This window comes from Ceratotherium simum, chromosome 35 (genome assembly GCF_057802395.1).
Source record: "Ceratotherium simum simum isolate JZ-2026a chromosome 35, ASM5780239v1, whole genome shotgun sequence".
Taxonomy (NCBI): Eukaryota; Metazoa; Chordata; class Mammalia; order Perissodactyla; family Rhinocerotidae; genus Ceratotherium; species Ceratotherium simum.
The window spans coordinates 592,062-700,756 of record NC_141934.1 but is presented as its reverse complement, the minus strand read 5'-3'; the positions used below and the strand labels follow the sequence as shown (position 1 = coordinate 700,756).

The window sequence follows — 108,695 nt, the reverse complement described above, 5'->3', positions numbered from 1 at the left end:
AGCCATCCACAGTCCCCTCGTCGAGACAGCTGCTCAGGGCTTCAACCTCTTGCCAGTCCCCTGCTGTCTGCAGGCAACCCCCTACCGCCCCCGCCAGGCTGGGGGCCAGGCAACTGTGCCCACGGGGGGCTGAAGCCTGTACAGCAGCCCCTCCCAGGAAGCCAGGCTACCCAGAAGCCACGGCCTCCCCAGGGGTCAGGGCCAGCACCCACCCACCACTGCCATCATGGCCCCGTTAGAGCTCAGACCACGCCCCCCACCATGGCTTCATCCCAGCACTTCCTTCCACTCCTTGGGCCTCGGTTCCCCAGGTATAGCTGGGAGAAGGGCAGAATTTGATTGGAGGAGAGGGGAGGGCATCGCAGGCATTTGGGGCAGCTGGGGTTAGAGGGCAGGTGGGGCTCGGGGGCCAGGAGGAAGGAGGAAGGCGTGGCGAGGCACAGGGCCCCGCAGGAGGAAGCAGAGCCCAGATTTAAGCCAGGGGCAGGACCGATGCCTGGTGGGTGGGAGGCACGTCTCCTGAGAGCTCCACACGTCTGGGGCCTCGAGCCACTGCCTGCTGCCCACTGTCCCCACCGTCCTCACACCCAGACCCTGTTACCCCGGCGTCTCCGAGGAAGGCCAAGGGGAACAAGAGTCAGAGCCGCCTACTTTCGGGGACCTGCTCCCACCCCTGATCCTCTGACCACAGAAGCCCTGTTTAAGCTGCACCCTGGGTCCCTTCCTCGGCCTGCCACCGGGCCAGAGGATTGAGGCAGGGGGCTCAGGACCAGGCCTCCTCCTTGAAGCCCATGCTGGTTACCTGGGCGGCTCAGGGCGGAGCTCACCCACCTGTCAGCAGGTAGGGCAGGCACAGACAGGAAGGTGGCAGCCAGGTAGGGGCCAGGGATGGCCTCGCACCCAGGCTCAATCCCTTTCCTCAACCACATCCCTGCCGGGCCCCCTTCCCCTCCACCCCCACCCCTGCCCACTCCCAGGCCCCCAGCCCTGCTTGGGCACCCAGGGCCCAAACCAGAAAAACGAGACGAAGAACAAACAAGCCCATGCCGCAGGATCCACCACGTCCAGCGTCCAGCGTGTCCAGCGAGGGCAGGGCCATGGAGCTGGGCCCTGCCCCTGCTGGGGTCCTGAGGGTCAGGGCCGAAGGGGCAGTGGGAGTGCAGAAGGTAGTCCACACTCTCCAGCCGGCACTCAGTCCCCCCGGTTGGCCTCTCCAGCCCAGCTCCTGCCGCACCAGGCACCCCCTGCACCCTCGCCGCCCGTACTAGCCCTGCTCATCGCTCTCTGGGATGGGCCTTCTACCCACCAGCCTGCAAAGCAAGGACTGCACAGCCCACTGTCCTGGATGCCTGGGGCTGTTCTGGGGAGTGAGCCTCTCGTCACTAGCGGTATGCTAGTAGGGCTGTAAGACCACAGCTAGGGGGCTGCAGAGGGAAAGCACAGGCTGGCGGGCACAGCCGATATCCCCGAGGTCTCAGAAGCACAAGAGTGTCCCCAGACCCAAGACTCCTTCCTAGAGCCTGAGGTTCCAGGATTCTGACCTCTGGGACAGCAACATGTCTCATATGGTGAGCACAGTGCTGGGCACGTCGTAGGGGCTGGATAAACCTTCACTTATTCAATCAACAAACACCCCAGTGGGGTTCAGGGGCAGCTGGGTGTCTCAGACTCCTCAGCCTCCACTCTCTCCTCAGCCTGCCCCCACACCCTCCATGCCCCCTCCGAGGGTCAGGCCAGACCACCCCCTGCAGTACCTTGGACAGGCCTCCCCTCTCTGATGCCTGCCACTCCTGCCCCAAGGTCCGTGCACGTGACTCTAATCAAGTGAGGGAGAAACTGCTGGTTTGGATTCAAGAAACCAGGACGATCCCAGCGGAGAACTGGAAGGACCCATTTCTTCCAGGCTGCATGGCGGTTTTCAGTATATTTGCAGATTCTCTGCTTGAAGGCCTCCTTTCTATAGAAAGGCGTGGCAGAGAAGGGTGGTGCTTCAGGGGCCCAGGGGGACAGGCTGGCTGGGGAGAGCCACGGCCAAGGGCGGGCCAGCAGGTGTCAGGACATGCCCAGCACTGGGGGGGGGGGCAGCACTGGGCTCAGGGACCTGGGGCCCAGGATGCTGCGTGGGGGGCGGGGAGGGGCAGCTGAGGGGCGGGGGTGGCAGGGACTGCGCCGGAGCCCTGACCTCAGGGATGTGGGGCTCTAGGGGACCTGACCTGACTATTGGGCTGGGAGAGCTTGAGCCTAGGACAGGAGGTGAGGTGAGCTGCAGAGGGGGCTCCAGAGGACACGGGTGTCAGCTCGGGACAGCCTGGAGTAGACAGGTCTTAGGGGGATGGCACAAGCATGGGCACACATGGCAGGGTGGGGCCTGAGGGTGGAGGGGACGGAAGAACCCTGCAGGGGCGAGGGGTAGAGGGACGCTGGACAGGACCAGACAGCGTTCTGAGTATCTGCTCAGTATCCCCACGTGGCCAGATGGATGGTCCGTTATGACATGGGGCCGCAGGCCTGGGGCTGAGCCTGTGGAGGCCAGAGGGTGCCCGGCCCAGAGTGGCAGGGCAGGCCTGTGCTGAGGGCTTGGCCACACAGCCAGTGCTGGGCAGGCCCGCCCTTCCTGGGGGCCTGGCAGCAGCCTCAGACATGGGCCTGCCCCGAACAGGGCGGGATGGGTACCGAGCTGTCCTGCAAGGACACGCTGCCCCACCCTTGGGCCTCACCATCGGACTTTCACATGACCCATGTCTGGCTGCCTGCCCGGCCGACACCTCTGCCAATCATGCTGACCTTCCTCCCGCCAGCACCTGCTGGGGACTGACAGAGGTCTCTATTCCCGGCCAGGCGCCTGCTCAGGTTATATTTAGGCTATCGGGGGTGCACTGGGCTGCTGACCCCCTCCCGGGGACTGGAGCAGGGGCAGCTGGGGCTGGGCCATCTGCCCAGGCCTGGCATGAAGGCTCGGGTTGAGCTCTGAGGTGCCTGTTGTCCATGGGGCCTCTCCCTGGACTCCATGCCCTCTGTCCGTCAGCTGCAGGCAGGCTAGGAGGCGTGGGCTCTGGCCATGGTTCATATGGGAAACTGAGGCTGGACTGGGGTCTGAGCTCCTGGCCACAGGAGGATAAGGCTGATAGTGCTGGAGACTCCAGGACCCCAGCCCAAGGAGGGTGCCGGGAGCTCCAAGTCGGGGTGGGGGAGGCCCTGCTGGCCTTTGAGCTCCAGAGGCTCAGACGTCCGTGGAGTTATTCCCTCCTGGGACTCCCTAGGGCCCTGCCCACGGTGACGCTGAGCCCCAGGCCCTTCCTGCCAGCCAGGACTCTTCTCTCCTGCTACCCAGGCAGGATGTTCCCAGGGAGGAAACGGCCCCTTGCAGGCCACCCCATCCACGCTGGAGTCCAAGGCCACTTCCTGCCCCACGTGGGCCTTGGTCCTGCCCCCGATTCTGCCAGCCCAGGCCAGACCCCAGACTTCCTGCCCACAGCAGCGTGGAGGGGCAGGGACGTCTCGGCCTCACCGGGCTTGGCAAGCATAGTCCAAACTCACCAGACCTGAGGGCCTGAGAGCCTCCAGCTGGGACCCCAGGTCCCTGCCCACAGACACCGCCTTCAGACACTGCTGCTCTGAGATTGCCTGCTGCCCCCAGAGCCCGCCTCAATAGGGGACCTCAGGCATGCTGGTCTGGTTCCAGAAGCTGCTGGCTGCGTCACAGCATCACCTGGCTCTGGCAGAGGTGGGCCTGTCTCACACCCACGGGGCTTTCCTTGAACCAGGGGGCTAGCCGGGATCCAAAGGATCCTATGGCAGAGGTCATGACCCTGCTCTGTGGGCAGCCTCGTCTCCAGGAGAGGGCCCTCCTCGGCCCAGGCCCCTCACCTCCCAGCTCCTCACACCCCATTCGATGGGCTTTCCTGCCCTGCTGACCCCATTTCAGGGCACGTCGCCTGGCTGCCCTCTCCACCCTTGGCCCCAGGAAACACGTAGCTGGGGGTTGTGGGGCTTTGGGACTGGGTTGGAGAAGTCGAGGGCAGGGCTGGGGACTCTGGAGGGAAGTGGGCGGGCCCCAGCCCAGCCTGCTCTGAGGTTCAGGAAGTGGGGGTCTCAGAAGCTTCCTCTTGGCCAGACATGCTCCCAGTGGGGCTGGGTGGCTGGGAGGTCAGAGGCCTGGCCACAGCTGCCCCTTCCTCTCCAGTCAGTCACCAGCTGGGTGGCCTGTACTGCCGCCAGCCTCAGCCTGGGTAGCTGGGTGTCCCTTGGGCCCTGCAGGTGGTGGCAGTCAGGGCCGGAAGGTCTCTGAGCCGGCTCAGGATGGAAGCATGTCAGCCGCGGCCTCTGTGGGGCCATCAGCACCATCAGCACGCCCAGCCCCAACGGGTGGGATTCACCAGCAGAAGGGTATGGCAGGGCTCAGGAGTGCCAGGTGGGGCCCACCCCACTCTAGGGCCCGTGGTCCCCCCAGCTGGAACTCCCCCAAGTCATGGTTTGCCCATCTGTACAACGAGGTGACAATCTTGCGCTGGCAGGCAGGCAGACAGAGGGGCTGCCAGTGAAGGCTGGAGCTAGGATGACTGGGGCAGAGGGGCCTTCTGGGGCCGTGCAGTGGATCCAGACCCTGTCAAAACCCCGAGACCCAGGCCTTTGTTCACGCCTCAGCCCCTCCTGGTGTGGCCACCTGACCCCGCCCTGAGCTCAAGGACCTCCAGGGCCTTTTCTCCGTGACCAGCAGCGGGCTCTGCTGCCTGCTCAGACTCTGCTGGGGGTCCGCTACATGCACACGCAGGTGGTGGTAAAGGCTACAGAGGACACCAGCTCCGCTAGGCCCAGAGTGCAGAGGGCCGAGGAGGGGCTCTTGCCCTCTGGGTGACAGGTGGGAGCCTCGGAGGCGCCATGGAGGATGCCCCCCTCAGGTGGGCTCACCCCCACCCATACTGGGGGCCTGGACTAGGATCCTCACTGCATTGACGGGGAGTCCGAGACTGGGGCCACTGCCTTGCCTGGGTCTCGGCTCACCCGGGTCTCTGGCCCAGGAAGGTCTGAGAGTGGGGTGCGGCCAGTGCCACAGCTCTCGAGTGTGTGTCTGAGCCTGTGTCCTGCCTCACCAGGCCCCCGCCCCCTGCCCGCACATGATGGGCGGTCGTCCGTCAGCGAGGCCAGCCCCTCTGGCCATCCATCACCGGCCAGCGGCCACAGGAGGAATGGCCTGTTTGTTTTGCCAGCTCCATGTTGCTCCCTGGGGCGGGGGCCAGAGGAAATGGCCATTTTCTGCCTGGGCGGGTGGGTGGACAACAGAGGTGTGCAGGGCACCAGGAGCAGGGCCAGGCTGGGATGTGTTGGCGCTCTGGCTGGATAAGGCCCCTCATAGATGCCCGAGGCCTCACCCTGCTCTGCCTTAGGCCCCCGCTGGCACCAGGGCAAGTGACATTAGGATTTTCTGACTGTTCCCAGAGAGCTGTCTCCAGCCAGGTCACTCACCCCTGCCCCTTGCCACTAGGTGGGGTGGGCTCAGGTGTCAGCTGCCCCCAGATGGGGGGTCCCTTTGTCAGAAATCTAAGATGCCTGATGCTGGCTGTACACACCAGCTTCAGGGAGCTGCTCTGGGGCTGAGGCCAGTCTGCAGACCAACTGGTGGGGTGGGGGTGGGGCAACGAGGAGGTCTGGAAGGGCCTGGGCACCTATTTGGAGACCACCAGCCTCAAGATCAGAGCTAGGGACATTTGGGGCCACATTAAGAGAGACAGCACATATAGAATGGAGGAGGTGACACGCCATACCAAGAGGGTGGTATCCCTGGGGCAGTGTCCTCAGCACCTACACAATGACCACTGCTGTTTTGTGACCTGTACACATAACAGCACAATTTACCGACACGGTGCTGGGCGCCCAACAACCACTGACCACTTCTCACAACACCCCCAAGGCTCCTGTGGGCCAAGCTTGAACATGTCTTTCACCGCTGCAGCCCCAGACTTCTGCCCTTATCCCCTGACCCACAACACGGTCACTCCTCACTGCCCCAGTGCTGGGCTCCCACTGGGCCCATGGACGAGGAAAGCAAGCTCCCAAGTCCACAGTATCCAGGCCATGGTCGTCGGGCCCCTGCTCCCAGGGTAGATGCCTCACAGAGAACAGACTGGCGCTGAGTGTCCAAGGGGCTCATCCCCAGGAAGCACAGCAAAAAAACCTAAAGGTGGGGTCAGGAAAATGCCCTTCAGTGTCAGCACCTGCGGCTCGGTGTCCCCCCACGGCTCTCCTCCCTTCCCCAGTGGCCACCTTGTTTGCCTACCTCCCAGGCAGCCCTGACAATTGCATAGCTCTTCTTCATCTGGGAGCAACAATCTCCTTCCAGAACTTTCTTCTCTTAGACCTGGGCTGCTTCCTCTGCAGACGTCTGCAGGGTATTGCCACTCTATCTTCCCAGACTGAAAGTTGCTCTCCCCTGAAGTAAGACTCTTGCTGGTTTTAGCGGATGTTAGGAAAGGATCTGCAAAAATTCCCTTGAAGGCGAGAGGGATGAATTGGCATCCTGTCTTGAATGTGCAGAGGTGGGAGGGAGGCACTCAGGCGGAGTGGCATCGAGGCCACCTGAGGGAACTCTCTGGGTGCCAAGTTGAAGGTGCTCTGGGGAGAGCAAGGCTCAGGAACCAGGCCCACCTTCCCTGGCCAGTGCGGACGGACTCCCAGGGCCCAGCCCGAGTCCAGCTGACCAGGGCTGGCTCAGCCCACTCATGTGCCACCTCCTTGTGGACATTCGAGGCCACTCACCAAGACAGCGTGGTCCCACCTTGCTGCTCACTACTGCTCACTGCTCACTCCCAGCCCCTGACACCCAGCCTGGAAGGGAGCAGCTGCAGGACAGGCAAATGCCCTGGGGCAAGCGCCCCCCAGGCTCCAGGAACAGGCGGCAGCAGCGCGCAGGGCCCAGCAGGGGCTGAGGGGTGCAGTCCTGAGATGGCTTTAGTTTTTGGTGGGGCAGACTCATGGCACAGAGCCAGGAAGGAGGGGACACATGGACCGGAGCCAGGACCCAGGCAGGCAGGCAATTTGGAGTGGGGCCTGCCATGGAGTGGGAAGGAGAGCCAGGCCAGCCCGGCTGACCCGGGGACACCCCGGGTGCTCCCGCTCCACGTTGGCTTTGTCCGGGTTGGGGGGGATGCAGGCTGCCTCGGTTTCTCCAATGGGCACCTCAGACACTCAGATCGGTCCCAGGGCCTAGCTGTTCCCAGCAAGGCCTGAGACAGCCCAGCACCCGCCCACAACCCGCCCAGCATGGGGCGGCCTGGGGACTTTCAGTCCCGGCAAACACCCTGGAAGGAGGGGCTGGGTTGGCTTTGGGGCACCAATGAAAGCTCGCATCCGTCTGTCTGTCCACCCAGCACAGCTGGTGCCAAGCACCCACTTAGCAGGATGGGGCAGTCAGTGTCTCCACACAGCCCACACCCCACTCCTGTCCCTGCTGCCTAGCGGCCAAGGCCAGCCTCACCCACACTTTAGTTTCACCATCTCTGGGAGGTCCCTTGGTGGGTAGAGGTGAAGACCAAGGCCTGAGTGTGAGGGGGGGATTCAGCCAGACCCTCCCCTCTGTCCTTCTGGTCCCGGTGCCCGCCTGGCCGGGGGAAGCTGAGGGCCCAGGCCCGGCCAGGGGCCCCTCCCTCGTCCTCCTTGCCCCCCATTGGCATTACCTCAGAGCCATGGACAGCTTAGCGGGTTAGTGGGGACGCAAGTGGGGGACTTCAGTAGAGGTGAAATTGACCCAGCTCCTGCTTGGCCCTGTCACCAACGGCTGCTTAGACAGCAGGAAGGGCCAGGCCCCTACACTCACAGACTCAGGCCAGACCCTCTGGGCCATGAAGGCAGAAGAGGCCAAGGGGGAGGGGTGGGTAGAAGAACCAGCTCCAAGTCTCGGCCCAGGAACCCATCTCCAAGTGACCGTGGGGAGTGGGCATGCGGGCAGGGGCTCCCGGGGCCTCAGGGCTGCCAGGCCCGTCCCCTCCCAGCAGCTGTCTCAAGCTCCCACCTCCCCCGCCTGCCCCCACCTCCAGGACTCCTATTTCACTGAGGAGATTAAGACCACCTGGCGAGAGCCCCCTCTGGCCCCTCCTCTTGCCCCAGCCCTCCCTCCTCGCGCCTGGGCCCCTGGATGTGCCCTCCCGCCCTGGGCCCGCCTCTCACCCCCACATTCCCACGCGGCCCCCACAGCCCTGCCTCTGCCCCCTGACAACATCACCACCAGCTCGCTCTGCAGCCGCCTGGGGTCACCCCCCAGCACATCGATCCTCTGAGGCACCGACCCCTCCAGTCCTCACCAGCCTGCTCCACCAGGCCTGCCTGCCGCACCTCACAGGGCACCGTCACCAGCCACTGTCCCCCCAGTGGATCCCTGTTCACGTCCCACCCTGCCCCACCAGGCCAGGTCCTTTCTGCTCAGCGCAGGCTGCAGCCTCCTGCCATCCTTGTGGGGTCTCTGGAGGGAACTGGGGTAGCCCCGTGCTGTCAGGGATGGCAGGCTCTGAGCCTGGGCGCCCCCACCCTGCTCAGGTCCAGCAGCCAGCAGCCCAGGGGGCTCCATCATGGCCCCCATTCAGCCTGCCGTGGACGGCAGCCTAGGCCTGACACTGGCTCAGACAGACGAGAGGAATCTGAGCTCTGAAAACCGCAGCTCTGAGCTCGCCTGTTTGTTTGCTTTTGAGAAATTCCAACCTGGTTCTGCAGAGCCTTGGAGGAGGGAAGGGATTTGGCTGGCTGGGGTGGGGCGTGGCTCTGCTTGTGGACGTGGAGAAACTGAGGCTGAGTCTGCGCCATGGCGGGAAGCCCGGCAGAGCCTACATAACTGGGTTTCCCAGGGGTATAGCCAGGACCCTCCCCTCGCAACCCAGGCCAGGCTTGGAGGCCCCACAGGAGCACAGAGGCAACAGCTGCCCTACCCACAGTCCTGGGGGACCAGCTGGACGGGGGGTGGCCCAAGGACGCCTGGGCAGCAGCAATGGTGACATCAGCTGAGGAGCTATGTTCGAGAGGCGCACAAGCTCTCCTGATCCACACTGTGGGGCCTGGAGCATTCTCCCCAATTCTCAGACGAAAACACTGAGGCTTGCAGAGGCCAAGATGTGTCCCGGACACAGAGCACTGCAGGGTGAGGCTCACGCCTGGCCCAGCTAGTGATGACTGGGTTGCCCCACTACCCCTGGCTCTTCCCTGCTCCGAACGGCCAAGGGACAGAGCCTTGCCTGCAGTCTTTCTCCTCTGAAATGTAATCCCCGCCTCCTTCCCAGCAGCTCCCCGAGAAGGCAGGAGATCAGGCAGGGCTGGAAGCCCCACTGGGGAGGGGCGTCCACCAGGAAGGTCTGGCTGCCTCCCTCTGTCTCCCCAGGAGTTGGTCTCCCATCTGCCTGGCATGGGGGTGCCGGAGGGACCCCCATGCTGGAGCCTTGCTTATCAGGCACTCTGCCTTCACACTGACTCTGCTGTGCGTGTGACGCTGCAGCAGCAGCCCGCCACTTGCCCTAGGCGGAGAGTCCACCTGCCTCCCGCCTTCAGCCCTAGGTCCACGGCAGAGGGGGAGAGCCAGGGGGCCTGCGAGGGCCGTGGGTGCAGAGGCCCGGGAGGCCAGGCCACGGCCCCGGGGGTAGTCCCGGGCTAGCGTGGACAGTCTGGCAGCCCTGGGGCTCTGCCAGGGAGCAGAGTGGACGGAGAGGGGCAGCGGCTCGAAGTCAATCCTCCATGGCACCTGGGCCTGATCTCCACCCAGAGTTTCTGCAGAGAGTCACACTGGGCTGTCACGGGGACAACTTGAATTTAGTCGCTAACTTCAGCATTTAATGAAAATTCCAAGTCTGATAGATTTGATTATCTTTAATGCTCTAAGCATCTTTAAGGGCAGACACAATATATCCAACAGTTATAAGAGCTGTTACCAGAGGTGCTGATGTCACTGGCCACTCTTCACCACTTCTGCCCTGGCCCATTTCTTACTTCTCAGAGCTTCCTGGGGCCCGTCTGACCAGCGTGCCCAAGTCAGGGCTGGGGCCTGATACGGACAGTGAGCCCTGGTGACTCCAGCCGGAGGGCCCCCGTTGGGGAACCCCGTTATGAGACTCCTCTTGCACCCAGTGTCTGGGGGCTCGTCCCAGCCACCGGACCTTCCCCCCGGGACATCATCTGAGCACGTCACCTTCAGGAATGACCCGCCACGAGTGAACTGAAACGTGTCATTCCTCCTTCATCACGTGGCACCTCAGGCTCCACATGGACCTCGTCCAAGTCAGTAAATCTAAGGTCCACTTGAGTCGCTGAAACGAGTGTCGACCACGTGGATGATCTGCCACCATAGCCACTGTGAGGGACACACCTGCACACGCAGGCACGTCTGTGCGTGTGCTCTGCACGTGCCGGCATCTGTGTATGTGAACAGTGTGTGCATGTGTGTGCCCCTGCTCATGTGCGTGTGTGTACGGTGTGTGCATGTCTGTGTCCAGTGTGTGCACATGTAGATGTGTACCCACGCTCACGGATGCATGATGTGCCCACATGCGTGTGTGCGTGCACTCTTATCTGTGGGTGTGTTCATGTATGTGTGGGGTGTGTGGTGGTGTGGGTGCCATGTGGGTGCATGGCAGGTGGGTACTGGGACCCGGTCGGGCTCTCCTGCTGGCCAGAGGAACCTGAGAAGAGTGTCTGCAGGCATCCATCTTCTAGCCACTCACCCTCAGCCAACACAGCCCAGGGGCTTTGGGATAGGCCCTAAAAGTGTGGCTTCCCCTGCCCGAGCCACAGAGCAGCCCGAGCAGCTTTCCTCAGCCCCTCCGTGCAGGGATCAGCCACCCCACCAGGCCTACATCTAGGTCACCTGGGTCTCTGAGTCCCACCTCTGCCTGACAGCACCCAGGAGGAGGGGCTAGTGCGGCCGGGAGATGGACAGACAGATGGACAGCAGGCTCCCCATGTGGCTGGGTCCTCCCGCCAAGTGGGCAGCTAAATCAACAGGCCCAGAAATCGGAGAGGGGCCCAGGGCCTGGCTGTCCATCGGGTCTGTCTGTTTGTTTGTTTGTTCTGGAATTGTGGAAACTTCCAGCCTGCAGGGGGCCCTGGTCCCCAGCGGGGGGCAGAGGTGCTATGACCCAGCCCTAGCTGACAGCCCTAACCGGCCTGGCCATCCCTCTCACCCTCTCCCCCGATCTGTCCTGGGGGGCACTGGGCCCGGAAGACAGCACCCACAGTGAGGGGTGCAGCTAGGCCCCCGGGACAGACGGGAGGCTGGGACTCAGCTGTGGACAGCTGTGTAGACCCTAGCCCATCCCCTCCCAGCTCTGAGGGTGCTGGTGTCCCCAGGGTGTGTGCCCCACTGTCCTGCCTCCTCTTCTCCCAGTCCTGTCACCCCTTCCAGTGTCTGCCCTCTCAGTGTCTCAGTTTCCCTCTTTGTTCATCCTGCAGCCATCTGTCTCTCAGGGTTCAGGCACCAGCTGTGAGACACATCAGGCCCTGCCCTGGGACTGGGAGGCAGGTGGCGCTGGGGTCCAGGTGATGCCAGGGCGGGGTGAGGGGCCAGCCCCCTCCCAGGCCATGCCTTGGCTCACCCCACCCGGCGCCCTCTCCAAGCCACCAGAGTGCACACCCCAGGCTGTCTGAAACTCTGGGCCTTGGCCAAGAACTCCATCAGGTCTGCCTGGCCGGGCTCACGGGCTTCTCCTCAGAGCCCTCGGGCCCCTTCATGTGAACCCCACTGTGGGCCTGGGGTTCCAGGCGGGGCTCCTGCCTGCTGCCTGCCACATCCCCAGGGCTCGGGGCTGGGCATAGAGCCTCCACCAGACCTTTGGGTGAGGGCTCAACACCGAGGGGAGGGCTGGGGTCGGCTCACAGGGACTTCTGCTTCAGTAGGGGGCACCCGAAGCGAAGGGCCAGGGAACAGTCAGGGCCAGCGGAGCCACTGCTTTTCCAGGTGCATCGAGCCACCAAGCTGGGGAGAGGGGGTCGCCTCCTCCCACCCCACAGGACAGTGTCACAAGAGACCATGACCAGTGGACGTGTGCACCGTGGGGCAGGGAAACTGCTCCTGTCCCCGTTCCAGCCTCAGCCCCCCGGCCACAAGCTACCTCAAGCCCCCAGTCCGGGCCCAGCACCCGCCCAAGTGTCTGCAAACCCGCCAAGTATGCGCAGACGGTGCTGCAGCCAGCAGCCAGCAGCGGTGCTGCGTGCTGGGCACGGGCGGAATGTGGGGCCCTGGCTTTGATGCAGACCCCTCACAGATAGAGCCTGCTCCTCCTCCGCATCTCGGAGCCCGTGGTTCTTCTCCCCACTCCGAGGCTCAGCTGGGGACCAAAGGGAGGGAGGCCTCACCCCAGTGGCCCCACAGAGCCAGATCTCGCAAGCATGACGGCCACTCCCCACCCTCCCCCACCTGCCTCCACCCGTCCATGCCCACGAGGGCCACCCAGAAAGCCATGTTCATCAGTGTGGGGGGCCAAGCACGTTCGTTGGACGGGGAAACGATGGGACGCGGCTGCGGGGCCAGGGTCCTGCAGGAGGTGCCTGGGTGGGCCAGGAGCGGAGAGGTGCGGGCAGAGCCAGGAGGGGAGGACAGAACAGCCTGCTCGCCCGCCTCTCCCGGCTCCAGCGATGGTCGCCCCCGTCGCTGCCCCGCTGAGACTCAGCCCCAGAAGTCCCAGTCTCCCAGGTTGTGGGGCCCGGTGGAGCCACTGACAGCAGCAAAAAGGCAGGGCTCAGGCTACTCCTGGAGCAGGGCCTCCCAGAGACCGCTGAGGCCAAGTCCAGGCAGGGGCGCTGGAGGTGGTTCCCTGGCCAATCAACTGAAATGAATTAACGGGGTCAAGTAAAGCTGGGCCCCTCTCTGCCTGAGCCCTGGGGAATGCAGCCCAGTTCTGCCCCACTCCAGGCTCTGATTCCTGGGGGACAGGTCTCCAGAGCCCCCTGCACTCATATCCCCATGGGCCACCTGCACGGGGTCACCTGTGTGCACGTTTGCCCCAGAGGGCCAGAGAGCACGCTGGGGGCACAGTGGTGTGCACCTCGACTCGAGGGGCACTTGAGCACGACGATCGCTGGGCACTGCATCCGCCAGAGATGCTCGAGGGTGCGCAGGTCCTTCCAGGGCTGGGAACCGAGAGGGCAGAATGAATTCCGAGCTGGGGGGGGGGGGGTGCGGTGCCTTTACGATGGATGGAGAACAAGGGGTGGGGTCCGCCAAAAGTATCAGTCTTGACGGCTCCTCTCAGGAAGCCACCGTGCTCTGTGCAGGTGGATCTGGGCAGACAGCGGGCAGCCAAGACTCTGCGGGGGCTGCCTTCTGTGCCCTGGGGAGAAATCCAAATTTTGGCTTGCTTAAGCTGAAACGCCAAAGATGCTGGGGCGGGGGGCGCAGTGTAGCAGGCAAGGCTCCCTGGGCAGTGCTGGGGCGCAGCTGTGCCCCCACGTGGGACTCTGCGCAGGACCCAGAGGGAGAAGCAAAGGCTGCGGCTGTGCCTGGGCAGAAGACGGGGCGCAAGCTCAGCTCCATCCCACCCCTGTCTCCGGCCCTCAGCCAGACTTCTGGTCCCCACCCAGTACCTACCCACAGCCTCCGTTTTAGGGCCTGTAAAATGGTCTCATCAAAGTCCCCACTCGCAGCCAGCCGACGCGGCGAAATGCGCGTCCCATCTTCACTGTGCGTCCCAGGCAGGCGGGCGCACCGCACCCTGAGGGAGCACACTCTGCGCGGCTCACGACCCGCGGCGGGCCCAGCCCTCCTAGCCCGCAGGCCGGCGCCCAGCCGGGCCTCCTACCTGCGGTGGTGGAGGCGCGGCCGGCAGGGGGAGCGAGGCGGAAGGGAGCCGCGGCCGGTCCAGGTGAGGCAGGAAGACTTCCCGCAGGCGGCGGCGCGGGTGCGCTGGGGGCCGGGGGTGTGCGGGGCGCAGGGCGACCGGGCGGGCGCGCTCCCTGGGGGCTGCGGGCCGACACGGGGGTGGGGCGACGGCGGCGGCGGGCGGCGAGGAACGCGGGCGGGTTGCGGGGCGGCGGAGCGCGGCGCAGTGACGAGCGAGGGCGGCGCGGCGCCCCAGGAGGGACGGGGGAGGGTCCGAGGATCCCAGCCCCGGTGGGCGGTGGAGGCGCCGGCAGGGCTTTGCCGAGGTTCGGGTGGCCTCGCGCTTCCAGCGCTTGGGTCCCCTTTGGGCCCCTCCAGTCAAAGCTCCAGGAGGGCGGGGGGCGTTGAGCAGGGCGTCCGGGGTTCTGCAGTCGCGCGGGTGAGTATGGGCAAGGATCGAGCCGACTGGGTGGGGCCGCTCACCTCTTCCCAGAGACCCTCTCCTGGACCAGGTTTTGCTCACCCAACAGAATTCTCTGCTCCGGCGCTTTTGCCGACGCAGCCAGGTCCCGCAGGTCCCAGCTCGGGCACCATGGGGTTAATGAGGTGCTGGGAGGACCGGGCCCTCCCCTCCACGACTTCAGACGTGGAGGGTCTCAGGAGGGTGCCCCTGAGGCTGATCTGGTGTCTTCAGGGAGCCCCGGGGTTTTTCACTTTCACTTCTGCCTTCTCAATACTGGCATCACCAGGGACCTAATGTCTGGCCACTGTCTTCAGGGGTTCACCCAGGTAATGAGGAAGGCTCCCCCAGGTGCATGGGTGCAGGTGTATGGGACACGACCACTGGCACCCCCACAGGCTGGGGCAGCGTGCATGCCAGATAACACACAACCACATGCAGGAGCCCCACACCCCCGAACCCCCTCACAGGGACCCACACATAGCTGGCAGGGTGGGTGCAGACCACCTGCAATAGATACCCCTAGCGATACGGCCCTGCACTGCACGCCTCTCTGCATGTGGACTGCCAGCCCTGGGCTCGCCTCCTGCAGTGTTACCACGACCTGCCCCCACCCATGCCCCTCCCAGCTGGGCTCCCCCCTTCATCAGGAGCAGCTCTTCCTCGGGTCCCAGAGGCGGTGGGCTGGCCCTGCTCAGGGAGGAGGGACAGGGACCTCAAGCCTACTGGTCTTCTACACTCCTCCCTGGACCCACCCCTAGGCCCCACAAGTCTCTGTCACTGTCACAGCTCCGAGCAGCCACTTAGGGCCAGGGTGGGGGCCACGCCCTGGGCACAGCTTCCCTTTCCCTACACAGTCCACAAAGCCACAGCCACAGCCTGGGGTTCAGGGGAGGACACCCTGTCTATGGTCACACCACCACACCCCAGTCACACAGCACTACCCATATGCTCACGCCGCACTCCCTGCCTCGTGCTCTGTCCTGGATTGCAAGCCCAGAGCCAGTCACTTCCCACTGGAGTCTCCTCCCTGGTCCCCAGTTCCTGGACCTTCCTGCCTCCCAGCCAGCACCCCTCCACCCTGGGGTCTGAGGTCTGGGATTGTCAAAACCCCAGAGAGGCTGCCTGCCTCCCACCCCCATCCAGGCAGGCAGAAGCGACGGCCTACAACATGGTTGCACACGGAGAGGCCTTGGAAATGAAAGCCCTGCCTGCCAGAGCCTTAGTGCAGGGCCAGAGAGACTCCTGGGAGGCAAGGATGCTGGACGCCCTGCTGGAGAGACTCTGCACGGGAAGGCCAAGGATGCCCCAAACTGGTCAGAGGAGGCCCCAGAGGCAGTAGGTGGGGGACGCCGCAGGCCAAGTCAGGCCTTAGTGTCCAGAATGCCTGGGCCTAGAGGCCTTGAATCCTTGCGGCGAGCCTTGCCTCTCTCTGCCGGGCCTAGCTGGGCACCGTGGCAGCAGGGCCTTCCCAGGCGGGCAGGCTGGCTGCCGGGTGGGTGGCAAGTGAGGGGCAGCACACTACCCGACCTGGTGGCCTGAACTCCTCCGATGTGTCCTCGGCTCTCTCGGCCAGTCCAGGCCCCGCCCCCGGCCCTCCCTGCGCCTGGCCGGGTGCGCGGGGAGGTCGGAGGAGCGGGCACTGCCCACCCTCCGGATGTATAAGCGTCCTGGCCAGAGGCGGGCGGTGCTCGAGGGTGCGCGTGACGCTCGGGCTCCCGAGCTGTGCGGCCTGGGCGGCGGCCCTCTGCTTGGGGTCCCCAGCCACGACAGTGAGCCAACCAAAGGGGTCTGAGGGGGGTGTTTGCTGGGCTGGGTCCTGTCTCGCTGCGCCGAGGAAAGGACGACGCCACGGCCCTGGGGTTGTCCGCCTGTGGCCAGTGCCGGAGCCCGAACTGCCCTCTTCTCACCCAGGTGCAGGGGCAGCCAGGGAGGAGGCAGCGGGAGGGGCCGAGGGCAGGGACAGGGCAGGGCCCAGGCGGCCTGGTGGTGCTTCATCGGTGCCCCACTGCTATGGGCTGGGGCTGGGCGCTCCCAGTGTTGTATCCGCCTCTCCTCCGGGGCTTTAGAAGCTGACGGTGGCTTCATCGTACAGAGGGAACCCTGGTCTCCTCTGGAGCGGCGGGATGTTGGAGGGGCGCTGGTCACAGAGGTCCCTGGAAGCAGAGGGAGCTTTGAAAATCAAGAGGGCCTGTACTCGCAGGGTGCTCCACCCGTCTGGGCCCCTCGGCTGCCACTGGCCCGGAGTGGGGGGCTGTGACGCCATAATCCCCTGGGCCTGGGGCCGATGGCTGTGAGTGGCACCACAGGCCCCCGCCCCCGGGTCCCGTGGGTTGGGCCGGCTTCAGTGCGGCTGGGTGCACTCAGTCGGAGGCGGTGTCGGCCAGGCCGCCGGGCGCCTATGGACGCGCAGAGCCCGCTGTCTCCCCGGGCCAGCGCGTTCAGCATCACCTCTCTGGTTGCAGCGGAGACCTCGGTGTGCACCGCTCGCCTGGGCCCCGGGTCCTCCAAGCGGGTGAAGCTCCGCCGGCTGCTGGGATCCCCGGCCGGGATGCACTTCAGCACCGTCACCAGGGACATGGAAGGTGAGCCACCCTGCTCCTTCTACACCGACCCGCCCGGCAGACCCCCTGCCGCGGCCGCCGTGGGGCCCAAGCAAAGAGGGTAGGCAGGGCCCAGATGCAGAGTGGGTGGAGGGAGCTCTGGCAGGCAGGCTCCAGGCTTCCAGCATTGACTGGGGGCAAAGAAGAAGGGAGGGCATCCTGCCCAAAGCCTGTGCACCCCCCAGCCTGGGGACCCAGCTGTAGACACCCGCACTCAGCTAGACACAGGCCAGAGAGGTCTGTGGAGCTGGGACGGAGAGGAGGGAAGGACCAGAGAGAGGCGGCAGAGGTGGCTGAGAGCTCGCCCGAGAGGGGACGTCGAGTCAGGGAACACGGGAAAAGGAGAGAGCAAGCGGTGAGGGCAGCGGGGAGGAAAAGGAGTGGGAAACGCAGAGCACCGGAAGGGAAAACAGGAAAGAGGAAAACAGGAAAGAGGAGAAAGATAGAAAAGAAAGAAAGAGATCGAGAACGAAAGAGGAGAGCGAGCGAACAAGGAGAGAGCAAAGGAAAATTTAAGACAGAAAGTAAAGTCATTAAAGAAAGAAAAACTTAGAGAAAGGCTTCAGTTTTTATTTTTATTTTTAAATAAGAAAAAACCATGAATGAGAGAGAAGGGCACACAGAAATCAAAGGGAAAAAGCAGACGAAAAAGAAAGACAAGAGAGTGATGAAAAATAAAGTGGAAAGGAAGGAGGGGGACAGGAAAAGAGGAAGAGACGGAAAATACAACAGAAATAAGGGAAACGAAGGAGGTAGTAGAAGGAGGAAACGTGATTGGGAGGGAAAGTTTAAACGAGGAAGACAAAGGTAAAGAAATGACTCGAAGAAAGAGCCGGGGAGAGAGAGGAGCAGTGCAACGCGGGAGGGCGGCAGAGTGAGGGGCGCGGGCGGCCGGGCGCTCCGGGGAGCCGGTCCGGGCAGTCGGGGGGCCCGGGCCCAGCGCGCCGCGGCGGGCGGGCGGGCAGGGGGCCTCGAGGGGGAGGGTAGGGGCGAGGACGGGGGAGGGGAGGCAAGCCATTGTCTAGGCGGCGGGGGCGCGGGGGGGGGCGGGGCGGGGCGCCTCCGCGGGGCCGCCCGCGGTGTGGGGCGGCGCGGCCCGGGGCGCAGCGCGGCGCAGCGCCCGCCACTCGGCCCGGGGCGCGGGGCAGCGCTCACCTCGGCGGCGGGGCGGCGCGGCGCCCGCGGGTCATGATCTCCGCCGTGTCCAGCCCGTGGCTCACGCAGCTCTCGCACTTCTGCGACGTTGCAGCCTTCACGGCCAGCAGCCTGAGCAGCCTGGGGGCCGCGGGGGCCTTCCCGGGCGCCGCGTCGCCGGGCGCCGACCCGTACGGCCCGCGCGAGCCCCCGCCGCCGCCGCCGCCGCCGCCGCGCTACGACCCGGGCGCCGCCGCCGCCCCGGGCGCCCCGGGCCCGCCGCCGCCGCACGCCTACCCGTTCGCGCGGGCCGCCGGGGCCGCCACCAGCGCCGCCGCCGAGCCCGAGGGCCCCGGGGCCAGCTGCGCGGCCGCCGCCAAGGCGCCGGTGAAGAAGAACGCGAAGGTGGCCAGCGTGAGCGTGCAGCTGGAGATGAAGGCGCTGTGGGACGAGTTCAATCAGCTGGGCACCGAGATGATCGTCACCAAGGCTGGCAGGTCAGGGCGCCCCCCTCCCCCCCCCCCGCGACCCTCCCCACGTGTCGCCGGTCTCGGGCAGCGCGCCTCGGTCCGATCCCAGAGAGTGGGGCGGAGAAGCGGGGTGGGGGGCGCGGCCCGGCCACCTGCGGGCCCCTCTCGGCGCGGCCAGCTCTTTCACTCCGCGGTCCCGGCTCCAGCGACAGCCGACAGGCGCGCCAGGCGGGAGGGGACGGCGGGGCGGCCCAGGAAGGCCGGCGGAGAGAAGCCGAGCGGGACCGGCCCGCCTGACCCGTGGCCCAGGACGCCGTGGCGCGGGGAAGCAGATCTGACTCTGGCTCACCCGGCGGGGGGGAAGGCAGCCGTCTCCGAGGGGCCTCCCAACCAGCAGGCTCCTGCCGGATCCCACCTCCAAGGAAGCACTCCTCTTCGGTTCCCTAGTTCAGTCCATCCGGGCTGGATAAAGAGGAGCATCCCAGCAATTGTCTGCAAGTTTTAGGAAAGAATTAAGACCCTTAAAAACACTGTGGTCTGTTCGGTGGAAGCTGCTATTCAGTTTTCTGAGGCCTAAATTTCAGGCGATTGTGGGGCCTGGCTCTGCCGCTGGGACCCACCGCCTTCCGATTGGCCTGTATTTGTTTTAAGGGCGCAGAGAGAAGGTGAACAAGTTTTTCGATGCAACCAATTTGACCAGGAGACAAAGGCGGGTGCTGGGCTGTGTCTAATGTACACACGGAGACACCAGCTCCGTGTCTGCACAACCAAGGGGGGCTCAGGGCCTGTTTGCAGAGCCTGTGTGAGGTTTCTGCTTCCCTGCCTTGGCTGTCCTCCCTGGGGACTCTGGGGCCTGTGCTCGGCTCCAGCTCGTTGGTCTTCTCCAGGCCCTCCTTGCTGTCCATGGGCACACGGCCCCCCCGAGGACTGCACCCCAGCCTCCAGCCCAGGCCAGCCCAGCAAGGGCCTTGGCAGTGGCCACGCTTCACCCCAGGAGCCAGCATACTGCAGCACCCTCCAGCCTTCAGAGGTGGGGAGGGGGTGGCAGGCCTGTCCAGGAGGGCCGGCACCGTGGCATCTGTTCTGCCCAGTATCCACAGGGAGTTGTAGGAAGCAGTGGGTAGGGCAGGTGGGGGCCAAGCCTCCTGCTGTCCTCCAGGACCCTCTGCTGTGCCGTCAGGACAGTCAGGACAGGGCCGGCTCCCGCCAGCGGCCCACCGGAGCCGCAGAATGTCCTTTCAGGAGCCTAGATCAGTTACTGAGTCAGAGTCCAGGGAAGCGGAGAGTGAGGGGACCACGCGGGCACAAGCCAAGTCTGCCCTGAGCAGCTGCGTCTTGGGGTTATGGTGGGGAGTGTGGGAACTCGCCTGTGTCCCCAAGGAAGGTGGGGAGACTCAGCATTGGTCAGGAGGCAGGCAGAGAGCCCTGGCAGAGTCAGGGCGGGGGGTCAAAGGCCTCGGCCTCCCTGGAGGGATTGGGGAGCAGCTGCGGACCCCACTGGGCCACTGGGACTCCTCGGAAGCACACAGACTGCCCCGGTTTCACTTTGCTCGCCGAGCAGGAGCTTAGGTCGATCGTTTAGACGGAGCTGGGGGAGGCCCTGCCGAGCGAGGGCTGAGCGTCTCTGGGCCCGGGAGTCCTGCTGCTCTGGTGTTGCCGGCCAGGACTAGCTCCGGACGGGACAGCCAGGAATCGGAATCGGCAGTTGCTAGGCCGGGTCTGCGCAGGCAAAAGTGGCGGAAGAATCTCCAGGCCAAGGTTGGGGCATGGAGGCGCGGCTGTAGCGCTGTGTTAGCCATTTTTGTGTTTCAGGAAAGCGGGCAGGGGGCTGCCCTGGCGCTCCACTTGCCTGTGGCCGGGTAGGGGCCCAGTTGGGTTAGAGCAGCTGAGTGAGGAGAGATGCGCTGGAGGGGCCAGGCCACCGAATGGAGCAGCTGGCAGGGAGGCCGCCGTCCTGGCTGGTCAAGGTGGGGTGGCCCTGCCTTCCCCCGCCTGAGGTGACCCAAGGCCCACCGCCCACAGGCGCATGTTCCCCACGTTCCAAGTGAAGCTCTTCGGCATGGACCCCATGGCCGACTACATGCTTCTCATGGACTTCGTGCCGGTGGACGACAAGCGCTACCGGTGAGTGCCCAGCAGGACCTGGGGGTCCCTGCCTGGTGATGCCTCCCAGGGTGGCTCACAACAGCAGTGACCGGGTGGTCCCAGGCACCCTCGCCAGCAAGACCTGCTCCCTCCCCACCCCCGTTGGACCCCATTCCTACACACCCCACTGGCTGCGGTTCTCCGGAACTCTCCTCAGGAGGCTGGGATCCCCCCGCCCCAGGTGTAGGCCTGAGACAGCTCCCATTCCCGCTGGGCCGACTTGGCCTGAGGTGGGCAGGCCCCTCGCACACAGCCCCTGCCTTTCTTCGTGTCTCCCTCTCCCACGAGGTGAGCGTGGGCACCTTGTCCCCTTCCCCCATCCCCCAGGCGCGCTGGGCCCCGGCCGGGCAGGAAAGGTGGGGTGGCCGGGAGAGATTGTGCAGGGCGGGCCTCAGCCGCGGGGACAATTAACAGCAATTAATAAAGAAAACGTGGACCGCCCTGCGCCTGAGGCCGCCGGCGGCCAAACTCGGGCTCCCGCCGCGCAGGCAACACAGGAGGCCAGCGGGGAAGCCCAGAGTGGGTGGACCCGCATGCAGCGAAATGTGGCGCCAGAAGCCCAGTCTCCTCCCTCGGTGCAGGCTTCCTGCTTCTTGTATTTGGGACTGGAGAGAGTTTTCTGTTTTCTCCACGATCCCCTCTGAAAAGCTGCGAGCTCCCAGCCCATGTGACACCGATAGCGAAAAGCCGTCAGAGGCACTTGCGGGGTTTACTCGTTCACCCCAACGTGGCAGGACCCCTGCTCTGTGCCGCCCCAGGTACGCCTTCCACAGCTCCTCCTGGCTGGTGGCCGGGAAGGCGGACCCCGCCACGCCAGGCCGCGTACACTACCACCCTGACTCGCCCGCCAAGGGTGCACAGTGGATGAAGCAAATTGTGTCCTTCGACAAGCTCAAGCTGACCAACAACCTGCTGGACGACAATGGCCACGTGAGCGACACCCCCTCCCCAGGCTGCAGCACTGTCGCAGTCCAGGCCCTCTGCGTCCTTGCTGGCCAGAGCCAGAGGCAGGGCTGGGGCGGCTCGGGGTGTGGATGAGGGACAGGCTGCCCCTCGGTCAGGGGCTCACAGGGACTGGTGGGCCTCGGGCCTGGGAGAGGGGGTCAGCCTGCTCCCCTCACCCCACTCCTGGCCTTTTAGCTGGAAAGGATGGGGCCGTGTGTGGGGGTAGGGCAGGAGGCTTTGCGGAATCCGGCTTGGTGATGCTGCTTTCCTGCCGGCCTGAACTCTGCCTGCAGCCGCCTGCCCACTGCAGGCCCACAGGAGTTCTCCAGGAGCTAAGGAAAGAGTCTAAGCCCAGACCCTTTGCTCTTCAGAGCATCTTTCCCAGAGGTCCCCAGTTGGTCGCAGCCTCCGCTGGGCCCCATAGCTGGGCTTCATTTCGGGAGTTAAGGGTTTTGACGAGTTCTCTGGGAAGTTCACTGCCTGTGGCCACTACCTTGGCCCATTTCCCAGCTGCAACCTTGCCCCCTTGTCTTCCAGATTATTCTCAACTCCATGCACAGATACCAGCCCCGCTTCCACATTGTCTATGTGGACCCCCGAAAAGATAGCGAGAAATACGCTGAGGAGAACTTCAAAACCTTTGTGTTTGAGGAGACGCGCTTCACCGCCGTCACTGCCTACCAGAACCACCGGGTGAGGCCCTGGGGACGGGCAAATGCAACACTTCTGGGAAGGGGTGCAATTTTCCGTCGCAGCCTGGGGGACAGGAGGTTTGGACCCGCAAGCTGTGGATCTGGGTGGAACACAACCTGGAGACAGCACCCCCCCCCCCCAGGCCTCCAGCAGTCGGCTCCCCTCTGCTGCAGGCCGGCCCAGCCTCCTATGAGATTGACCTCTCAAGCAGCAACTGTCACTTTGGCCTGAAAGTTTGTTTTCCAAACCATTCCGGAAACTCCCCATCAGGGGCCTGATCCGCGGTTTACCCAGATTCCTAGGGCGCCCCTCCGCTCCCGGCCACTGCGGGTGGGGGTGGAGGTGACCACATTCCCGTCCCAGCCAGGCGCGGGGTCTCCATCCCAATCTCTTGGGGCCACCAAGAGAGTTCCTTAGCGAGAAAGAAGGCTCCCCAGACCCCTGGCGGCAGGAGAGAGGTCCCACCTCCGTGGGGAAGGGAGTAGTGGGGCTGGTTCTTGTCCACGGAGAGGAGAGGAGCCCTTCCTGGGAGAGTCCTCCGACGCCCCCCTCCCCTCCCCGATGCCCGGTAGCCCCCAGCGCAGGGCTCGGGTGCGCGCGGCCTGCTCAATGCCCGCTTCTCCGCAGATCACGCAGCTCAAGATCGCCAGCAACCCCTTCGCCAAAGGCTTCCGAGACTGCGATCCTGAGGACTGGTGAGTGTCTTCCGAGGAGACCTCGAGCGCCCGGGCCCTGGCCGCGCGCCCCTTGACCCGCCGCCCGCTTCCCTCCCGCAGGCCCCGGAACCACCGGCCCGGCGCGCTGCCGCTTATGAGCGCCTTCGCGCGCTCGCGGAACCCCGTGGCCTCCCCCACGCCGCCCAACGGTGCGGAGAAAGGTAGGGCTGGAGTCGTGGGATCCGGGCCGCGGCACTGCGCGCGCTCCGCCCCAGGCAGGCGGCCGCGCCCGGCCTCGCCTCGCCTCCGGAGCGCTCGCGGCCTTCGCGCCGGTTGCACAACGGCCGTGGCGGCGGGCAAGCGCGCACTCGCCCGCCCGGCCGACGGCTGCGCCCCGCCCGCCGCTGCCGCCCGCTGAGGGGCGCGGGCCTCTGGGGAGGGCCCGGGTCTCGGGCAGGTTCCGAGAGAAGGGGCGGGAGCGCCCGAGCGCGGCCTGGCGCCTCCTCCCCTCCAGGGTTGGCGGGCCCTAGCGGGTCCCCTCTGCGGTCCCGGCGGGCCGCGCTCACCCCTCGGCCCTCCCTGCAGACGCGGCCGAGGCTCGCCGAGAATTCGAGCGCGACGCGGGCGGGCCAGCCTCGCTCGGGGACCCGGCGCACCCGCCGCAGCTGCTGGCGCGGGTGCTGAGCCCCGCGCTGCCCGGGGCCGGGGGCGCCGGCGGCCTCGTCCCGCTGCCCGGAGCGCCCGCAGGCCGGCCCAGCCCTCCACACCCGGAGCTGCGCCTGGAGGCGCCCGGCGCGTCGGAGCCGCTGCACCACCACCCCTACAAGTACCCGGCCGCTGCCTACGACCACTACCTCGGGGCCAAGAGCCGGCCGGCGCCCTACCCGCTGCCCGGCCTGCGGGGCCACAGCTACCACCCGCACGCGCACCCGCACCATCACCACCACCCCCACCCCCACCACCACCCCGCCGTGAGCCCCGCCGCCGCCGCCGCCGCCGCCGCCGCCGCCGCGGCTGCGGCCGCCAACATGTACTCGTCGGCCGGGGCCGCGCCGCCCGGCTCCTACGACTACTGCCCCAGATAACCGGGCCCCCGCCGCCCGGGGGCCGTCAGAGAACATGCTCCCCAGCCCTGGGGCCACCGCGGGCTCCCCTTCCCCTGCCTCAAAGCTGTCGGGGTCTTGCGCCCTCCAGCCCCGAGAGCCATCGAAGTGTCCGGCTCCCCAGTCCGCGAGCCACCGCGGGTCCCTCCCCGGGGCCCGGGGTTCCCCCGCCAGTGCCAAAGCGCCGGTCAGCGGCGGAAGGAAGTGTATTTATTGTTCTCCGAGAAACTGCGTCGCCCTGGCCCGCCGGCAGCTGCAGTGTAGACGACCCGAGAGCCCCGTCTGCAGGAGCCCCGTCTGCAGGCAGTGTAGATACGTGTAGATATTTGTAGATACTGGAGATACCAAGCCGGTGCCGACTTGATAAACGGTTTCGCCTCTTTTGGAAGCTGCCTGCGTGTCCATTTATTTGCGTCCAGTTAGGTCGGTGGGGGTCTCGGGGAGAGCGCGTCCAGTTGGCTTGGCAACCCCAGCCCCAGTCCCCGAGGGCCGCAGGTCGGGTCCCTGCAGAGCAGGAGCACTGCAGGGATTTCGGAGCGCCTCCTCCCGGGCCCCTCCTCGCTGCCCAGAGCAGGTTCCCACCAGGCCTCTCTCAGTTGCTCCCCGCCCCTGCAGCGCTCCGCACCCGGGTTCGCTCCCACTGCCCCCTCCAGCCCCTCCAAGCCCTGTCCCCCTGCCCGCCTTCCTAACTCCACCTTGCCGCTTCATCCCAGGGCGCCCCCCCCCCCCCCCCCCCCCGCCGCGGTGGGGCCCTGGCTCTGCCCCAGCCCCAGGTGTGCATCTGGCCGTTTTGCAGCAGTTGTCCCTCATCTCTGACGCGGCCCTGCGCCCCTGCCTGTTTTCAGGACTGACGCCTGTCCTGCGTGCTCTTCCGCAGAAACTGGGAATGACAGTCACGCGGGCACTGTCAGGTGGGGGCCGGGTCGGGGAGAAGCCTGACTGATCGGAAAGACAGAAACAGGCAGTTCTGCCCTTCCAGCATTTCCCCTGGCTGGCCCTCGCCCAGGCCTGCGCTTTCCCCTGTTTGTTGACTTTACCGCTATGAGTGTCCCCACAGAGTGACCCGCACAGGGGCACAATGACAGTGTCACGAGTCATCTGGAAACCTGTCTGGGAAGCACTTTCCCAGGCCAGGTGCTGAGGGACCTCTCCCCACCAGCTCAACACCAGGGTGGGGCCAGAGGAGACCTCTGATCCCGCCCTTCCTGAGTCCAGGCGGGAAAAGCGGACAGCAGGTCAACATCAAGGCTGCGAACTTGGACGTGAGATGAACAGGAAATACAAGTGGCTGAGGTTCTGTCCCCCTTCCGTGCCTGTCCTTGTGGGTTAGTGGCAATCGCTGCCACGCGGAGGCGGCAGCCTGGTGCCACCTCTCTGAGGGCACGTTTCCATATGTCCACCCTGGACTGGACACTTTCTTCCCAGATATGTTCGTCCTGGTGGCGTGAAGTGACCGAGGGCTTAGCAGTTGGACGGCAGGAACCATTCCCATGAGGCAGGTCTCGGAAGGGAGCAGGTGACCAAGGCTGCTGAAGGATGAGCTCTGGAGCCAGGGCCCCCTGAAAGCCTCAAACAGCACCTAGTGCCAGGGCATGAAGACTCTTGCAGCGTCTGCCTGAGCGGCCAGCAGGCCCCGTGGACACAGCTTCAGGCACACTCTTCTAAGGGCCGCTCTGGCCACCCCATCCCAGACGGACACCATCCACCCCCCACTGTAGCTCTCCTTCTGGGTGCGCCACATGCGCCAGTGGGCTCCCTGCTTGGGGCAGCCTGTTTCTCATTTGCACCACAAATGCACCCGCAGCCCCCCTGTCCTGGGAGCTTGCAGCAGTGATGGCTCCCCTGCGGGCACTGGGCACCCCTCCAGGGCCCACTGTGACTCTCAGGCCTCCCTCTCCCTCTGCACACGTTCACCACCCAGGCCGTGGGGGCGGGGCACAGGGTGATAAGTGACCGCCGTGGGAGAGAGTTCTGTTTTGGTTTTGTTCAAAGCTAAGGTGAGGAGAAGCTCTCCTCTGAGCTAATGGTGGTGCAGATGCGAGGATGCAGCTGTGTGCACGGGCCTCTTATGCCCGTGTGCCCTCCCGCAGTCTTCTCCGCGCGGGACGGGGGCCACGCTGCTGTCCCACATGGCGGCCACTAGCCATAGAGGGCCACTTATGTGCTAATGCATGAAAATAGAATAAAATTGAACATTCATTTGCTCACTGGCTGCATCCCCAAGGCAGACGGTGCATGTGCTGCGGTCAGCCTGCTGGACGCTGCGGCTGAGGGCTCGCCCTGCGCTGGGCAACAGCCCCCCAAAACACGGTTTTCTCCCTTCCGCCCCCACAGATGAGTTTGTCGAGCTAACGACTCCTCGCACGCTGGGTCGTGTGGCGGGGCACATGGGCCAGCTGTTTCTGCTCCACGGTGTTCTGAGGCTGGCCTCTGCTGCTGCTCGCTGGTCAGTTCTCCTTAGTGCTGACCAGCGTCCAGTTCCCTGCGAGAGCCCGTGGTTGTTTAGGGTGGATGCTGCGATGCTCTGCTCCTCTGGGCAGCCTGCTGTGTGCGGGCCCTGCGTCTCCTCACTAGGCTGCTGTCACCCTGCCTTTCATCCTGGGGGGAGGCGAGGGAAGGGCTGTCTCAGGTCACCCAGCTTCTGCTGGGAGCTCCGCATTCAGAAAGGCACTGGGCCTTGTCATGGTCACTCGTTCCTGAAACAAGGGCTTGGCGAGCACCCCCAGCTGCAGGCGCTGTGTGGCCACTGCCCCTGGATAGTCCCTCCTTCCCTGTGAGGCGGCTGTCCCGCCTTGCTGTGACCATCCTCTCCCTCCCGCTCCCAGTTCCCTCACTTTGGGCTCCTCTTGGAACACGCCTGGCCTGCCCCTTCTGTGAGCCGCGGAGCGGTGCGGGGCTCAGTCCCGTCCGACCTTCCTCATCACGGGCTCACCCCTCTGCTGCTCGCCTCCCCCAGCGCCTTCCTCAGGTTCCCCAGTTGGCCCAGAGGCCCTGTTCTGCTCCCCTCGCCTGTCTCTGGGTGTCCAGCTGCCAGGACCTGGGAGGACATGAGCTTGGACTAGAAGGGACTCAAAGATCTGGTCTAGGGGCCCAGATTCTTCAATCCTCGCTCTTCAAAAGACAATGGAGGGCCGGCCCCCTGGCTTAGCGGTTAAGTACGCGCGCTCCACTGCTGGCGGCCCGGGGTTCGGATCCCGGGGGAGCACCGACGCACCGCATCTCCGGCCATGCTGAGGCTGCGTCCCACATACAGCAACTAGAAGGATGTGCAGCTATGACATACAACTATCTACTGGGGCTTTGGGGGGAAAAATAAATAAATAAAATCCTTAAAAAAAAAAATAATAATCTTTAAAAAAAAAAAAAGACAATGGACACCCAACGTATGACTCAGTGGAGGAGGGGTGGGGCCTGTCCACTGCCTTCTTCATCCCTTTGGGTCCCACATCAGGGGTCTGGGAGCCCAAGGATGCGGTTCGACGATCCCCCGGCAGCCTGGCTCCCTGAGCCTGCCACACCCCTTCCTTAGCTCTGGACGTGAAGGTCCAGTCCCAGGGATGCTGGGAACTTGGCACGGCCCTTTAAGTGTCTCCCAACACAAACGACCCGCGTTTTTGGAGGACTTGCCAAGTGCTGCCTCCTCTTATCTGAGTGTCCCCAAAAGCCGAGACGTAGGAACTCTTAACTTCCCCACTGAACACAGGGTCTTTCTCAGTCTCATGGCTGGTGCTCTGGAATGGATCCTGCCCCTGCACTGCTGCTGCAGTGGAGCTGGTGACACCGCATGCCTTTACGGGGACAAACAAGTACGCCTGCTGGGCTGTAGGGCTCAGGCAGACGTGGGCATGGCCTCTGGCGGCAGACACTTTTGAGAGGCTGGTTATACAGCCTCCCAGGGAAGCGCTGGGGTGCAGAGGCCACGCACTGAGACCCGGCTGCGGGATGGATGAGAGCAGTCTATTTGGTGGTGCCTCAAGCCTGGAGTTGCAGAGGGAGGGGGGCCCTGCTGGTGGTGGGCTCCAGCCCCGCTTCCCTCCTGCTGGGGAAGTCCACGGAGTGTGTGGGACCCGTCCGTCGGAGGGCGGGTGGGCGAGCGTGAGGTGCTGCTCTCCAGGTGTGCTGCAGATCCAAGTGCCCACACACCGGAGGATCCCATGGGCACAGATGCCGTGGGCAGAGCCAGTGGAGCCGCCTGCGGGTGGAGGCAGGGAGGGTGGGGCCGAGGAGCTTCTTCTAGGACGAGAGGGGTGATTCCAGTGTTGGCAGGAGTGCGATCCAACTTGGAACTGGGCATGAGGGAAAGTACGCGCCCTGGGTTTCACAGGCCCCATGCCTCAGTTTCCCATTAACACTGTGATTCAGACCCCTGTGGGCATCTGCATTTGGGCACATTTGATGCATGGGCACCATCCTGATGCCACATACCTCCCTCCTGACCTCCCTCAGTCCTCAGAGCCGCCTCTGCGTCCTGCCAAGGGCAGCCAAGGCACAGAGGCCTGGGAGGGAGCAGGGTGTCTCCTGCCCTACCTCGCACACTTTCTGTATTTAAAAAAACACAAATTGGGCCTTTGATTTGATTCCCTTTCCTGCTTGTTGTACTCCTTCAAACCAGATGGCTTCACAAGATGAGACTTTGGAGTCCCGGAGTCTCCATTTAACTGCTGCCAGGTCTGCATGTGGGAAACACCAGAACCAAAGGTATTTTGTTAAAAGCAGCTCACGAGGGGGAGAAGCTTAGGTTTAAATAGCAGTAATTAAATTATCTTCTTAATTATAAGGAGGAATGGCACCGTCGACATCCTTTACCTATCAGCTTTCGATTGTGCATAAAGTGCATTAAGTAGGCACTTAATCCTCTTCTTCCAGTGGCCGCCACCACATCTCCCCTCGGCTCCTGCAGCTGCCTGGCCGGTCCTGCCACACAGACCTCCGTCAGGGACGCGGGAGGGGTGTCACCCGGTCAGCGATTCTGAGATGCCCGGGTTTTCCTCACATTTCAGCATCTCTGAAGTGGGGACACGTCTCAGTGGAAGGCCTCTGCCTGGGAGGCACGAGCAGGAGCTTGCACCTGCCATTAGATGGGGCCGGGCGTGAGGACACATCATTTTCTTTTTTTTTTTTAAAGATTTTATTTATTCAGTTCTTCCCCCCAAAGCCCCAGTAGATAGTTGTACGTCATAGGTTCACATCCTTCTAGTTGCTGTACGTGGGACTCGGCCTCGCGTTGGACGGAGAAGTGGTGCCTCGGGGCGCTCCCGGGATCCGAACCCGGGCCGCCAGCATCAGAGCGCGCGCACTTAACCGCTAAGCCACGGGGCCGGCCCCAGGACACATCATTTTCTCAGCCACATGTCTATGTGTGCTTGCTGGGGCCCGGAGCCGCTCTGGGTGCTGGCGTCTTGCTGTGAAGACAGCCAAGCCCCCACCTGCCCTAGGAGTCCTTGCATATCAGGACCAGCTCCTCAGTCTCCAGTCCCCAAGCCCCTCCCCACAGCGGCCCTCCCCTTCCAGGATGGGTACCCCTCCCTTCTCTTTGCCACCTTCTCTTTGTAACCCTAGCCAAAATTCCTCTCTCCATTTTTTTTTCCCATTTCTGAACCCACCCTTTATGCCAGAACGTGTTTTCTAGATTCTTCCCCAGGACAGCTTCTTTTGTGACATCCTCACACAGTGAAAGTGGTGCTGGAGAGCAGGGCCGTTGAAGGCTTTGCTGGGAGGAGGCCGTCCCTCTCAGGCTTCCCCAGGCTGCCCGCTGCACCAGGCAGTACATGCCCTGGAGGGCACAGCAGGCTCTTTGTTGCAGGGTCAACCCCCCTTGGCCCTCCCTCTGTGGTAAGGGACAGCCTGGTGGACTCAGGTCACTGGCTGGGACACAGGTCCCTTCCCTGTCGGCCTTAGTGTGCTGGGACTCCTGTGTCCCTGCACCGTGGGCCACGGGTGGTGTCCGTGTTCCTCTGAAAGGCCGCCCACCTCCTCCCTGGTCAGGTGGAGGTGGGAATTCGGAGCCCTGCGAGCGTGGCTGTTGGGCTGCAGCAAATATAGAGGCAGCCACTTCCGTGCAAATAATCACTCTTCTGATAACAGCAAGTAAAGTCTTACAGGGACTAAGAAGAACAAGCAGCTTCCTCAAGGTGCAGCTGCCATTCTGAAAGCTCTCCCCTTCGGCCCTTCTCCTGGGAAAGCCTGCAGGGTGCAGAGCTGCAGAGGCAGGAGGGCATCTCAGCTGAGGTGGGAGTGGGCCACTGGAGTGCCGAGTGTGTCCACCTCCTTTGCTCTGACGCCCCAGCCCTCCCTGCCTGTTCGTGGCCACAGCGGGCACCTAGACCACAGCGGGCACCTGGTCAGGAGAGCTGGACGGCCAGTCACTGTGCATGAAGCTATTGCAGGGCTGTCCCCAGAGCTGCTGCAGACGCCTCTGGTCTCGTCACTTGCCACTGTCATTTCCCTGCCACCACCTGCTCTCCTGACTCCTGCCCCTCTAGCAGGGGGGCTGTAGGCAGGAGCATCTGGGAACCCTCCTACGGCCGCCGCTAAGAAGGGGACTGGTCTCAGGTGGTCAGGACGGGTCTTCCTCGTGCTGGTGAGGCCACTTTGCTCCTCAGAGCCTGCCCCTCGCTGCGTGGGGCACCCCTCCAGTTTCAGCCACTTCCCATGGGTGTGTCTCATCCCAGGGAGAAATCGAGTTTCTGGAAGACAGAGATCCTATCACACAGACACCCAGAAAATACTTTATGATGAGGCCGGCCCCGTGGCTTGGTGGTTAAGTGAGCGCGCTCCACTGCTGGCGACCCGGGTTCGGATCCCGGGCTCGGAGACCGACGCGCTGCTTCTCTGGCCATGCTGAGGCCGCGTCCCACATACAGCAACTATGACACACAACTATCTACTGGGGCTTTGGGGGGAAAAATAAATAAATAAAATCTTTAAAAAAAAAAAAAAAAATACTTTATGATGAATAAAAACTCTGGATGAAACCACAATGAGAGACCACTTCACACCCATTAGGATGGCTATTATTGGGAAAAAAAAAACCAAAACAGAAAATAACAAGTGTTGGCAAGGATGTAGGGAAATTGGAACCCGGTGCACTGTTGGTGGGGATGTAAAATTGTGCAGCTGCTGTGGAAAACAGTGTGTGGTTCCTCAAAAATTAAACATAGGATTACCATACGATCCAGCAATCCCACTTCTGGGTATTTGCCCAAAAGAATTGAAAGCAGGAATTAAACAGACACGTGTACACACCCACACTCATAGCAGCATTAGTCACAATCGCCAAAAGGTGGAAGCAGCCCAGTGTCATCAACTGATAAATGGATTAAAAAAATTGGTACCTCCATACAATAGAATATTATTGGGTCATAAAAAGGAAGGACATTCTGCCACATGCTACAACATGGGTGAACCTTGAGGACACTACGCTAAGTGAAATAAACCAGTCATAAAAAGACAAATACTCTACAATTCTACTTATACGAGCTCCCTAGAGTCGTCACGTTCATAGAGACAGGAAGTAGAGTGGAGGTTGCCAGGAGCTGGGGGAGGGTGAATGGGGAGTTAGTGTTTAACGGGTGTGGAGTTTCAGTTTGGGAAGATGAAGAAGTTCTGGAGATGCACAGTGGTGATGGTTGCACCACAATACGAACGTACTTAATGTCACTGAACTGTGCACTTAAAACGGCAAAGTTACATTTTTTATGTGTATTTAACAATTAAAAAATCCTGGATTACCCATAGTCTGCAAAAGCCACTCTGTTTATCTTGCATTGACCGAGTCCTTATCTCTCTAAACCAGTGGTTTTTCACATGGCAGTTTGTCCTCCAGGGGACTGGGCCATGTCTGGAGATAGGGATGCTACTTAGCCAGTGCACAGGATGGCTCCCGACACGGAGTCATCAGGCCCAGATGTCACAGGGTTTGGATCAGCTAACGGCCGAAGCCACAAGTACTTGGAGCCCCATGTCCGGCCTGGCACGTCGCTGGGTGGCAGCTGGATGAGCGAGCACCCCTCCCGGTGAGACCTGCTCTCCTGGCTCTACTGCAACCAGGCCGAGTCCACCTCAGGCCCTCTCCACACACATCCTTGGTGCCCAGGGCCCCAGACTGGCCAGTGAGGCAGGCCGTCCAGCCTCCAGCCTGAGCGGTGGGTCCTGCGCCCTGGGCATGGGGGTCAGAACCCCCAGGAGATGGCGCCTCCAGGCGCCAGTGCCCTGGCTAGTCCAGCTGGCTCCCGAGCAGAAGGTGCATGTGAGACAGGCGTGGATGGGCGTGAGTTTCCACTGCGGCTGTTGGCACCCTTGAAACCACCTGGGAAGTCCCTGTGGCTTTCACAGTGAAAGGCAGCCCTTGGGCCTGTGCTGACCCCCTGACCCCAATCCCTGAACCTGGGGAGCCAGGGCTCTTGCTGGTCCTTCCTTCTCACCACTCCTGGCCTGCCTGTGCATTTCCCTCACAGAGACTCTCTCTGTCCTCTGTGGGGCTCTCTAGCGTTAGTTAGGGACCCCGACTCTTCAGGAGGAGAGTGGGAGAAGTCACTTGGCTCTAGGAGGGCCCAGCCCTGTTGGTGCTCGCTCACGCTCTCTCTCTCTGAGGCAAAGGTGTGGTGTGAGCAGGCGCTGAGGAGTGAGCGGGGGGTGTGGAGTAACTCTCAGGGGCATTTCACACAACAAAGTGCCTGCCACACTGTATTTATTGAACAAGTGAAAGTGACAGTTTCTGCTCTAAAGGATCGCCCATTCCCATAGGGAGGGACAGACGACACCCACCAAGGTGGGGTGAGGTGGCTGTGGCGTGCCCTGGGGAGTGGCTGAGGGGTTCGGGACAGGCCCTGCAGAGGCAAGACCACCGAAGGGGGTCCACCTGCCTGCCCTGCTCAGGAACCAGGTCTCCCAAGCCTGAGGGTCACTCTGGGAGACAGAAGCCGTTTCTCGGGGGCAGCCTCTTGGTCCAAAATGCAGACTTGTGTGTGGTCAGTTTGGTTGGGCCAGGCTGCAAGGGAGCCCGTCTACCCACAAGGAACAGAAGCACAGGGACTCACGCCCCAACGTCCACAGTGGCAGTGTCGCCAAAACCAGGATGCAGCCCAGATGTGCCCTGGCAGGTGGGCGGTGAACACTGTGGTCCCTCCACCCTGAGCAGGACCAGCAGTGGAGAGGAAGGAACACCCTGGGTGGATGGCGGGTGCGTCACATGAGCGAAAGAGCTGGGCTCGGGAGGCACCACACTGGAAGATCACTGGGTGATCCGTGGGCGCGCATTCTGGAAGAGGCAGAGCTGCAGAGACAGGACAGACCACGGGGCCAGGCTTCAGGGGACGGGGGCGGGGGGCGACTGCAAAGGGGCAGAAGGGTGTTATTGGGCGGTGGGACTTTGTCCCCATTCACACAGCCATCTCCTATGGAGGGCAAAGGTCACGGAACGAAAGTCCTGCTCTCACATATAAGGACCCCACTCTGTTCTGACCCATCCTGGAGTGTCTCTTCTCTGCCCTCTAACAGCTGGACACTATGCTGGGAATAGCTTTCAGATTCTTAATTCACAAAACAGCATATTCTTTCTCTTGACTTCTCCAAGTAGGCAAGAGGGACGTCGCATTCCGGGGTTATGGAGGGGAACGGTGGGGGTGCTTCGCCCCGCGTGCCTGCAGCCTCGGCCCAATCCCATGCTCCCGCGGTCTGTGGTCAGACACTCGACATGGGTCTCGTCCATGAGGAAAGAGACTTGTTTCAGAAGGTACTTGGTCCACTCTCATCTGACAGGGTTGTCCCATGTTCTGGGAGAGCAGTTGCAAGCTCGGATGCCCAGGAGCATCCCTCAGACGCCTGGAGCCTCCCGCCTGGGACAAAGGCAAGCAGCAACGACCTCCACCGCCGCGGGCCTGGGGCCACCAGCGAGGCCTCTGTTTAGCGTTGAAGCCGGGGGCTGGTTACATGGGGGTGGTTGTTTTTCCCTTCATTTTGGTCTATGTTTTAAATTTCCAAAAAAAAAAAAGCCAAGTGTTTAATAAATTCTCAAGGTTAATAAATTACATGTTGTGTAATAAATAATTATATAGTAACATTCTAACTAGTTGATAAGTCAAAATGTATGGATATAACAAAGTAAAATTTCCCCAACATTTAAACATCGGTTGCAAACTCATTAAGAACACTTCTAAATATTGAACGAAAAATACAAGCCTAACGTTATCAGATCTAAAAATGTCTTAACATCTTAGGAAAGACACACACGACGTGAGACTCACTAACACTGGTTCTAAAAGCACTGAACTTTTTTAGGTTCTCTCTTGTTTGTTTCTTCTTCTTTCTTAGGTGTGTTCTCAGCACCCCCAGTGCTCAGCCACCGACAACCTGGCTCCCCGCCCCCGGCCCTGGCCCCCAGTTCTGGGGTCTTAGTGTCTGTGCTCACTTTTTCTTGCTACACAGAGAGAAACAAGGATGAGCCTTATTTTGTAAAGGCTGCAAACACTTTGATCCTCCTTCATCACCAGGTGGGGTCTGTGTCCCCTCCCTGATACCTGGGCTGACAAAGGCTCTGGGCTCCCGCCTGGCTCGCTGGACGGGCTCTTGTAGCCCCCACCTAAGAAGCCCAACTCCCCTGAGACCGCCCGGCTGAGAGGCCACGAGAAGTCGCTCACTGACCGTGCCCCTGGTGCCCAGTCCTCCCGGGCCCCGCTGGGTGGAGCAGAGACAAAGCGCCCCTCCGTGCCCCTCTGACCTCTTACCCACAGACGCCACATGCACAGAGCGCAGTTTGGGCTGGTTTATTAACGCAGCAATAGAGAACAGCAGCAGGATGAAACCAAACAACTGAATTTCTTAACATTCCACGTCTTAAAAAAGCAATGCAAATGGAAGCATCTTGTCTCAGTATGTTCGGGCTGCTATAACAAAACACCACAGACTGGGTGGCTTAGAAACAGAGATGCGTCTCTCCTGGTTCTGGAGGCTGGGAGTCCAAGATCAAGGCAGATTCAGGGTTGGGAGGGGCCCGCTGCCTGGTTCCCGTGTCCTCACCTGGTGGAAGGGGTGAGGGCTGTCTCTGGGGCCTCTTTCATAAGGCGCTCATCCCACCGATGACCTGATCAGCTGACACCATCCCCTCGGGTTAGGTTTCCACATATGAGTTTGGGGACACAGACACTCTCCAGGCACTGGGCCTATTTGAGCACTAGAATACCTTCCTGGTAGACTCCCTGCTAACTGCTCTTGTCTGAGTGTCAGGGAGATCTCTTGGCCTTATCAGAGTCTTGCCTGTTTGAACAGACGACGGTGACTATCATCTTGATGCCAGACGCCTCCCCCGCCTGTGTGGGAGGCCCCTTGACCTCAGCGCTGTTCCTGGCACCTGTGAAGGTATCCTGGCTTTGTGGCAGCTGCAAGACTCCCCCATGTGCCCTGTGCCATAGAAGCAGCGATCCTTTAGGGCAGGGGCCAGCAGACCTTCCCGGGAAGGGCTGGGCAGTGAACCCTCTTGGTGCGTGGGCCCGCGGTCCCGGACGCTGCAGCACGAGGTGGGTACTGAGACTCTTGGGGCGTACTTTCCCAACCCTGCTTGAAGGGTGTGAGAGCAGGTTGGTGCTGGGTGTGCTCCCCACTACCTTGTGCGGTTTAGCGCACCACGTGTCTACGCCCTTCTTCCCCTGGTCCCCCCTGGCATCTTGCACTCAGACGCTGTTCCGAGCGGATTCCCCGAGCAGGGTTCTGGAACTTCTTCTGTAGAACTGGTGACTGTCTACCTGGTGGGCGTCTGTCTGCCGGGTCAGTGTGTCTGCCCCGCTCAGCAGCAGGCGCCTGGCCCTCCGCATCTTGCTCAGCTCCGTCTGGCCCAGGTGGTTCCTTCCTGCCCGGCTCCTTCAGGGCCTCCCAGACGAGCCAGTGTGAGGGCAGCGCTGCTGCCCACTGGCCGAGGCAGCTGAGTCCAGCGTGGCTGAGCTGCCCCCACACACGTGGCAACCAGGGTGAGGGTGGGGCTGCCACAGGAGCCGTGGGGTGGGGGAGGCTCCGATGCGCTGGAGCACAGGTGCGTGGCAAGCTCAGCTTCAAGGCTCTCGTCCGAGCCAGCTCGTCTCTAACACCAGGCTTTCCCGTGAAGTTACAGCTAGTTGAGTATCAAGCGTTTCTAAAGAACCCCCTGAAGGAATGTTTTTCCTTTGTGCAAACACTCCTTTTGTGCAGAGGGTGTTGTGGCTTCTTGGCAGAGACACAGGTGGGAAACACCTGACTGAACATCACTCACTTGGGAGCGTAAAGACACGCACTGCACGTCAGCACAGAGCCGGTCTGCGGAGCGGGAGCTGCGAGGTCTCCCCAGACGCTGCACCCACCAGCCCTTCCTCGGGTGACCCTCAGCGCCCGAGGGCCGTGTCCAGCTCCCCGGGCTTCACACACCACCAGACACTGGTCTGCACATTTCCAGAGCACACGACGGACATTATCCCATCTGTAAAACTCGCAGAGCACAGGAAAAGGTGGTAAATTCTCAACCACCACGGGCTGCGTCCCTGGTCACCTGCCTGGTCTGCCGCAGGCCTCCCGCTCATCCGAGTGGGAGCCGACCAGCCATGAGAAGCAAGATAAGCGCTGTCCACCTGCCTGGTGGGAATGACCGTGGGACCTGCCCTGCAGGGCAGCCATGGTGCTGGAAGAGGGTCAGCAGCAGGTTCCTCTGAGGCAAGCTCTCTCCAGGTGCACACTGGGCCACTCACCCATCTGTGCCGGCTGGCCAGGACTTGTCTGTCCCTGCACAGCTCTGTCCTTGCCTTCCAGAGGAGGCGCCTGGAGGTGGGACCTGCTGCAGCCCTGGCTGTCCCATTGATCAGAGGTGCCCGTCACCCTGCACTGGAGGAGGTGGCGGACAATGCTCTGACTCCATGGCAGAAGGTCTGGATCCCACGCTGAGCCATGGAAGTCACCTCATGGAACACCCATGGCCACTCCTGCTGGCTGTGACGAGGCGGGTGCCTCTGGGAGCCGAGAGCCTCAGTCCTACAGGGCAAAGCTCTGGAGTCGGTCAACAACCACTAGGGCTGGGAGAGGTGCCCGCTGCTGACACTTGACTGCAGCCGTGAGGCCCTGAGCAGAGGCCCGGCCACACTGTGCCCAATGCCTGACCCACGGAGGCTCTTCCAGTAAGGACAAGACAGCAGAACACACTGACCAGAGCTGGAACCACACACAAGAAATGTCTGTCGTGTCCCCACACACAAGTCTTCTCAGGCTAGGGGCAGCCCCCGTCTGAACGGTGACTGAAGAGCACATTCAGAGCCTGGTGAGCAGACTCTGCATCTCTCAGGTGATGGTAGGGCTGGAAAACGTCTTGCTGAGGGCGCGAGACTGCCCGAGGACACGTGACATGTGATGTTTGTCCAATGCGTCCCCAGGCCGTTGTCCTGGGGACCTCGGGCTCTGCCCCAGCGGCGCTTCCTCTTCCCTTGGCACCCGCACGCAGCTGCATCAGCTCCTGCCAGCTCCGAGGATGCGGCTGACTGCTAGGAAGATGACGGCGATTTCCGGGGCATGGAATCGCTGCGGGGTAGCCCTTGAGGACTGCGCAAAATCAGGATGCCTCCTGAATGAAACAGCGCTCGAGTCCTAAAGAAGGTGCTCGGTTAGTGGCAGGAGGGCCAGAACAGGCCCCTTGGAACCAGGGAGGAAATCACTGGGCTGATTCGCAACGGCACCCAGGTCCACGGACACACGTGGCCAGGGGTTCGAGGAGCTGCTGGGCCCGGGGAGGGTCTTGCTGAAAGCGCCTGACACGAAGGCACATGGGTGTGCAGGCCCGAGGTAGCTAGACGCGGCCTCCCTGCCCTCAGCCAGCCCCTGAGCTCCCCATGGGGACAGGCGACACCACCTGTCAGCACGTGCACGGTCACACAGCCTCCAGGGTGTGCCCAGGAGGAGCAGAAGTCCCGTGGCCTGAGGCCATGGCCGGGAGGCTGGCGTGAGCCCTGCTCTCACTCGTTTGTCTGTCTACCACGTTGAGGAATACTACCGGCAACTGGACTTCCAAGGACAGGCTTTATGGACTGACATGGGGCGTGTGGAAGCATCTTTAAGGAAAAGCAGGCCTTCTGTACTGTGGTGGAACGGAGACGGGAGAAAGCCTGCGCGGCCCTGTGAGGCCTCCGCTCGTCCTCTGGCCGCCGTCTCAGAGCATCGAGACACCCTCCCAGAGCAGCCTCTGCGAGGGCATCGCCCTGGGCTGCCTTGGGCAGCCCCACCCGCAGACACCCTGCGCCGCCTGGGGATCTGGGGCTGCGCTGGACTCTGCCTGCGAGGGCCTTAGCGGATGCTACCCCGCGCCTTCCACCCCAAGTGTCACGGCGCCCATCTAGGCTCGTCTTCACGGATTGAGGACTCCAGCTCATGGATGGACCGCAGTGTGCTTCCCCGTTCATTTGTCAAGAGACATTCGGATTGTTCCTAGTTTGGGGCTATTACGAATAAAGCCGTTATAAGCATCCATGTAAAGGAAAAAAGTCCCCCCAGAACATAAAGGGTCTAAGTTAATGTCAAAGGGACTGACGGGGAGGGCACACGCGGCCTTCTGGTGAGGAGCAACCTAAGAGCGTGGAGCAGACGTCCTCCCTGTGGAGCACTGGCCTGTCCTGTGAGCTGCAGGGACACGCTGTGCCCTCTCTGCAGCCCACTCTGGGACAGCCAGGGAGGCTGGCTTGAGCCCTCCCAGCAAGGGGGTCGCATGGCTGCTGGGGGTCGGCAAGCACCCTCCACCCCTGGGTCCTGGAGCGTGGTCCCCCACCAGGTCAGGTCCGGGGAAAGAGCCCTGGGGACGTGACAAAGACGGTCTGAGGCTCTACGAACATGGAGCATCTTCCCTGGGCCTGGTGTCCAGAGCAAGGCCCCTGTTCTTATCATGCCGTGGGGGGTTTGAGACAGGTCAGGTTTGTGGTGATTGGCTAACGCCCCAGGTCCTGTGGACACAGAGGCAGTGCTGTGCAAAGCCGTGGGCCCTCATGGGTGCAGAGCGGGGACCCGGGGAATGGCCTGGAGAGCCCCACTGGTTGGGACATCAGTGATCCAGTACAAGTGGTGCCACTGCTGATCCAGGTGGCTCAGCTCAGAGAACAGAAGTCTTGGCCACCAGTCTTTCCACGTGACAGCCATAAGGCCTCGGAGGCTGAGGAAGCCGTCCGCCTTGTCCGCCAGACCCAGGCACACAGCCCCGGCGTGCACAAGGGAGTGAGGGCCGCGTCAGGCAGGCAGGGCTCACAGGGGCTGTCACGGCCCCACGCGGCCCCTGCACATCGAGATTCAGCCACAAGACGTCCCGGGACACTGCTCACCGACGCGACCTCAGCAGGGCAGCCCAGGGCCCAGCTCGAGGGCAGCTGCCCGTGACCCTCTGCGCACTGCCACTTGTGCCTTCCACGTGGAGGCGAGGGCCCGCACGGACACTGGGTCTGCGTCTGCCAACACCTCCTCTTTACTATCACTAGGGGTAAGATGCTGGCAGCCAACATGCCCAGCTCTCCTCAGACATTCTGGAAGCATCTCCGGGCTTAGGGAACCTCACGCTGACTTGCAGCGCCTCGTCCCTTTGTCTAGAACACACTCTTCCGTGGCTGTGTCAACACAGCGATGCTGCCAGAGGGCAGTCATGGGAATTGCGATGAGCTGAGGACACGGACGTGATCGGGCAGGGGGCACCCTCTCCTCAGCCGCAGCCCGCAGAGCCTCTCGAGACTGCTCTGACCCCGTGCCGGCACCCCCGGGTGGGAGGAGAGGCGGGTGGATGCACCGCCACCGGGGGTTCCGCGGGGCTGCCTGAGGGCATGCAGGGTGAATGCTGGGCGCCTCTCTCCTCCTGCCGAGGCGTGCCCCTTCCTCACTGCGGGCACCTGCACAGTGCAGCCCCCTCTCCTGAGGGCATCCCCGAGGGGAGTCGGCACCCCACACCATGCGTGTGTTTACCGCTTTGCTTCCGCGGGGGGCCCAGCAGGTTTTGAGATTTGTCTGACAGAATTCTTTGCTGTTTGGCATCAGCCTGTGGCCACCATCACCTCTGGTTCAGTCTCCAGGACAGGCTCCCCCAGGAGGGAACACTGGCAGTGGGAGCTTCGCTGGAGGTCGGGGAGGTGTGTGCACGACACAAGAGCCTGGCCACGGGCAGGACCAGCAGAGGTTCACCTTCTGAGAGGACCACTCACAACCCAGTGCCCTGCCACCTTCGGCCATGTCAGCAAACGGCATGCTTTCTGAGAAGGTGGCAAGGAGCAGGCCACAGCCGCTGCCCTAGGAGGACCCCCTCGGCACATGGCCTCTTGTGGGAGCTGTGGCCAGGCTGCTGCTCGGCGAGGCCACCCTCTGTCATCTCTGACCCAACAACCTCCCTGTGAGGCGCATCCAGAGCGTGGTCACGTGGTAGCTCCCTTCACGTCTGATGAGGTTCAAGTCGCTGCAGCCTAAACAGAGCTGATCCTCACTCTTTGTGACATGGAATCCCTCTGGATGCGCCCCCCAACATCCCAGTGACCCGGCTACAGGACACTCGGGGGCTGACACGGTCCCTCCCAAAGGTGCTGGAGGACACCCGGCAGCACCCTGTCCAACGGGGCCAACGGGGCAGGCTAGTCCCCGCGCTGGGAGGTCTGTGATCTCGGACTCAGGGCTGCCGCAGGTCCTGGGGGAGGCTGGGTGGAGACCAGCAATACACACTGTTGGCAGTGTAGTGGGGTCTTTCCTCAAGGGGCCTGGTCTGAGGCTGAGGGGACGTGCCTGTTTTGGTGGCCCAAGTCAGACGTCTCTTCGCTAGATTCAGAACACTTCTGCTCTTGTGGACCGAGTCAGACCTCAGCAGGCTGCCCGGTGGCTCCACTTCCAGGGAACTACGATCACTAGCCCGCACCTGCGTCTCTGCTGGTCAGACTGCTGACTGCCGCTGTGACCTCACTGTCCCCCATGGCAACCACGCCGACCCTATCTTTGGCAATTAAGTGCCACCACTAGGCCCTGCTACCCCAGATCCCATGGTCCCACTGCATTTAAGGATCCTTGTTCTGTGGCAGCAGACCCCCCTGCAGCTTCTGACCTGCAGAGAAGAGCGATGGAGAGCTCTTCAGGATGCGGGGCTCCTCTCCTAGTCGTGGGGAAGGTGCATCCTCTGGACCCTCCTGCGCTGCTGAGCAGGTCTCATGGGTGAGTCCCCGAACACCCCAATCTCCCCAAGCCCTCGGGTGCCTCTCTCTGTGGTGCGCCCAGGCGTTTCTGCCATCTCAACTCCACGCAGTGTACCCGCCTTGTGGTCCACGTTTCAACCAACCAACCAAACCCTGGAGACCCTTCTAACCCTCGAGCTGCAGCAGCGAGTCCAGACCCTCTGTCAGTGGGCCTGTTTCAAGGGATTGGCCTCATGCCTCTCACATTCCTGCCACCTGGATCCCACACGTGTTCTCCAGATTTCTGTCTACATGCAGCTCTTCTGGAGTGTGGCCACCTCATCACGGGGCACACTTTGTACCTCTTCCTTTGAGGCCCTCTGGCCCCTGAGGATGGTTATGAGCAAAGCAGGGTGGGAGTTGGGGCCTGAGTGTCCCGCAAGGCCCATGCCTCAGGGGGGCCATTCCAGGTCCTTCAGGTAAAGGAGGGCTGACCTCCTCAGGCAGGGACCGAAGGGGGCTCTTCTGGCAACGAGGCTGGTGGAACAAAGGGGTTTGAGGCCCCCAGCTTCGTCAGGGCCTGCCCACAGCCCCCTCCCAGTTTTCATGGTCCCATTCCTTCCCAGTCAAATGCCCCGACAGCTGGGCTTGGTCACGCGAGGGAGGGACCGGGTGTACCACCGGCTTCGCTGTGAGTCCCCAGTGGCCCTGTGTGCGTACTGCCAGCTGTGGACTGTGCCCTGGGTCTCTGAGAGCGCCAGGCCTGTCTCACTTCATACTGCTGTGCTTTACACCCAGAAGCTGCCCTGGAGGTGGCCCCTCGCCCCTCTCGTCTCACTCTCTCTGGGGCAGCACTTCCTCCCACTGACCCTGCGCTCGGCCGGGCCCTGCACATGAGCTCTCTCTGCCTGGAGTTGCCTTGGCCGCCCCTCATTGGCACCTTCTTCCTCCCTTGCTCACTTTGGGAGTCCAGTCACCTCCTTCTGGTCCTGCCCTCAGCCCTGCGTGTCAGGGGCTCCTGGCCGTCCTGGGGTGAGGAACCATGTGGAATTGGCAGGACCTGGGGCAGGCCAACCACCCTGCCCAGTGGAGGGTCTGGGGACGGCTCTCAGCTCTGACCCTAAGTGGGAACCAGGGGAGTCGCCTGGAGAATGTGTACCTCGAGCCTGCAGGTTTGCAACTGGAAGTTTATTGGAAAGCACCCCTGGGTTGGCCTCTCCTGGGCTGCAGATGCCCAGGTCTCTGGCCCAGTTACTCCTTTCAACGCAGAGCCAGTCATACAGATGCTATATTTCACGAAAGGAAACACAAGCCTCGTGCAGAAAGCAAGGACTCCACAAACTGGGCTCCTCTCTTAACTGGAAGAGAAGAACCCACGACTTGCCACCCTCAGGGTCCCCGCACACAGTTTCCACACACCGGGTCTGGCTGAAGCGCGGGCGCCCACCTCCCTGCCCTCCACATGTCCCAACAAAGGAGCGGGCAACTCATGCGCGTGGGTAGAGGGACCAGATACTGATGCGCTGATCCCTGGACCCTGCAGCCAGCAAGCCGTCGTCGGCAAAGGCCACACAGTGGACAGTAGCGCTGTGGAAGGCCAGCAGGGCCAGTGGCTTCATCGTCCGCCAGTGAAACACACGGACGCGATGGTCCCAGCCTGCGGTGGCCAAGATCTTGCGGTCTGGCCGGATCTTGACATCGGCGATGCCAGGATTGGTGAGTTCATGAGTTCCGCATACCTGCAGGACCGAGAGCAGCAGGGAGAACCATTAAGTGGCTTCTTAGACCTATCACAGAAGCTCCCACCCATGGACGACCCTGGTCTGGCAGCTGGAACAAGGAGGGAAATGCAGGCCGCTGTGATAGCCCCATGCTCCTGCAAACTTACCCCCTATTCCCAGGAGCCGGCGCAGACCTGCCAAGGGGAGTGGCCTGACCTCTGCCCTTGGCCAAACCCTCCGGTTACGACAGAGGACTTCAGGCCATTCCATCAGAGAGCCCCTGATTCTCTCCTCGTCAGACCCTCAGGGAAGACTTCAGTGGGCTGGGTCCTGGAGCCCCTCATCACAGAAATATACTGCACCCTAGAATCCAGGCAAGAGGCAACATTGCCAGCGTGATGGCAGCATGAAGTCAGCATTTCTCCCTTCTGGAGAAAACTCACATCCACCCCAAAGCATGAGGAGTATAAGAAATGCAAACTCCATCTCCAGCAACACTGAGAGATAAGTGAAACCTCGAAATGCAGGGGGGTGGAAGGGCCACCAAGAGTGGGAACCAGCAGGGTGTCAGCATGATGAGTGGGGTGACACTAAAGGTGCAGGCTGCAGGAGCGGCTCAGGGCACGCTGCCCCAGCTACGGGCACCTCAGTACCCGGCCTGGCTCTGAGAAGCGGGCAGGCAACACAAAAGCAGGAGTTGCATGTGCAGAGCCACCGGGACCTGGCCCCTCTCTGGGGCCTGAGCACCCTCGCACTCAGTGCTGGGTGAGGATCCCTCCCCGACACGTGCGCCCTGCAGCGAGCAGGGCACCAGCGCTGCCTTTGTGGTTGCAGCCGTTCTCGGTTACACAGGACTGTTGCATGCCTTGCAGGGCAATCTGGCATCTCTGTCCCCACACACCAAATGACAGAGGCACTTTGCCATCACTGTGAGAACCCAAAATGGCCATTTCCTTCCACTGACCCTGTGTTTGGCCTAGCCCTGAGCACCACAGCCCTTGCTGCCCAGAAGTTGCCCTTGCCAGCCCTTACCTGCACCCTTTTCTCCTAATCAGCTCCTGTTGGGGCCATGGCGGCCTCAGTTGAGAATCACTCATTTCTACCAAGATACAAGGAAAAAGGAGGAAAGCAATGTGCAAAAACAGATGGCGACATTCCTCAGAAGCAAAGAGAAATTGTCACCATTTTTACCACAAATTAATAAACTAAGACTTCATGAAGCAATTACCTCTGTAAAACCAGAACCCAAAGCAGGAAACCTGAACTGGCAGAGCGCAGGGCAGAAGTGGAAGGAAAAACTCCGAGAAATGAAGGGGAACTGAGACAGCCGGAGGAGGCCTGTGACAGGATGGCAGGAGGAGGAACGATCCCACGTGAGCAAGACGGAAGGGACACACAGAGTCATGACAGCCTGCAGAGAAAGCAGATATGGAAGGCGGGCGGGGGTGCTCTACATTCACTGACTTAGAAAACCAACTTTAATTTGTAGAAGTTGAAGTCTTACGATCCAAGTCCAAAGAAAGGCTATAGAATGGTCAATGTTAAGAGACGCCTTAGGGGCCAGCCTGGTGGCACAGTGGCTAAGTGTGCGCACTCCGCTTCAGCAGCCCCAGGTTCGCCGGTTCGGATCCCAGGCGTGCACCAACGCACCGCTTGTCAAGCCATGCTGTGGTGGCGTCCCATATAAAGCAGAGGAAGATGGGCACAGATGTTAGCTCAGGGCCAATTTCCCTCAGCAACAAAAAGAGCATCGGATGTTAGCTCAGGGTTGATCTTCCTCACAAAAAAAAAAGAGGCGCCTTAGTAAAATCACTGGACTTAATAGCTAAAAAAGTCTTTTCAAAGTCCTAAAAAAGTCAGGCAAAAAGATCAAGTGGATTATGAGGGTAAGGTTCAGGCTGTCCTCAGAATGTTCCACGGCCACATCTATGCCAGCAGACGGCAGAGTGATGCCTGCAAAAGCTGTGAAGGGAGGCATGGTCCAAGAATTTTATATCCAGCCAAACTGTGGCTCAAGTATAAAGACAACGGACAAACATTTTTGAACATGTAAGAACTCAAAGAATATGCTTCCATAAGCTCTTCTTGAAGGACTAGAAGATTAACTCCAGTCTTGTAAGAGATAACTGGAGAACTATGGCAAATGGTCTGGCAGAGAGCACTGAATCTACTTACCTGTGGGATTAGGTCTAGAACAATATGGGGATTACGGACATAGAACTGGTTATGTAACTAACAGGAATATGGGAGGACAGCGAGAGAGACGGGCTGCTTGTTAAGTTCACTGGATTTGTTCAACTTTTGTCATTTGAGGCCAAAGACACAATAGTCAACCTCCTACTCGAGAGATTATCCGACACCCCAGTGTAAGTAATGACAAAACATGACTTCCTCCCCTGCCTGACAGCAGGCACGATGGTGGCCTAGTATTTGCCTTTGTATTTCTCCATGAAGGAATAAAAATATACTCAGTAGATTTATGATTAGATTCCAAAGTTAAATCCAAATCTGTACTATATATAAGAGATGCCAAAAGAATAACTGGCAAAGATATACCAGGAGTCTGCAGACAAGAGAAACAGGGGTCTAATCTTGGTAATAGGAAAGACTGACCTCAGAGCAGAAGCACTGAGACAGACTATACAGCATACTTGATGACAGAGGGTACAACACAATGCAGGATGCGAATATCTGCTCAACAAATCAACAGGCTTATCATTCATGAAGCAAGAACCATAGGAATGTGGCTATGACAGAGTAACTGGTAGCAGACATGTCCTCACGCTGTAAACAACCATCATACTGGACAAAATACACTAAGCAACTGAATGCAGGCACTGAACAGCAGGCAGGGAGGGGCGTGGACAAGGTGAGCCTCCCAAACGGCCCAGCAGCTCTCTGCCTGGGGAACTGCCCCACCACAAGGTCCAGGCAGAGCCCAGCGGCCATGTGAAGCTGAGGAGGAAGGAATGGGAGGGCAGGGCAGCTGGAACAGCTGGACTCTGTGGGGCAATCAGCATGCAGGGAGCGGGGGGAGGGACTAAAGACCGTGTGTGGGTTCCCCATGAGTCCTCGTGTGAGGGCTGTGCATGCTCAGGGCCCCACAAAGAGTGCACCAGACGGTGGCTGCTGCAGGGTTAAACGGAATAGATACAAGAGATCAACAGTAATCTCGGGTCCAGCAGCCCAAGTGCAAAGACTGCGCGACAACCCAAGACCAGCTGAGATGCCACAATGGCCTCGCTTCAGAACAAGGATCACACCTTCGGGCAGGGCCTATTCCAGACCCACTGAAACAGCTGGAAACCACGCCCAACCTGAAGTCTGAAGGGGAGGCAGAGTTTGGAAGCTGGGTCCCACCCACCACACTAGCGGAGCTGGGAAGGACCTGGGCTTTCCACAAACCTGCCCTGACAGAGCATGGAGCCAAGCCCACACAAGCTCAAGGTAACAGCCAGTAGCTGAACTCCTGTGAGAACAAAAAAAGTAAGCACTCTTCAGAGCAAAATACTAGAATTCAGGGTCTCCATCACACATCATTTATAATGTCCAGCACATAAACCATTATCAGACACGTAAAGAAGCAGGAATATATGACCCAGAGTTAAGGGAAAAAGCAGTTAATAGAAACTGGCCCAGAATGGCACAGATGTTGGACATATCAGACAAAGACTTTAAAGCACTTCTTTAAATATGTTCAAAAAAATGAAAGGAAATGCATTCAAATAATTACCAAAAAAAATTGTCTTGATGAATGAACAGATAGGAAGCATTAGCAGAGAAATGGAAATTATAAAAAAGAACCAACCCAGAAGAGTTAATATGATATTAAAGGTGAAGAACAAAGTTGGAAGACTGACACTACCCGACTCCAAGACCTTCTATAAAGACAAGATGGTGTGGTACTGGCAAGAGAAGAGACAAACAGATCAATGGAACAGAATAGAGAGCCCAGAAGTAGACCCATATGAATAGAGTCAACTGAGCTTTGACAAAGGAACAGAGGCAGCACAACGGAGCAAAGACAGGCTTTCCAACACACAGTGCAAGAACAACTGACGTCCACAGGCAGAAATACGAATCCAGACACAGACCTTACACCCTTCATAAAAATTAACTCAAAATGAATCACAGACCTAAACATAAAACACAAAACTATAAAACTCCTAGAAGATAATATAGGAGAAAATCTAGATCACCTTGGAATTGGCAATGACATTTTAGATACAACATCAAAGCATAATCCATGAAAGAAAGAATTGATGAGCTAGACTTCATTAAAACTAAAATGTTCTGCTCTGCGGAAGACAGTGTCAAGAGAATGAGAAGACAAGCCAGATGGGGATAAAATATTTGCAAAAGACATATTTGATAAAGGACTATTATCCAAAATATACAAAGAACTATTAAAACTCAACAATAAGAAAACAAACAACCCAATTAAAAAATGGGCCAAAGACCTTAATAGACACTTCACCAAAGAAGATATACAGCTGGCAAATAAGCATATGAAAAGATGCTCCACATCATATGTCATCAGGGAATTGCAAACTAAAACAACGAGACACCACTACACACTTGTCAGAAAGGCAAAAACCCAATTCGCTGACAGCACCAAATGTTGCTGAGGATGGGGAGGAACAGGAACACTCACTCATTGCTAGTGGGAATGCAACATGGCACAGCCATTTTGGGAGACAGTTCGGTGGTTCTTACAAAACTAAACATCTCTTACCATATGATCTAGCAATTGTAGTCTTTGCTATTTACCTAAAGGAGCTGAAAATTTATATCCACACAGAAAACTGCACCCGGGTGTTTATAGCACCTTTATTTTATTTTATTTTTTGTGAGGAAGATGAGCCCTGAGCTAACACCCATGCTAATCCTCCTCTTTTTGCTGAGGAAGACCGCCTCTGAGCTAACATCTATTGCCAATCCTCCTCCTTTTTTCCCCAAAGCCCCAGTAGACAGTTGTATGTCATAGTTGCACATCCTTCTAGTTGCTGTATGTGAGATGCGGCCTCCGCATGGCTGGACGAGCGGTGCGTCAGTGCGTGCCCAGATCCAAACCCGGGCCGCCAGTAGCGGAGCGTGCGCACTTAACCGCTAAGCCATGGGGCCGGCCCTATAGCACCTTTATTCACAATTGCCAAAACTTGGAAGCAACCAAGATGCCCTTTAGGAGGCGAATGGATAAACTGTGGTCCATCCAGATAATGGAATATTATTCAGTGCTAAAAAGAGATGAGCTATCAAGCCATGAAAAGACATAGAGGAGCCATAAATGCATATGACTAAGTGAAAGAAGCCAATCTGAAAAGGCTACATACTGTATGATTCCAACTATATGACATTCTGGAAAAGGCAAAACTATGGAGACAGTAAAAAGATCAGTGGTTGTCAGGGGTTGTGGGGAAAGAGGAAAGATTAGGCGGAGCACAGAGGATTTTAGGGCAGTGAAAATACTCCGTATGATACTATAGTGGTGGATACATGTCATTAGATGTTTGTCCAAACCCACGTAACATACAATACCAAGAGCTAACCCAATGTAAACTCTGGACTCTGGGTGATGACATGTCACTGTAGGTCCATCAGTGTAACAAATGTCCCACTCTGGTGGGGATGTTGATACCGGGGGAGGCTGTGCATGCATAGGGGCAGGGGTATATGGGATATATCTGTACCTTCCTCTCAATTTTGCTGTAAACCTAAAACTGCTCTAAAAAAATAAAGTCTTACATAAAAAAAGTTTTTAAGAAGAACCATAATAGAAAATGTAGAACTGAAAAAGCCCAATAACTGAAGTGAAAAATTCGTAGGATGGATTAACAGCAGATTGGAAATTATTTAAAAAAAAAAAAAAGGTCAGTAAACTAGAGGACATATCAATTGGCATTATCCAACCTGAAGAAGAGAGAGAAAAGACTAAAGAAAACTGTGCAGCGCCTCAGGCACCAGAGGGCTAACGTCAAACCGTCTGCCTGAGAGAAGCTCCAGACAGTCAAACTGCTGAGTCCAGAGATGAAAAGGAGGTCCTGAGAGTGGCCACGGGGTGAGACGCGACAGGTGTGGGCACGACAGTAAGATGTGATGCGTTCTCAACAAAAACAGTGGAGCCCAGAAGACAAGGGAAGAGTGTCTTTAAAGTGCAGGAAGAAAAACAAAACTAACATCCCTGAATTCTATAAGCACAATTCTTGAAAAAGGAGCGTGAAATAAAGACATTTTTCAGATAAACAAAAGCGAGAGAATTTTTTGCCAGTAGAACTATACCATGAGAAATGTTAAAGGATCTTCTTCCAGCTGAAGGGGAAATAAAACCAGACAGAAACTCAGATCTACACAAAGAGTGCCAGAAATGCTAACAGGTGGGTAAATAAAAAATATTACATTTTTTATCTCCTGTAAGTTTTAAGAAATAACAACTGATGATTTAATGCAAAACCAAAGGCATTATAAGGTGGAGTTTATAAGGTGTGTAGAAATAAAACACATAACAGTGGTAGCAGAAAGGGTGGGAGTGTGGGTGAGTGGGATCATACTGCTGTGGGGTTGTGGCGTGGGTGGGGAGTGTGACAACACTGAGTTAAGGACACGCATGCACTGTCAGCCCGCGAACAACCACTTGGCAAAAATGACAAGAGCTATACAGTAAAGAAGCCAAGAGAGAAAATTAAATGGAATACTAAAAACAATTTCTGATTCACACACAAGAAGGCAGAAAAGGAGTAAGAGAGGGTCAAAAACATAAGTGACAAGTGAAAACAAGCATCAAGATGGTGGACTTCACGCCAGACACATCAATAATTCTATTAAGTGCAAACAGACTAAGTGCTCCAATTAAAAGGCAGAGATTGTCAGACAGGATCATAAAGCAAGACTACAAAAGATGCTTTTTAAGTATAAAGAAATCGAGATAGGTTGAAAGTAAGAGAAATGCACCACGGAAAGCGGCGCTGTTCAGAAAGCTCGTGCCGCGGTGTTGGTGTCAGACAAGGCCAGCTTCAGGACAAAGGACATCACGAGAGATACAGAGGACGCTTTACAGTGACCATTCAGCAGCATGTGGTAACCATCTCAAATGCTTCTACTACTAATGACAGAGCTTCAAAATTCATGAAGCAAAACCAACAGAACTAAAGGAGAAACAGAGACGTTCACACCAACACTCAGAGACTGTCCGACCTTGCTCAGTAACTGCAAGAAAACTAGACAAAAAGATGGGTAAGGATATTGAGGACCTGAACCACACTGCCAACCACCTCGACCTGAGTCTCACTGACAGAACTCTCCACCCAGCAACTGCAGACCACACGAGCCAGGCCACACACAAGCATCAAGAAATATCTGAATACTCACATTGCACAGGGCACCTTCCCTGACAGCAGAATTAAGCTAGGCTAAAGACATCTACAAAATCAACAAGCGTTTCAAAATTACATACTGTACTTCTAAGGAACCACCGGCTCAAAGAAGAAATCACAAAGGAAAATAGACAGTATTCTGAACTGAATAAAAACGAAGACAGAGAAATCAAAATCTGTGGGACAGACTCACAAAGGCTGGTGACTAGGCTGGGAGCGGAATCCTCCACAGCCCAGCAGAGGGGTGGTATGAACTCAGAGAAGCACTAGAACTGTGGGCTCCATGAGCACATGACTCACACTCAGAGGCCCCACCAACGGCTTCCTAAAGGATGGCATTCTCGGCTTCTGGAAGGAGGGCCTGAGATGGAAGAACGCCCGGGTAACACCCACAGTACAGAAAAGTAAGAAGGAGATGAAATCTGTGTGCGAGTCGGCTCCTTGACAGACATACCTACGCCTGAAGGAAGGCTGAAGGCGAAAGGGAAGTAGTAACCAGAAGACACCTGGCCTGAGTTGGCAAAACAGGCTTTTAGGCAAAAATCCTTTCTAGAGATAATGAGGGTGACTGAAGCACAGGTCCAATCCTCCAGGAAGATTACTGTTCTAAACTTGCATGTTCCTCAGCTAGCTTCAAAATGCAGAAAGCAAAAACGCACAGGACACAGGAATAGATACCAAGATGCACGGCAGCAAGAAGTTCCACCTGCCCCTTCCAGAGGCCTCCAGGGCCCACGCTCAGTATTGGACCACACGGCCGACACGCCTGGCCCAGGGTGTCAGGTACAGCCGTGCATCTAGCAACGAGAAACGCTTCCTTTTCAAGCACATGTGGAATACCTATGATAACTGGACTGGCCTCCACATTTCAAAGAGCTGATATCATTCAGACCTTATTCTCTGACCACAATGGAATTAAATTAGAAATTGAAAAATAAAAAATAACTGAGGAAAAAAAAGTCAAACATTTGGAAACATAAAAACACTCTAATCAGCTCAGCAGTCAGAGAACAAATAAAAATTGGGTCTGCGCAGAGTGAGCGCTGATGAAGACGGTGACAGCTCACAACGCGGGACGCAGCTGGCAGATCAGCCGAGCTGCTGTGGAGAAAGGAAGGCCGAGAACGAATGGGTCACGCACCCAACTCAAAGTCAGCAACAGATCGAGCCCAGAGAACATGGGAGGATGGGAGGGAAAGATCAGAGCAGAAATGGTTAAACAGATTTTAAAGATCAACCAAAGAAAAAGTGATCAGGAATAAAAAATAGAGCGTCCTGCAAATTTGGCAGAAATTTAAACAATTATTACAAACAATTAAAAAAAGGGCAGTATGAAAACCTCTTGAAGATTTTTATGCCTACAGACAAATTCCTAGAAAAATGCAAGTTACAAAAAAAGCAAGAAACCTAAATTAGTCCAAGTAGAAAATCAGACCTTCCCTACAGAGAAAACGCCTGCCCCAGTGGTACAGGCAAAGACTGACCCTCGGCCACTCTGTAACAGACACCTGCCCACTTGTCAGAGATCAGGAGAGAGGGGCATGCTGCCTCTGGGTTCTGGGGCTCCTGAGGCGACAGGAGAGGGGGTGCAGCTCAGGCTACTGAGAGACAGACAGACAGACGGCCCTGAACAACTCTGACCAAGCTGCACAGAGTGTAGAAGAGGACATGCTATGTAGAGGGTTATTTTAGGACTATATGATTGTTTTAATGTTACAAAAATCGAACAAAGCAATTCACTAAATTAACAGATTTGAGAAGAAAAGCCATGAGTCTGATGGCCCAACACTCATTCATGATCCAGATTCTTTGCCCACTAGGTGTAGAAGAGAACCTAACCTGATAACAAGACTCTGCCAAAACCCCACAGCAAATGCAGCTCTCAGTCTATCCTCCAGCACGTAAGGATGCTCACTGCAGCCCTGCTCCCACCAGGGCATGTCCTGGTTCCCAGCCAGTGCAATCAGCACTTGGGCAGCGTCCCAGGCAGCGACCTGTCCAGCCACCTCCACACCCACCCCGTTTCTCACCGTCAAGGACCCCCTCCCTGCCCAACCTCCTGCCCTTCCAGCAGCTTCTGTCCAGTGCCTGACTCCACCAATTCACGGACTTATGATGCCCCAGGCACCAGCCCCGATCACTTCTCACGGCCCCTCCTTCTCCACCATCCACTGCGACCAGCATCGTCTTCGCGTGTCCTGTACTCTCTGCCCTGCTTCAACTGCTCTCACTTGGCAGAATCCCGGCTCAGGGGCTTCCGTGTGCTTCCCACCATGTGCTTCCTACCTGTGCTTACACACAGCTTGTGTGCAGCACAAGCTCGTGGTTGGAGAACAGCACACAGCCATTGACTCGCATCAATAACCTAGGTGGGTTCTTGGTGTGTGGCCCCTCACCTCCACACTGCCTCCCCATTTGGCTGTAGATTCCTGGGCTCCATGCATAGGCCACCGAGACGGGAACGTGCTGGAGCAGGGCCTCGGGGCGGACGCCACTGTGCACGCGTGAGAAGGCAAATCCCACTTGTGCCTGTGCGTGCGGATGCGCGTGTGCCTGAGCCCTCCCGACTCACACGCACCAGAGCAGGGCGGCTGGGAACGGGCACGAGAAGCTGACCATCACCGCCCCTCATCCTTTTCTCTCCTGTGAACTTTGCCCCCATGCCAGTGGTAGGGAGGGGACCCCAGGCTTGGAGCAATGGACTCGCTGGAATCCACTCAGGGCCCTGCTTCAGGGTCACCTCCTTGGGATTCCATCTTTATGTGAATTTGTTAGCAGTGGGGATGTTTCCCAGGGAGAAAAGGGCTGCTTCAAATCTGCTCTCTGCTGATGAACACCGAGAGCCCAAGCAAGCGGAAAAGGAATTTCAGTCAAGAGCTCTAAACTGTGGTCCCCACACAGCTGGAAGTCAGGAGCAGCGCGGAGAACGCCCTCCACGCCAGCGTCGCCACCTGGGAGGGGCCAAGATGCCCAGTACTGCCCATGGGGACAGGAGTGCCTGGCCTCACCTGCCACCCTCACAGGCCCTCCCAGAGACTCGGCGGCACGGAGGCAAAAGCACATGGCCCGGCTCCCCCCGGCAGGAAATGAGAAGTGGCAACAGAAGCTTCAGTCATATGGCGGGTTGTGTGTGCCCACAATTCACTGGCCTCAGGGCCCTGTGGTCTCCCTCCTACCTGCCCCAGGCATCCTGCACCTGACACTTGAGAGGGAAGCCCCTGGCAGGGCCAGGGAGAGGGAAGGCAGCGGTCAGGCAGTGGGGACGGGGGACGCCTGGCCGACCAGCTGTGGGTACAGTGTGGGGAGAGTGTGGTTGGTCTGATCCCCAGCCCAGGCTGGCTGGGGCAGGGGGGCCTCGTTATTACTTAAAGGCCTAAAAATACTGCTGGCCGTAAATCAGCCCCTGCTTCAAGGCCACGGGCCCTGCCCAAAGCGTGGGAGGAAGAAGAAGGTCTGCACACCACCTGTGTCTGATGACAGCCAAGGCCCAGACCCCCAGTGGCTGGAGGGAAAGCGGAAGGTGGGGAGTGGCCTGGCGCCACCATGTGCCCCTGAGGCTGCAGCTTCCTGATGAAGGCAGCTGAAGGCTCCCGGTCACTGCTGTGGCCCTTGGCTGAGCCCATCCTAGCCCAGGAGCCTCCTGGAAGGATCTTGGCCACCAGGAGCTCCTAGCGCATGACCTCAGGTGCTAGGAATGTGCAGTCAGTGCTGCTGCCATCTGGCTCCCATTACCCATGCTCTGCTGCGGGAAACCTCATCTGCGTCTCGGCTCCCAGCGCCCGTCTGGGAGATGTTGATTTGGGCTCATTAGAGACTTCAGCAGCCGGCAGCAAGGTGAGGCACATCTGCACCCACGCGGCTCGAGGGCAGGGCAGGCAACCGCACGGCAGGGCCCGGCATGTGCACCGAGGGCCTCCGAGGAGGACGCCTGTGGAGGCCTGGGGATGCTGAGGGCCTCAAGGCCCCCGACACTTCCTCCTTGGAGGCCTGCACTTCACAGCTTGAACGTCCAGGGCCTCTGGGGCCAACTTTGAACGTGAAGTCCAGTTGTCTCAGGGCAAGGGAGGTGGCTGTGCCCTGCGGGAGGAGCACTCTCCCCCTGCTTTGATGTGCATGGCTGAGCGGGGCCCCTGGCCCAGGTACCATCATCACACCAACTACGCCCATTCTGCAATGCCTGGCTCCCCTCTGCTTTAATTCTCCAATTCATTAATAATACTCTCTTCTCTAACTTTCCAATTCATCAGGACAGTAAAAGTTCATCTGTGGACTGAAACATGCCCATAAATCTAAGTCTTAAGTTCCAACAGCTGTTTCCCAAACAAGCCAGGAGAGATCAAGCAAATCTAGGCCAGGACGGCAGGAGGGGCCCCCTCCCGGACTCCTGGGTGCAGGGGGCCAGGGGGAGCTGCAGTCTGCAGTGGGGGTGGGGGGTCTTAGGGAAGCAGCCTGGGTCTTCAGCCCTTTGCAAAGCCAGGCTGAAGTTCAAGCCACAGTGGGATGGAGCACAGGACCCCACGGTGCTGCCTGGTCCCCACCAGGAGTGGGGTGAGTGTGAGGGAAAACTCTGATGCCCGCCTGGCTGGCACCCAGTGAGGCGGCCTCGCCTGCTGAGGACAGGAAGACCCAGCACCAGAGTGGCTCCACCTGTTTCTCAAAATGACCACCATCATCATGAATTTCAATCCCCCCCTACCCACATCCACGATTCCCAGGCCTTGGAGACCTTCCTTCGGGATGGAGGCACAAGAAGCTCCACTCCCCGCAGCCAGGCCTGGCCACGTTGGGAGGCCTGTCTGACTCCCTTCCCGTGGAGTCTCCGTGGATTCCCTAGGACAACAGAAGGACAGAAGATGGACAGGCAGTTGGCTGTACTGCAAGTCAGCCATATGCTGGCACACGCTGGTCTGCTGGGGAAGGGCAATGCCAAGGAAGCGTGCATGTGTACCCTAACCCCAGACGTGACACGTGACCCACTCTCTCACTGGGCTCTGGCCGAGCTGCCCCCCAGGGCCCCAGAGGGCTTGCTCTCTACCCTCAGGTCCCTGTTCAGATCCCACCCACAGCAGCACAGGGCAGCCTCACCCCACGGCAGTTGGCATGGCCACTTGCCTTGGTTCTAACCTCGGTTCTCGACAGGACTGTTCTTTTTAGGATACCATGGCCCCTCCAGCTGCAACGTGACAGGTCTCACTCTGCCCGACCTCAGTGTCTGTCCGCGGGCCTCTACGTCAATGCTCTCTGGGGTGCACCCTCCTGCCCCACTCCTTCTCGGCCGCCCTCTTGCCCAGGATTCCTTGCCCACCCCATGACACCCCTGCTCCCAGCTGTCCTCGCTCCGTCCCTCTCTTGGCATACCTGGTGACGATGCCCCACCCTCAGGCTGCACCTAGGGCGTGATGATGCCTGCTGGGCACCACAGCATGTCCTGGTTTTCAGCTGGGACCACCCCCTCAACCCATATGCCTCAGGAGCTTGGTGGTGCCCGCCTGGAGCCTCTCTCCTTGGTTGTGGGGGCCTGTGCTGGGCAAGTGCGAGGCAAGGCAGGCTGGCTAGGCTGCTGGGGAAGGCCTCCTCATCTGGAGAGGTGCCTTGAGAGATGCCCTCTTCCTCGGCCTCCTGTCTGTGGTGGGAAGCCCGGACCACCACAGTCCTTGCAGAGGTGGGCAGCCCCCAGGCGCTGTCCTCCAGTGCCCACTGATGAGAGCCCAGGTGAGGCCGGAGCCAGGCCTGCTGCTGCTTCTGCTGGCAGTCACCCTGAGGGCCACACAGCTCCCACCTGGGCCCTGTTCTCCCCCGGACGTGGGTTCACAGAACTGCCTTTCCAAGGAGCTTCCACTCACTGGCTACGGTCAAGCCTCAGCCTTCCAAGGCTTCCGGGCTAACGGGAGCTCCTCACCCTCCCTGCCCCCAGAAGCCAGTGTGCACCCAGGCCACCCTCTGGGGGCTGACAGGACAGGGTGCACCCAGCACCTCACCCATGGCCTGCAACACCCAGGACCTGCGCCAGAGAGAGGCATGGACAGGACGCTCCCTGCCCCCAACTCCATCACCTCCATCCCAAACAGGGCTGAGTGTGCAGGCTGGGCCCCTCCACGCTAAGCACTGGGCACAAGCCCAGATGTGGCCGTCAGGAGCTCCGCGAGCCACACGGGATGGGCAAGTCCACCGAGACGTCATGGGAAGGTTCGCAGCAACAGCCCGCTCTGCCCCGAGGCCTCACCCCCCCCTGCTGCCCGTGAGGAATGGCCTCCCTGGGGCCAGCTTGCAGACCGCTGCAGGGGCGTGACTCCGTGGATGTTTCCACACTGGGTTTTTCTTTTTTTCTGATTAATCAGTTCCTTACTGACCAAATTCCTCTGAGTTTTTGCAAATGGGCTTTGCATACTCCTGGACTCTGCATGCCTTTTCTCTAGATGGACAGGACGTGACTGCCGCTAACCCAAGGTCTGAGAGAAAGCCAACCACGTGAGCAGCTCCCACACGCCCACGCCCCCTTCTTCCTGCGCCGGCACCCGCCTCAGAGTGATGAATTAGCCAGGGATCCGCTACAACTCCTCTTCATGCCTAAATATTGTTTCAGCCTATCAGACTGTTAGTGCAAAGCAGGATAAATGACACTTTGGGTCTGGCACACTGACCTGCAGGGCCTGCTGCTCATCCAGGCTCCAGACAGCCAGCGCCTTCTCCGCGGAGCCTGAGATGCCCCTGGCCTTCTGGGAGTCAAAGTCAAGGCCCGTGATAGGCTCTGTGTGGCACGCGACACGGCTGCACACCTTCCGCTCAGAGACGTCCCACAGGGCCACTGACCCGTCCTCGTAGCCAGCCAGGAGGAGCGGGCGGGGGCTGCAGTCGGCCTGCAGGGGACAGCACAGCAGTCAGCTCCTGAAAGGCCCTGGCACATTTTGGGGGAGAAGGGGCTGGAGAGCTGGGCGGCCCCGTCGGGGCCCCGTTTCCCATGTTCTCCACAGGGCAGTAACAGTTCACAGGCTCTGCACACCCCCTTGACCGCTGACATCATCAGCACAGGGCCAGCACGGGTGGTACCGGGGCCCCCCCAAGGACGGGGACTGGAGGGCACAGAGGCTGGGGGAGCCGGGTGCAGCCCTGCCTCAGACTGCCGGGCCACTGCTCCTAGCGGGCACTCACTGCGGCCGCCACATGGTGCTGCGTCCTCCCCCCTCCTTTCTGTAGGCCTGAGACTTGCGGCCATCCCTTGGTGGGGCTGGTCACCTGTCTAGAACCGCCAACCAAAGAAAATCAAGAGCTCCATCTCAATGAAAAATGAACTTTCTGTGCTTTGTCAACGTCACTGCGGGAGCCTCCCACCCCCAAGCCTGGTGAGTGGCCGCAGCGATGACTGGTGAAAGACGCCCTCTCGCTGGCCTGCTCTATTGTGATGGATGAGGGAGCGGGTCAGAGGGCTCTGCACCCCAGGCAGGCGCCTCGTTTATCTGGGCTCTGCAACAACTCCCGAAGAAGAGCGCTGCAGGATTCCGTGTCACTCTGGCACCGAGAGTGGCGGCCCCAGGCACTGCCAACAGGAAACGCCTCCACGACAGGTGCCAGGTTGCTCCCGGGACAGAGCATGCGCCGCGGCCACCTGCTGCCCTTCACTCGTCTCTGTGTTCTCCACTGAGCTGCCTAGGGTGGGCGTCACTCCAATGTCAGGAATAACTGAGCAAGTCACCTCCTTGGTGAATTTTCAACTGAGTCTTGGGGAGCTCCAGCTGGGCCTGGCCCTCAGCCTCTGGATGGTCAACGATGGGAACTGGAGCCCGGGGGGCTGGTCAGCGAGGCTGTGTCCTTAGCCACCTGCAACCCCAAGGATGTCCCCTGCTGGCAGGCAAGGCTGGAGCTGAGCAGATCGCCTGGGCCTCACTGGACACAGGCCGACAGTGCCGCAGAGGCCTTCCCCGCCCCACCCACCTGCGGGAGCTCCTAGTATCATGTTGTGTGGGCGCTTCTGCCAGCGAGGGCTCCAGGCCAGCACCACAGCACACACTGCAGAGTGCCTCTCCACAGCCTTCTCAAGCACCCAGAAAGGACCCTCGCTCGGCTAAGTAAGGTGACCTGCTTTAAGCAGAAGGCCTAACACGAGTGGACCCCACATCCTCAAACAACCCAAGGAAGAAGGGCTTTCTCTGTGCATCAGAAGGGGAAACTGAGGCTGTGTGGTGCGGTGTATGTCACAGGGCCCCCAGCAGTGATGGGAGCCAGGGGGAGCCTGATGCCGACCAGCTCTTTGATCTGGAGGAGGTGGCTGTACCAGGGGAGGGGGAGGACACAACCACCGAGACCTGCACACAGCTACAGTGAATTCTCCCAGGCCAGAGCTGGTCTGGAGGACGCCTCCTGCACGTCCCCGGAAATGGCTCATACGATCTTTTTTTTTTTTTTTTGTAAGGAAGATCAGCCCTGAGCTAACATCTATTGCCAATCCTCCTCCTTTTTTTCCTTTTTTCTCCCCAAAGCCCCAGTAGATAGTTGTATGTCATAGTTGCACATCGTTCTAGTTGCATGTGGGATGCCACCTCAGCATGGCCGGACAAGCAGTGCGTCGGTGTGCGCCCGGGATCCAAACCCAGGCCGCCAGTAGTACAGCGCACGCACTCAACCGCTAAGCCACGGGGCCGGCCCCCAATCATTTTTTCTGCTGATAATACACGTTCACACAAACAAAAACGGAAAGGAGGAGTCTAAGGAAGGGAGTGAGGCTCCTAGGAGGAGGCCTGTGGCAGTCTGAGTGCCTTCCTGGGGCCTCCTGCACGCTGATTGCCCAGCGGGCCGACTGGATGAGCAGTCAGCAGAGCAGTCCAGTGGCTGGGAACCCTGAGGGGTAGTGCAGTGCCCCCCACCCTGCCCATCCACAGCAGCTGGTGAGGCCCACCCCAGAGGGTCTGAGTGCACCAGTCCCTGCCTCCAGCAGGCCTCATGCAGAAGCCCCTCGTGCAGAGCACCAGTTGGTGCGCTCTCCCTGTAGTTTTGTAACAGGGAAGAGCTCCACTTGGGCATCTTTCAGATCATCTGATCAGGAATTATTTGCGCAGGGTAAAATTATTTACAACTGTTTTCTCCAAAGACACACAGAGTACTCTAAAAAGTGGTCATGCCCTCTGCTCAGGCAGCTCCTTGTGGGCAGCCGTGCCTCCCCAGACAGGGCCTTCCTCCAGGACCGTACCTGCACACCGGGCAGTGTGAGGGCCAGGTGAGAACGGCCCAGACGCTGTCTGCTCCCCAGCCAGGAACTCAAGCCGGCCCTGAGACCTGCCCTGCCAGGCCCACCCCACAGGCCGGCTGTGAGGAACTCTCCAGGGGCCCACTTGGGTCCATTTCCACCAGAGCAGTGCTCTGCCGTGTCACCTGCTTCCCCTCCATGCTGCGCAGGCCCAGCCTGTCCCCGGCCCCATGGCACATCCCTCCTGTGTCCAGGGCTCCTCTCGTTGCTGACACTTTGGTTCTGGTCAGTCTCTGTAGCCCCAGCCCGTGTGATGCCTGTGGTCCTGGGCTCTGAGCGCCTCGGCTAGTTCAGGGGCTGCACACTACTGACCCACCTGTTGAGGTGCCATGGGCAGCCAGAGCAGGAGCCAGGCTGGCCTACAGGCGCTCCCTCTGTGGCTGCCAAGGAGACACAAATGCTGAGCTCCGGCCCGGGCTGCCCACTGCTCCCCACCTGCACTGTGGGTGCCTCCAGCTTCTCTCCTGGCATGTAGGGTCCCTGGGGCTCCCCAGTGACAGACAATTGCAGGCAGAACAGTGCTCCTGTGGCCTCGAGCCTTCGGTGGCCATGCCCTTGGTGCCAGGCTGACCTCCACAAGGCGAGGACCTGAAGTTGTCACAAGGACTCACTCTGCATCCCCTCCCATCTCTGGGCATGCTGGCCGGAGGGACCTCCAGCAGGCAGTCCCCGACCACAGCATCTCGAGTCCTCAGCTTGGGTGGGGCCCATTAGAGGGGCCCCGAGGCCCAGGGGCTGGGAGCCTGCTCCAAGGGCTGGTGCAAATGATCTTCCTGACCTTTTATGTGATCATCACAACAATGCAGGTCAGCCACTTTGAGGAGCAAAACAAGAATACATCTGGGGCCGGCCTGGTGGCTTAGCGGTTAAGTGGGCGCGCTCTGCTACTGGCGGCCCGGGTTCGGATCCCGGGCGCGCACCGACGCACCGCTTGTCTGGCCATGCTGAGGCCGCGTCCCACATACAGCAACTAGAAGGATGTGCAGCTATGACATACAACTATCTACTGGGGCTTTGGGGAAAAAAAGGAGGAGGATTGGCAATAGATGTTAGCTCAGAGCCAGTCTTCCTCAGCAAAAAGAGGAGGATTGGCGTGGATGTTAGCTCAGGGCTGATCTTCCTCACACACACAAAAAAAGAATACATCTGAACGTTTCAGAAAAAAATACCATGTCAGGCCATTCTGCCACACTCAGATTATGAAGTTATAACCTACATCTTCAGGTTTGGAGAGAAAAAAAGGGACATTTGAAATTAACATAGACTTTTCTCAACAGGATGCTTTGCGCTGGATCTGTATCAACTAACAAAAACACGATTTGCCCTTCTGTCAACCATATTAATTACCTTAACAAGTTTGTACATCCCGGTTCCACACATTTTTCTGCTGGAATTTTTATGTGATTACACAACGACAGTGTTACCAGGGAACAGAGAACGAGCAGACGCAGCCGCCACCGCCGTCCTGCCCCGGGCCTATGACCCCCACACCATTGCCTACGACATCACGACCTTGGGGGTGTGCCCCATGAAGCGCCCGCCACAAACCTGATGGTGCCAGGAGCTTTGTCACTCAGGTGAGTTCTCGGAGCCCCCCTCCTCAACAACTCTCCCAGGCTTCTCTCTGAGAGGCTGTGGGACACCACAGGATCAGCTGATCAGAGGTTCCAAATTCCAGCTGGAATGTTCTTGGCTAAGAAACTGCAGGGGGAACCAACTGCAAGACAGGGCCAGTCCCTGGAGGGACAAAAGCTTGGGGCAGGGTCTCTGGGGGCGCCTGTCCCGTGGAGCCTGTCGCCCACACCTACATCTCCATGCACTTGAGCCTGGCTGGTCTAACTCTTAGGAAGGGCTCCCACAGGCAGCGAGGCACCCGGGCGCACAGGGTGGCTCTTGGAAAGCACTGGTGATCCGAACAGAGCTGGGTAGACAGCCTGTAAGCAGCGGTCCAAGGCCAGCACTGATTGGTAACCTGCTTGCCATGGTTTCTGCCACGGCAAAGACGCTGCCAGGGTCCTTCCAAGTGAAGACACCAGACCATCTGCTCTGCTGCCCCAAATACGAGCGCCCCAACAAGCGGAAACTGCACACTCTGAGCCAGTGCTGACCTCTGGGGGTGCGGGCCAGCCTCGAGGAGGGCCCGGCCTCTGGTGGAGGCTGGCAGCCCAAGAGGAACCCTCCCAGGCCTGGGGCCAAAACCCATCCTACCGGGACCCAGGCCTGTGACCCCCTCCCTGGCCCGCTGACTTCTGCTGCCAGCCCAGGAGATGCCTCTGTAATGAGATTAGACCCTCTCTAATCAGAAAGAACAGTTGAGAAAGAAGGAAATGGCTGTACTCAGAAATTCTGAGTACCGCCTCAGGGAAAGCCACATGTTGAGCCCACTTCTCCTCTACGAGGCAAAGAAGCAACAAAAATTAATCCCAGGCACAGCAGGGGCTGTGCAGGCCTGGAGAGTTAGTCAGCACTCCCCTCCCAGCCCCACACAGGGCCCCGGACTGGCGTGCGGAGAGGAGGGGTGCACGCGCCCTCCCCAGGACCCTGCCGTCCCTCCTCACCGCCCAGGCAGGGGTGCCGCTCAGAGCCGGTGGGGGATAGCACAAGCCAGGCCTGCCCTGTGCAGTTTGCAGCAGAGCCCTCACAGCCGCGGTGGGTGGCAGGGACTGGCTGGGGACATCGAGGCTGCAGAAGGCAGAATGCACATGTTCTCCCAAGGGGCTGATTGCCCCTTTGGTTTGAGATAAACCAAATCCTGAATGGGGCATGATTCAGGGCCCAGTGGGTGTGGCTGGCAGGGCATGGCTGGTACGCGCTGGGCCTTACCTGCCACAGCTCCAGGCACATGGGCATGCCCGGCTTGGCATCTGCCTCCGGCTTCAGGGTGCACACTGACGTCTTGGATGGCATCTCCAGAATCTGAACCTGACAGTAAGAAAACAAGTTGATCTGGGCCGGTGCCAAGGCGAGTCTGTGCTACACAAACAAGGGACTTTTAAGGCGGTGAGCCAAGGCTGCTGCGAGTTTCTGTCTGCTCCCGCAGGAACCGGGGGCCGAGACCCCTAATTAGGCCGCACAGGCTCATGGGCTTGGGCGCTTCTGGGCCTTGCGAAACGCACGCATCATTCCTGAGTGACTGGCACGTCCCTCTAACCAGCGTTACTGCCCGGCAGCCGCCTCCGGCCTCTCCAGATTTTACCTCTTTGCCGAGCAGGAGGCCTGACTCAGCTCGCTGATCCTCCCAACCTCAGCCTGCTTCTCCTTCCTGGTGTGGGTTGTACATGTGAACGACTCTGAACTGTCTCAGGCATATCAAATGGTATAAAGAGTTGCACAGGGATGCCTGGGACCCAGCACCGTGCCTTGGAGAGGAACATGACAGGCACCAAAGGAGCTCTGTTTGGAACCACGTGTCCCTGCACCTTTATACCGCATCTCACAGCTATATTTCGTGGCAACTGAACACAGGTGCAGGGCCCCCCTGTGCCTAGGCTGGGAGACGTGCCTGGCGGCTCACACTCAGCCTGTCCCCCCAAGCTGGTCCAAGCTCTGCCCTGCACGGTCCACAGGGCACGGCAGAGGCCACAAGAAGCAGGCTCGGGCATGGAGACCCGCAGACTGGAATTGGGTCCCCAGCCACCTGCACCCCTATCATCTCAGCCCCGTCATCTGCCGAGCGGGGACAAGGGTGACCCTCCTGCAGGGCTTGGAAAAGGAGAAGGGATCCCGTGCGAAGTAGGTCCACCACCCGGTGGTGGGAGGCTCGGCTGGTCCTTAGCTCCCCGAGGTACCGGTGAGAGCTGCTCTACCAATAATGTGACGACAACAACGTGCAGCCACCACGCAGCCGCACCTCACACCCACCGACATGGGGGCATCCTCCGGTTTGCAGACAAGGAGTCTGAGGTCCAGAGGGGTCATGGGTGTCAAGGGGACAGCAAGCCGGCCGTCTGACACCCAGAACACAGAAACCCCAGCAAGGAGAACCTCAGGGGAACTCGAGGCGTGAGGGTCTGAGCCACACTGCTCTCACTGACCCCCACAGGAGAACCCGCCCGGGGCCCTGAGTGGAGTCCCGGCTCTGATTTCAGATCTGCCACATGCATGCTGGGTGGCCGTGTCCAAGGGCGGCAGCAGGCAGGGCAGAAAGCCGCAGCACGGCCTGGTCCTCCCAGCTACGGGTCCTGTGACAGCCTGCCTCTGCGCCGGGCGTCACCTCCACGGTTGGGGTTGGGGGTACGCTCTGGGTGGGGCTCTTGCCAGAAGCCCCAAAGCATCCCAGTACCAGGGGAGGGCTCACTGCCGAGGAACAGCAAGTCCTGGGACCCTGCCGAGTGTGCACACGCGCACATGTACACACACGTGCAAACGCCTAGGGGGGTGTGCAAGGTCACTCTGACACCCATGCCAGCCGCCTTGGCCCTCACTACCCACAAAGGAGACAGAAAAGAACCTAAGTGATGTGAGCAGGTGTTACTGTCACGAAATAAGAGGCTGCTAGAAGGAGCCCCAGAACAGCAAAACACTGAAGGAGGAGCGCCAACGAAACGATAAGAAATATAAGAGAGAGGGTGTGACAACCAAGAAGTGGCCAGGGAGCACGGCCCAGAAGTAACAAGAAAACCGAAGGCAGGGAGAGGGCCTCTCGGAGCCCTTCTGCTCGCTCTCTGCAGTGAGTAACATTGGTGTGTAACATTGGTGTGGCACAGGCTCATCACTGGAGAACCACGGCAGAGCTGGGGGGAGTGGGCGAGTGGGAGGGCGGCGGGCAGAGCACCCACGGGGCACGCTCACCCCGGGGCCACCACCCCCACAGAACAGAGAAAGATGTGCTCTTCTTGGTTCAGCGCCTCGGGGACCCAAGCCTGTTCAAGGGCAAAGCAGCAGGCGTGGGCCGCATGCATGCTGGCCTGCCCCTTTGCCGCTTCAGAGGCTGCAGGAGCCAGCCCATGTCTGTGCTGCTGAGGGGGACAGTGGTTTCCCACCTTCTAACTGCTCTAGTGCCAGATTTCCTAAAATGAGATCTGTTCCTTTTGTCACCACATCAGGAGGATGGGCTGGTTTCAAGATGTTGACTGGGTGGCAGGAGGAGAAGCCACAGGGAGAGGGATGCCGGAGGACGCAGCAGTCACCAGACACATAGTCCGCACAGGCCTGCACCCTGGACAGCATGGCATGTAGGTCCATGGGTCAGCGAGGGACAGGCTCAGGAAGACCCCTCTGGGGGCAGTGAGGAGTGGCAGGAGGCTAAGTGGGTTGGACAGGGGCGAGTCGCCCAGCAAGTCTGCTCCGGCGGGGAAGAGAGAGTGAGAAGGGAAACCGAGGGGAGCCCCAAGCCCGAGCCAGGTGCTATGGGAGGGAGTATGGGGGCAGCATCCAGGGCCACGACCCAGGTGCAGGAAAGTGAGGAGCCCACGCACGGCCTGAGGACCAGAAGCAGGCCCACGGGCCTCTGTGGGTCTGAGGAGGAGCTCTGTGCTCTGGCAGGGCCTGGGCGCCTGCGCTGGGAGCCTCCTACAGACACCAGTATACTTTCCATCTGGCACTCAACTCCAACTTTTGTTCCAGTAGGAAAAATGTTTGGTTTGGGCAAGTGTGGCCACCCAGACGGCCGATCGGGGCTGGAGCATGTTCTCCCTGGGCACTGTCTGGGCACAGGCCAGCGCTGCTTTTCTAGGGCCCAGTCCTGGCAGATTGCAGGTGGGAACATGGAAATCAGCTATTTTCCCAGGATGGGCAAGGTCCCCAGACTGGCTGCACCTGAAAAACACAGTTGCTGCCTGAACTGGAAGAACTGGGAGCCAGGAAGTTGGTTACCAACAGCCTTGAGCAGAGGGGAAGAGCAGGCTCAGGGGACAGGCCCCGGGAGTGGGAGCAGAGGGTGAAGGAGGGCCGAAGGGACACTCACAGCGGGGCAGGCCTGCGGTGGCCAAGATGTGGAGGGCAGTACGCAGCACCTGACCCCAGTGGTAAGAGCTAGCTGAACCCCAGGCCGGCGTACGTGGTGTGTGGTGAGGGAGGAAGGCTGGGCGCTGCCCAGCTCCTGCCATCCGGGAGGGAGCAAAGCTCTCTGTTTTTCACATTAATAAAACTTTTAACAGGTTTTTGGCAAATTGGCAAGAAAAGTGTATGTAGCTCCTAATTGGTGATTTAAACGCAATCATGAACAAATAAATGCCTGTTCTTTCTCATTATTTATGAACTGAGCTGCTTTAAGACAAACGACTCTTCTTGGGCGGGGGCCAAACCTCACCACGTGCACGGGCCAGGGCCCTGCCCAGCCCCGCCTGCCGCACAGGCTCTGGGGGCCAGCAGGGACACAAGAGAACATGGGAGTGGGCGGTAGACAGGAGCCCGGCCCGTGTGCACCCCCAGCCCCCACCCCACTCTTGGAGCCCTGGCCCCCACACTTGCCAGGCCCCTGAGCAGCCGTGCCCCACACTCACCAGGCCCATCCCATAGCCTTTACAGGTTTCTTCTTCAATTTCCCTTCAGCTCCTCCAACAGCTGGTGCCTCCAGCCACTCCTCCTTCCTCTACCACATCCCGCAGTCCTGGGCACTGCTTCTCTTGGTGGACTCTGACCCTTCTGCCCTCGGGGGTGTGGATGCCACTGTGCAGCCTAACCAGTCCCCTGCCACCAACCACTGCTGGCTGCTCTGGACTGAGCTCCGTGCGACGGCCACCTCCGAAGCTCGGTCATGCCCACCACCCCCAGAAGCCCCATTCTTTGATGTTCCCCTGCTCACCTGTGCCCCTCTATACTGCAATTGCCACCCTGGTGCCAGCTCCTTATGCCCCGCATCCCAGCCCTGCCTGAGGCTTCTTACACCAGGACCCAGTTCTGCTCCCCAAAAGGCCGCCCTCCCCTGCTGCCCTGGCTCAGAGGCCCTCTCGACTTCACCAGGGCCTCTGTCTCTCCCAGACTACACCTCCTGCTGGCCTGCCTGGGACTTCTGTCTACACATGCCCACCCCTAAGTCCTCTGAGGATCTGTATGGGTGGTCCCTCCCCCAGTGTTCTTGATGGCCTTGGGCCTCAACACCTGTCCATTGTGCACTGCTGTGCTGTGCCAGGTGCCAGGGCCTCACAGAGACACTAGCCCACTGCCCTGGGCCTCCTTGCTGACTCTCACCACCAGGGCACCTCACAGGCGACCAGGCCAAGACTCAGCCTGCAGCCCCCGGAACTGTGATCCAGCAGGCAGACCTAGACCTGCCCCGGCTCCTCGGGGTCCTACAGTGGGCATTGCATTCCTGTAACCAGGTGCTTAGAATGAGCATGCCTGTGTGAGGGAAACCAAGCACCCAGTGACTCGTGGAACAAGACGTTGTGTGGGCTGGCGCTCACCTCATCACTGCCTCTCCCCGGCACGGCCAGCGTCCATCGCTGATGGCCCCCAGCCAGGATGGAGCCCCTGCAGAAGCCGATGCTCTCCAGGCGCACGGAGTCCACCACAGCATTTCTGCCCTCTGCCAGGTCCCACAGGCACAGCTTCAGGTCCCGGCCCTGACTGCCAAAACCAAGAGGAGACAGGCGTGAGGCCCTTGGTGAGCAGATGGTGCATCCAACCCACCCAGAAATCGGTGTGCTGTGGCCAGCCTGACGCCAAAAGAAGGCAGGGGACACTTTTGAAAGAGGCGCCACGGCTGGTGCCAGGTCATCAGGTGGGGGCACCTCGGCTGAGGAAGGGCTTTGCATCAAGACGCCCAATGCCAGGATACTGCTCATGGGCCGTCCCAGGGGCACACGGCAGACTGAAGCCCAGGGCACTCCGTGGCGCATGCCCCGTGACCGCATCCTATGGTCTTCCCGCCGCTCTCTCTCCCTCTGTGAATTAACTTCGACACCTTGGCAATCCCAACTCCCAGGTATTTTCCCAAGTGAACTTAAAACCTACATTCACACAAAAACCTGTACGTGAATGTTTACAGCAACTCTGTTCATAACTGTACAAATCTGAAACAACTGTTGAACGGGAGACTGGATAACAAACGGTGAGGTGTCCATACCACGGAATTCCACTCAGCAACAGAGAGGAAGGAATACACCCCACGTAGCAACCTGTGGGAATCTCAGTGAAGGAAGCCAGATCCAAAAGGCCACAGTGCTGCACGATCCCATCTGTGTGACATTCTAGGAGAGGCACAATGGAGGGACAGAGGACTCCAGGGGCCTTGCCCACAGAGGGACGGCACAAGGGATCTGCAGGTTGCCAACTGCTCTGGATGGCCCTGGGGTGGAGCATACGTGACTGTGGGAATCCATCAAACCCACAGAACTAAGGCACAGAGCAAGCTTTACTGTGTATACTTTAAAAAACCACACAACCAGGATGTCAGGATCCCAGGATGGACTGCAGACTGTGACAAATGCATGGCATACTGCACCCAAGGGGAGGGCAGACAGAAGCCAACCCGAAGAATTTGGGAAAAGTACGTCAACTTGAAACTGCAAAGTTGAAGACAAAATAACCGTGCAGAAACACAGAACTCTAGTTGGTAAGTCTGTTTCTCACGGGGGTGCGGGTCAGCAATTCTGAAACCTCTTCACGTGGACAGCAGGGTTGAACAGAGAGGTACATAAGTAGTGGAGAGCAGGAGCCAGGTTTCTCCCTGTTACAGAAAGCGGTCACAAAGAAGCCTGGGAGAGGCAAGAATGGACCCCGTGGTGTTGGATTCAAATCGGAGACGTCAGTATGAAGGCATGTTTATCCAAATACCCAGACCGACACAGAGATGCCTATGGGTGTGTATGCAGCATGGCCCGTGCACACACAGCTATTCCCCAGGCTGCCCGCCGAGAAGACCTAGAAGCAACAATACCCCAGCAGTGACGAGCGCACCTAGTGCCAGGTCTAGTTTCTGATCACTCTCTCTAAAAACAGGAACCAGGTTTCTGGAGAAACGCCTGAGTCTAAGGCTGAAGTGGGAGAAAGAGAAGATGAGTTCTCAGCATCTTGTAGTGCCAGGAAGTAAGGAAATACTTCAAAAAATAAAGAATGGGGGCATGTCCAAAGGACACAGGTGCCAACGCTGGCACAGCCTGAGCAATAAAATAAATGACAGTAGTATGAGATATAACCCAAGAATACAGCAGGAGAGTGTGGGAAACAGAAAGTCCCAGAGAACCCCCAGTAGTAACTGCAGGGGGCAGACCCCACCGCAGGAGGCTAAAGTCAGAGGGTGGGACCTAAGGAGAAACAGGACACACGGACAGCCTCAAAGATCCCCTAGATGCTTATTATCACTGCGGTGGCTCTAACACACAACCCTCCTTAATTCTTCATCCCTTGAGGAAAGTCCTTGCTGGACCCAACGACTCACAGCCAAGGAGCCCAGTAAGCAGAGGGAAAACATCCCTGATGGTGGGAAACACGCAGACACAGCCCACCCCAGGTGACCCTCACCAGAGATGAGTCCTGTGGACATCATGGACTTCTGGACAGGAAAGGCACTGCATCTCTGTGGGTTTCTTTCCGGAAGCCCATCATACTGTCTAATCCTGGGAAACTGTGAGGCAAACCCAGTGTGAGAGGCATTCTGTATAACTCCTGACAGTACTCTTCCCAAGGGCGGAGGGCATGAGAAACGAGGGAAAGAGAAGCGATCACAGGCCAGAGGCGACTTGGGAGATGGGACAACTGGCTGGACCCTGGAGCAGAAAAGGACAGTGGTGGGAGACAGGAGAACCCACATGAGGCCCGGTGTCCAGTTGCCAGTGGTGCGCCAGTGTGGTGACAGACCCGCCCTGTCACGTGAGACGCTCAGGCCCCGAGGACTCGGTGCTGTGCAGATGGCCGCTCTCCCTGGGCCGACCCAGAGCAACTCAATCCCAATCCATTTTGGAGAACCTGCCAAGCTGATGTTAAAATGTGCCTGGTCAGGGGCTGGCCCGGTGGCATAGTGGTTAAGTTCGTGCACTCCGCTTTGGCAGCCCGGGGTTCACCAGTTGGGATCCTGGGCGCGGACCTGACACACAGTTCATCAAGCCATGCTCAGGCGGTGTCCCACATACAGCAACTAGAAGGATGTACAACAATGACATACAACTATCTATTGGGGCTTTGGGGAGAAAAAGGAAAAAAGGAGGAAGATTGCTAACAGATGTTAGCTCAGGGTCAATCTTCCTCAAAAAAAAAAAAAAAAAAAAGTGCCTGATCATCCAGAGAACTAGGAGATGCCGGCTCTCCCAAAGGACAGGGCTGACGCCGTGCTCTGCCAGACAGCAGGCCTTAGCCAGAAGGGCAGCAACAAAAGAGAGAGATGCGAGGGTGTCCTCGACACCGGGATGCACGGAGCCTAAGGAAGAGAAGAGGCAGCCGAGAGACGTGCTCACACAGGGAGGGCATCTGACTCACTGCCAAGATGGCAGCTAAGCCGTGAGCAAAGAAACCAGCCTGTTTTAACTGTAACTTTTTATTTTGAATTTTTTTTAACTCACAGAACAGTTGCTTCCATGCCTCCTTCACCTGGTCCCCTAATCGGTTCCCTAATTGCTAACGTACACATTCTCTCCTGCCCTGATGCCCCGCCACCCCAGAAGATCCAGCGTGTGCCTTGCCACCTCCACACTCCCCTCCAAGGGCAAGGCAACCCCAGAACAGCCAGCAGCCCGTCTGCGGTTTACCAGTGGTCCTACAGAGTGTCCTGGAGTGGCCTCCCCTAGGCGGTCCAGGACCCACGCCGTGCTTGTCGGTCCTCATTAGCCCCCTGGACCTGGACAGACCTCATCGTGCCATCTCTCGTGTCCCTGGCACTCTCAGAGAAAAGAGGCCTTCCGTTCCCTAGGGTGACGTTTCCATGTTCGGGAAGGACAGCACCCTCTCAGTGCATAATCAGGGCACATGATGCCAACCGCCCACCTTGACTGCCTGGTCAAGAGGTGCCTGCCAGGTGTGTCCACTGCAAAGCCACCACTCCCTGTTTGGTTAATACCTGTGGGAAGATATTCTGATATGATGCCAGTATCCCAACTCTCAAATGGCCCACTGCCTTGGCGCACACTGATACTGCCCACATGTCAACCAGGCCCTTCACAGCCGCCGACAAGTGACTCCCACGTCCATCTTCTACATTCACGAAGGGCCATCCTACTGAAGAACGGGCTTTCCCTTCTCCTTCTGTTTCCTCTCTTTATATCGCTTTGGATGCATGCATTCCTGTGTTATTCAACACAAAATTCTCATTAATTATTTTTGTGCTCAAACCATCCCAGCCTGGCCAACGGGAGTCCCTTCAAGTTGGCTCAAAGTTCTTCTGACATGTGTCCGTCAGTAAGGTATTCCAGACCTAGAATAAGTCATTTCTGTAAGGAATCCTAGTTCCTTCTGGTGCAGACAGATGTTTAGAAACCAAGGTCTGGGTGCAGGTGTGCTCCCTGTTATAAGGTGCTGCCACTGCCAGCCCCTCTCGGCAGAGACAGCCAGGAAATACCTACACACACACACACCACATATCCTCACATTCACACACCTGACAAAGACACACATCTCACACTCACAAATATTTCTGTACCTATCTTTGTGTATATATTTTCAAAACCCCACAAGTTCATGCTGATGGCCTGAGGGTTCTTTCTCCCCTTCCTCCTTATCAGGCTATGACTCCCTTCTCTGACAGGGAAATATGTGGCTCCTCTTATCCTCAAGATATTTACTGACATGCTCAACCAACGAGCTCGCTTGTGCGGTGTAGCCAATCTCCCAACCTCCCCAGCCACCTCTGAGACCCTGTCCCCATCACTCTGCTTCTCCGGCCACATGCTCGCTGCTCCAGCCACCTCTGCCTGGCAGCCACTGCCTTCCCTGTCCCACTTCCTCAGATGCCAATGTCACTAAACTTGGAAGGGAAATGGGAGCAGGGAAGATGGGACCATCGGGTATCCATATGGAAACAAAGACACCAAATCCACACCGACAGTGGATTCCAGACAAATGTGGATGAAAAGGAACAGCAGTGAAGCTCTGGGGAGATGAGCAAGGGGGCTTCACGACCTGGTGCCAGGACTCCTTTGCAAGACACAGAAACACAAGCCATTAGAGGAAGACCACGGATTTGCCTTCACTAAAATGACTAACTTAAAGACATTAAATGTCTTAATGTCATTAAACACAACATTAAGAGAGGGAAAAATGCAAGCCACGTGTTAGAGAAATAGTTGGTGATATAAAAATATCTACCATACCTAGAATATAAAAAGAACTCCTATAACTCAATTAGAAAAAGGCAGTCAATCCAGTGGAGAACAGGCATTTAAGAGAGTTTATCCACGTGGCCAACACACACAGACGAGGCTCACTCATCAAGTGGTCAGGAAAATGCAAACAAGGCCACAGGAGCTCCCAGGCCCCTGGCAGCAGCGGCGGGGGGGAGGCCCACACCAGGAGTGCAGCCTGGCACCCTCCAAGCTGTCCAGCATGCACACACTCTACGGCCTGGACACCCACCTATGGGCACAGGGTCTAACCTGCAGGCATGTGCATGTGCACCTGGCACCAGGAAGCCCCACAGGAATTTTCTTAAGCTTCATCCTTCACAGCTCCAAGTGGACAACACAGACCTCCACCGACAGTAGATGGGAAGTAATATGGCCATATACATCCAGTAGATACCACACAGAAAAAGCCCACACAATGAGCTGAAGCTACAGACACCATGGGGGATCTCACCAAGACAGAGCTGAGTGACAGGAGTCAGATGCAAAGGAAGCTATTCCGCATGGCTCCATTTTTAAAAAATTTTTTTTACTGATGTCTTAACAGTTTATAATATTGTGAAATTTTCGTTGTACGTTGTTGTTTGCCAGTCACCATATAAATGCCTCCCTTCATCCCTTGTGCCCACTCCTCAACCCCCTTGCCCCTGGTAACCACCATGCAGTTCTGTCTGTCTGTGTGTTGGTTTATATTCCACATATGAGAGAGGTCATACGGTGTTTGTCTTTCTCTCTCTGGCTTATTTCACTTAACATAATACCCTCCAGGTCCATCCATGTTGTTGCAAATGGGATAATTTTGTCTTTTTTTATGGCTGAGTAGTATTCCATTGTATATATATACACCACATCTTCTTTATCCAATCATCTGTAGAAGGACACTTGGGTTGCTTCCACTTCTTGGCTATAGTGAATAATGCTGCAATGAACATAGGGGTGCATAAGCCTCTTTGGATTATTGATTTCAGGTTTGTTGGATAGATTCCCAGTAGTAGGATAGCTGGCTCATAGGGTATTTTCTATTTTTAGTTTTCTGAGGAATCTCCATACCGTTTTCCATAGGGGCTGCACCAGTTTGCATTCCCACCAGCAGTAAATGAGGGTTCCCGTTTCTCCACAGCCTCTCCAGCATTTGTTATTTTTTGTCTTGGTGATTATAGCCATTCTAACAGGAGTAAGGTGATGTCTTACTGTAGTTTTGATTTGCATTTCCCTGATGATTAGTGATGTTGAACATCTTTTCATGTGCCTATTGGCCATCTGTATATCTTCTTTGGAGAAGTGTCTGCTCATTTCCTCTGCCCATTTTCTGATCAGATTGTTTTTTTTGTTGTTGTCCAGTTGTGTGAGTTCTTTATAGATTATGGAGATTAACCTCTTGTCAGATATATGATTTGCAAATATTTTCTCCCAGCTGGTGGGTTGTCTATTCATTTTGATCCTGGTTTCATTTGCCTTGCAGAAGCTCTTTAATCTGATGAAGTCCCACTTGTTTATTTTTTCTTTAGTTTCCCTTGTCCAAGAAGACATGGCATCCAAAAAGATTCCTTTATGACCATTGTCAAATAGCATATTGCCTATATTTCCATTTTTTAAGTTAAGGAAAAAGTAAACAAAATGAGCCTATGCCTTTTGGAGATGGATTTTCAGCCAGTAAAGCAAGAAAAAGGCGCAAGGAACTGCCTCCCAAAGACGAGGACAGAGTGGCCAGGTGGGCGTGAGGGGCTCCTGGGGGCTGGCAGTGCTCTGCTTCCTGATGGGAGTGGGTGTGCAGGTGTCCACTCCGTGATAATACACCAGTCTACAGACTTGTTCTGTGCACTTTTCTGTAAGTACGTTACATCTCACAATAAAAGAGGTAGAGAACAGACCCACCCAGGTGGCTGTCGCAGGCACAGGTGCCTCCTCGGGTGCAGGTGGGGCTGAGGAGTGTCTGCAGAGCAGCCCTGGGCTTCCTGAAGCCCTGTGCACAGCCTGGGGAGGGCTGGGGCCCCTGGCTTCCCACTTTCTGTCCTCCAGCCTCCCCTTGACATGAAAGCACACCTTCCCTTCTCAAGGGCCACTTTGGAGAGACCTGACTTCCAAACACAGCTGGGCATGCGGCCTCTAGTGTAACGTAAACGCACCTGGGCATTCCAAGCACCTGCACGGTCTGCGCCACAGACCTCCTGACCCACGGGCCCACCGCCTGGACTGGGGCCACTGCAGCACCATCCTGGCTGGAAGGAAAGGTGCCATCAAACATTCGCTCATAGGTCGCCCTCAGAACTTGCCTCCCTGCACAGCATCAGGCCTGGCTCTCCGAAGAGTGAAGCCTGAGAGCCGGCATCGGGTGCCTGGGCACTTACGGCCAGGGGTTCCCAGAGCACAGCCCAAGGAGCCCGGACCCTAACGGAGAAGGAGGCCCCAACGGGTCTATACCTGGGGTGAAAATTCAGGAGGAACATTTTTACAAATAGTAACTCCCGAGGCAAGAGGCTTAGTGGGGTATTTGGACACGACCTCTACTTGACAATCAGGGAAAGACCAACACTGTATGAAGGGCCCTATGCACTAAGCAGGAAGGAGGCGAGCCCAGGCGAGGGCTCTACAAGCAAACACGTCCAGGGCCACCGCCCCTGGACACCTCCGGTCCCCTCCAGTCCCCCAGTCACCCGCGAGCCACCTTCAGGGTGGTGGGAGCTGCGTGAGTCTGGCACAAAAGTGTTCTGCAGAACAGTGGGGCCTAGCAAGCCTCTTCCTCCAGGAACTGGGCTCCCCAGTGCCCAGATGTGCAGGCTCTGAGTGCAGGGCAGGAGGAGGAGAGGTCAGTCTGCAGCTCTGGGGCAGAGGGTGTCAGGAAAGCAGCACTTTGACTTGGTGGACTCCTGGGCTGGTGCAGCAATCCCCACACGGGGAGCAGGGAGGGCCACCCAAGACAACGGCACACCCTGGCAGCCATGGGGGCCCCCAGCTTCCTGCATGCTCTCTAGTCTGTGCCTGCCCTGTCTCTCCCTCTCCCCAGGGAAGAGGGAAGCCCCTCCCAACCTGCTCTCTCACCCACCTGCCCCCTGCTGCTGCCTCCAGGCCCACACCCACCTGAAGTCCTCGGCCTATCACCTCTACAAGGCCGCAGTGGCAGTGCCAGAATACAGTCCCTCCCCACTCTGCTGCCCAGCCTGCAGCCCCTCATGGCCCCTGTGATATTGACATTCACAGGCCGGCCCTATGTGGCCTCAGCACATGCATTCTTCTCTGCTGGGAGTACCAGGCCCCCTTGCTCCTGCCATCTCCTGCTGACCCTGTGCTGGCCAGCCCTGAGCCGCAGACCTGGACACGGGAGTGGCACTCCCAGTGCCTCTGGAGGCAGCCGTGCTGGGGATGTGGAGCACAGCCTGGTGAGCTTTAAGATCAGGCTCTGCGCTGCCTTGGCAACCAGTCCTTGTCGTCTTGTGGGAAAGTGGCTCCACAACCAGGGAGAAGGCCACCCTGCAGAGTGGCTGTCATGACACCCAGGCCCAGAAGCCTGCGGGAGGGAAGCTGAGGCTCCTTCAAGGAGAGGCCTCAAGCCCCAGCTCTTGCCACTAGGGAGCTCTGGCAGGCCAGGGCGGGCTCTGCTCAGGCCACAGGTGGCATGAAGCCACAGACAGCATTGTCCCGTGCGTTCATCAGGCTCTTCTCAGTGGGCACCTGCCTGGAGAGCACAGCCGTTACAGAGGCAGTGACCAGCACCCAGCACACCTGGGACACGCGGCACTGGGACGGGCTGAGGGCAGAGGTCACACCCTGTTCTGCTGTTGGAGGTGGGGCTGCCCTGGCAGCTAGGGGAGGCCATGAGGACCTCCACTGGAGAGTTCCTGGACCCCACTGAAGGCTACAACTGGGCTCCTTTGAGACTGCGCTCACTGCCACTGAGACCCACCTGAGGAGCTGGTGCCCCTGGGGCAGTGTCTGCAGCCAGGTCACACAGTGGCCCCCGTGGCCATCCAGGGTGGCAAGCGCCCTCCGCGTCTGCAGGCTCCAGATGTGCACCAGCCCACTCAGGGACCTGTTCCAACACACGTGAGTGCAGGCTCAGGAGGAGGCATCGAGGCAGCTGACCTGGCCCTGCACACTCTGCGGGCCGGCCTGGAACACAGCTGGCAGACAAGGCGCTTCGGCCACTAGGGTTTTTAGTTTAGGTGACAGATCTAAAGATGAACTAAGGCTACAGTGGCACGTGTTCCTCTTCCAAGGGGGTGGGCAGGGGCCTGTGGGAGCCTCTGAAGGCACCTCAGGCAGAGCCTGCTTCTCTGGAGAGGGAGGGCAGGCCGCCATTGACAGTGCAAACTGGATGGTGTCTCTAACGGAGAGGGGGCCAGGCCTAAGGGGACAGTGTGTCGAGTGGGCTCTGAGAGGGCAGGGTGCCTGGACAACAGGCAGCCCGAGCCCCTCACTAGGATCCCCAAACAAGCACCAGGCTCATTGCTAGGCCACCACCCCCCCAACTTCACCTTGGGCCACCCCTGGGGTTGGGTTGGGGGCCACAGCTACTCACCCTGAGAGGAGGAGTGGGCGCCCCTGCCCCTGGGCTCCTCCGCAGAAATGCAGCGCGTGCACCGCTGACCGGGTGCCTCGGAGGACAAACTGGGGGTCTGGCGGCGGCGGCAGGGCCGCCATGCTGGGCAGGGGTGCAGTCACCTCAGGACCCAAAGGGAGGGTGTGTGAGTGACCCAGCTGTCCTCTTTCTGAAAGACAGTAGGAGCCTCCCTTGATGCCACCCACCCCTTCTCCCCCTCTTCAATCTTGCCTATTGGCCTCTGCACCCAAGTGGTACAGAGGTCCCAATCTGTGCCATCCCCAGGCAGGCACGGCAGCGCCCACACCCTCCCGCGGCCACCCTTGCCCTCGGTGCCCAGCGCAGAGCCCTCCACTGGCCTCCAGTCCACCCCTAGCTGCACCCTCTGGCTCCCCAAATCCCACTGGCCACACCAGTGTCGTCCCACTCTGCCCAGGGCAGGGTCCTTCTCGCCTGGGCTGTGCACACGCCTGGAGTGCTCGTCCTCTCTCTGGGCCTGAATGAGTCCTGCCCTCTGTCCAGGCCTTGCTCCAGCTTCTCCCTCGGGGAGCCCTCCCCAACTAGCCCTCTCGGCAAATCCAAACACCCCTCCTTGAGCCCAGTCTCCTGTCTCCCCAGCAGTGTAGTAACAATGTGCCGGGACGTGCTGTCCACCTCTGCCTCACAGCAAGCTCCAGAGCAGGGCCCGTGCTGGCTGCTCTCACAGATGAGAGGCCCTTTCGCACACCACTGGTCCCGTGCTCAAGGCATGCTGGAGCCCACCCACCCCAAAGGAGAAACCTCCTAGTGTCCCCGCTGAGCGCCCCCCCACCATGCAACCCTGCAGGGTCCCCAGAAGGCCCATGCCTCCTCTCACACCACCTCAGTCCCACAGGCAGGCAGAGATGCGACGGTGCAGGGGTGGCTGCTCTCAGCAGGCAGGGGAGGCCCCAGACCAGAAGTGACCAATGTCAACAGCCGGGGGTACATCTGCCTGCCCACAGGCCTCGGGCAGGCTGAGGCTGCAGACGGAAAGGCCAGGCAGACTGCAGGCAGCTGGGCAGCTGTGTCAGGAGGGCCTCTCTTGCTGGGCTCTGGGACAGTTCCTGACACACCCACCTCCAGCCGGCACACAGAGCAGGGAGGAGGGCGCCCGCCCGACTGCTGTGGCAGCCACAGCCACCAGAGGAACTGGGGTAAGTACAAGAACACAGCAAAAAAGATGGGAAAAATTCCTCCAGGAGGGAGCCTTGACCAGGAGGCTGCTGCCGGGGGCTGGAGGGGGTTCCAGGCCGAGAGCAGAGGCCCACGCACGAGGGGCTGCAGCCAAGGCCAGGCACACACACAGGCAGGCGCACCGCTTCAGCCACACCCTCAAACGCAAGCCTTGTGCCTCCCATCCTTAAAGACATCCCAGGCCCTTTCCTTCTAGTCTCTCTATCTTCAGAAGAGAGCCAGGAGTGGCGTGACTGGAGCAAAAGGTTCAAAACACCTAAGGAATGCCACTGTTGAGGCAGCTGGGGGCCTTGCAAGCCCCCAAGGGGCTCCAGGTCACCAAGACAGCAGAGGGCGGGCAGCGACTGGAGAGCACGGGGGCCTGAGGAGGGGGATGGGGAAGACCAGGCTGCAGAGACCCGGTGGGAAGCTGCTGCCAGCACCCAGGCCAACTGAGGCCTGGCCCACATGAGGGTAGTGGATGCAGGGCTGGCTCCTAGATCCTAACGACCTTGAGCAGACACTGCAGGGCCAGGCCCAGGAACGGGGTCCCCAGTCTCTTACTCCAGGGCAGATGGTCACCTGTACTGCAAAGAGACCACAAGTGACCACTTGACCACTAGATCTTGCCTCTAGGTTTCAAACAGAAGGAGGGGGTCCCTGGGAACACGCTTTAAAATGGTCAAGTCTGTTTCTCTCTCTCTTACTTTTAGGGTTTTCAGCCTAACAGTCTCTCTCATCTTTGACTAAAAGCCAACTGACTCTTTGTAAACTTAAGGATGGGCTCCTGCAGGGGTCAGAGGGACCCCTCCACACTGCTCCATGACCCATGGCCCTCCTCTGGCGTGGGACAGGAAAGCCCCCTGGAGACCCTGCCGGGCCAGGGCCATTAACCTTGCAGTGGCAGCCTTGGGCAGGCTGGCTTGCGGACGAATTGAGAGGAGCAGCTCCTGGGCCCCCAGAAGCCACTGCCTGCCTGTGCAGTGCCTGTCCTGTAAGAAGAGCTGGTCAGTGATGGTACAGGGCTGCAGGGCCCCAGCTTCAGGAGATCCAATAACGCAGACCCCGCTAAAGCACCTCAACCCAGCCTCAAAGCCCCACTCCAGGGTAGGAGGCACCCCAACACTCAGTCCAGGCCGCCTCTGCACAGGCTCCCACTGTGCAGTCCTGACATGCACACACATACCGCATTCACGTGCACAGGGCACACACTCACGTGTGTTCACACACACACACACACACACACACACACACACACACTTAGGGGCACACACACACAGGCAGGACGGTGGCCTTGGGGAATGCCAGCCGAAGCCCAGCCCACACTTGCCACCTGCCTGCGGCCTGATGGGAGTTTCCAGAACCTGAGCAGCACAAGGCTCACTCTGAGTTGATGAAACCAAGTTCTCCTCTATTGTTTGCCCAGAACTGCTGGGAACAAACCCGTCACGTTGTTACGACAACCAAAATGCTCAGGCCAAGATGATGCATCGCCAATTAAGGGCTCCATCATTGCAAGCAATCAAAATAAACCCTTTGTTTGAAAACTAATTAATTCTAGCTACATATTTTTCCCATGACAATATCCCATGATTACTTGATTTATGACACCTAATTATTCTTTATTAATCTAATTGAGAATAATCGCATTATCCTATCTCCCCTGGCAGCGGGCCGCCTGGAGCGGAGGCCACAGCCCCTTGTGCAAGGCCGATGCGCAGTATCAGCCTCCCGCCGCTGCCTGGCTTCCTTGTCCTATTACTTGTTCCCTCCCAGAGGGCAAAGGAACATGAAACTTAATCCATAGAGCACAACTTCGTAATCTGCCTGCACTTCGAGATGTCAAAGCCAGACACACTCTTTTTTGTGTGTGTGTGTGAGGAAGATCAGCCCTGAGCTAACATCCATGCTAATCCTCCTCTTTTTGCTGAGGAAGACCGGCTCTGAGCTAACATCTATTGCCAATCCTCCTCCTTTTTCCCCCCAAAGCCCCAGTAGGTAGTTGTATGTCATAGTTGCACGTCCTGCTAGTTGCTGTACGTGGGAGGCGGCCTCAGCATGGCCGGAGAAGCGGTGCGTCGGTGCACACCCGGGATCCGAACCCCAGGCCACCAGTAGCGGAGCGCCCGCACCTAACCGCTAAGCCACAGGGCCGGCCCCAGACACACTCTTTTCAAAATTAAAAAGAAAGACAATCTGACACAATTTGAGCAACTCTGACAGCCTCTCTAACTCGGTGCTGCAGATGCCCCAAAAACCCCGCAGGCCCTCAGCCCACAGACGGACGACAGTGTTGCCCTGCATCACGTCTCCACAGCAGCAGCCCGGCAGGCCTCAGGGTTGTCCCCACAGAGAGGGGACCCGAGCCTACCCCAGGCCTGGGAGCAGCGGGCAGCCAGGGCCGCCGGTGGCAAGGCACACAGGTGGCCAGGGCCAGGCTGCAGCTGGCACTCACCCTCCCACCATGGCACACAGACCTCGGGCAGGCGCAGCAGCACAGGGATCTGAGGATGCCCCTCCCTGGGAGGCAGCAGTGTGTATCAAAGCACCAGGTGTGGGCAGAGACCTGCCACAGCGCACGGGACCTGCCACAGCAGCACAGACGGAACCACGCAATTCGAGCGGCACAGGAGGCAGGGCCAGGGGAGGGGCTGGTCTTGGGCTGCACATCCCACAGGCTGACCCCTCAACAGGTTGCAGGCCAGCCCAGGGCACTTGCCCTGACCTTAGTCACGGAGCCCTTTCCTTTCACTGCACCAGGACCACTGGGCCCTGAAGGAGCTTGGAACTCAACAAAGAGCATCAGAAGCTAGCCAAAGCAGGGGAGCCAAAGCACCCAGAGACGCCGGGCACTCCCCAGCCCACCGGGTCCTGCCTCACTGACCGTGCAGATGAGAGGGCAAGGATGGGCTGCACAGGGTGCGGGGAGCGCCTCAAACAAGACCCCAGCCCCCGCACATGCCAGACGAGGGCACAGAACCAGCTCCCGCTGCCCGATGAGGCACCTGAGCACCCATAACCAGCACAGACAGGAAGGTGCTACTTTTCAGCAGGACGGATGCCCTGATTGACCCTACCCCCCAAACCAACTAAAAATGCTGATAAAACTAGAAACTACCAAAATCTTCACTATACCACTAAGGTGGAAAAAAAAAAGTCTGGAACCTTCAGAGGCCAAACACTAAGTAAAAGTGAAACGTTGTGAGGTCTGCGGAGCCGCAGCTGGCTCTGGCCCTGAGGGCATCTGCTCCAGCGACCTGGAGTTCAGGCTCTCAAGGCCTCTGGGGGATGAAAGAAAAGCTTAGGGCCCTCCTGAGGCGGGTAATCTCCTGGGAGCACCCCATAAGGATAAGACCCCACAGGGCTACATGCTCAGTGTTAGACTGAACTAGAACTAAACCTGCACCCAGACGTGCCAAAATAATGCCAGCTCTCGAGTTAGCCCTAATTCCCACCTCCTTGGGAGCTCCCCAAAACTTCAGTCTGTGAACATCTCCTCAGCAAGAGCCCACCTTCCAGGCAGGCCTCAATGAATTCACAGATAAAACCCTACCAAATGCAGGCTCGTAGCCAAAACTCATAACAACAAACAAGGAAATAAGACACCAGGAGGGAGAGCCATCACAAACAATAGGAAGCAGACGCAAGGAGGAGACAGCCATCTGCACACCAGGAACCAGTTCTCACCAGACACCAGATCTGCTGGTGCCTGGATCTTGGACTTCCGGCCTCCAGAACTGTGAGAAATAAATGTCTGTTGTTCAAAAAAGAAAGAAACAAAAGGAAGCAGAACTAGACCCCCAGAGCAAGGCATCCAGGTATATAAAATAAGGATGCTTAATGGTTCTAAAGAAATTAACAGAGGGAGCCGAAACTACAAGTAGAGAGTGAGAGACTATAAAAGTCACCACTCAGATCTAGAAAAGGGCCCAACCAGTGAAATGTTGTTGGGGAACAGGAGATTTGCATTGTGCCAAGGCATTACTCTACAGATTATTTACTAATCACACAAGGAAGAGGTACCTGTACAGGGGAGATATCTGGCTGTCACCACCTTCACCATCTGAGGGAAGCTGGCACCACCAACAGTAAACAAACTGGCATCACTTATCTCCTGAGGTGATGCAAGAAGACAGTGCCATCCTTGTACATCTACGCCCACAACATGCAGGGAACCATCAGACACATCCAGAGCTTGGGACACGGGACAAGACAACTAGCTCGGACTTATCACAAAGGTCAAGGTCAAGAGAAACAAGAGCCAAAGCCAGGGCCACTCTTCTAAATTAAGAGACTCACATAGGCATCAGGACCACATGCAGTGTGTGAACCTGATTAGATCCTGCATCAGAAAACAGGGGCTGTGAAGGGCATTTTTGGGACAATTGGGGAAATCTGAATATGGACTACAAACAATATGGAATTACTGTTAATTTTGGGGGGGAAGCATAATGGTATTTTTTGTAGAAGAATGTCCATATTCCTAGGCTACAGTATTTTAGGGGTGAAAGGTCATGATGTCTGCAAGCTGTTTTCAAATGTTTCAGAAAAAGACATATTCTCTCAATCTACATCCATCTACATATAAGTATGTAGGCAGAGACGTAAAGCAAATGTGGCAGAACGCCAACAACTGGTGAACATAGGGAAGGGTACACAGGTGTGCATGACACTACACTTGCACCTCTCCTGTAAGGGTAACAATATGAAAGCTGCTCCAGGAGGGGGAGGAACACAACCCACACTGGACTCACTACAATACACTGTATCAATACAATAAAAAAGCAAACACCAGAAAGAAAAATCAGCAAAAGGCTTGAACAGACATTTCACAAGAAACATACATGTCCAATCAACATATGAAAGATGTTTATCCTAATTAATAATCTTGGAAATTCCTGTCAAAACCACAATGTGCTATAATTACTCTCCTAGCAGTCTAGTGAGAAATTAAACAGTCTGTCAAACGTTGACAAAGACGTGGGACAACTGGACCCCCCAACCCTGCTGGGGGAGCAGAAATGGAAACAATCACTTTGGAAAACAGTCTGCGACTATCTTGCACACCTTATGACCCAGCAACCCCACTCTTAAATAGACACCCTAAAGAAACTCGCACAGTGATTTGTACAAGAATGTCCATAGCAGGATTATGCATAATAACAAAACTAGAAACAACCCAAATGGCCATCAACTGCAGAATGGGATAAATTTGGTATATTCATACAATAGAATACTCCACAAAACTGAAAGTGAATTAACCCCAGTCTCATATGGATGAAGCTCGAAGCCATAATTCTCATCAAGAGACATTAAAGAAATCAAAAATGAGGCTGCAGACAGGGAGAAAATATTCACAACACACATATCTGTAAGGACTCATACTCAGAATATATAAATCAATATGAAAAGAAAGTTAAAGTGACTTCAAAAGGCTAAAATTAGAGACAGACAAAGGTCTATCAGGCAAAGGAAAACAATAAGAAAGCAGGAGTTGAAATACTGATATCATACAAAGTTGAATTCTAGCCAAAAAGCATTAGATTTGACAAAGCCAGATACTTTCTAATATTAAAAGCTCCAATTCACAATAAGTATATAACAGTGATGAATACCTATGTACTAAATAACAGAAACACCATCTTTATAAAGCAGAAACTATAGGAGATGCAAGGAGTCACAGCAAAAAACTCACTAATAGAGAATGTGATATACTACTTTTAGTCTAAGTCAGATCAGTGACAATAATAAGCAAAGAGATAGAAGACTCAACAAAGTAAATATTATGGATCTATACGGAACTTTACATTCTGATAACAGAGACTACAGCTTCTCAAGTGCACATGGAAGATGTATAAAAATTAATGATATATTGGGTCACATAGAAAACATCAGTAAGTTTCATAAAGAAGAAATATTATAAACATATAATATTCTATGATCACAGTGCAATTAAACCAGAAAATAAACAAATAAAACCAAAAAGATCCTCCCAACCAAAAATTAAAAACCATCTATTAAACAACTTTTTTTTATTTTTATAATTTTTATTTTATTTATTTTTTCCCCCCAAAGCCCCAGTAGGTAGTTGTATGTCATAGCTGCACATCCTTCTAGTTGCTGTATGTGGGACGTGGCCTCAGCATGGCCGGAGAAGCAGGGTGTCGGTGCGCGCCTGGGATCCAAACCCGGGCCGCCAGCAGCAGAGCACGCACACTTAACCGCTAAGACACGGGGCCGGCCCTATTAAACAACTTTTAGATGAAAGAGGAAATACTTAAACCACAAATTTCAAAAAATGACCAGGAAAACACTACATAACAGAATTCATGAGATATATTTCAAGTTTTGATCAGAAGACAAGTAGAAACCAATATCACATACAAATATCATATAAAAACAGTAAATAAAATATTAGTAAACAGAATACAACATCAAATCAAGAAAATAATACATGACAACTAAGTGGAATTTATCCTAGGAATGCAAGATTGGTTCAATTAGGAAATCCATTAATGTCATACACTATATTAATAGATCTATGGAGAAGAATCATATAATTATCTCCACAGATGCTGAGAAAGCCTTTGACAACATTCAATACCCATTTCTTATTAAAACACTTAAGCAAACAGAAACTGATAGGTTTCTTAAAAATGACTAAAATATGCACAGACACATCCTCCTTACTTCTACAGCCAACACGTTATGTGTGAAGAAATATTGGAGGTATTTCCACTAAGATCAGAATATCCATTGTCTACACTACTATTCAACAATGTACTGGAGGTTTAAGCCAATGCAGTTAGACAAGAAAAATCAATTAGAGGCATATGAATTGGAAAAGATGTTAAACTATCTTCCAGATGATATGATGGTGTACATGAAATTCCTAGAACAGATTCAAACACTGAAAAAGAACTTCAGTAAGGTAGCAGGAAATAAAACTAACAAAGAGAACTCAATAGTTTCCATATACAAAAACAATAATCCATTAGAGAAAAGCCCATTTACAATAGCAACTAAGAAGATAAAATACCTAATAAATTTTTGTATGTCAAAAGAGATAAAAATCTAGTATCTTTAAAAAATATAAAACTCTTCAAAATTAAGAAAGACTAAAGACCAAATAGAAAAATGGGCAAAAGATATGAATAGACAATTTATTAAAAATATGAAAGTGACTTCAAACATATGAAAAGATGCTTATCCTGACTCATGGAGAAACGTGAATTGAAACTACACTGAGGGGCTTCCAGTTCTGGCCAGGATGAAGTAAGCTAACTGCAGTCTCTCTCTCTGGCTGATTGCAACTAAAAACTCCAGACAGAGTATAAAAAGCAATTACCTGAGAACTCTGAAAAGTGAACAATAGCAGACAGATTTTGGAAGCAAGCAAAAGCTTGGAGAAATGACCTGTATGGCGATGATTTCCTGTTTTTATTTTTGTCTTGGGGCATTGTCTTGAGGGTAGGCCCAGGTTTCATAGTTGCAAAGCAGCGGTGGCTAAAACTTGGCTAGAAACACCTAATTTCTAGATGGTAGTACACAGAAAAAGTCTAAAGAATGTCAGAGGAAATCCCTGATGGTTTGTTTTTCTCTTCTCTATTGGCACTGCCCCAAGAATGGGCCCTAGACATGGAGCTGTGTGGAAGAAGTAACAGAGAAACCTCCGTCTTTCTGGCCAGAGGAACCAAGGAAAGGGGACTCTGCAGGATGCAGTGTGTGTGTGTGTGTGAGAAAGAGAATTACAGAGAAGAGAGAGCTAAAGAAAAGGTCCCTTAATTCTGTGAATGAACCCACAAAAGCCCCAGGCTCATGCGTGAGTTGTATATGCATGGCACAGTGCCAAAGCAATACCAGCTTTACGAACTGGACTAAGAGCTAAACCACTGCCCTGAGTGACTGATGTGTGGGGCAGACCCAAAGCAGCATATCAAAAGCTTTGAAAATTGAAATGAAATTGAAACTATAGCCCACAGAGGGCGAGACAGAACTTGTGATGCAACTCTAACTGGGCTGACTACCTGCTAACACGAAACTCAACATTCTCTGGAAGACTCAACATAATACTCCAAGATATGTCTAGGATACAATACAAAATTATTCAACACACCAAGTACCAGGAAATGAGACCAATTCTCAAGGGAAAAGACAACTTACAGATGCCAACCTCATGATGATTCAGATGTTGGAAATATCAGATAAAGATGTTAAAAGAGTTTTTATAATTATGCTCCATGAGGCAAAGGTAAACACACGTGAAATGAATTGAAGGAAAGTTCTTAGGAGAGAAACAGAAATTAAAAAAAAAAAAGGAAATTCCAAAACAGAATAATACAATATTGGAAACTAAAAAAATTCTTTTGGGCCAGCCTGGTGGCACAGTGGTTAAATTTGCATGCTCCGCTTCAGTGGCCTGAGGTTCGCAGGTTCGGATCCCGGGCACAGACCTACATACCGCTCATCAAGCCATGCTGTGGAGGCGTCCCACATACAAAATAGAGGAAGACTGGCACAGATGTTAACTCAGGGACAATCTTCTTCACCCAAAAAAAAAAAAATTCAATAATGGAATGGGAGACAACAAAGAAAAGAGTCAATGAACATGAAGACAGATCAACAGAAATTATCCAATACAAAATCAGAAAGAAAAGGGGCTGGCCTGATGGCATAGTGGTTAAGTTCGGAAACTCCGCTTTGGTGGTCCGGGGCTCACAGGTTCCGATCCCGGGCGCGGACCTACACACCGCTCATCAAGCCATGCTGAGGCAGCTGTCTCACATATAAAGTAGAGGAAGATGGGCACAATGTTAGCCCAGGGCCAATCTTCCTCAGCAAAAAGAGAAGGATTGGCAACAGATGTTAGCTCCAGGCTAATTTTCCTCACCAAAAAAAAAAAATCAGAAAGAAAAAAGATTGAAATAAATGATTAGAGCATCAAAGATGTGTGAAATAATAGTAAAAGGTCTAACATTCACGTCACTGAAGTCTGAGAAGGAGAAGAGAAAGAGATGGAGTAGGAAAATTACTTGAATAAATAATGCCTGAAATTTCACACATTTGGGAGAAGCCAAAAATTTACAGATTCAAGAACCCAACAAATCATAAGCAGGCTAAACTCAAGGAAAACGACACTCACATCATAATCAAACTGCTGAGGGGCCGGCCCGTGGCTTAGCAGTTAAGTGCGCACACTCCACAACTGGCGGCTCGGGTTCGGATCCCGGGCGCACACTGACCCACTGCTTGTTGGGCCATGCTGAGGCTGCGTCCCACATACAGCAACTAGCAGGATGTGCAACTATAACATACAACTATCTACTGGACTATCTACTGGGGCTTTGGGGAGAAAAAGGGGAAAAAAAATGGAGGAGGATTGGCGATAGATGTTAGCTCAGGGCCGGTCTTCCTCAGCAAAAAGAGGAGGATTGCATGGATGTTAGGTCAGGGCTGATCTTCCTCTCACACACACACACACAAAACTGCTGAAAAATAACAATAGAGAAAAAAATCTTGACAGTAATGACATATTATAAATAGGGAAATAACTTGAATGAGTGTGGATTTCTCATCAGAAACTATGGAGGCCAGAAGACAGTGGAACATTTCTAAAGTACTGAAAGAAAAGGACTCTATATCCAGCAAATTACCCTTGGGAAATGAAGGCAAAATAAAGATATTCTCAGATGAAGGAAAACCAAGAGAATTTCTTGCTAGTAAATGTGCTCTAAAATAAATATTAAAGGAGGTTCTAGAGCTCAAAAGAAATGATTATCACAAAGAAATGTGGAACTTCAAGAAAGGAGAGGAAGAGAAATGGTAAATATCTGGGTAAATATAAAAGACAAATCTTCACCTCTTAAGTGAACAAGTGTATTGTTAAAATTATGGTATTCAATATAACAGCTGTAACACGAAGGTGGGAGGGTAAGGGGACCTATATGGTTGTAAGACTTCTGTATTTTACTTGAAATTAAAAAATATTAACTCTAGAGCCAGCCCTGATGGCCTAGTGGTTAACATTCGGCGCTCTCACCACTTCGGGGGCCTGGGTTTGTTTCCCAGTTGTGGAACCACACCATGCATCTGTCAGTAGCCATGCTGTGGTGGCAGCTCACACAGAAGAACTAAAAGGACTTACAACTAGGACATGCAACCATGCACTGGGAATTTGGTGAGGAAAAAAAAAAAAGAGGAAGATTGGCAACAGATGTTAGCTCAGGACAAATCCTTCCCTGTGGGGGGGGGGGGGGGACACGGACCCATTAACTCTAAGATGACTGTGAAAGGTTAAGTATGTACAATGTAATCCCTAGAGCAACCATTAAAAACATAATATATAATACAAAGAGATATAGCCAAAAAGCCAATAGAAAAATTTAAACAGAGTATTTGAAAATATCCAAATAATCCAGAAGAAGGCAGGAAAGAGGAGACAGAGGAATAAAAAAATCAGAGAAGAAAAAGAGAAAACAACAAAACAGTAGATAGACCTAAATAGAACCATATCAATGATTACAATAAACGTAAATGCTTTCAACATGTTAATCATAAGACCCAACAATTATAAGCTATTGAAAAAAAAGACCCAACTATAAGCTATCCAGAAGAAACCCACTTTAAATATAAAAACTTAGATAGATTAAAAGTAAAAAGATGAAAGAGCTATACTTTACAAATAATAAAAGAAAACTGGAATGAATATAGTAATGTTAGACAAATTAGACCTAAGAACAAGGACTATTATCAGGGATAAGAAGGATACAAAATGATAAAAGGCATCAATTCATAAAGAAGATATAAAAGTCCTAAATAGGTATTCAGCTAACAACAGAACTATAAAATGCATGAAGGAAAAACTGATGGAACTGAAAGCAGAAATAGACAAATATGTAATTATAGCTGGTGACTTAGGCTCCTCCTGAGTAAATGACTGAACAAGTGGCCAGAGAGTCATACAGAAGACCTGACTAATACTATCTACCTACTTCACCTGGCTGACATTAAGAGAACACTCCACCCAACAGAAAAACACATTCTTCTCAACTACGCATGGAACATTCATCAAGATAGACCACATCCTGGGTCATAAAATAAACCTTAAAAAAATGCAGAAGAAACAAAAGCATACAAAGTATGTTCTCTAACCTTATGGAACTAACTTGGAAATCAATAACAGAACGATAATTGGAAAATCTCCAAATATTTGGAAAATAAACAACATACTTTTAAGTAATAAATGAGTCAAAGAAGAAGTCTCAAGAGAAATTAGAAAATATTTTTAACTGAATAAAAATGAAAAACAAAATATCAAAACTTGTAGGATGCAGCTAAAGCAGCATATAGAGGAAAATTTATAGCATTAAATGCCTACATTAGAAAAGAAGAAAAGTCTCAAATCAATGACCTAGCTTCCACCTTAAGAAACTAGAAAAAGAGGAGCAAAATAAGCCCAAAGTGAGCCAAAGGAAGGAAATAATAAGGTTAGAGCAGAAATAAATGAAATAGAGACTAAACAGTAGAGAAAAACCAACAAAACCAGAAATTAGTTCTGTAAAAAGATCAATAAAATTGATAAATTTCTAGCTAGACTGACAACAAAAAAAGAGAGAAGAAACAACCTATGAAAATGAAAAAAGGATTATCACTACAGACACCACAAACATTAAAGGATGAGAAGGAAATACTATAAACAACTCAATGCACATAAAGTTGACGTCTTAGATGAAATGTAACTGAAGACCACAGACTATTAGAATGGCCAAAATAAAGAAGGAAAACACCTGACAAAGCCAAGTGCTGACAGGAACGTGAGGCAACTAGCATTCTCACACATCGCTGGTGAGAACGCGAGGACTCTGGAAAACGGCTGGGCAGCTTCTTATACGATGGAATACGCGCATATCATACTGCCCAGCAATCATACCCCTAGATATTTATTCTAGAGAAATGAAAACTTACGTGCAAACAAAAGCCTGTACATGAATGCTTAGAGCAGTTCTATTCAGATCACCCAAAATGGAAAATCACCCAAATGAGCATCCAAGAGTGAATGGGACACTCTTGAGCAATAAAAGAGAACAAACTCTGGAAAAATGCAATAACGTGGATCAAGCTCTAGAGAATTATGGTGAGTAAAATGCTACATACTGTATGAGTGTATTTATATGACATTCGGGAAAAGGCAACATGAGGGAGGGAGCACTGATGGGCAGTGCAGGGGTTAGGGGTGGGCAGCGTCTGACTACCAAGCGGCAGCAGGAGGAAGGTTCTGAGGTCATACGGCAGTTGCTGTATCCGGATTTGGCAGTGCTGGTATGGACACGTGTTAAGACTCACAGTAAGTACATTTCATAATAATCATAATCATATTAATAATAGACGTTCATACTGATGTGAAGAAATAAATAAGTGGAGAGTAGACAAATCTCCCATGCAGAATAATTCCCAATAACTTATGTAGATACCCCGTGCGCGAGGAGGTAGACAGAACTCCCACCCCTATGGGTATGTGGACTGCACACAGTGACTTCCTTCCTAAGAGGACAGGCCGGGAAAAAAAGTAACTTGACAGCGGAGACCAGACAACCACTACCTCAGCCAGACAATCAAGGTCAACATAACAGTGACGTCACGCAGATAGCACGTACCCTTGACACAGTGTATGAGATGGCACTTCATCTTTGAGGCCTTGCTCCCAGAAACCCACAACCTCAGTCTAATCATGAGAAAAACATGTGACGAATTCCAGCTGATGGGGCATTCTAGAAAGGACCTGAGCAGCACTCCTGAAAACTGTCAAGGCCATAAAAACAAGGAAAGTCCACAGAAGTGTCACAGCCCAGAGGAGACTAAAGAGACATGACGACTAAGTGTAACGTGGTGTCCTGGATGGGACCCCGGAGCAGAGAAAGGACACTAGGTAAAAACTCAAGAAATGCAAGTAGGTATGGACTTGAGTCAGCAACAATGTATCAATATTGGTTCACTGCTATGACCTCTAAAACACGCTAATGTAAGATGCCAATGACAAGGGACAGGGCTCAGGCACGCTTCTGTGCACATGGTGACGCGCTGGGTGCTGCTCCCTCGGCCATCTTCCGGGAGGCTATTTTTCAAATAAAAAATATTGTACAATCTTTTTGTGCTATTTGTTCTTGCATTACAGGTAATGGTATTTAATTTACCACTAACGTATTATGAAAACCCAGTTTCCTGTTTAGATTTTTCTGGCTTTGGAGGCAATTTCTAATTCTACTTAAAACGACTTTAAACCGATTTAATATCAATTTTTAAGTACTTCTCCCATTTAAAATAATTCACCCTCCTATTTTTGCCCTAATATAAATAGATTTAAATTCATCAGTAGTGCCCCCAATACTGGGTAGTCAGTATTCAGTTAAGCAAATTAGCTGGTGACTTTTCTTTTCCTTTCTTTTTTTTTTGGTGAAGATTGGCCCTGAGCTAACATTTGTGCCAGTCTTCCTCTTTTTGCTTGAGGAAGATTGTCCCTGAGCTAACATCTGTGCCAGTCTTCCTCTATTTTGTATGTGGGACGCCATCTCAGCATGGCTTGATGAGCAGTGTGTAGGTCTGCGCCCAGGATCCGAACCTGTGAACCCCGGACTGCCGAAATGGAGCATGTGAACTTAACCACTACACCACCAGGCTGGCCCCAGCTGGTGACTTTTCTCATCTTCATCATCATCGTTACTTCCAGAAGTAGAGCAGCGTGCCAGGAAAAGGAAGAATGCTGACCTAACCACACTGCTCTCCACAGCCTCCTCCATCAACTCATTTTCTCTCTGAAGTTAGCACAGCCACTCCAGCAGGAAGATTCTGAATTGGCTGGTCACCCAGGCCATAGGAACAGAGACCCACTCCCTCTGCACCTCCCAGGCTACACCTGGAACTGGACAGATGCTTTGGACAGGACCATCCTGAACGAGGCCTCGTTCCCCACCCCGGCCGCCCCTCGCCTTCCTGATCAGGACAGACCACAGCAAGGCCCAGAATCCCAGAACTGGCCCCTCAAAGCCACATCATATGCACAGCAGCCTGGGCAGTCCAAACCAGCTCGCTGGGACACTTCCGGCTTCACACCAGGAAATGGAGGTCTGACCCTGCCCCCCATCATCTTTAAAAGGCAGGGAGATCCAAGGAGTCAGCAGGTGCACCTACAACATCAGAAACCAGCCTGCAACATAGGACAGCCCTTCTCTAAATTGTCACCCTCTCAGTCACCAAGGCCCCTGAGGGTCAGGGTCCCCGTCATCCATGGCGTCATGGGCTCACTGCCCAAAACAGGGGGGAGGACAGCCCAGTGATCCTGCCATAAATAAGGCCAAGGACACAGGCACCTCCCAGAGAGGCCAGGCCTGCTCATGACAGTGGCGGAAGAGCTGTGTCCAGCTAAGCCAAGGGAAGCAACAAGCCCGCCGGACGGCAAATCCCTATGCAACCACCTGCAGCTCACTGCCACAGAGCACAGACACATGGGGGCCAAGGAAAATATGCGCACCTCCCTGCTCGCAGTTCCCAGCACGGGCCCAGCCCAGGAAGGGCCTGGGCAGGGTGGACTGGCCTGACACCAGTCCACCCTTGCCCACAGCAGCCCCCTCCCCGGCCCCGAGCGCAGGAGGCAGGTTTGCCAGGGGTAACTCAAACTTCACAAAGAAACTATTTCTGGAACGGGGCTCCATTTGGCGATTTGGAGTCAAAGGCGCACTTCATAGCTGCTTTCCAAACCCCGGGCACAGCCAGGCCTGTTCCCCTTTGAAGCCTCGGTGAGTGATTGAAGCGTCTACTTTCCGAGGGGCAGATAGCACCGGCGGGTAATCTGACTCTAAGCCCCAGGATAAAGGTAGTTTGTTTCCTCTCAGCCTGTCTGTCAACACCTCCTCAGTAATTAGCCCTAATTATTACCAAGGGCCAGCCTCCCATTCGGTTATTAAATCAGAAATAGCATCGTGGCCGGGGATCTGTCAACGCCCGACTGGCGACCTTGGCTTCATTGAATCCTCTGTCAGTATAGTGGCTTCAAAGATGCAGATCGCGGGGAGGGGTTCCGGGGATGAAGCGTGGCCAGCCCCACCCTGGAGGAGGGAAGACAGTACCACAAGCAGCCCTGCATACGGCAGGCTCAGAATCCCCTGGGAAGGCAGGAGCCAGCACCGGCCCTGAACCCACTTCCCCGGGGCAGTAAGTGCACACCCCAATCACAGCCATTTCCAACCCCCAGGTGACTGATGTAATTGTGTGTGGGGGGGCGGGCGGTGAGAAGGCACATCCCCCAACAGCCCTTCTCCCTGGAGGACCAGAGGCCGGTCCCAGCAGAGGCAGGCTGTGGCCTCTGTCACCACTGACCGAGCTGGGCCAGAGGCTTGCGAGGCCCTGTGCTGGCTGTTTTGTGAGTGCACAGGGAAAACCCCCGAGCCAGCGGCCGGGAGCCTCCTCTGAGCCTCGTGTAGAGCCTGGGCGCCCCTTGGAGCAGGGTACCTCCCTTCGAGCCGGCGAGCCTGCGAAGCAGAACTTAGGACGGCCGCAGACACAGGTTTCTCCTGAAGGCCCTGGGGGAAGGACAGCCACCCACCTCTGTCCTTGGCCTCCCAGCTCCTCAGAGCAGGAAGCTGCCCCTCCAGCAAGAAGCACTGCCTCAGGCAGGAGCGCGCACTGACCTCGCCTCCCTGGGGCAGTGTCCCAGGCCCCTTGGGGCTGGCTGCCAGTGCTTCCTATGAAGCTCCCAGGCTTCTCCTAAGGCCGAGGCCCCACGGTGGCTCCTGGCCTGCAGTGAGCTGGGCAGCGCCCCACACAGTACCTGGATGTTCACCCCACCAGGTCCGGGAGCACCTCTTCCGGACAGGCCCCACTGTGTTTGGGGGAGAGAGCAACAGAGGCCAAGTTGCAGCCAAGTCCCCAGGACCAGACTCCTCTGCTGGGGTCAAGGCCCAAGAGGTGTGACGGGTGTCCAGGCAGAGGTGAGCACAGCCATGCCACCAGCCCACCGCGGCCTGTTCTCCTCCCCCGCTGCACCACAGCCAAGTCCCTGCTGGGTGCTCCACCAACCTTTCTCAAGCTGGCGGGGCCAGGCTGGGGCAGCAAGAGTGAGTCTTGTGGAGACAAAGGCGCCTCGCAGCTGGAGTGCATGAGGTGTGAACGGCCAGTCTGCCCCACAGCCAGCAGGGCTTCTTGCAGCTATTTGGCTGATGGTGCAAGTCACAGACTTCTCCCTAGGACTGGGGGACAGGCCACCCTTGCCAGGGTGAGGGGCCGCTGGGCTGCAGGGGCAGGCAGGATGGGCGAGCACAGCCTTTCCATCAACAGGTGTCTCAAGCTGCAGCTGAGGATGTCCATCACCCCCAGGAGCGGGTCCAAGGAGCCCAGTGGGATGGCAGGAAGGAAGCTCAACTCAGGGGCGTTTTTTTTGAGCCAGCCTGCCCCCAGGCACTTTCAGGCAGGGCTGGGAACCTGGCCAGTGAACGGAGAAGCTCGCTGTTTCACAGAAGTGTGACCATTCCTGTGCCCCAGTACTGGCCTCTGGGGCCCACTTCTGCCAGGAGGCCTGGCTCACAACGGTCAGTGCCCAACGCTGATGACAACGCTCGCCTAGGGCACGGACCAGGGGCTGATCTCTGAGGGCTGGTGCCTGGCCTGAGGGTTAGGGATGAACCCAGGCAGCTCTGCCGCCTTCCAGGCACATGTGAGGCAGAAATTCTCCCCAGTTTACAGGTGGCAAGGTGAGACCTGGAGAAGTTCAGTGACTTGCTGGGGATGTGGGGACGACGACAGGGACCAGGAGGCCGCGGTGGGCACTGGGGAGTGTGCACCTGGAGCAGGCCGGAGCACAGGGGCAGAACTGCCCCGGCCCTGCGTTACCCTTCCAGTTGCACCCTGATTTTCAGGGGAGGAACACAGGGTCTCAGGGGTGGGAGGCTGCTGTGCCCTAGGGGATGGAACACTGGACCAGGTGCCTGGCCACCCCCCCACCTCCTGGATCCCCCACCCAGCAGACCCTCAGAGGCCACCCACCTCCCTACCTGTGGCCTTTAGAAAGCCTTGCCTATAGCGCGAAAGCATCAAGGTGAACAAAGCTATGCACTCGGAGCCTCATGGAACACGAGATGCGGCACTCCCAGTGGCCGGCAGGCTTCCCTGCGTTGACCGCACAGCACCTGCACTTCAGCCATAAAGAATGGCCACCCAAGCTGGCCCTGACAGCCTAGTGGGTAAAGTTCAGCACTCTCACTGCTTTGGCAGCCTGGGTTCGTTTCCCAGTTGTGGAACCACACCACCCGCCAATCAGCTCCCATGCTGTGGCGGCAGCTCACATAGAACTAGAAGGACTTACAACTAGGAGATTGGCAACAGATATTAGCTCGGGGTGAATCTTCCCCAGCAAAAAAAAAAAAAAAGAAGGGCCACCCGTGTGGCAGAGTGTGGGCTCACTCCCTGACCGTGGGCCCAGGCCCTGCACTGCTCAGACACACAGGTGGACAGCAGCCCAGGGATGTCCCTCTCCACCATCTGGTGGCTCCCCCAATGGGGAGACAGAAGCACCTAGCAAGTAGATAAACCCACCACCCACAGGCCCCAGCCCTGGCTGTGTGCCCCAGGGCCAGGAGAGAAGGAACAGGCTGCTGAGGGCACTCTGTAGGCCAGGGGCTCCTCCCAGGCCCACCCTGGAGGCCCGTAGAACAGGGATCATGTCACCCACCTACAGATGAGGACACCAAAACACAAGAAGAAACAAGGCGACTCAGGGCTCCTGCTGTCTGGGGAGTGTGCTCAGCCAGGCAGTCCACGGACACAGCCCCCCCAGGGGGAGGAGCTGGGTGACAGGCATGCCCTGGTCCACTATGCCACCCTGTCCACTTCTGTGCGTGACAAAATGTGTTTTATTAATTTTTATGTGTGAGGAAGATCAGCCCTGAGCTAACATCTGCCAATCATCCTCTTTTTGCTGAGGAAGACTGGCCCTGGGCTAACATCCACACCCATCTTCGTCCATTTTATATGGGACACCACCACAGCATGGCTTGACAAGCAGTGCATCGGTGCATGCCCGGGATCCGAACCGGCGAACCCCGGGCCGCCGCATCAGAGCGTGCGCACTTAACCACTTGCGCCACCAGACTGGCCCCTAAAATGTGTTTTAAAAACTAGCAAAGATGAATTGAAGGGGGGTGGGATTTGCCTACCAGATAATAAAGACTTACTATTAAGCTAGATAATGAGTGTGGAGAGACCAGACCAGAGGCTGGCGAGTAGGAAGGGCGGCACCAGGGCAGGCACAGCCAGTGTGGCATCCAGGACCTGATGCTGGCAGTCATGTGCCCTAAGGAAAAAGGTGAGACGGGGTCCTGTTGGTCAGGATGGAATAGGTCACGCTGCGGAAAACACAAGCCCCCAACTTGGCAGCTTCACACAATGAACATTCCCTCCCCGTGCCTGTGACATGCCCTGCGCAAGTGGGCTCTCTGATGATGACAGCAGACCCTTCCCCACACCACACAGTCAAGGTTATGAGGGGATTCAAGACTCAATGTAAAACGCAAAACACTAAAACTTGGGAACACAGGGTCATGTCTTTGTCCCCTCCAGTAGGGGAAGATTTAAGAAGAGTCTTGCATGCAGAACTGGGCACTTCCTGCTCCAGGGGCCTGGAGGGGCTCTATGCACAGGCACTTGACGCCACACAGAAGGCCACTCGTGACAGCACGGCCCAAAAGTGCAAAAATAAAAAAGAAATCATCTTGTGTGATATTATGTGCTAAATTGTGTCCCCCCCCTCAAATTTATATGTTCGAGCTCTCAGAATGTGACTATATTTGGACATAGGGCCTTTAAAGGGGTGATTAAGGTTAAATGAGGTCATATGGGTAGGCTCTAACCCAATCTGACTAGAGTCCATATAAGAGATTAGGACACAGACAAGCACAAAGGGACAACCATGAGAGGACATAGTGAGAAGATGGCCATCTACAAGCCAAGGACGCCTCAAAAGAAACCAATCCTGTGGACACCTTGATCTTGGACTTCCAGCCTCCAGAACTGTGAGAAACTACAATTCCATTGTCCAAGCCATGCAACCCCAGCAAATTCACTCCAGAATCGTCCCACAGGAATTGACTCAGGCCCACCCCCCACTTCCTCGATGGCTGTACTGTAGTGTCCCGTTGAGTGGATGCTCGGTCTTCTCAACGCTGAGTGCCCTACCCCACAGGAGGACTAGACGCTCTCGTCCCTTGGAACTCTGGTGTGGCTCGGTGGCTTCCTTTGGTCATGAGAACAGAAGGGGAGTGACACGTATCACTGGTGGATCACTGTGGTCTTTCCCATCTCTGTGGTCATGGAGAATTCCTGACATTCCAGTGCAACTCCTGTGGGCACAGGCCCCTGAGGGACTGCAGTAGGCAGCGGGTACCCTGACTGATCCGTGAGGACGAGTGGCTGAGATGCTGGTTTTTGTTACTGCACCACAGTCGGGCTCATCCTGACTGATACAGTGGGGTAACAGCTCTGCTGACCTTGCTCCTTACCCCTGGACCTTTGGGCTGTTGCCAGTTTTTCTGTTAATAATGCAGCACCACCCATGAGGCAGTCATTAGGGCTCAGGCCACTCCATGCCTGTGACCTCATTTAACTCTCCCATGGCCCTGAGGACAAACTTCTAACAGCTCAGAGAGGTCAGATGACACCAGGATGCACAGCTTTCAAGTGGAGGAGGTGAGGTGTGACCAAGCTCAAGTCCATGCTCTGAAGCCCACACCTTGGAACGAGCAGCAACCATCTGCACTTAGGCAAGGGGTCAGCGCCTGCTGCCTACAAACGCCGTGTGGGTGACTCGTAACACCTGATGCTCAACCAGTAGCAGGAGAAAGCTTATTTCTCCACGCCTTCAGCCAATCTGGGCAGCTAAAACTTTTCAAGTCCTGGAATCACAGGCAGAAAAAAAAATCCACCCACACTTCCTTGTAATGCTTTTGTTATTTTTTAATGTTGAACCCTTTAATCCATCTAGAGTACAGACTGGTATAAAGAGTGAGGTAGGTATCCAGTTTTACTATTTTTCAGATGGCTAACCAGCTGTCCCAACTCCTTTTACTGAATAATCCATCTTACCCTACTAATTTGAAACACCACCTTTAGCATAAACTAAATCCCTATATTTATTTGGCTCTATATCAAAATTCTCTACTCTCCTCTGTTCATCCGTCCACACCAATTTCCAAGTACGCTCATTACTGCCAGCTTTATAAAATGTTGACATTAACCTCAATACTTCCAGTGTCAGAACTTTCCTTGGAGACAGGTACTTTAAAAACTCTGCTATAGTGCCCACAGCATCTGATCTTTAGGAAATAAAGTCTCCGGGTATTTCCAAGGGAAGTGAAGGACAGACTCGACGGCCTAGAAGTTAGGCCCCAGCACCTCAGCTTGTCCCTGTGCACATCTGGCACACCCTGCCAGACCACCCTGCCAGACCACCCTGCCAGGCCGCTCCCAGGAGCACCCTCCTCTGTGCCGTCCACCTGTGTGCGGAGAGCCGGGAGCAACAAATGACCCAAGGGCCCTCCTCTGACAGCACGTGGCAGGGCCCCTTCTCCTGGCCCTCTGTTCCTTCTCCTCCAGCCTGGGAAAGCAGCTAGGTCGTCGCATAGACCTGAAGGCAGGGTATAGCGCCAGCAGGAGATGAAGCTGTCACTCTGCACAACACTGTAGGCTCTGCCTGTCTGGAAGGCCAAGCTAGAGGCCTCCCATCCTCTCCTGATCCCATCCATGCAAATAGGCATGAAAGGGCAACTTTGCCATTGCCACTGAGGCCCAGCCCTCCTTTCCCTTCCTTCATGATAAGAGCCCAACCACAACAGGACCCATTTTCCAAATTAAAAAACAGGTCATCTGGTCTCTCCCCAAATCCCCACAGGCCTGCCCTGCTGAGCTGGCCCTCGGAAGAGGTATGCCACACTACACTCCAAGCCTGCAGGAGCTGTCTGGGCCCGAGGGAGAAAAGGACCCAGTAGGACAAGGGGTTGGAAGGGAAGACAGGAACCTTGAGCTGCAGGAATTACTCCAGGTCCACTAAATGGAGAGGGGAAAGGCAGCCTGTGCCGAGGCCAGCAACACAGTGAGGGTGTCGACTGGGCCAGCCATCTCAGAGAGCAGCTCTAGGTTCTACAGCCAGAGCTGTCTCGTCAGCTCAAATGAGGGCCCTTCTGATATCGCCAACGATACCAGACCCACCAGGCCAGGCCACAGCCGACTAGGGAAGGGGCAGTCCAACCTGAGCCTGCAGGAGGGCCCAGACTTGAGCAATAGCACAAAGGAGCAATAGTGCGACCCCGCACAGAAGCACTGGGGCTGGGCTAGGACATCCGAGGATCGCCCACATCTGATCAGAATCAAGACTGCACACTGATTTCATTTGTCGGCTTGCTTGTTTTGCTTTTGGGGTCATATTAGCTTCCCACCTATTTCCAAGATTTGCAACTGTTCTACTCGTAAGGTAGAATCTGTACCTTGAAATAACTCACCCACAAAACCATCTGAACCCAGAGACTTCTAAAGTGATAGTTACTAAATTAAATTATCCTAACAATGTCTATTTTCCTTAAAATTTTTTACCCATGTTTGCTTATTAGTTTTTCCTTAAAAAAAAAACAGTTTTAGGAACTTATTACATTTCTCACTTTTTCTTCCTACTTTCTAGGAAGATGTTGTTTTGTTCCCACACTTATAAAACTGAAAGGGGCTTGAAGTTCTTGCCTAACGGCCCCTCTGAGTAGGTGCACTGTGCCCATCCTGTGTCACACTTGGCTTGAGGGAGCTTTGAGCTCAGCTCTCATTATTAGAAAACCCATCATTGTGCAGAACAGGTCTTTCTTCATTCCAATCCTCTAGCCCGAGGCCTCACAGCTCTGGTCTGCTGCCTGCTCCTCATGTCACCTCACCTCGGCTCTCTCGGAAGTAAACTCTCAAGGCCACCCTCCACCTGCCAAGCCTCCCACTCTCATCCATTCAGCCCAGCTCCGTCAGCCAGACCCTTAGAGCCTCAAAGCCCTTACCAGAAACCACACCTCTGACGCTGAGCTGAGTACTTGTGGCTGGGCCTAGCTCTTCCCGACAGCACCAGCACACTGATCCTGCCCACAGAACCAGGATGCTGCTTGTCTGCAGCCACCACAGCACAGGCTCAGCCATGGATCCAACACACATTTAATGAGCACTGATTGTGCACCACGGACACAGAGCTACGAGAGAGCACCCTGCCCTAGAGGCTCACAGTCTACCCAGAGATATGAGTATTACAGGCTTTACAGTATTGGGTTTAAATGCTGAATCAGCAATATGCAAGAGTGGGAGGGGAGGCAGGGACTGCTAAAGAGCAGCAAGTAGGAGGGCAGCAGGGCAAAGGCACTGAGATGTAAAAATTCATGCCAACTTCTGAAGAAAACCAGGGGTGGCTAGATGTTACCATACAGAGCGGAAAATGCCTGGAACAGAGCTGAGACCAGCAAGAGGACTGCACCCCACCTTCCTGCACCTAAGCCTCCCCAGCCAGCCAGGGCTGCTGGGGGACCCACAGGGAAGCACCTTTCTCTGCCAAGACACCATCCTACTCATACCAAACACTGCAGGCGGCCACGTCCTCCATGCAGCCTTCCTTAAATTCCAGGACAGAGGTCACAGAAAACAGAGATGGGACGGGGGCCAAAGCAGAGACACCATCTATGGACCAGATCCAAACAGGGCTGGCATGGCAGACCTAGTCCAGTCCCAGCCAGCACTGGAGGGGCGTTTTTGAGTGTGGGTGGTGTTTTACAAAGATGGTACAAATACCTGATGGGGACTATCTACAGAACCCTATCCAACTAGTAGGAACAGGCCCAGTGAGACGGTACTCCCCAGGGAGGTGTGGGCATGCAGCTGAGAGCCCAGCAGGAAACAACCTTTGGGCCACTGGGGGAGTCAGAGGATGAAGGGCACAGAGCAGAAGCCGAAGTTCTGCTGTCGTGGTGGGGACAGTGCACGGGGAGAGAGGACGAGGGGCTGTGCGTACTTGGATAGGGCACAGCCCAACAAGTGCACCTTGTGCCCAGCAACGGGGCGGTTGGACATGGCAACACCTCATGTGCTATGTCTAGAGTCATCCGGTAACGCCACTCTGTCCTGCCAGGGGGGGCTGTGGGGCTCCTTGGCTACACAAGCCATTTCATCACAAGGGGCTCTGCTGCACCTGCCTGGGCCGTGTTCAGAATCCAGGGCTGCAGGATGGAGAGCAGGAGAAAATGGTGGTTCTCCTAGGGTCTCCACTGCTCCCCGTAGGGTACCAAAAGTTGCCTCCTGGTCTCCCTCTGCCTCAGAAACCTCCTCCTCTGTCTTCTGGATCCCCTGGGTGAGCTGGATCTGATTTCTGGGCAGGGGGACTAGCAGATTCTAAAAGTACAGGGACAGGTTTGGGGGCCATCTCCTCCGGCTGGGAGGAGGCTGGCCCCACAGGACCAGGATCCATGCTGCACACAGAACCGGACAAGGCAGGGGACTCTGTGGACCCAGGGCTTCTCTCCTTGGCCAGCTGTTGCTCAGGCAAAGCAATCCTGGATGGAGAGTTGGAATTAGAAATAGCCGGGGTGGCCAGAGTGGCTGGGACAGGCCTGGGGGGAGTGCCCATGTTGAGTGCCAGGGCCTCTGAGAACCTGGCTAAGCACTTCCTCACCACAGGCAGCTGCAGGGCCACTGGTGACTGGCTTGAGGCTAGGGGCAGGGGGCAGGGAACTGCAGCATGGTACTCAGCGAAGTTGTTCGGGTCTTGAAAAACTTCCTCGAGATCCTGGCAAAAGAGCTCATAATCGTCAGGCAGGGGCAGGTCCCCGTCGAGGTAGGGGGCTGCCCATGCCCGGGCTCGGCCCGTCAGGCGCCCAAGGATCTCGCAGACAGGGCTGAGGTTGTCCTGGTAGTGCTCGAAGCGGAAGGACATATAATCTCCCAGCTGGGCCAAAAAGTGGTCCAGCAACCATGGGGAGCCATCTAAGGTGCCCGGGTCCGAGCCTGGCACCCAGTGGAAGTCCACCCTGAGGGGCCATGAGCCAGGCATGCGCACAGCTGGGAACCCCTTTCTGTGGGCTTACCGCCGAGAGCACCACTCACTGTGCTCTCCTGCTCCATAGTCATGCGCACACACATGGGGTCCCCACAACAGGGCCGCTCAATCCAGGGATCCACTAGGGGGGTGTAAGTGACCCCAGGAGAGGCCTGGTCCACCTGCTGCCAAGGATGCACATTGACGTAATTGGCTGCTGCCTGGATAGGATTGCGAGGACCCTGCCGACGGTGCTGGCCACGAGGCATGCTGGGAGCAGAGGGAGCTGCTGCGCCAACTACAAGAAGGAAGGGGAGAAAGGAGGAAGAGACGGCGCAAAGGGCGGGTGGGCAGAAACAACACATAAGATACAACAGGACAGAGATGGGCTGAAGAGGGGTGTGGCCAACCCCAGTGTTCCAGGCAAGTGCTGAGGGCCAGGGGAGCTGACAGCTGCGGCCTCAGGAGAGCTGAGAAGAGGTGATGGGACTGTCAGTCGCAGGCCAGCATCCGAGGCAATCTGTCCAAAAACAAGGTGGGAAGAGCGGAAACTAGGCCCAACCATCACTACCAGGCTGGCAGGAGGAGGCAACAAGCCGGCAAATCCCTGGTTCCCCACTAAGAGCTCCGTGTGGAAGGAGGTCCAGGAGGCCGGCCTGGGAGGTTCAAGACGGCAGGCAAATGCCACCTGTGATGTTTCAAGGAAAAGGTGTGACGGCAGATGCTGTCAGTCTCAGGAGAAGGAAAGGGGGCCCGATGGGAACCCCCTGGGCTTCCTTGGACAGCCTGGCTGTCAGGAAACTTCAGGAGGAGAATGACAGTAGCAACCTTCTACTGAGTGCTCCACCTGCGCCGAGTACCTACCCCCTGATGCGGCTGGTACTCTTATCACCCCAAGGCAGAGTGGTGAGTGAAATCACTTGTCTGCAGCCACACACCAACCACTAAGTGGCCGAAGCAGCTGAACCCGGCTCTAGAGACCACACATTTAACCACTTCACCACACCGGTTATGAACTACACTTCACAATCTGCTGAGGAGGAGTCTCCTGGTTGCCCCAAACACTGTAACTGTTAAATACACAGACTGTGTCATAAGATTCTTTTAAAGCACAGCACCAGGAGCACGGTAGGTGCTACCTGCACAACTGAGAGAAGCCTGGGGCCCCGCTATTCCCCTCCAGCCTCCCCGCCAAGCTTTCCAGTCTCACCTCACCAGTCAGAGGGCAGCCTGCAGGCAATACCATCCCCACCCCGAACACCACCTCCCTGCATCCCCGTCCGCCAACAGCCTCACATCTGACCCCCCAAGTTTAATCTCACTTGCTGTCTTCTCTCACCACCCCAAGATCACTCCTGCAAAGGGCCTGGAAAGCAGTGGTCACCAACCCCGAGCAGCCTAAAGAGCCCTGAAGTGGAGAGGAGGCTGCAACCATCAGCAGATACAGTTCTCTTCCAGTACAAGGAGCCCTCTCCTGGGGCTCTCACACTCCACCTAGCCTGACTGGTGCCACCTTCCCAGTCTCTCCGCAAAGGGAGGTCCACTCGAGGCCTCCACAGAACTTTCTCTGCTTCACTCCTCCTTGTGCAATTTTCCCAGTAACCCCTGCACACGTAACCCAATGCTACATCAGCTCACACTGAGGGGCACCACGGCCTGCACACACCCTCGTACACCAGTCAAGCCCCCTCACCAAGCTCTGAGAAAGTAATAACCATGAACACACCTCAGCTCCTACCAGCAATCTGAGGTTGCGGGTCAGGTTGCCGGCAAAGAGCACATTGCATGCCCAGAAACTAGTGCACTACGCAGGTCTCCGCCTTCCTTTCTCCCAGTCCCAACCGCCCACCTCCACTCAGAATGCTAGCTGTCACTCTGCCCATTCATCTTCAAGCCTCTGTGCCCCCTGCAGGCAAGGAGAAGGTTGCCCTGCGCCAACCACCCAGCCCTGCTTGGCCTTGAACCTCCCTAAGCCAGGTGTGACTCTCAGCACTTTGATAACCTTGACCCTCCCGTGCCTGTCAATCTGTTGGACGCTCCCGCTTCTCTCCCCACCCTGCCTGGCGCTGAGGAACTGGGGCCCTTCTCTTGGTCTGGACAGCTCCCCACGCGGCGCAGGCGCATCGGCCTCCGCAAAACCTAAGGCAGCGCCTGGAACACGCGAGCGATCTCTGCTCCAGGGAGACCCGGGCCCCGGGAGTGGAAGAGCCTGCCCAAAGCTTCAAAGCGCGTGGAGGACAGCCCACTGTACCCCCTCCCACAGCCGGCATGCAGGGAGCGGGGAGACGCGCTCCCGGCCCCGCCGCGATAAGAAGCCGACCTACCTACGGCTCCGCGAGGCGCCCGCGAAGAAGGTCCAGGGATGTGCAGCCAGGCCGTGCGGACGGCTTCCCTCCGAGGGCGAGTCCCAGTGCCACCTAGAAAGTGGAGAACAAGACCGCCGCCGTGAGGCCAGAGGGCGCGACCCCCGGGGAGGGCGGGAGACCCCGAGATGACTCCGGGCGGCCCGGCCCGCGGCGGGATCCAAGGCGGGGCTCCGAGCGCCTCTCCGCGGACAGGGAATCGGGAAGGGACGGAAGAGCGGGTCCCCGGCCGGCCGCCTGGATTCCTGCCGCCCACTGACCGTCCGGCGCAAGTCAGCGACACCCGCTTGGAGCAGCACGGCTCTCCGAAGCCGACCGCGTCGCGCAGCCACGCCCCCTGCGTGCGAGCGGCCGTCCCGTACGTCCCCACGCTGGCCTCCCAGCCGGACCGCGCCTGCGCCGTGAGCAATGGCTCTGCGGCCGCGCAGGCGCTCCCAGGCCTTGCCAGCGCGGCGGCGGCGCGGCGGCGGCGCGGCGGGTGATGGGAGTGCGCCCAGCCCGGTGCCGAGCCAAGTGGTACCGGAGCAGGCGGGGCGCGTACGCAGGCGCCGGGTGGCCGGGACGGGCGGCGTCCGGCGGGCAGGGGACGCGCTGGGACTGAGGAATGAAGAGCTGGCGGGCGGGGTCGCCGCGCCCACCTGGCCCCGGCAGAGATGGAGAAACTGATGCCGCCACAGCCCGCGGTTATTGCATTCGAATCAGCTAGGCAGTGAGTGCTGCTCAGCGTCAGGAGAGATGCCGGGGGCAGAGGCATCAGGGAGAGTTTGGGCACAGAGGGGCTGCAGCGCTCACCGCAACGGCAGGCCCGTAAAGTGCCCCTTGCTGGAAACCGTTAGGGCCTGGTTCGACATACTGCAGCTGAGGAGCGAGAGAGCAGGGCAGGTTTGGCCGCCAGGGCCCTCCACCTGCGTGCCTAGTGGCTGGCAGGTGGGGCCTGTGGGTTTTCTCGTGATGCGTCAGTTTGTGCTACCCCACCCGAGGCTGGACCCAGAGAGGACAATGAGGGCAGGCTGCCGGGGTTGGTGTACCCAGTCAGCACCCGGAGACTTGGGAAGAGCAAGCGGAAGATGAGGTTGGGTGCTCCCAACCTCAACCAAGGCGAACACACACATGGCACACCAGCTCCCTTTCTGCCCTGGTCTAGTGACTCCTTTCATGAAATGATCTCTGAAATGTTATCTGCACCTACACCCAATCTCACTCTCTTTGATCTTTGAAACGCCAATCAAAGATCACATTGTACCTTCACTGGGTCTGTGGGGCTTTCAGTTGCCTGGGCCAAAAAGAATAAAAGTGACACCCAGCCAGGAAATGCCTCCTTGAAGTGTGAATGAAACTTGTATTTTTCGGTTGTGTCTTTCCTAATTGACCTGATAATTTAAACTTCCTGCCTCAAAGGAGAGGAGGAGTTCCCCACAATTTGGTTTACCTCAGGCGCTAGGCAGCTCAGGCCAACTCAGGGCCAGTCAGCAAAGGGCAGGCAGCACGCTGTGCAAAAGATTAATCCCTCTGAGCCAGGCCATCAGTAAAGGCCTTTTTTGGTCCAAATTGCTTTTTTTTCTTTCAGGTCATCTTCTATGTATATATATTTTAAATTGTGGTAAAATATACGTGGTATATTTTAAAAATTTAAAAACTGTAGTAAAATATATACAAAAAATTATATAAAAATATATAATATAAAATTTACCATTTTAACCATTTTTAAATGTACAATTCAGTGGCATTAAGTACATTCACGTTGTTATACAACCTTCGCCACTATCCATCTCCAGAACTTTTTCATTACCCCAGAGACTGTCCCCGTTAAACACTAACTCCTTACCATCACCTGCCCCCCCCAGCCCCTGGTAAACTCTACTCTACTTTGTCTATATTAATTTGCCTCTTCTAGGCACCTCATGTAAATGGAATCATACATTATTTGTCATTTCACTTAGAATAATGTTTTAAAGTTTCATCCATGTTGTAGCATCAGAATTTTTGTTCTTTTTTAAGGCTGAATAATATTGCATTGTATGTATAAACCACATTTTGTTTGTCCATTCATCTGTTGATGGACACTTGGGTTGCTTCCATCTTTAGGCTATTGTGACTAATGCTGCTGTGAACATGGGTGTACAAGTATCTGTTTGAGTCCCTGCCTTTGAGTCTTACATATATACCTGGGAGTGGAATTGCTGAGTCATATGGTAATCCTATGTTTAACTTTCTGAGGAACTGCCACACTTTCCCAGAGCAGTTGCGTCATTTTATATTGCCACCAGCAATGCACAAGGTTTCCAATTCCTCCACATCCTCACGAACACTTGTTCTGCTTTTTTTTGATAATAGCCATCCTCATGGATGTGAGATGGTATCTTGTGGTTTTAATTTACATTTCCCTAGTGACTAGTGATATTTAGCATCTTTTAAGAAATGTGCTTATTGGCCATTTGTATATCTTCTTTGGAAAAATATCAGTTTCAAGTCCTTTGCCCATTTTTTAATTGGGTTGTTTGTTTTGTTGTTGTTGAGTCATAGGAGTTCTTTGTATATTTTGGATATTAATCCCTTATCAGATATATGATTTGCAAATATTTTCTCCCATTCTGTAGGTTGTCTTTTCACTCTTTTGATCGTTTACTTTGATGCACAAAACTTTTTAATTTTGATAAAGTTGAATTACTCATTTTTTTCTTTTATTGTTTTGGTGTCATATCCAAGAAATCATTGGCAAATCCAATGCTGTGGAGATTTTCCCATTTTTTTCCTAAGAGTTTTATAGTTTTAGCTCTTATGTTTAGGTCTTTGATCCAGTTTGAGTTATTTTTTGTATAACTTGGTATAAAGTAAGGGTCCAACTTCATTCTTTTGCACGTGGACATCCAGTTTTCCCAACACCATTTGTTGAAAAGACTGTCCTTTCCCCACTGAATGGTTTTGGCACCCTTGTCACAAATCGGTTGATGGTACACAGAAGAGTTTATTCTGGGATGTCTATTCTATCCCGTTGGTTTCTGTGTCTGTGCCTATGTCAGCACCACAGGGTCTGGATTACTCTAGCTGCATAGTAGTTTTGAAATAGGGAAGTGTGAGTACTCCAACTTTGTTCTTTTTTTCCAAGATTGTTTTGGCTCTTTGGGGTCCTTTGGGATTCCATATGAATTTTAGGATGGGTTTTTCTATTTCTGCAAAGGCACCATTGGGATTTTGATAGGGATTACATTGAATCTGTAGATCACTCTGTGTAGTATGGATATTTTAACAATATTAAGTCTTCCAATCCATGAGTATGGAATATCATTCCATTTATTTAGGTGTGCCTTAATTTTTTTCAGTGCCGTTCCGTAGTTTTCAGTGTACAAATCTTTTGCCTCTGTGGTTGAATTTGTTCTTATGTATTTTATTCTCTTTGATGTTATTGTAAGTGGGACTGTTTTCTGAATATCCTTTTCAATTGCTCATTTTCACTGTATAGAGATGCAACCAATTTTTATGTGTTGATTTTGTATCCTGCAACTTTGCTGAATGCGTTTATTAGCTTTAACAGTATTTTAATGGAATCTTTAGGGTTTTTTACATGTAAGATTGTGTCATCTGGGAACAGAGATAGTTTTGCTTCTTCTCTTCCAATTTGAATGCCTTTATTTCTTTTTCTTGCCTTATTGCTCTGGCAAGGACTGCCAGTACTATGTTGAATAGAAGTGCCAAGAGCGGGCATCCTTGTCTTTTTCCTGATCTTAGGGGAAAAGTTTTCAGTTTTTCACCATTGAGTAGGATGTTGGCTGTGGGTTTTTCCTATGTGTGCTTTATCATATTGAGGAGGTGTCCTTCTATTCTTAGTTTATTGAGTGTTTTATCATGACGAGGTGTTGAATTTTGTCAAATGCTTTTTCTGTATCAATTGAGATGATCATATTTTTTTTCTCCTTTCTATTGATATGGTGTATTATATTGATTTTGATATATTTTTTAAGTGATTTTAACTTCTCTTTAGGCTGGATCCTTAACAGGACCCAGCTCTGCCTTTTCACAAACAGACAGTGAGGTGGGGTGAGCTAACTTTGCTGAGAGCCCGCAAGCCCACCAAGTACTCAGCATGTGCCCTCAAGGTTGTCAATCTTTTTAATTTTAGTCATTCTGGCAGGAATGGAGAGGCAACTCCTTATGGTTTCAATTTCCACTTTTCTGGTAACTACTGATGTCCACGTTTTTATGTGGTTGCTTGTCATCTTTTATTAATTTGTGAGAGTTTTGCATACATTCTGAATTGAAAAGTCTTTGTCAGATATATGTATTGCAAATATGTTCTCTTAGTCTGTCTCTTGCCTACTCATTTTTTCTTTTCTTTTCTTTTTTTTTTTTTTGCTGAGGAAGATTCGCCCTGAGCTAACATCTGCCGCCAATCTTCCCATTTTTGTATGTGAGCTGCCACCACAGCATGGCCACTGACAGATGAATAGTGTAGGTCTGTGCCTAGGAACTGAACTCACACTGCCGAATCAGGGTGCACTGGGGCTGGCCCTGCCTATTCATTTTCTTAATGGTGTCTTTTGAAAAGCAGGAGTTTTACATTTTGATGGCTTGTGCTTTTTGCACCCTAAGAAACTTTGCTACCCCAATGAAGATTTTCTCCTATGTTTACCACTAGAAGTTCTGTCATTTTAGCTTTCACATTCTGGTCTGTGGTGTATTTTGAAGTAATTTTTGTGTATGATGTGAGTTATGGGTTGAAGTTCATTTTTATCCATATAGACATCCCATTGTTCTAGCACCATTTGCTAAAAAGAGTATCCTCTTTACTGCATTGCCTTGGCACTTTTGTTAAAATCTAATTACTACACTGTGTGGGTGTACTTTCGGACCCTCTATTCTGTTCCACTG

The 108,695-nt window shown here is 56.3% G+C and overlaps 3 protein-coding genes across 4 annotated transcripts; 1 reads left to right on the top strand and 2 right to left on the bottom strand.

The window, feature by feature from the left end:
- The first annotated feature begins 16,644 nt into the window (after positions 1-16,644).
- On the top strand, positions 16,645-24,374 carry TBX1 (T-box transcription factor 1). Of its 2 annotated transcripts, XM_087423602.1 has the most exons (8): positions 16,645-16,828; positions 18,096-18,477; positions 20,473-20,574; positions 21,354-21,525; positions 22,078-22,233; positions 22,861-22,928; positions 23,010-23,110; positions 23,475-24,374. In XM_087423602.1, exons 1-8 carry the CDS (start codon positions 16,645-16,647, stop codon positions 23,972-23,974), a joined length of 1,665 nt encoding a protein of 554 aa, XP_087279728.1. In that variant the 3' UTR covers positions 23,975-24,374. The 2 variants fall into 2 exon arrangements, with proteins under 2 accessions (XP_087279728.1, XP_087279727.1); XM_087423601.1 differs by lacking the exon at positions 16,645-16,828 and having other exon boundaries at positions 18,035-18,477.
- Positions 24,375-42,382: 18,008 nt separating this feature from the next.
- GNB1L (G protein subunit beta 1 like) lies at positions 42,383-103,875 on the bottom strand. The gene is made up of 7 exons (XM_087423728.1): positions 103,791-103,875; positions 76,170-76,359; positions 75,555-75,680; positions 66,788-66,950; positions 62,265-62,363; positions 56,845-57,060; positions 42,383-42,851 (listed from the first exon to the last, which is right to left on the bottom strand). The coding sequence occupies exons 2-7, from the start codon at positions 76,289-76,291 to the stop codon at positions 42,600-42,602; spliced, it is 978 nt and encodes a 325-aa protein (XP_087279854.1). The 5' UTR covers positions 76,292-76,359; positions 103,791-103,875; the 3' UTR covers positions 42,383-42,599.
- Positions 96,860-103,878, bottom strand: RTL10 (retrotransposon Gag like 10). Its single transcript, XM_087423727.1, is given in 5 exon segments — positions 96,860-100,770; positions 100,772-101,492; positions 101,495-101,764; positions 101,877-101,986; positions 103,791-103,878. Coding segments are annotated over 3 exon segments (1,218 nt in total). The 5' UTR covers positions 101,736-101,764; positions 101,877-101,986; positions 103,791-103,878; the 3' UTR covers positions 96,860-100,514.
- Positions 103,879-108,695: the final 4,817 nt, after the last annotated feature.

What these genes read in the sequence shown, in the direction of transcription:
- TBX1 (XM_087423602.1), top strand. Translation starts at nt 16,645, where the DNA reads ATGGACGCGCAGAGCCCGCTGTCTCCCCGGGCCAGCGCGTTCAGCATC. An exon ending in CGTCACCAGGGACATGGAAG is followed by an intron (nt 16,829 to 18,095) that starts GTGAGCCACCCT and finishes GCGACGTTGCAG; the next exon opens with CCTTCACGGCCAGCAGCCTG. An exon ending in ATCGTCACCAAGGCTGGCAG is followed by an intron (nt 18,478 to 20,472) that starts GTCAGGGCGCCC and finishes CACCGCCCACAG; the next exon opens with GCGCATGTTCCCCACGTTCC.
- GNB1L (XM_087423728.1), bottom strand. Translation starts at nt 76,291, where the DNA reads ATGGCGGCCCTGCCGCCGCCGCCAGACCCCCAGTTTGTCCTCCGAGGC. An exon ending in CGCCCACTCCTCCTCTCAGG is followed by an intron (nt 75,681 to 76,169) that starts GTGAGTAGCTGT and finishes GTGTTGGAACAG; the next exon opens with GTCCCTGAGTGGGCTGGTGC. An exon ending in CGGGGAGAGGCAGTGATGAG is followed by an intron (nt 62,364 to 66,787) that starts GTGAGCGCCAGC and finishes TCTTACTGTCAG; the next exon opens with GTTCAGATTCTGGAGATGCC.